Consider the following 144179-nt stretch of genomic DNA (forward strand, 5'->3'; position numbering starts at 1 on the left):
GTAAAAGATACAGAAGATGTACAAGAGTTATTTCAAAATGTTGAAATTGTGAATGAAAAATCACACACGAAGACTACGGTGCCAAAAGAAGCTTCCTCAACGCCAGAAGGTAGTTCAGTTAGCATCAAAAACGTTGAACAAAATTCTGCTCTATCAAAGTCTTTGGATGTGGAAACAATTAATGGGAAAGCCGTGGAAGTATATGATCAGGTGTTGCCTATGAGAGTGAATGATGGCCTTGCAACGACAATAAGTGGCCATGGCTCTGAAGAGGAGGTGTCTAATGTGGGGGATGGTTTGGGAGCACATTTAACATGGAGAGGTCGAGCAATATCATGTTCCAGTGATGGTAGCCAGTCCTTCAGGTCAGGTCCGTGGAGTGTCGATTGGTTGCAAAATGTTCAAAGGGGTGATATCGGCCTCATTTCTTCCAATAAGAAGCGGTTGAGGAAAGTTGCGAAGTGCGGTGATGGCAATGATGGTAGAAACAAAGGTCGAGCTAACAAAAAAAGAGTCGGGGGTGTGCTCCGACACCCGGTGCTCACTCTGAAAAAGGTTGCAAGGTTACCCAGTAAAGATAGAGAAGAGGTCATGAAAGTGCTGAAAGATTCTAAGGTGATGAAAATGTTGAAGCATAAAATCCACAATCGGCGTCGTCATAGGGCGAATGTAACGAAGTCTTTGGAGGAGGTTCACCAACACTCTTCTAATTACTCATCAACAGCGGCGTCTGTGACTAATGATTGGCAAAATTGGGTTGTTTTAAGAGGTAGTTCAGAGGCGAAGGCAAATGATATTAAGGACTTCGGTAAGTCTATTGGGGTTTCTTTTCAAGTGCAAGATCAAAACAGGTTTGAAGTGTTATCACGTCCTAAGAAGGTGGGTGTGGGGCCGGTGTTGATGTCGGTGGTGATTGAAGATAGTGAGGTGGATGGGGCTTCTTAGGAGAGTTGGAATTGTTGTGGAGGTGCACGGGGAGGGTGTGATCAATGAGGATGGTGTCTTGGAATGTACGGGGCTTAGGGGGGCTGGAGAAAAGAAGGGAAGTGAGGAAGATGGTGGGGGAGAAAAGTCCTTTTATTTTGTGTTTACAAGAAACAGAATTAGCGGTGTGTGATGATTCTTTGTGTCATTCCTTGTGGGGAGATTCGAGCCATGCCTTTTCTTATCGACCGTCAGTAGGTGCCTCAGGAGGTTTGTTAATTATGTGGGACTCTTTGGAAGTGGAGGTATGGTCGTCGGTTAGTCAAAATCATATGCTTCAAGTTCATGGTCGGTTTATTAGGACAAATGAGGAATTTTATTTATTTAATATTTACGCCCCATGTGAGCCGAGAGCTAAACAAGAGTTGTGGGCAGCCTTGTCTGTGCATTTGCAGTTATTACGGGGCGCGAAGGTTTGTGTCTGTGGTGACTTTAACTCGGTTAGAAGTCCGGAAGAACGTAGGTCCCTAAGGGGGGCGGAAATGTTATTGACAATCAGCATTTTAGCCAATTTATTGATGACAATGAACTCTTTGATTTACCGTTATGTGGTCGGCGTTTTACTTGGTTCAAAGGTGATGGTACGTCGATGAGCTGGATTGATCGCTTTTTGTTGTCTGAGGACTGGTGTCTGCAGTGGCCAAATTGTTTTCAGGTAGCCCTTCTTCGGGGACTCTCTGATCATTGTCCAGTCCAACTCTCTGTTGATGAGGAAAATTGGGGACCTCGGCCGTTGAAAATGTTAAAATGTTGGGAAGACATGCCGGGCTATCAGCAGTTTGTAAAAGAAAAGTGGCACTCTTTTCATATAGAGGGGTGGGGTGGATTTGTGCTCCGTGAGAAATTGAAATTGATAAAAGGGGCGCTAAAGGAGTGGCATGTATTGCACGCAAAAAATATTTCTGGAAAAATTGATAATTTAAAAACTCGACAAGCGGAGCTTGATGTTAAAGGGGAAGAAGATGATTTATCAGTTGAAGAGTTTCACGAACTGAGGGAGGTCTCTCATGATTTACATTCATTGGCACGCGTGAATACAAGCATAATTTGGCAACAATCTCGGTTACATTGGTTGAAGGATGGAGATGCCAACTCTAGGTATTTCCATTCGGTCCTTTCTAGCCGGCGGAGACGTAATTCCATTGTGGCGCTGTTGGTGAATGGTATCTTAGTGGAAGGGGTGCAGCCTATTCGGAATGCAGTGTTCTCTCATTTTAAGGATCATTATGCGGCGCCTTATTCTATGCGACCAGGTGTTGAGAATTTTCCTTTCAAACACTTATCTTACGCGGAAGTTAGCAGTCTCATTAAGCCTTTTTCTGTAGCTGAAGTTAAAGAAGCAGTGTGGGGCTGTGATAGTTACAAGAGCCCAGGACCTGATGGGGTTAATTTTGGTTTCATAAAGAAATTTTGGGAGGAGTTGAAAAAGGATGTTATGCGTTTCATCACAGAGTTTCATCGGAATGGAAAATTATCTCGAGGTATCAATAATACTTTCATAGCTCTGATTCCTAAAATTGTTATTCCGCAACGTCTCAATGATTTTAGGCCTATCTCTCTGGTTGGTTCTCTTTATAAAATTTTGGCTAAGGTGTTAGCAAATAGGCTCAAAAAGGTTATGGGTACGGTTGTTTCAGAAACTCAGTCAGCGTTTGTAAAAAATAGACAGATTCTTGATGGCATCTTGATTGCTAATGAGGTGGTGGATGAGGCAAAAAAGGCTAAGAAGGAATTGATGCTTTTTAAAGTCGATTTTGAAAAAGCATATGACTCTGTTGATTGGGGATACTTGGATGCAGTAATGAGTAAAATGGAGTTTCCGGTGCTTTGGAGAAAATGGATAAAGGAATGTGTGACAACAGCGACTGCTTCAATTTTAGTAAATGGCAGCCCTACAGATGAGTTTCCTATGTAAAGGGGTTTACGTCAAGGAGACCCTCTTTCTCCGTTTCTGTTTTTGCTAGCAGCAGAGGGGATGAATGTTTTGATGTCTTCGGCGGTGGGGAATAACTTGTTTACAGGATACACGGTTGGTACTTCTAATCCGGCCGTTGTGTCTCATTTACAATTTGAGGATGACACATTGTTACTTGGCACAAAAAGCTGGGCCAACGTGCGTGCCTTGCGAGCGGTGTTGACTTTGTTTGCAGAAATGTCTGGATTGAAGGTAAATTTTAATAAAAGTATGCTGGTTGGAGTTAATATTGCGGAGTCTTGGCTGAATGAGGCGGCCTCAATATTAAATTGTAAAGTGGGCAAGATTCCGTTTTTGTATCTGGGTCTTTCTATTGGGGGTAATCCGACTCGGTTAGCATTCTGGGATCCAGTGTTGCATACTATTAAGTCTAGATTGTCGGGGTGGCAGAGTCGCTTTCTCTCTTTTGGTGGCCGGTTGGTTCTCTTAAAATCTGTCTTGACCTCGCTTCCTGTCTATGCTCTTTCTTTCTTCAAAGCTCCGTCAGGTATAATCTCTATCATTGAATGTCTTTTTAATAAATTTTTTTGGGGAGGGAGTGAGGATAACAGGAAAATTTCCTGGATTGCTTGGAGCTCGGTCTGTTTACGAAAGGAGTATGGAGGGTTGGGGGTGAGGCAGTTAATGGAATTTAATAATGCTTTATTAGGAAAGTGGTGCTGGAGGATGTTGGTGGATAGAGAGGGATTATGGTATAGGGTGTTGGTGGCGAGGTATGGTGAGGAGGCAGGGAGGTTGGAGGTTGGGGGCCAGAGTGGTTCTATTTGGTGGAGGGAGATAGTGAAGATTAGGGACGGGATAGGTGACATTGATGGGGGTTGGTTTGTAGAGAGGGTGTCGAAGAGGGTGGGTGATGGCACTAGTACCTTCTTTTGGTATGATAGGTGGATAGGAGATGTGCCGTTACGTACTCGGTTTAGTCGCCTTTTTGATTTATCGAATAATAAACTTTGTACGGTGGCTGACATGTTTTCTCTAGGATGGGAGGTAGGGGAGAGGCGTGGAGATGGAGGAGGAGGTTGTGGGCTTGGGAGGAGGTGTTGGTCGAGGAGTGTAGGAATCTTCTTAATAATATTGTTTTACAGACTGATATTTCTGACAGGTGGCAGTGGAACCCAGACATACAAAGGGGTTACACAGTGAGCGGTGTTTATCATATTCTGACTTCTCCAAATGACACTCCAGAGGGTGGCATGAATGATTTGGTTTGGCATAAGCAGGTTCCATTGAAGGTTTCCATCTTGGCGTGGCGGTTGATTCGGGACAGGTTGCCAACAAAGATTAATCTTGTCAGAAGAGGTATGCTCCATGCTGAGTTCGCGGAGTGTGGTGCTGGTTGTGGTCTTGATGAATCAGCGTTACATTTGTTCCTTCAGTGTGATAGTTTCGGTCCTCTATGGGGGCACGTCAGATCGTGGATTGGTGTTTCAAGTGTTGATCCTAATTATATCTGTCAGCATTTCTTTCAATTTATTCATTGTACAGGTTATTCAAGGATGCGCAAATCTTTCCTTCAGCTAGTGTGGTTACTTTGTGTTTGGGTGGTTTGGAATGAACGTAACAACAGAATATTTAATAATACCCAAACCACCATAGAACAATTATTAGAAAAAATTAAATATCATTCATTATGGTGGTTGAAGGCTAATAATGCCTCGTTTGTGCATGACACTTAGATGTGGTGGTCGGACCCTATGTTATGTCTGGGTATCGACTGACCGTACTTTTGTAAATATTTTGTGACTGTTCTTTGTTGGGGTAGCCCTTTAGTACATCTTGTGCTAAGGTGGTTTTTTACCCAGTGTTAATATATTCCATTTTGATGTCTTCAAAAAAAAAAAAATTTAATTTGTTACAAATTAAAGTCAATCCGTTACATATTAAAGCCAATTTACAAGATTGAAGGAAAGGCACGTTATAGAGAGGCATTGACCAAGTAAACCATCATTAAAATGTATTCACATAAGTATGGAGTAAAACATGATAATTATAACTTTTTATTAAAAATATTTTTCTATATTTCTCTCAATTAAAATTATGAGACACAAAATATTTGAAACTTTTGAAATATACGCAAAATTTACAACAATCCCCCACATATTTCAAAAGTTTAAAAGAAAATAGAAAAAAAAAAAGAGTTCCTGGGTTAACATCCTAGATGTGATGCATCAAACTGGTGTAGCAAGCTATATGAACCAACCCTAGAATGATAATACTTAACACACAGTGAAGTTGGTGTAGCAAGCTATATGAACCAAAATCACTTGGCGTATGTTAGCGGTATACCATTCGCATCACACCCCCACAATTCTTGCCGTTGGCGCTGTGGTGCGCGAATAGGCCGTGCGTGTGCCTGGATTATTTCATGAGTGCTCCAGAGATTTCGCCAAGATCTCATACAAACGGCCCCACTTGACACTCACATAGGTGATTTCATCAAGTGTATGCTGCAAGTCATACACCACCCATAAGGGATATGAAATTCATTAAAAGCTTTATAGGCTTATCCTCTCAATAATGCAGTGTCTAGCACTTCTCGCACACACCATAGGAAAGAGACGAGAACAAAAATTAATTAACTAAATTTTGGTGCTAGCAGAACTAATAAGTGACTTGTTCTTACCCATATGAACCTTATTCATGGAATCTCCAATCACAAAGGTTGGGTTCCCATCACTTATTAATTTCGAATGGCTTAAGTCTCAATCCCCTCGATGTACACAAATTTATTTCATCCCAAGGGGCTTTGTTTAGTAGCTACTTTATACACAAATGATGAAGACAATTTTCTTTCATCATATAAGATTGACTAAGACATCTCTAAGTCAATCAGTCTCATATATTTATCAAAGTCTATAACAATAAACTTGATCTCTATAATTATTTTTATACATGTCTGCTTACACTATTATTAAGCGACATCACTATCAATGTGGATAAATATAAATCTATTTGTAGATTTATTATACAGGTCTGCTTGAATGACTTCAAGTGACAACATCCCCACAATAAGTAAAGTAATTTTACATTTTAGTTTATTCTCATTCGATTTCAGTTTCAATTAACATCATTGCATTATTTTGATGCAATGGTTCATCTACTCTAAACAATATTTCATATATTGTCAAACTTATTTCTTTGATATACTTCATCAGGTCTACTTAGATAAAGTCTAAGCGACAAACCCCCCACATTGAGAAAATATAACTCTATGTATAGATTTATTTAACAGGTCTACTTGAATAATTTTCAAGTGACAACAGTTCCACAATGGAAAATAAGCCCCATAAATGTATATATTTTCTCACAAACAAATTTCATTAAACATCATTTTACATTATTTGTCTCAAAAGCTAAACGAAATGCAAATCATATTAATATGTGAAGAATTTCTCAATAATGACTCATGTCAGCACACTCCCTAACAATGAGTACGGTATTTCATAATGAAAATTATGAGGATACTCGTACATAGACACATAAAAAAGAATTCTCAATCATCATTGTTTTTTTAAGGAACTTCACTAAAAATTAAGGGAACAAAGCCAAATCGAAAGAATATATAATTATAAACATACTTCACATAATATGATTCTCTGCACTATCAAGTTACTTACATAACTAAAAAATAAGATCAATCATGTTAAACACACCACATGTAGGCTTGATTATACATACTTTAAAACTAAGCAACATATATGTTCAAATGAATTAAAGAATACAGATATTGTGTGCAAGAAAAACTGTCAAATGAATGGATCCTCGAAGCACATACAACTAATTATAATGAGTTTTATATCTCCTTCATAAACAAGGAACTAATCACCTTAAATAGTTCTAAATTTCACAAAAAAAAATTACACCATTCAACTAATTACAAAAATCATACATTCACAATTATCACAAAGTAAGTACATTTAAAAGAATACATACTTGTGACTTCCTACCATTTAAATTCTCATATATCGTATAAACATTTCAATGACTATATTTACAAACGATAAACACATATAACAAACATCAACAAAAATGATCAGTTAATCTAAAGTGAGGATAAAGACCATAGTAGTTAATTACATGCTTCATACCCAAAAAAGTTCACATGTGCTTCTAGAAAGAAACAAAAAAAAAAAATATTCAAAGATCTCATGTCAATTCACTTGTATAAGTAAGGTAAATTTTACAAAACACTAAACTCATACATACACATGTCAAGGAGTGGTCTCAATATAAACATATATCACATATAGTCAATTTTCTAGAGAATTAACATAGACTATATTATATTAAAAGACACAACATTGCCTCTCAATAATTTTATAAATAGATCATTAAAGCAGTTTCCTTTAAAAACACAAATTCAACGATGATGGAATACACAAGTTGCATGAAATTAGTTCACAAATTGATCAGTACAGGAAAAGTGCATACCTTGTAGAGTGACCCAACAATAGTTTTTAATTTATCCAAATTCTCGGTCAAATTTTCGCCGATAATATTCTTTCTAAAGTTTGTATACAGGTTCAGCTTTATCTTATTTTTGGCTATTTCGTCTCCTTATTTGAAACCAGTTGATGTGCTTAATTTCATCCAATTTATCACAAGTTTCTCCACTCACAGGTGTCACATAGCAGCTTGCAATGAAAACCCTACCATCGGCAGCCATTAACACAATTAAGAAAATCCTTAAGATTGTTGTAAATTTAGGCATAAAATTATATCTCTAAATAATAATTAATATATTAATATAAAAATTAATTAAATATAAACAAAAGAGAGATCAATAAACTTATCTTTTTGGAGATTGTGTTGAATTGACCACCGACATAACTCATCAATCACCATCTCTACTCATCAATTCAATAAGAGAACTGCAAAATGAACAAATAGTGAAAGTAGTCTGAGACGTGCTGATCGCACTGTCCTTAAGGATTTTCCGCGTAATTATACGCTAATCCCTCAGGATTTAACAGACCATTCAATAAGAGAACTGCAAAATGAACAAATAGTGAAAGTAGTCTGAGACGTGCTGATCGCACTGTCCTTAAGGATTTTCCGCGTAATTATACGCTAATCCCTCAGGATTTAACAGACCCTTCCCAGTAAAAACCGAGGATATAGAACTGACAAGAAGAAATTTTCAGGAAGATGAAGACCCGGAATTAATTTGTGAGGGATGGAGATAATTGTTTTTGTTTCAAATATTGATGAAAAGCAAATGACAAATTGTAGCATTACTTTTCTTCTTCTGTACGTGTATATATATGAAACGTGAAAGAAACATTGTATCTCTTTCATTCTTCTCAAAGTGGAAAAATGCTATATTCTATATGCCAATTATTCTGTTACAAATTAAAGTCAATCCGTTACATATTAAAGCCAATTTACAAGATTGAAGAAAAGGCACGTTATAGAGAGGCATTGACCAAGTAAACCATCATTAAAATGTATTCACATAAGTATGGAGTAAAACATGATAATTATAAATTTTTATTAAAAATATTTTTCTATATTTGTCTCAATTAAAATTATGAGACACAAAATATTTGAAACTTTTGAAATATACTCAAAATTTACAACAACTACATCGGTTGGGGTAAGGGACAAAATTCTTTGGGACAACAGAAGGTTCTCTGGATTTGTTGTGAAAAGAGGAGATCGGGGTAAGTGAGAGGTAAACCACCTATATAGCCGAGATGTACAACAAAGGATGGTACCACGACCCACTTGGGTTCGATCGTGGATGAAATTCGATCGTGGATGAATTAAAATGTAAAAGAAATATAAATTGAAGTATGAGAAAAATCACAAATATAACGTTATTATGACAAATATATAAAACCATAGGCTTGTAAGTTACAAAACTTTTAAAGATATTATAATAAGAGGTATGGTGGGAAAGAAAATATGATATGCATGAATTGAAGTTCAAGGGGATATATCCAAATAAACAAAGAAGATCATCTAAATAATATTTGTTGATGTCTTATTTCTTTTCGTTATCATTATTTTAGAGTGCAAATATAAAACTAAAAAGTTCTTGAAATTATAAAAATAAAAATAAAAATTATTTATTGGGAGGTGAGAAAATAACTAAATGACAGCTCGTGGAATATTGTAGCAAAGCATTTGTGTACTATCTTGGGTCTGGCAATATATGAAAAATCATGTGAGCACACGATTTGTTTGCTGCCCTATCGGCAAACAAAAAATCACTCCATACGCACATTTCGGTTCCATACCAGGGAGGCACATATTTAGTAGATCATCACGATCAGGACAAGGAACGCCTTTACACCCTATAATAAAAAAAGAAGAATAAAAAGTGTAAATAAAATAGGATAATATATTGTGTATGAAATAGAAAAGAAAATTTTAGATGGTTAGAAATGGCTTACGTTCAGCATTCGTTGCAACTAGAATCAGGGAAAGAAAGATAATCATACTATAAACAAAATTGACAATTTTTGCCATATATCCCTCTTTGTTTGTAATATATGTATTTATCTCTTTATTATTTATAGAGCTCACTTTCTTCTTAACATTACAAATACTAAAAAAATACCCATTAAGTACATCAATGTGTTGTTTTTGTCTCTTCATCACACTATAAAGAGAGGTCACACAAAAAGATTCTTCTTAATATTATATTTAATACAAAATTATTCTATCTATTTATAATATATTAACATATTAATATATTATTTATCACTTTAATATGAAAAAATATCCATTAAATAAATCAATGTGTTGTGTTTGTCTCTTCCATTAAATATCCATTATCTTTATTTTCATCTGCATCTCTATGGTTCAGCCCACCATGAGCTAAACCCCTTCTTGTGGTTTAGACATGGTGAGTTTATGACGTTTATTTACTTGCAATATATAGAGCTATAGCGCCGAGATTTTTTTTCTAACAAAATGCTTTAACTCAAAATCTTTAGAAGTAGAATTAAGATCACTTTTATTTTTAATGCTATAGATCTCTTGTTGTTAACCGGTGTCAAAGTGAAACATGTTTGCTAGATATGAATTTGTCCTTATGCATCGAAAGGTGAAAGGATCAGGAGATAGTGTTTGAACGTTAGCTTGAACAGAAGAGCTTGAAAGCTATAAGAAGCTATAGCTAAGCTCTAAGTTCTTGATAGGACTCTTGTCATAGGCCAAGGAGCTCAGGTCCTGAATACTCTTCGTGAGGAAAGGGTGAGATCCTAACCTAGGTTATACGTAACCATACCTCGAAAGGGGTGTCCTTACGGTCTTAACACAATGGATGTGGTAACACTCCCTAAGATTAATTGTTTTTCAGGAAGTCGGGGCGATATATAGCTCTGTGAATCTCACTAACTTAAGAAAGTAATAAACGAAAAAGGAGGAGTTATTTTCTATACGGATCCACCATAGTAGATATAGTTCCATATTGCGCTCAAACTTTAGATTCAATTATTTATTGTCGACACCGACATGTGTTGTAAATTTGAATCTCTTCTATTTTCTCAAATTATTATTGGTGTCCATGTGTCGTGTTAGTATTGTGCCAGATATCCATGTCTAAGTTTGACACATCATCTTTTATACAATATCCTTGACTTGTCTGGACTATAAACTAGAAATCCTTGCTTTGCCTCGTTTCCAAATAGAAAAGGGTATGTTAAATCCTAGGAATTAGCGTATATAATGCAGAAAATCATTATGGGCAGCGTGATCAACGCATGCCATACATTCACTATTAGTTCTTTTTGCAGATCTTCATAATTGATTAAGATTTATGGTGGAAGTATCAACAAGATTAATTTAGATTTTACGTGTGCTCAAGAGCGTAAACATTAATGCGTAAACACTAGTGTCTTTTAAATATTAACCAGCACATAGAGAAAATAAATTTAAATATGAACCAGCACATAGAGCAAATAAAATTTGAACCACTAGAATCGTTGTGAGATTATAACCTCTATGAACCCCATTCCGTTTGTGAATCAGTAATCTCACCACTCACAATGATCTCTCATCCAAACTTTGTAAAGAGTTCAACGTGGCGTGGTGCATTTTGAAGGTGAGAAAAACACAAGAAGGGGGGTTGAATTGTGTTTTGAAAAAAAATTCTTCGTTTCTCCTAAAACTGAACACACTGATCAGAAGCTAAGTGAAACAGCTTCTGAAGTGATAATCAGAATCTGAATGCAGCGGAATAAAACAGAGAGAAAAGAAGAACGACACAAAGCAATTATACTGGTTCCTTCCACAATTCGGAAGTAATCCAGTCCCCCTTGCACTTCCAAGGAGATTTCACTAAGAGTAATATCTGATTACAATTGCTCAAGCACACCTGCAAGAGACTTCCTTTGCTCAAGCACACTTTGCAAGAGTCTTCCTTTGCTCAAGAACACAATCAAGAGACTTCCCTGCTCAAGCACAACTGCAAGAGACTTCTAACTAAACAAAATTACACAAAAAATTGTTTAAGGTTGAACACTTGATATACAATCAGAGGTGCTCACAATACAAATCAGATACAGACTCAATAACTTGAGAATTACTAAAATGAAACTTTGAGACGCAGAAATTCTAAGTGAATGCAGAACAATTTTAGTAGAGGTTTGGCACTTGTAAAAATGTTGTGAGTCTTTCGATCAGCATTGCCAATTCTCTAAGTCTTCACTCCTATATATAGAGGTGTGAAAGAGACGTTGTGAAATTGCCAGCACATCAAAGAGTCGTTGTTGAAGCTTGATTTTTTCACCAATGATCTTTTGCCTGATTTGGTTGTTGTCCTATGAAGAACAAATTTGAAATCCATTCCTAATCCAAAGGAACATCTTTGCATGCGAAGTCGTATTCTGGAGCTGTTTTCTTGTCTTGTAGCGTGGACACAAAACAGAGTAGTGGAGAAGGTGGTTATACAGTTCGTACAATAGTACAATGTCAACGCTTTCGTCCAAATTGCAAGCACATGCCTTCAAACACCTTTGAAATGACTGTTGCAACGTTCCACTAATCTTCTGCTGCCCTTTGATGAATTTTGATCCATGAAAAAACTCTTGAATCCTTGAATTTTGCAAATCCAGTTGATCTTCAGCTTCTGGTTAAATGGCTTCTGATGTTGTAGCTTCTGATGATGCAGCTTCTGATGATGCAGCTTATGGACCTCTTGTCTTCAGGATTCAGGAGCACTTTACTAACTTCAGGAGCGACTTTACTTCAGGAGCGCTTATTCTCTTCAGGAGCAAGTTGCCTTCAGGAGCGTCTAAACTTCAATTTTGTTGATTCCTTTTGGTCTTTATTTGCTCATTCAGAACCAATAAATGATGTAACTTTTTAATTATGGTCCTGTACACTTGAACAATGTTTTATCTTGATTTTTCGGGTGTCAAACATTGATTAAGTTTGAACCTTTTTAACCTTTGATATCTCATTTTTTCTTGGGAAGGGAAAAATAAGAAAAACCCTTGAGAATCGAGGTCCGGGAGTTGTTTTTGCTACGGGAAGGTGTTAGGAACCCATAACGACTATAGTATCCTATAGGAACCGTCTTTACTATCTACGCGCGTGCTTTATTTTTAAATGCTATTTGAAAAATGATATTTACACCTAAGAGTTTACTAAGTCAAGAATTGGAGGGAGAAGAAAGTGTTTGAATTTTTATTTTATTTGAATTGAAGGAATATTGGTTCCTTGCCTACGTACCCTTTTAAGGGATCAAATCCACCGTAGTTCTCTTCCACAAAAAATGTTTTTGTTTTTGTTGGTTGATTTTAAGTTTGAAAATGGAATTTTGAAGAATGAGAGAGAGAGGCCTCAAGGGCATAAGATTGTGAAATTGTGAGGTTGAATTAGTTATTTTGCAAAAGAAAGTCAAAGTATGATTAAAATTCATTAAGATTTTATTTAAGAAAAGAAAGGGAAAATCAATGGGAATTTGGATCCCAAGGTTTATTTAGAAAATCATTTGAGTGATGTTGTTTATATATTTTGAAAAAGAGAATTTTTCTAAGTATCGCGATTCCTAAGCATACATCTAAACATACATCCCCTAAACATTCATCTAAAATATCCATGTGATGTGTGTGCATGTGTCGGTGCTTGTGTCGGTGTACATCATTAGAGTCCATTTTCCTTTACATCATTGGCCTAGATACATGCTACGGTCTTGCAAGAATTTAAAAGCATTAGGAAAATTACAAAATACCTAAATTTTTTACATACTAAGTATTGCATGGATTTAAATGGCAATAAGTGGGATGGAGATGGGATGCTTATGTATGAAACCAATAGATGAAATGGTTAGTAATATAAGGCATAAAAGAATAGAGATATAGGCAAGTAAAGCTATCATAACAAAAGGGAAGAAAATGGATATAAAACAAGCAAGAACCCTATGTAATAGACCTAAAATTCATCACCAAGGCAAGGCTTAACTATGACTTATAACTCTCATGGTTCAACATATTTTCAAGACATGAAATCTAGGGTTTAAAATGAGGATCTAAAAGTTATTGTAAAGCCTTACATTTTAATGTGAATTTAGACCTATTTGCACTATTTATTCACAAACATAGCTTGCAAAGCAAGCAACTAACCAACACATGCACATATTCAATACAAACACACATTCAAACAGTAACAAAATTCCACAAAATCATATACCATGAATCATAAACATCCATCAAGAAAAGGAATCAAATCATGCAATTTTTATGATGCACAATATTTTTCATTAAAATTTTTAGTAAACCAGTAGCACAAAAACATCACAAAATTATCAAGAAAATATCTGTACATTTCATGGAATTTTCTAAAACAAATTAGTCATGACAGGGGTGCAATTATCAAAAAATAATGTGGAAATAGCAACAAAAACAAGTAAAAAAACGAAAGTCTGCAAAGGAACAGGTCCAGGCCCAAAGGAAAGTGGATCTTGGATCATCCAAACGCCCCAGGGACGTTGGATTGATCCAGTTCCTGAAACCCTAGATCAGACGGTGCAAACACATGGTCCAGGAGTGAACCAGATTGGTTCAGGTGAACCGGTCTGGTTCACACTCCTTTAAAAACTCAAGAGGCCGGTCCAAGGCCATTTCCCACTTCTCTTTCTCTCTCTTCTCTCAAACCTAGTGAGAGAAGCTCTCACTTCTCTCTAAGATTCCGTCGTCTTCCCCGACGAGCACAACGGTGCAGGTACGGTGGCTCGCCGGGGGCGCCGCCGTACCTGAAGCTTTTTCTGAAAATTTTAACACCGTTATGTTTGTCTTTGCCCCTTCTTTATGGTTCTGATACTAATTTTTTGAAACGAGGCTTTGATAAGAGCAGATCTGTACTTGAATCTTACGGTTTTTTAGGTTTTCAAAACATTCGAAACTTCTTGAACTGAAACCCTAATCTACACTATTTTCTTCGCTGATTATGATTATGAGCTTGAATTTACAAAATAAATGGTGAATCTTCACAGATTACGTTTCTAGGGTTTCGGTTTCAATCTTTTTCAAGTCTTTTTAGAGTTTCTGCTTCGATTCACCGTTTATATGAGTTTACAAACCTTCGATGATGATTTAAAATGAAAAACGAGAAGGTTTCATGCGTTTACCTGGAGATTCAAGTGAGAAGACGAAGAAAATCTTCGTGAATCTTCTCTGAGTTTCTGGTAAGTGAATCGTTGTTGCGAACTGAAAAACGAGCCGGTGAACATCCTCTTCTTCTTCTCTGATTCAAATCTTTTTGATCCTTCTTCTTCTCTTTCAAACTCTCTGTGATCGTACGAATTCACACCTCTGGTGGAGAATTTGTGCTTGAATTGCAGAGGAACACCGTTCAATGATGAAGATTCATCTTTGAATCACTGAGAATGGTGAAGAAATAGCTTCAATTTGGTTCGATTTTGATTCTGGAAAAGTTAGGGTTTCAATGTGTTCTCTGTGTTCTTGGAGTTTCCGTGTTTTGATCGTAACTGAATGGAGAGAGAAAGTATGAATCTGTTTGTGATGATTTGTCACTGAAAGAATGGTGTGATTCTGACACATGTGATGAGTTGGCCTGTATTTATAGGCCAGCTGTGATATCTGAACCAATGAACTCTTGACACCTATGCTGGACTGTAACTAACTCGTCCTTGGCTTGAAACTGACTAGAGGACCATTCTGCAATTTTTGAAAGTTTGGGACCAATCTGTAAATTTAAAAAAAAGGACTATTTTGTAATTTTTAAGACTTTGGGACTGAAATGCAATTGACCTAAAAAAAGACTAAAACAAAAGTTTGACCTAAAGGACTAAAATTAAAATAAAAAAAATCTTAAAAGAAATAAAATGAAACAAAAGGACTAAAGTGCAATTTTTAGAAATTTTTAGGACTAAGATGAAAAATAAAATTGAATAAAAATTGATAAATGGAAAATAACGTAAAGTGAAACGATTAAAAACAACAAAACGGACTAAAACGAACCAATTACTTTAATGAGGTACTTCAAAGTAACCTCTCTCTGTCAAAATTTCGTGTGAAATGACCAAAATGCCCCTGGGTACTAAAATGACTCGAAACGACTCAAATGCAATTTTAAAGAGTATTTTTAACAGGGAATTGAAGCAAGAGTTTATACAAGCAAATTAAAAGACTCAGAGACAATTTTTTAGGGATTAAAAGAAATTTTAACACAGGAAATGACTAAAGTGCCCCCTAGGGGCTAAACTAACTCAAAATGACTTTAAACGTAATTTTTGAAATGGATTTTGACATGAGATTGAAACAAGGACTTATTCAAACCAATTGAAAAGAATCAAACAATTTTTTCGGGACTAAAATGAGTTTGAATGCAGGAAATGACTAAAATACCCTTTTTCATGAATTTTGCAAAAAATAAAATACAGAGAAATATGCAATTGATCAGAGACAAATTCAAATGACTTGAAATGCAAGGAAAATATTTTTGGATGACTTGAAATGCAAAAAAAACATAGAAAAATACACAGTTGAAAAGATTTTTAAAGCTAAATTGAGAGATAAAGCAGAGTAAAATGTCAGTGTAAACAACAGCACATTGGCAATTCTTCAAGAGTAATAGACATATATTCAAGATGGAAAGATGTTTTGAATAAGTATTTTTAGGTCCAAAATTAGGGTATAACAGCTGTCCCTATTTAAGTTTCTTTGTCCGGAGAGTCAAGAGACGAAGTCTTTGATTTGACGGGACGAAGACACTTAAATATTAACATTTGCACTGTTTTTGGACATAAAAATACGCTCTCAGATCTTCAAAATGTGGGTGTCATGCAACGTTTTGATTATGAATGCAAGACAAACGAACTGGAGTCTACAGAGCATGCCACATCACTGGGGATTTAGGTAGGCATTGACAGGGTAGACAAACCAGGGGACAAAAGATAGGTACAAGCTGTTCTTTGGATTGAACTCGCCACTTGACCATGGAATACAAACAAGAGATGGGTACAAGCTGTCCTTTGGATCGAACTTGCTACTTGACCGGGGGATAGAATTACAAGACAGGTACAAGCTGTTCTTTGGATCGAACTTGGCACTTGACCGGAAATATAGACATGTAGGAAGATACAAGTTGTTCTTTGGATCGAACTTGTCGCTTGATTGAAAATTCAGACAGATAGACAGGTACAAACTGTTCTTTGGATCGAACTTGCCATTTGACCTGGAGACATAGACAAGAGGCTGATACAAGCTGTTCTTTGGATCGAACTTGCTGCTTGATCAATATCACAACATAGGTAGGTGCAAACTGTTATTTGGATCGAGCTAACCATTCGACCGATAACAAAACATAAGCAGGGTACAAACTGTTCTTTGGATCAAACTTGCCGTTTGACCGAAAGCATAGGCATATAAACAGGTACAAGCTGTTCTTTGGATCGAACTAGCCACTTGACCAATAACAAGACATATAGCAGGATACAAGTTGGAAGTTTGATTTGGAAAGATACGAATTGAGAGTAAGCTGATATTGACTTGACTTGAAGATAGGCACGACCATTATTGTTGGCCCAAGAGAAAGTTGAGAGTGAACTAACATTGATTGAGACACTGAATTTGAAAATTGACATTGAAAGAGACATTGAAAGTTGAACATAATCAGAGACATAGACATAGACATTGAATTGAGGGTTGAAATTGAGTTGAATTGAAGGTTGGGATTGAACTGAATTGAAAGTGGAAATTAAGTTGAATTGAAAATTGAGATGGGAAATGCAACATGTATGTATGGTATAACAAGATTATTAAATGTATGAGCACGTAAAATGAATGATTATGTATGTATGAATGCTTGAAATGCATGATTGGTTTGTAATTTGACATAGAAGTTTCACAGAGACAGGCAAAACATTGGAAGATTGGGCACGTAGTGGCTCGTTCTATAACATGTTCACATAGAAATCCTCTTTGGAAAGACCGTCGTTGAGAGACGTATCAAAATCATGGCTGAGGGCAATAAAAACTTGTCGAAGAGGGAACCTTGGAAATTTTTTCGATACAGGTCGCCGTTGCTAGGCGTGTCAGTGCTGGGTAAACATCGGATGTTCGCATCTGTGGTCAATGCTTTTCATGTCATTTCATTTTTTATTTTTCAATCCCATTTTTGCCTCAACCGCCCTTTCGGGTTTTCGATTCACCGGGAATAAATTCTTTTCATTGCCCCATTTTTGCCTGAATCGCCTTCATAGGTTGTCAATTAGCGGGGTGCTCATTTTTGCCTAAGCCGCCCTTTCGGGTTTTCAACTTAACGAGCTTTTCATTTTTATTTTTCGATTCTTTCCATTCTGTTTTTTCATTCTTGCCATTGACCACAGATCATCCTGGGGAACAAACTGCTCGTAACATGTATTGAAATAGACATTGATAGACATTTATTCATGCACGTTTCGTTGAAATGTACCCTATTGCTCAGGTTTGCTTTCAAAATAGATGAAAAAGATTTTTCAATTTTCAAAAATGCTTGTTTCAGATATTGACATTATCAAAATAGAAAGAAAGTATTTTGTATATAGCATTGAAAATAGAAAGAAAGTAGAGTTTCAAACAACAGCACAGGCTCAAATTGATGTAGAAGAGTGAAAGTCAGCTAGAGGCATAACCCCACAGATTTACAAAGCTTGGAAAATGGTAATTCTATTGGTTGGTGGTACATTGAACACGATGACCGCTACATTTCATAGAAATTTTGAATTCACAAGTACAGAAGCTTCTGATGAAGACGATCATTGACAGTTGTAGATGCCCCAAGGGATGATGGTGGTTTGCCAGATATAGTTACTTGTCTTTTATTGTCAATCTCATTTTTGCATGAACCGCCCTTTCGGGTTGTCGGCTCATCGAGATGCTCATTCTTGCCTGAGTTGCGTACAATCTCAGCGAGCTTTTTCATATTCATTTTTTTGTCCCTAACTTTTGCCTGGATCGCCCTTTCGGGTTTTCGATCCACCGAGAAGCGCATTTTTGCCTAGGCCACCCTTTCGGGTTTTCGACCTACCACGCTGTTCTTTTCTTTTTAGACAAAGTATTTCTTGACTATATCAGCATTGACAGGATTCAAAAGTTCAACACCATCCATGTGTGTAAGGATCAAGGCACCACCAGAGAAAGCCTTCTTAACAACATAAGGACCTTCATAGTTAGGTGACCACTTGCCCCTTGGGTCGGGTTGTTGGCTTATCCTTTTTTTCAATACAAGTTTGCCTTCCTTGAATTCTCGAGGTCGAACTTTCTTGTCAAAAGCATTCTTCATTCGTACTTGATACAACTGTCCGTGAGCCATAGCATCCATACGTTTTTCTTCAATCAAATTCAACTGATCATACCAACTTCGACACCATTCAGCCTCAGTTAACTTCGCTTCCATGATTACCCGAAGAGATGGAATCTCCACTTCCAGAAGGAGAACTGCTTCCATGCCATATACAAGAGAAAAAGGAGTTGCCCCGGTTGAACTGCGCACCGTAGTACGGTAACCATGCAAGGCAAACGGTAACATCTCATGCCAGTCTTTGTAAGTAGTGACCATCTTTTGAACAATCTTCTTGATGTTCTTGTTAGTGGCCTCAACTGCACCATTCATCTGAGGTCTGTAAGGAGAAGAGTTATGATGCTCAATCTTGAATTCTTCACATAAATCTTGCATCATGCTATTGTTCAAATTGGAACCATTGTCAGTGATGATCTTGTTAGGAACACCGTATCGACAGATGATGTTATTCCTGATAAACTTTACTACCACTTGCTTGGTCACATTTGCATAGGAAACAGCTTCAACCCACTTGGTGAAATAATCAATTGCCACTAGGATGAAACGATGTCCATTGGAAGCTTTTGGTTCAATTCTTCCGATCATGTCAATGCCCCACATAGAGAAAAGCCATGGGGAAGAGATAACATTGAGGGCATGTGGAGGCATATGAATCTTGTCAGAATAGATTTGACATTTGTGGCATCTCTTGGCATGTTTGTAGCAGTCGCGTTCCATAGTTATCCAGTAATAGCCGGCTCTCAACAGTTTTCTTGACATAGTGTGACCTGTAGCATGGGTCCCAAAAGTACCGTCATGTACATCGTGCATCAATTTCTCAGCTTCTTGTTCATCAACACATCTTAACAAGACCATGTCGTAATTCCTCTTGTATAGGATTTCTCCGTCCAGAAGGATTCTGCTAGCCCATCTTCTCAAGGTCCTTTTATCCCTGTTGGAAGCACCAGGTGGATATTCATGATTTTGCAAGAACTGTTTGATGTTGTAATACCAAGGTTTTCCATCATTCACATCTTCATCAGCCTGATCTGGAATATTTTCAACAACAAACACATGAGCGGGTGTATCGAGACGCTGTACTTTGATTATGGCCACATCGTTCCAGTGATTCACACGAAACATGGAAGATAAAGTAGCGAGAGCATCAGCCATCTGGTTTTCATCCCGAGGGATATGGTGCAGCTCAACCTTTGTAAAGTATGTCAACAGACGTCTTGCATAGTCACGGTAAGGGATCAGCTTCTCATGATGAGTCTCCCATTCACCCTTTATCTGATTAATAACAAGTGCAGAGTCTCCATAGATGTCAAGGTGCTTAATTCTCAGGTCAATGGCTTCTTCAATGCCCAAGATGCATGCTTCATATTCAGCTATGTTGTTTGTGCATTCAAAGGTTATTCGAGCGGTGAAAGGAATGTGGTGCCCCTGTGGGGTTACAATAATGGCCCCGATCCCTTTACCGTAAGCATTGACAGCACCATCAAATACCAATCCCCACTTGCTGTTGGGGTCCGGCCCTTCACTGATCAATGGTTCTTCACAGTCTTTTGCTTTCAGATACATGATCTCTTCATCAGGGAAATCAAACTTGATCGGCTGGTAATCATCAAGAGGTTGACAAGCAAGATGCTCAGCAAGGATACTTCCTTTAATTGCTTTCTGAGCTTTGTACACAATATCATATTCAGACAACAACATTTGCCAACGTGCAATCTTTCCAGTAACAGCAGGCTTCTCAAAGATATACTTGATTGGATCCATTCGGGATATCAGCCAAGTTGTATGATTCACCATATAATGACGCAGGCGTTTGGCAGCCCAAGCTAAAGCACAGCAAGTCTTTTCAAGCATTGTATAACGGGTTTCACAGTCGGTGAATTTCTTGCTCAGATAGTAGATGGCATGTTCTTTCTTTCCAGTCTCGTCTTGTTGACCGAGAACATAACCCACAGAATCATCTAACACTGACAGATACATAATCAAGGGCCTTCCTTCCACTTGCGGGACAAGGATAGGTGGTTCCAACAAGTATTCTTTAATGCTATCAAAAGCTTCTTGGCATTCATCATTCCATACAACAGGCTGATTCTTTCTGAGCAATTTGAAAATTGGTCCACAGGTAGTAGTCATGTGGGATATAAATCTTGAAATGTAATTCAGGCGTCCGAGGAAACCTCTGACTTGCTTTTCAGTTTGAGGGGCCGGCATCTCTCTGATGGCTCGGACTTTGTCAGGATCAACTTCAATGCCTCTTTGGCTGACAATGAAGCCTAGTAACTTTCCAGATCTTACACCAAATGTACACTTGTTAGGATTCAATCGCAGCTTGTACTTTCTCAATCTTTCAAACATCTTTTTCAAATACACAACATGTTGCTCTTCATCACTTGATTTCACAATCATATCATCAACATATACTTCAATTTCTTTATGAATCATATCATGAAACAGAGTAGTCATACCCCTTTGATAGGTAGCATCGGCATTTATCAATCCGAACGGCATCACTTTATAACAGAACGTCCCCCACGGAGTGATAAAGGACGTCTTTTCCCTATCTACAAGTGACATCCGTATCTGGTTATAGCCGGAGAAACCATCCATGAAGGAGAACACTTTAGACTGAGCGGTACTGTCAACAAGCACATCAATATGAGGTAATGGAAAGTTGTCTTTCAGACTGGCTTTATTCAAATCTCTATAATCAACACACATTCGAACTTTCCCATCTTTCTTTGGCACTGGTACAATGTTGGCAATCCACTCAGGATATTCAGCTGTCATGAGGAAACCCGCATCAATTTGCTTCTGTACCTCAGCCTTGATCTTAAGAGCCATGTCTGGACGCGACCTTCTTAATTTCTGTTTCACGTGAGGACATTCAGGTCTTATCGGTATCCGATGTTCCACAATTTTGGGATCTAGACCTGGCATATCTTCATAGGACCATGCGAAGATATCTGGGTAATCATGGAGAAGCTGAGTAATCTTCTTTTTCACTTCTGGCTCAAGTGCAGCACCAATTTTGATCTCTCGCTTCTTTTCTTCAGTACCCAGGTTGATAAGCTCAATTTCTTCCTGGTGAGGCTGAATGGCTCTTCTTTCTTACTCAAGCAGTCGAGTGATCTCATACGGTATCTCTTCGTCATCCTCCTCATCTTCAGCTTCGTATACAGGGAATTCAAAATTTGGAGGAACCATAGGGTCACTGTGTTCAACGGGTTTATTATGGTTCAATCTGCATAATATGATTGGGATGTTTTTAGAAAAAATGTTTTTCATGCAGATTTTTGAAATTAATAAGAAAATACAGATGTTTTGGTTCTTTCTGGCATTACCATTATTTCCAAGAAAAAGGCACTAAAAAGTAAAAAAACAAAGAGTCGCGGAAAAGACGACAACTTTTATTAATAACGGCAATGCCGAAACAAACACGCCCTTACAAAGACATCACTTTCGCCTTGGGCAGAGCGAAAGGATTGTTATTTTGAAAACAAAGAAAAGCATGAGCAACAAGACACATTACATGGAAGCATGCATGACTAAAGGAACATCAATGGCTTCCCAATTTCTCACGGTGCCTCCTGGTATAACAAACGTAGGCACATAACTACTCTCAGCAGCATCTTCAGCAATAACATTGATAAATCCAGCACTGTGGAAAGTTCCTGTTGAAACGCCTGAGGTCGGGGAGAATCCAAGGCCCTCTTTACGTTTATTCTCCAGAATCTGTATCACTTTGCCCCAGCCGGCATCTTGCCCTTGTTGGACAGCTTTCTGGGCGTCTTTCAATGAAGCCATACTAGCACTAGCCCTCCGGGGCTCTGCACCTTCAACAGTCAAGCCTTGAAATGATGTCCCTTCAGCATGCTAACCAGATACGCTTCTTCACCATGTACCGTGACAAGCTTACCATTCCTCAAAAACTTGAGTTTCTGATGTAGAGTGGAAGTTACTGCCCCAACGTCGTGAATCCACGGTCTTCTGAGGAGACAACTGTAAGAAGTATTGATGTCCATGACCTGGAAAGTGACCTGGAACGTCTCGGGACCAATGGTGATTGGCAGATCTACCTCTCCTGGAACATCTTTACGAGATCCGTCAAAAGCCTTAACCAAATAATTGTTTCCCCTTAGGGAAATCCCATGATGACTTAGCTGTCTCAGTGTAGACTCAGGCATTACATTTAAGGATGATCCAGTATCCACCAGCACATTGGATATCATGTCAGATTTGCAGTGCACTGAGATATGCAAAGCCAAGTTGTGGTGTTTCCCCGCTTCGGAGAGTTCATCGTCACCAAACCCCAAGTTATTGCAAGCAGTAATGTTACCCACTATTCCATCGAACTGATCCACGGAGACTTCATGGTCAACATAGGCTTGTTCTAGTACTTTCATCAACACTTTCCTGTGGGCTTCTGAGCTCAGGAGTAGAGACAAGATGGATATCTTTGACGGGGTTTGCAGCAACTGGTCAACAATCTTATAATCGCTCTTTTTAATAAGCCTCAGAATCTCATCCAGATTAGACACTTCAATAGACTGACCTGATGGGCCGGTGTTCTTGTCAATAGGAGGAGCAACTGGTGGAGTTATTGTAGCGATAGGTGTAACCACCTTCTTTTGGAACAAGGGTGGACGGACTTTTCCACTTCTCAGAGTTGTAACTTCTTCAGCAATGTTACCAACCGCAGCTGGGGATACCAAAGGCACTTACACTCCATTCTCAATCATAGTTGCATCGTACTTGTAAGGGATTGCCTTTGTAGAGGTATAAGATACCGGGTCAGGTAGCCTGATCACCAAAGGTTCAACATTCTTCGTCTGAGGCGCATTCTCGACAGGAGAGTCATGAAACACTGGAACAATCACGCAAACATCACTGACAATCAAGTGTTTGCTATCCATTAAGCTTTGTATATCACCTTGCACCGTACAACAGCCCATAGGGTTCTGAAGACATTCTGAACAGGAATCATGATCGTGATTGAACAAAGAAGCTTGGCAGACCTTGACATGTAGTGGTACCAAAGGAGTAGTAACATTACGGACATCTAAAGTGGGGCCCTCTTGGGGGAACTGAGCTCCCTCGAAAGCCTCAATCATATTAACAGCACCATGATTTGGAAGCGGATTGTCGAGCACATGCGGAACACTATTTTCAAAAGTCAATCGTCCTTTGTCTATCAGATCCTTCACAACATATTTCAGAGCATAGCAACCTTCAACATCATGGACTTGAGCGCCCTGATGGAATTCACATGTGAGATCCTATCATAACCTGGGAGGCAGTGGTAAAGGCGGAGGCTTGCCTGGTCTGGTGACACAATGTCCCTTAGCAAGTAGAGTCGGGAGCAAATCAGTGTACCGCATTGGTATTGGTGGAAAATAAGTTTTGGGTCGAGGACCCTGTTGTTGCGGAGGTTGCTGCTGAGCAGGAGGTTGCTGTTGTACCTGCTGAGCAATGGCATTAACGGGTACTGGCGGTTGACCCGGTGGCAGAGGATATTACTGGTAGAATGGTGGGAAGAAAGGATGTTGAGAGTACTGCATGTATTGATATGGTAGAGGTAACTGAGCAGCATTAATAGGAGCGACAGTAGCTGTAGATTGGTTACCGGACACCATCCCTACTTCGGATTCCTTCCTTTTGTGGTGGCCATTACCATACTTTTTTGGTGCACTAGCTGAGGACTCACCTTTTTCAAGAACAATGATTCCCTCTCTGACAGCCTCCTCTAAACGAGTTCACATAGTAACCATATCGGAGAAGTTATTTGGTGCAGAGGCTATCATCCTTTCCATGTATTCTTTCTTTAAAGTCTTCAGGAATGTCTGTCTCAATTCCTCCTCATCAAGTCGAGGAGATACACGGGCAGCTGCCCCTCTCCACCTCTGAGCATATTCACGGAAGGTTTCATCTAACTTCTGAGACAAAGACTTAAGAGAATCCCTATTCAGCTTCAAGCGGGTGTTAAACTCATAGTGATTTTCAAAAGCAGCAACAAGTTCCTCAAAAGTATGGATATTGTCTTTGCTCAAACTAGTATACCAATCTGCCGTATCTTTTGCCAAGCTATCCTGGAAGCAGTGAATCATCAGGGCATCATTATCTGCGTAGTTGGCCATCTTCCGAATGTACCGAATGCATGGCTATGTGGACAAGACGTTCCATTGTATTTGTCAAAATCTGGCACTTTGAACTTCTTAGGAACCTTAAATCGGGATACCAGGCATAGATCACGAGCCTTAGCAGAAACGCCATTCCCACGGCTAGCTTTGACCTCTCGGAGTTCTCCAGCTAACTCTCTTAACTGTTTTCTCATAGCCTCCATTATAGGGTCTTGTCCACGCGGAGTATCAACATCAATTATCTGTTGCACAGTATGCATAATAGGATCGGTAACAACAGTAGTCACTTGAGGCATAGAGATAGATGTAGGAGTAAAAGTTGTCACAGGAATCTGTCCTTGATTGCCGACACCAGAAACACCGGCTGCAGTATTAGGAGAATAGAAAGCTAAGAGTCCATAAGGACGGCCATTGGGCATAACAAAACGAGCATCAACAGCCAGAGTGGACAGTGGGATAGATGGAATCACTTCTGTAGTAACCGGAACGGATGTAGTCAGTTGTTCTTGTGCAGCCAGTAGATTAGACATAGTGTCATGAGCCTTAGCCAAGTCTTCTTTCATAGCAGCCAATTCGGCACGGAGCTGAGCATTCTCTTCTTCAACGTTAGCCATATTCCTTCTCTTGTATAACCTTGTTTGATGAATTCTATCTGGTTGGTAAATCTTACGAGCACGAGCCACCTTTCAGACTGTGGCAGAAGAACCAGGAGGTAATGAGCACAAGGGAAGTTTTGTGACTTTTGGGGACCAATGTATGATGCATATGATGCATGATGTGCACAGATGCATATGCAAAAGACTCTTTTTATGTTATCGAAGGGTTTTAGACAAATTAGAAATTCGTAAACATTACAAAAACAATTGAAACAACATGCAAACATCATAAGGTTTTACAAAATAATTCCCTTTGAAATGCTAAGCCAAGGGATAGACTTCGAAATGTAAAGCAACAATAACCGGAAACAACAACAAGACATAGCAATCCTCAAGCATAGGAAGTGGAAGGATCATCCTCAGACTCAAGCTCAGAGTCATAGCTGCAGTATCGGGCATAGAAATCATGGGCTCCCTTAGCCCTCTTGGAATCCCTCATAAGCAACTTATCCTTTTCTTCAATCTCCTTCCTAGCTTTAGCTAACTCTTTCTTCAGCGTCAAGACCTCATGAGTCTTCTGCTCATCCTTTCCATCCAAAGTCATAATCAAATTCTCAGCCTCATAGTATCTAGTCCTCCACTGATGCTTCTCTCGGCTCTCCATGGCTAGATGCTCCTGATACATCTCCTGAGTAGGTGAAAGTAGAGGTAAAGGCATGGTTGGGATAGATGCAGACACATATCTCATGGCGGGGTAAGGCATGCCAATCTTCTCGGCTTGGCTTATTACCCATTGGGTATAAGCCTCATGAGCAACACCGGATCTCACACCCATATGCTTCACATCTTTCTTCCGAAGCTTATACCAAGCCCCTATGAAATCTTCTCTTATTCCTGTAGGAGCATTGGAGTAATGGAAGAAATAAGGAGATGTAGCAAGATAGATGGGCTTTTCTTTCATTGGGAAACCAAATTGTCTCAAGGCGAGTTCCGGATTATAGTTGATTCCACCCCGGGTACCAAGAAGAGGTACATTAAGAAATTTTCCACCACCAAGAATAATCTCTTTGACTCTAGCAGCGGGAGTGAGCCAAACCACTTCATTAGGAGTGAGAGCCATGATCCTATGTGAAATAGACCAATTCTCTGGATTATCATGGAAAGACTTCGGAAGGTGCGAAATAAACCACCTATAGAGGAGAGGTACACATCAAAGAATGTATCCACGACCCTTTACGGATCGATCATGAATAGCATGGTATGCGTCAGCTAGCAAAGTAGGAACCGGATTCTTGGAGCGGAAGATCATAATAGCATTCATATCCACGAAGTCATCAAGATTTGGAAAGAGAATAAGCCCATAGATGAGTAGTGCAAGAATAGCCTCGAGAGTGTCCTGACAAGTGGTTTTGAGTTTGGCTTTCTCAAGTAGATACTCTGAAGTGAACCCTCGAATGCGAGCCGTGGTGACAAGATTCTTGGAAACATCGGTGGTCTTGAGATAGAGATCTTTAGCAATAACCAAAGGAGTAGGAGGATTCTCAAGTCCAGAGAAAGGTGTTCCCTTGGCTATAGGTAAGCCAGTCAAGGAAACATAAGCCTCTAGAGTAGGCATCAACTGAAAGTCAGGAAAAGTGAAGCACCGACAATCCCGATCATAGAATTGCACTAGAGTGTGCACAAGCTTCTCATCCACATTAGTCCGGAGAATAGTAAGTAACTCCCCATAACGATGTCGGAAACCAACCGGATCTTTGATCTTGAGTGCCAAATCTCTCAAACTAGCCAAATCCACTTCCTTGAACTTGTAGGACTTAGTCTTCCCCATTCCAACAATGTTTACAAATTCAATTTGTCTAAGCCCTTCGATAAATGCATGGGAAAAAGTTTATGCATGGATGCATGTATGCATGTATGCATGATCACATTCAAGTACGGAGAAAACATGGAGGGTTAAGGTTCAAAGTCAAGGAGTCAAGGGTGGACACGGTGTCCGGTGAAACTAGGGTTTTGGATAATAGTAATCGGGTTCTAAAAGGTTCCCAAGTTGCAACCTCTTCGATGTATATCATGGTGTCACGAGACAACACTCGCTCCATGATTATCCGTAAGAAGGTCTAACTTGAGTGTAGTATCTCGTGACGACTAAAACTCGAGACAAACACTCGGTTTAGCCTCCGCACTACATCCTAGAAAATGGCCATGGATGGGTTCGGTTATCTACGGTTCATAGTGTCATAGAACAATTGGTAGTAAAGTGCCTAAACGCGACAACACGTGCCGACAACATCACCCCCAAAATGCCTCAGCTATGTGGGATTGATCACATAATCCAATACACGAGGCAACCCTCGGAATGAATTGTCGATTATATCCCCCGTAAATCCTAAGTTCACTCAGCCCGGGTGTAGGACTTTTGATATTCTCACCCCACACGTTAGCAAAAATTTAAACATTTATTCACGTAAGAAAACAAGTAAAAGAAGCAAGTAAAAACGAAAGCGCAAGCGTGGAAATAAAGACTTGGCGTAACTCTCGAATCTCCCCAGTGAAGTCGCTAGCTGTTTTATCTTGGTTTTTCGGGTGTCAAACATTGATTAAGTTTGAACTTTTTTAACCTTTGATATCTCATTTTTTCTTGGGAAGGGAAAAATAAGCAAAACCCTTGAGAATCGAGGTCCGAGAGTTGTTTTCGCTACGGGAAGGTGTTAGGCACCCATAACGACTATAGTATCCTATAGGAACCGTCTTTACTTTCTACGCACGCGCTTTATTTTTAAATGCTATTTGAAAAATGATATTTACACCTAAGAGTTTACTAAGTCAAGAATTGGAGGGAGAAGAAAGTGTTTGAATTTTTATTTTATTTGAATTGAAGGAATATTGGTTCCTTGCCTACGTACCCTTTTAAGGGATCAAATCCACCGTAGTTCTCTTCCACAAAAAATGTTTTTGTTTTTGTTGGTTGGTTTTAAGTTTGAAAATGGAATTTTGAAGAATGAGAGAGAGAGGCCTCAAGGCCATAAGATTGTGAAATTGTGAGGTTGAATTAGTTATTTTGCAAAAGAAAGTCAAAGTATGATTAAAATTCATTAAGATTTTATTTAAGAAAAGAAAGGGAAAATCAATGGGAATTTGGATCCCAAGGTTTATTTAGAAAATCATTTGAGTGATGTTGTTTATATATTTTGAAAAAGAGAATTTTTCTAAGTATCGCGATTCCTAAGCATACATCTAAACATACATCCCCTAAACATTCATCTAAAATATCCATGTGATGTGTGTGCATGTGTCGGTGCTTGTGTCGGTGTACATCATTAGAGTCCATTGTCCTTTACATCATTGGCCTAGATACATGCTACGGTCTTGCAAGAATTTAAAAGCATTAGGAAAATTACAAAATACCTAAATTTTTTACATACTAAGTATTGCATGGATTTAAATGGCAATAAGTGGGATGGAGATGGGATGCTTATGTATGAAACCAATAGATGAAATGGTTAGTAATATAAGGCATAAAAGAATAGAGATATAGGCAAGTAAAGCTATCATAACAAAAGGGAAGAAAATGGATATAAAACAAGCAAGAACCCTATGTAATAGACCTAAAATTCATCACCAAGGCAAGGCTTAACTATGACTTATAACTCTCATGGTTCAACATATTTTCAAGACATGAAATCTAGGGTTTAAAATGAGGATCTAAAAGTTATTGTAAAGCCTTACATTTTAATGTGAATTTAGACCTATTTGCACTATTTATTCACAAACATAGCTTGCAAAGCAAGCAACTAACCAACACATGCACATATTCAATACAAACACACATTCAAACAGTAACAAAATTCCACAAAATCATATACCATGAATCATAAACATCCATCAAGAAAAGGAATCAAATCATGCAATTTTCATAGACTTTTTAATATGAAATTCAAGTAACAAAGCAAGAACATGTCACAATATTTTTCATTAAAATTTTTAGTAAACCAGTAGCACAAAAACATCACAAAATTATCAAGAAAATATCTGTACATTTCATGGAATTTTCTAAAACAAATTAGTCATGACAGGGGTGCAATTATCAAAAAATAATGTGGAAATAGCAACAAAAACAAGTAAAAAACGAAAGTCTGCAAAGGAACAGGTCCAGGCCCAAAGGAAAGTGGATCCTGGATCATCCAAACGCCCCAGGGACGTTGGATTGATCCAGTTCCTGAAACCCTAGATCAGACGGTGCAAATGCATGGTCCAGGAGTGAACCAGATTGGTTCAGGTGAACCGGTCTGGTTCACACTCCTTTAAAAACTCAAGAGGCCGGTCCAAGGCCATTTCCCACTTCTCTTTCTCTCTCTTCTCTCAAACCAAGTGAGAGAAGCTCTCACTTCTCTCTAAGATTCCGTCGTCTTCCCCGACGAGCACAACGGTGCAGGTACGGTGGCTCGCCGGTGGCGCCGCCGTACCTGAAGCTTTTTCTGAAAATTTTAACACCGTTATGTTCGTCTTTGCCCCTTCTTTATGGTTCTGATACTAATTTTTTGAAACGAGGCTTTGATAAGAGCAGATCTGTACTTGAATCTTACGGTTTTTTAGGTTTTCAAAACTTTCGAAACTTCTTGAACTGAAACCCTAATCTACACTATTTTCTTCGTTGATTATGATTATGAGCTTGAATTTACAAAATAAACGGTGAATCTTCACAGATTACGTTTCTAGGGTTTCGGTTTCAATCTTTTTCAAATCTTTTTAGAGTTTCTGCTTCGATTCACCGTTTATTTGAGTTTACAAACCTTCGATGATGATTTAAAACGAAAAACGAGAAGGTTTCATGCGTTTACCTGGAGATTCAAGTGAGAAGACGAAGAAAATCTTCGTGAATCTTCTCTGAGTTTCTGGTAAGTGAATCGTTGTTGCGAACTGAAAAACGAGCCGATGAACTTCCTCTTCTTCTTCTCTGATTCAAATCTTTTTTATCCTTCTTCTTCTCTTTCAAACTCTCTGTGATCGTACGAATTCACACCTCTGGTGGAGAATTTGTGCTTGAATTGCAGAGGAACACCGTTCAACGATGAAGATTCATCTTTGAATCACTGAGAATGGTGAAGAAATAGCTTCAATTTGGTTCTATTTTGATTCTGGAAAAGTTAGGGTTTCAATGTGTTCTCTGTGTTCTTGGAGTTTCCGTGTTTTGACCGTAACTGAATGGAGAGAGAAAGTATGAATCTGTTTGTGATGATTTGGCACTGAAAGAATGGTGTGATTCTGACACATGTGATGAGTTGGCCTGTATTTATAGGCCAGCTGTGATATCTGAACCAATGAGCTCTTGACACCTGTGCTGGACTGTAACTAACTCGTCCTTGGCTTGAAACTGACTTGAGGACCATTCTGCAATTTTTGAAAGTTTGGGACCAATCTGTAAATTTAAAAAAAAAGGACTATTTTGTAATTTTTAAGACTTTGGGACTGAAATGCAATTGACCTAAAAAAGGACTAAAACAAAAGTTTGACCTAAAGGACTAAAATTAAAATAAAAAAATCTTAAAAGAAATAAAATGGAACAAAAGGACTAAAGTGCAATTTTTAGAAATTTTTAGGACTAAGATGAAAAATAAAATTGAATAAAAATTGATAAATGGAAAATAACGTAAAGTGAAACGATTAAAAACAATAAAACGGACTAAAACGAACCAATTACTTAAATGAGGTACTTCAAAGTAACCTCTCTCTGTCAAAATTTCGTGTGAAATGACCAAAATGCCCCTGGGTACTAAAATGACTCGAAACGACTCAAATGCAATTTTAAAGAGTATTTTTAACAGGGAATTGAAGCAAGAGTTTATACAAGCAAATTAAAAGACTCAGAGACAATTTTTTAGGGATTAAAAGAAATTTTAACACAGGAAATGACTAAAGTGCCCCCTAGGGGCTAAACTGACTCAAAATGACTTTAAACGTAATTTTTGAAATGGATTTTGACATGAGATTGAAACAAGGACTTATTCAAACCAATTGAAAAGACTCAAACAATTTTTTTAGGGACTGAAATGAGTTTGAATGCAGGAAATGACTAAAATACCCTTTTTCATGAATTTTGCAAAAAATAAAATACAGAGAAATATGCAATTGTTCAGAGACAAATTCAAATGACTTGAAATGCAAGGAAAATATTTTTGGATGACTTGAAATGCAAAAAAAACATAGACAAATACACAGTTGAAAAGATTTTTAAAGCTAAATTGAGAGATAAAGCAGAGTAAAATGTCAGTGTAAACAACAGCACATATTGGCAATTCTTCAAGAGTAATAGACATATATTCAAGATGGAAAGATGTTTTGAATAAGTATTTTTAGGTCCAAAATTAGGGTATAACAAACAAATATTAGCTAGTCCAATTTACAATTTTTAATACCTTGTTATCATCAAAACTCTTTAAGGTTTATTGTTAAACACATTTTGTTCCAACAATCTCCCCCTTTTTGACGATGACAAACAATAGTATTTAAAATTGATCAATTATTGTTAATCTAATTAACGAGTTGACTTTTGGGGTTCTGAGGTTTGTAAGCTCAGAGTCTGAGGTTTGTAAGCTCTAACTCCCCCTGAGTCTGATAGCCTTTAAGGTGAGGTTTGTAAGCTCCCCCTAAGTTCTATCCAGGTTAATTAAATTCATTTTACGCATAATAATATCAGAGCTTAAAAATTGAAAGAATTAACTTATAGATACGAAGAATGGTTCAATTAATTTTATTTGAAATTTGATACTCCCCCTTTTTTGATACACCTTTTTAAGGTAAAACAAAAGGATAGAAATTTTTCAAAATTTCAAATATTATTAATGGGGCTCAGAGCCTTTAAATACTATCACATATACTCCCCCTTTTGTCATTAGCAAAAAGAAATAAACAAAAAGAAGAGATGAGAAAAACATAAGATTAAAGGTTCAGAGCATAATAAATATCTATATAACTTAAAGCATATTAACCATCTTCAAAAATAAACTAAACAGAGCATAGCAAACAATATTATCAGAGCAAATACTAATACACATGATATAAACAGTCATATTATTCAGAAGCGAGAAAAGTTCAGAAGCATAAAATATCAGAAGCGAAGACTAAATCAGAAGCAAAAATAAATCAGAATATATCAGAAGCCTAGTAAGCTAAAAATAAGCTAAAGGTGTGAAACTAAGGGTTTGGCTTATTTTGGCTTTCTAAGATCTTCTTCAGAGTCTCTTGAATATCAGCATATTTCTGGTTCATCTCTGACTTGTTCTTTTCTTCCCTGATTATGGCTTGTTCCATTTCAGCTTCAATTCTCAGTAGCCTCTGATATTGCTCTTGTAGCTTCTGCTCTAACTCTCTGTTCCTTTCCTTCAACACCGTGTTCTCCTGAACTAGAGCCAAGTTAGGTGCAACATTATTCAGGTTGATCTTGGAGAGGAAAGTTAAATCCAGATCCTTGGGATGAATATAGTTGGGAAGGAAATCTTCAGGTTCCCTTCCTCTTATGCTCAGTGGATTCTTCACCCAAGTACCAAGGACTTCTATGTCATCCACATCCTCATCAATCTCATTGATCTAATTTTCCAACTTCTGCTTGGCCTCCTCTTGAGCTTGTAGACAAGAATCATGCGGAGTTGAGATCAGATTGATGACTCTCTCCTTAATCCTCCTCCATTGCTTCTGATAGCTGATCTTGTGACCCAAGTCACTTCTTCCTTCAATCATCCTGTGCACTTCAGAAGTCATATCTTCCCACACACCTTGCAGTACATGAGAATCTAGAAAAATGGTGGGTGGTGAAGGTTGTTTTGAGGGTTTTGGAGGGGCTATGGGGACAATGGCTTGACTTGATGTTCGTTGGTCGTTTGTGGTTAATGGTTGGCTAGTTGAGGGTTGGTTAACACAGTTGTCAATAATCATATCAGAGGAATGATCATCTTGATCATCCTCAGAATCAGTGTCCATATCACACACACCAGTGTAGTGGGTGATTTTGACAACTTGTACTGGTAAAGAATTTGTGGAAGAAGGGGCTGGCTCATGAACATGATATTCAGAAGCAGCAGTTTCAGGTTCAGGTTCAAGTGTTGGTTCAGTAACTGGTTGTTCAGGAACAATGTGTTCAGGAACGGTCTGTTTTGGAATTGTTTGTTCAGGAACAGAATGTTCAGGAACAGTTGGTTGTTGTTGTGGGGGTGACGAAGTTTTAGGTTCAGGTTGAGGGGGTGAAGAGGCTTTTTCTGGTTTTGGTTGTTGTTGTTGTTGGCTTTCTGAAACGTCCTTATCAGAAGCAGTTGTTTCAGAAACCATTTCAGAGGCCTTTTCTGGGTTAGAATTGAAGCTAGATTGGGGTAGTTCACCTAGGTAATGGCTTTCTAGATGATCTAAAAGTGAAGTGTCCTCAGGTGGGATAGATGAAGTAGTACAAGGTGTGTGTGAGACTTGAGATACCTGTGATAACATTGCTGAGTTATCTACAGCTTCTGAAGTACGCTTTGGTCTTGAAGATTCAGAAGTGCCAACTTTCTTCTTGGCTAATTCAGCAGTCTCATCAGCAATCTCCTTTACCTCCTCCATTTTCTTAGCAAAATAGTCTTCATTCAAACTTTGAGTAGACTCCTTAAGCTTTGCATCCCTCTTCTTTTGGGCTTCTTTTCTCTTTCTTTCAGCTAAGAATTGATCAGCTTGCTTTTTAGCCTTTTTCTCCATGTCAGGAGTAACTTCAAACATGGGAAGAAATTTAGGTTCAGCAGCCTTCTTGTTCTTAGGCTCTATTTCTTCTTGTTCTAGCCTCTCAAGAGCTTCTTGCACCGTCTCTTTTTCAGCTTTACCCCTTTTTCTCTTAGCATCCTTCTGTTGCTTGGCTTCTTCTGAAGGTGGGAAAAACATAAGAAGGGGGGTTGAATTGTGTTTTTGGAAAATTCTTCGTTTCTCTTAAAACTGAACACACTTGATCTGAAGCGAATTGAGACAGCTTCTGAAGTGATTATCAGAATCTAAATGCAGCGGAATAAAACAGAGAGAGAAGAAGAACGACACAAAGCAATTATACTGGTTCCTTCCACAATCCGGAAGTAGTCCAGTCCCCCTTGCACTTCCAAGGAGATTTCACTAAGAGTAATATCTGATTACAATTGCTCAAGCACACAAGCAAGAGACTTCCTTTGCTCAAGCACACAAGCAAGAGACTTCCTTTGCTCAAGAACACAATCAAGAGACTTCCTGCTCAAGCACAACTGCAAGAGACTTCTAACTAAACAAAATTACACAGAAAAATGTTTAAGATTGAACACTTGATATACAATCAGAGGTGCTCACAATACAAATCAGACACAGACTCAATGACTTAAGAATTTCTAAGATAAGACTTTGAGACACAGAAATTCTAAGTGAATGCAGAACAATTTCAGCAGAGGTTTGACACTTGTATGAGAGTCTTTCGTTTAGCGTTCTTGCATTACCAATTCTCTAAGTCTTCACTCCTTTATATAGAGGTGTGAAAGAGACGTTGTGAAATTGCCAGCACATCAAAGAGTCGTTGTTGAAGCTTGATCTTTCACCAATGATCTTTTGCCTGATTTGGTTGTTGTCCTATGAAGAACCAATTTGAAATTCATTCCTTATCCAAAGGAACATCTATGCAGGCGAAGCCGTATTCTGGAGCTATTTTCTTGTCTTGTAGTGTGGACACAAAACAGAGTAGTGGAGAACGTGGTTGTACAATTCGTACAAAGTACAATGTCAACGCTTTCGTCCAAAATTGCAACTACATGCCTTCAAACATCTTTGAAATGACCGTTGCAAAATTCCACTAATCTTTTGTTGTGTTTTCGAATCCAATAGACATCTTTTTGCAGTGATGATTCTTCAATCCTTGAAACTTTTGCAAATCCAGTTGATCTTCAGCTTCTGGTGAAATGACTTCTGATGAGGCAGCTTCTGATAACATAGCTTCTGATGATGCAGCTTCTGATAACGCAGCTTCTGATGATGTGGCTTCTGGACCTCTTGTCTTCAGGAGCACTATTCTTTAGGAGCGCTTTACTAACTTCTGGAGCGGCTTTTCTTCAGGAGCGCTTTTCTCTTCAGGAGCAAGTTGCCTTCAGAAGTGTCCAAGCTTCAATTTTGTTGTTTCCTTTGCTCTTTATTTGCTCATTCAGAACCATCAAATGATGTAACTTTTTAATTGTGGTCCTGTACACTTGAACAAATATTAGCTAGTCCAATTTACAATTTTAATACCTTGTTATCATCAAAACTCTTTAAGGTTCATTGTTAAACACATTTTGTTCCAACAATCTCCCCCTTTTTGATGATGACAAACAATAGTATTTAAAATTGATCAATTGTTGTTAATCTAATTAACAAGTTGACCTTGGGGTTCTGAGGTTTGTAAGCTCAAACTCCCCCTGAGTCTGATAGTCTTTAAGGTGAGGTTTGTAAGCTCCCCCTAAGTTCTATCCAAGTTAATTAAATTCATTTTTCGCGTAATAAAAATATCAGAGCTTTAAAAATTGAAAGAATTAACTCATAGAAGAGAAGAATGGTTCAATTAATTTTATTTGAAATTTGATACTCCTTCTTTCGTTCATAGATTATACCTTTAAGGTAAAAATGATAGAAGTTTTTCAAAATAATTTTCAAATATCATTAATGGGGCTCAGAGCCTTTAAATACTATCACATATACTCCCCCTTTTGTCATTATAAAAAAAAAAAAACAAGACAAAAAGATTTGAGAAAAACTCAACAATAAGAGAGTATAACAAAGAATCAGAACCTATAATCTTATCAATCAATATAATCAGAGCATAATTAACTTATTAACGCAGAGCAATGAATATATAAAAAAAATTCAGGCAATCATGAATCAGAAACAACTAAGCATTCAGAAGCAGTAAGAAACTTAAGGACAAAAAGTATTCAGAAGCAAGAAATAGAAAAGGATTAAAACAAACAACAAACAAAAATTAAACACTAAGGTGTATAACTCAGGTTTGGTTTGCAGTTGTTTCATCATCTTCTCCATTTCTTCTGCTTGTTTCTTCAACTGTTCTTCAAGAAGTTGTTGCTTCTGGAGAAGAGCCAATTCCCTTGCCTTAGCTTCTTGTTGTTGCTGTGCCATCTGCTGCCTCAGAAGCTTGAACATCCTTGCTTCTCTGGTCAGATAGTCCATTTTTGAGAAGAAAGGCTTGTTTGCCAGAAGCATTCTAGGACTTCTGACTCTGAGTCTTTGCTTCAGGTTTTCCATTAACCTTTTGACAGAAGCTTCTTTGATTCTGATGCACTTGGCCTTTATAGCTTCTATTACTTCTGCAGCTCTGTTCTGAAGTGATATCCACGCTTCTTCATATGCATTGGTGAGATCAATTGTCCTTCTTTGATCCACCAGGTCATGCATTTCAGAAAGGATCTTGAGTAGCTCTACATCAATGTGTTCAGATTCCAGGATGTCCAGGGGTGGTTGTTCAAGAGTTTCAAGGTCAGAATCACTAAGAGTGTTATCTTGAACAAGGATGGATTCTGGAATTGTGATGTGTTGAGGTTGGGTTGAGGATGATGGTTGTTCAGGAGCAGTTTGTGAGGTGGAGGTTGAGGCTTGGAGATTGACTTGATGATTGTCAATGTCCATGGGAATGTGTTGGGGAGAGGATTCAGGTTGTGGTTCAGGTTGTGGGTTAGATTGAGGTTCAGTTTCAGGTTCAGTTGGTGATTGTTGTAATGAAGTTGGTGTTTGAATGTGAAGTTGGGGGTCAATGTCAGCTACTGATGATTGTTGTTGTGGGGGTGATGTGAGTTTGTGTGGTTCAGGTGGTTGTTGATGGTGGCTTTCTAAAACAACATTTTTAGAAGCAGCTGCTTCTTGAGTTGTTTCAGAGGCTTTCTCTGAGTTTGGTTCAACGTTGGGTAAGTCACCTGAGTAGTGTAGAACAAGATTGTCTAAGACAAAAGTGTCTTCTGTTGGTTCAGGTACTGGTGGTGAAGAGGGTGAAATGGGGATAGAGGTGACTGGAATCTGGATTACCTGAACTGCAGGGCCAGCTTCAGAAGTGATCTTCTTTGGACCAGTAGCTTGAGGAACTGCTTCGGAAGTTCCATCTTCTGGAGCATCCTCCATAATGATCATCATTTCTTCTTCCTCGTTGTCTTCAGCAGTCTTACCAGCAATTGCTCTTACTTCGGCCAATTTCTCTTTGAAGAACCTATCACAGTCTTCCATACCCAAAGCCTTGAGCTTGTCATCTCTATGTTGAATGTATTGTGCTTTTAGCTCCTTTTTGCCTGATATAATATTAGAAGCACGTTCATCTGCCATCCTTTTCAATCTTGGAGTCATCTCAACCATAGGACTCACAAGTTGAAGGGGGCCTTTTTCTCTATTGCTTCAAAAGCTTCCTCCAGCTGCTCTTTGGTGATTACCAGATCTGCCTTACCTTTTCTTCTTTTCTGTGGAATAGAAGTAGCACCAACTTTCTGCCTCTTTCCTTTATCCTTGGCAGTATCAGATTCATGACTGGTTCTGGCCCTCTTCACTTTAGATGCATCAGGAGCAGCAGCAACACCTTTAGTGTTGACTCCTGATTCTCTAGCATGAGAAGCTACCAATTCGGCCAGAACCTCAGCATTGTTTTCTTGAAGAATAGGAGGAAAATTCTTCAATGGTTCTGACTCATCTGAGGTTAATTCTATCCATTTCTCATCAACAGGATGTTCGCTGATGACCTTCATAGCATACAGGGATTTGCTGTTCCAGATGCGATCTGCAGTGGTAGCTGAAAACCAGCTATCAAAAGCTTGTTTGAAACTCCTCAAGGTTTCCAACAGCTTACTCTGATGAAAGATTTCAGAGAGAAGTCTTCCACAGGGTATTTGTTTCCTTTCCTTGCTGATACCTTCCTTAATTGCCCAGCACATATGGTGCAAGAGGTAGTTGGGAAGATCAATCCTTTCAAATGCAGCTATTGAGTACAATGCTAGTTGATGATCTTTGTTTGGTTGATCAGCTCCTCCTCCTCTTTGAAAGAAGCAGTGTGCACTGATCTTCAGCAACAATCTGTGACACACTTCCATTTCTGCAGTTTTCAACATAGGATTTCCTTTGCAGAACAGCTTTACGTAGCTCTGTAATAGAATGTCATCCTTAACATCCCATAAAAAAATCCTTTTGAAGAAACCCTGCATGCTTTCGAAATAGCTCTTTTGGTGATGGTTACTGGGATACCCATCACTGCAGACCCAATTTCCAATCCTTCAAAAGGTTTCAGACCCATATCTTCTCTGGTCTTTCCTTTTAAACTCGAATCTTTCTCTACAGCCATTTTCTCTTCAAGTTTTGCAGCTTCCTTGTCGTAGACCTCTGCCCTTAACCAAAAGTCCTTTACCAGATTCTCATATGATGGTCCATTCAACATACAAAAATAACCATGTAGCTTCTGTTTCTCAACGTAAGCTTCCAAGATCACATCGTATTTCTTCAGAGAGGTGAAGTCAAAAGGTGTCTCCTTTTGGACAATCAGTTTATCTTCAGGAATAGACATGGTCTTAGGTTTAATGACCAGCCCAGATACTGGAACACTTCGAGGTTGCATGCTTGAAGTAGATTCTGAAACTCTTGAACTTGATGATGCCATTTGATGATGATTGAAGAAGATTTGAAGAAGATGATGAGTTTAGGGTTCTAGGTTTGAGAGAATGCGCTTACTTCGCAAAAGGTTTGAGAGCAAGTGTGTTTGTTGTGAGTGAGTAGTGTGTGAATTGACAAAGTGTTATAAGTAAAAATGTTTGCAATTCAAAAGAGACAAACAAACATAACATTAATGACAAAATTGGGGGCGCGTGAAAAGTACTTTCAAAGATATTAAATCATCATTGCCCTTTTTAGTTATACACCAATACATACAGGCCACGTCAGAAGTTCACAGAGTAACTACCAAGTTAGTGGGCCAGAAGTTACCATAAAAAGTAACTCCCAACGTTTCCACTAACTCTACTATTCAGAAGCATAAAATCCAGCTTCTGAACTTTAGATGCTGACGTCATCATCAGAGGCGAGTTTTCCTCAGAACCTCAATAAAGAGCTTCTGATGGACTACTGCTTCTGAACTAACCTCAGAACCTAAAATCCTATTCAGGAGCAAGCAATCATTTAATCAGACACAAAGTGCATGTTCAAATTTTTCTTTATAAAATCAAATCTTTCAACAGTTAAAGGCTTAGTAAATATATCAGCCCATTGATTTTCAGTATCAATGAATTGTATATCTAAAATTCCTTTTTGAACATAATCTCTGATAAAATGGTGTTTGATTTCAATGTGCTTAGCTCTTGAATGCAAAATTGGATTTTTAGACAAACAAATAGCAGCAGTATTATCACAATAACTGGGAATACTGTTAGCAGTTATCTGATAGTCTTCCAACTGATGTTTCATCCAAAGTAGTTGTGTACAGCAACTTGCAGCTGAAATGTATTCTGCTTCTGCTGTAGACATAGCAATAGTTGATTGTCTTTTGCTAGCCTAGGATATAAGATTATCACCCAGAAATTGACAATTGCCATTGGTTGACTTTCTTTCAATCCTATCACCAGCATAATCAGCATCACAGAATCCAATTAGCTTATAATCTAAGGATTTCTTATAAAGGAGTCCAAGATTAGTTGTTCCTTTCAAATACCTGAAGATTCTCTTGACAGCAGTCATATGAGATTCTCTAGGATCTGATTGGAATCTTGCACACAAGCATACACTGAATAATATATCTGGCCTAGATGCAGTAAGGTATAACAAAGACCCAATCATACCTCTATACAGCTTCTGACCAACTTTAGCTCCTTCATCTTCTTTACTCAAGGTGCATGTAGGGTGCATTGGAGTGTTCATCACTTTACAATCTTCAAGCTTGAACTTCTTCAGAAGCTCCTTTGTATTCTTAGATTGATGAACATAGACTCCATCTTTGCATTGAATAATTTGAATGTCCAGAAAGAACTTCAGCTCTCCTATCATGCTCATTTCAAATTCATCCTGCATTAACTTAGAAAATTCCTTGCAAAGAGATGCATTAGTAGAACCAAATATTATATCATCAACATATATTTGCACAACAAGAATATCTTTCCCAAGGGTCCTTCTGAAGAGTGTTGTATCAACCTGTTCTCTTTTAAAATCATTTTTGATTAAGAAATTACTTAGTCTATCATACCAAACTCTAGGAGCTTGTTTCAAGCCATATAGTGATTTCTTCAGTTTAAAAACATGGTCAGGATATTTAATATCCTCAAATCCAGGAGGTTGATTGACATACACTTCTTCTTCTATGACGCCATTAAGAAATGCACTCTTGACATCCATTTGATATAATATTATGCCATGATTAACTGCATAGGAAAGAAGTAACCTGATTGCTTCCAATCTTGCAACTGGAGCAAATGTTTCAGTGTAATCAATGCCTTCTTGTTGACTATACCCTTGTGCAACAAGTCTGGCTTTGTTTCTTGTTACTTCTCCTTGCTCATTCAACTTGTTTCTGAATACCCATTTTGTTCCAATAATGTTCTTGTGCTGAGGTTTGGGTACCATATCCCACACATCATTTCTTTGAAATTGATTCAACTCTTCTTGCATAGCTAAGATCCATCCATCATCTTAAAGTGCTTCTTCAACTTTTGTAGGTTCAATCATTGAGATCAGTCCAATCATTGATTCTTCTTGTCTGAAGTATGATCTTGTTCTCCTTGGACTATCTTTGTTTCCAATGATTAGTTCCTCAGGATGTGAAGATTTGTGTTTGAAGGTGTTTCTGGGAGGATCTTCTTGATGTGAGCCATCTTGTGCTTCATCAGAAGCAGTTTTATCTTGTGCTTCTGATGTGGGTTCAGCTTCTGGACTTTCTTCAGATTCAGCTATCTGATCAGGTTCTGGAGTAGCTTCAGGAACCTGTATCTCTGCAACACTATCACCTTGCTTTGAAGTTTTATCTTCAAGCTCTTTGTCATCAAATTTAACGTGCATAGATTCTTCAACACAGAGTGTCTCTGAATTATACACTTTGTATGCCTTTGACCTTTCAGAGTAACCTAAGAAGATTCCTCTTTGGGCCTTGGCATCAAATTTCTTTAGGTAGAGCTTGTTGTTCAGAATGTAACATGTACATCCAAATTGATGAAAGTAAGAGATATTGGGTTTTCTTCCTTTAAAGAGTTCATATGCTGTTTTCTCCAAAATAGGTCTAATATAGATCTTGTTTTGAACATAACATGTTGTATTCACTGCTTCTGCCCAAAAATGTTTAGCCAAATTGTTTTCATGGATCATGGTTCTGGCCATTTCTTATAAAGTTCTATTCTTTCTCTCTACAACCCCATTTTATTGTGGAGTTCTAGGAGAAGTGAATTCATGGATGATTCCATGTTTTTCACAAAAAGCTTCAAATGGCTCATTTTCAAATTCTCCACCATGATCACTTCTGATTTTCAAAATCTTTGACTCTTTTTCAGTTTGAATTTGTGTGCAGAAGTTACTGAATACCTCATATGCATGATCCTTACTTTTCAGGAATTTCACCCAAGTCCATCTGCTGTAATCATCAACAATGACTAATCCATATTTACTTCCATATAAGGATGCAGTACTCACTGGTCCAAATAAATCAATATGGAGTAATTCTAAGGGTCTGGAGGTTGAAACAATGTCTTTGGTTTTAAAAGATGATTTCACAATTTTCCCTCTCTGACATGCACCACAGAGTGCATCTGAATGATAGTCAATGTCTGGTAGCCCTTTCACAAGTTGTAACTTACTAAGCTTAGAGATTAACCTCCAGTTAGCATGTCCCAACCTTCTGTGCCACATCCATTTCTTATCATTCACTGATAGAAGGCAAATCACCTTCTGATCAGCCAGTTCAGAAAAATTGATTTTATAAACATTGTCAACTCTCTTCCTTTGAACACAATGGATTTGTCTTCCTTGTTGATTACTGTACAGTTGGTTTTCTCAAAAAGTACATCATAACCATTATCACAAAATTGACTAATGCTCAAAAGGTTATGTTCAAGACCATCTACCAACCATACATTATTAATTGAGGTAGAGGAATTACCAATAGTTCCTGTACCTATGATCTTGCCAGATTGGTTGCCTCCAAATTTCAGACTTCCTCCTTCTTTCATTGTTAAGCTGAGGAAGCTGGACTTCTCTCCTGTCATGTGTCTTGAGCAACCGCTGTCTAGGTACCATCATCTTTGCTTTGGTGTTGCAATTAGACATACCAGCATCATTGACATTTTCAGATTTAGGTACCCATTGTCCTATGAGTCCTGAAAGGTTAGTACTTAAGGCTTTACTCTTCACTCTTTGTACCTTGTGCTGTGAGTTGGGTTGCTTCTGATTAACCATCACCTTAGGTTTTTGTACTTCAAAAGCAGTAACTGTCTTCTTCTGAAACTTAGACTTCAGAACCTCAGATTTAGGTTTCACCAGACACTGAGGTACAGGTTCTGATCTTTTTAGGATCCTGATCTTTGAAGTCTTGGAGTCAGATTTAATCATAGCCTTTAGCTTAGAGTTCTTTGGCTTTGAAGTAATCTTAGCCTTAGAGCTAGAAGCTTCAAGTTCTGATTGAACAACAGTTTCCAACTCAGCACCTTCAGGTACAAAAACTGTTTTCAGACCTTCCTTGATGCATTCACAACATGCTTTGAGACTAATTTCATTTGGTTTCCCTCCTGAAAAACCAATCCCTTTGCCATGGTTTCTGTAAATGCTATAAATCATAGAAGTCACTCTGCTTCTGTCAATGCCAGATATGATAAAATCTTCAAGAGCAATTTCATGGTTGCTTAAAGGTTTCTCATTACATTTTTCTTGTAGCTTCTGACATAAGAACCTGATCTTATCCTCATATCTTTTACAAATGAAGTCAAAGCCCCTAAGTCCTTCTTCAGAAGCTTTCAGATCCAATAGAGTTGATTTTTGTTGTTTCATTAAATCAACATATTTTTACTTTAAATCCATCAACTCATTGGTTCTTACTTCAAAATGTGTAAGAAATTCTTTAAGTGACTCTACAAGTTCATTTCTGGGAATTTTGGAATATACCTCGTTTTCATCTTCTGAGTCTGAATCTGATTCAGCTTCTGAAGTTGCTGTTGCTACCAACCCAACAGCTATCTTTGCATCTTCATCAGCTTCCTCTTTATCAGATCCAGATTCACTTCCCAAATCATCCCAGGTTGCCATTAAACTCTGCTTGATCTGCTTCTTGAATTTGCTTGGTTTGAATGTAGACTTCTTTGACTTGTCCTTTGACTTTTCTCTTTGAAGATCAGGGCATTCAGCAATGAAATGTCCAGGCTTCTTACAGTTGAAGCATCCCTTCTGATCTTCTTTCCTTGAGCTTCTGGAGTTACTCCTCTTTGATAGAAACTTTATGTTCTTCTTGGCCAGATATTGAAGTCTGTTTGAGAGCATGGCCATTTCAGCAGCATCTGTAACACCCTATTTCTATTAAGCGGTAAAACGCGCGAATACATCAGAAATATTCTAGAAATAGATGCTACGTCTCAAAACAAACCAAAAGATATCATGCATATATATATAATATTTCAACGGTCACAGCGGAATTCAAATCATAAACTTCAACAAATACATGCCATGGTCAAATAAATCCTCATATGAAAATACTCCAAGTCCGACAAGTGGACAATAACAACAACATAGCAACAGAATCCAAAACAACAAACAGACGCTAACCCTAATCAGAGCCTATATACTATGACACTGACACGACAACGGAGAAAGCTCCCGTCGTCCAAACATCCAACAAGCAAACTCACCAAGCGTCTAGTCCTGCACAACGTCTACCCATCCATACAGACAGGTAGGTGGTCGAAACCACTGGGGGTAAGCATTACATTAATCATAATCCACGAAAAACATTTATCATGAACATTGGAAATGAAAGAATATATTCAAGAATAAAAATCCATACATATATTCATAGGTAATCACAACATATGCATATTATCATTCCAAGTTCATCTCCACAAGTGTATCATACACGTATCACATATACATAACCCTCCCTCCTAGAACACCAGCTATCACATGATCATTATTATCCCCCATCATTTACATTCCAAGCTATCACATTATCATCATAGCATAGCATGCATATTCAGCCTCTAATCAAGTCATCAACAAAAGCTCATCATTTATCAACATCAATCAATGATCACATCACTTACCTCATTACTCATTTAGCATGCTTAATTCAACAAGTACCATTCATCATTTCAAGTTACAATCAATCAATCATCATCATCAAAGAAATCACCACATCTTATGTATATACATATACAATTCACACCTCATCATTATCATCCAATCAATTATCATCAAATAGATTCACCAAATTTCACCAATACACAAATTCGTCAAGTCACATATTCAATCACGTCACAACTCATCAACCATTAATTTCCAAATGTCACAAGTATGTATTCATCAAACACACTTATCATCAACAATCACCATTCACATGCAACAACGAGATAACATTTCAATATGCAATGTGCCTAGACTTGACACATATATGCATGTGGTACCAAATCAACAACAGTCATTAGATGCCAACTGAACATCTATGTAAGAGTACACCTCCTCTTACATGTAAGAGTACACCTCCTCTTACAACAACTATGTAAAAGTACACCTCCTTTTACATTTCAACAACAACAACAACATGGTATGATGCATGGACATATAACAATGACTCGATAATGCACAACTCCAACATAACAACTATCAAAAACAATGTAAAAGTACACCTCCTTTTACATTTCAACAACTCAACAACATTGCATTATCAAGAATCATGCCCATACATTCAACAATCACATCTCACATAAGATTCCTCAACATTCGTCAACATCGATTTACAATCCATTTCCATTTACATCACATAAATCAAGTAAAATGGAATAACACAACAATTTATGATAACATCATTCTCAACCTTCCACAATCATTCAAACACAGTTATTTAATCATATGTGACCATTCACAAAAGATTCATAAGACTTTAGTTCAACAAGATTCATTTCTACTAAGTTCGTCTCCAAAAGTCACCATTTAAAAATAATAGAAGTTATGAACCAAAACCAATTCCACAAGCTCAATTGTCTATGCCATGTATTCTCACAAGTCACTTATAGGTGCAGTAGAGGATACATAAGCATTTCATCGGCCAAAAACGACGAATTCAAGAAAAACTCAAAGTTCGTCTCACTTTTCCACTCTTTACAAAATTTTCCATTTTCTAAGCAAAACAAGTTAGACCCAACACATCATAGTTTGAAAACCATAATTGAACTTATATAATCCAAGTTTGAAAGTAGGAAGCAATCCATAAGGTTTGGGTCGACTTAAAAGTAGTTATGCGGAGTTTTCGTAAAATTTCTCTAAGACATCCTTAGAGTGTTTTCCTCATAACTTAAAATCCATGAATCATTTTCAAGTAAAACCAAAGCCATTGGAAAGCTAACAAAATTATCTAAAACTTTCATGTTGACACCAAAGGCCAATTCAAAGCAGAAATGGGTGAAAGAGCACAAAAACGTAGAAACCGAAGTTCTGTCAGCACGCACGGCCCGTGCCATGCACGGGCACGGCCGTGCCAAAAGGTACAGAAAGTTAGCACGGCCCGTGCCATGCACGGCACGGCCGTGCTCGATTGACAGCACAACTTTTCTTCGTTTTTCCGTTTTCACCATTTCGCGCATAAAATTCAAACCGTTAATCGGATTTCAATGCCGTTTTCGCCTACACGCTCCTGACACTTAGCTCTATCATAATCTACAGAAAAATTCAAGTTTCAACCATCCCAAAATCATTTCTCCCAAACCTCGCATAATCACTTATTTGCAAAAACACTTAAACACCGGCATCTCACACGAAAAACCCGTTTTCTCCCAAACGACTCTACTAACACAACCACAACATGAAAACAGAAATTATACCAAGTCAAATTCATCCAACAACATCAAAAACTCAGTCAACAACTTCATATTTCAAAGTTCATTTTGGTCCTTCACATGAACATCTTAGCACAACTTCACCAATTCAACCAACAACTTCACAAAATGGAATACCCATGGTATAAATCAACAACAACAACATATCTAATTCATCAACAACCTCATTCAAACATGAATCCATCACTATTCCACCACAACAACACTAATTTATACCATTTGAGCAAAATCAACAAAGTATACATATAAACATATATTGAGCATGTAATTTCATCAACAACAACAAACTCATCAATAATTCCCCAATTCAATGATGCCCATTGCATCAATTCAACAACAATATATGTCAAGATAACAACAACAACATTTAAACATGAATTCATTCACAATTCTACAACTACAACTTCATTCATCATCAATATCATGCAAAAACATATTATATTCATATCTACCCATTTTGACATACAAATTCAACAACAACATCACAATTATCATTCAATTCATGTACATAATCATGTCAACAACATTAAGCACGAAATTCTACAACCAAAATCAAATTAAGCACTTAACCACAATTATGTAAAGAATTAAGGTAGAAATTAAACTAAGGATTATGATTAAAGCCTAACCCCCTTACCTCTAACACCAAGAATCCTTAATTCAAGCTACAATTTAGCTCCTAGATGGTGAATCTCCCTCTTGCCTCTAACCCTTGTTCTTGCTCTTCCCTCTAGTTTCTATCTCTTCTCTTCTCCAATGAAATGAAATGAAAATGTTGTAACCCTATCTCTTCTCACTAACATTAGTTTATAAAGGCTCACTTAATGGGCTTATCTCACAAACCTTAATGGGCCTAACCCATTTCTAATTCAACCTCAAAAATGTTACTACTCACTTACCGGTAAAATACAACACTAACGGTCACTTAACGGTAATTAAAATAATTACTACACCCTCGCTAGTAACTTGGTAGAGTAATAACTTCCACTAAACACTAAAAAAATAACTTTCTGCAAAATCACAAAATTGCCACTGCCCTCAAAATGACCAAAATGCCCCTAAGTCCAAAATGACTAAAATACCCTTCTACACCGAATTCTACGAATCCCAACCAAAAATACACACAGAGGCAAATAATCACATAAGAGCACATATAACACACATAAATAAATAATAAAATAAAACTAGCGAAAATCAGGCTGTTACAGCATCTGGTTCAGAATCTGAACTTGATTGATCTTCCACTTCAGATTCAACCACTTTGAGAGCTTTTGATGACTTGCCTTTGGATGGAAGAGCTATTGATTTACTCTTCTTAGTAGACTCATGTTCATTAAGACTTAACTCATGAACTTTGAGAGAACTAACAAGATCTTCGACACTTAAAGTGTTTAAATCTTTAGCTTCCTCAATGGCAGTCACCTTTGGTCTCCATCTTGCAGGCAAGCTTCTGAATATCTTGCTCACATGGTCAGAAGCAACATAGCTCTTCTTTAGAATTTGTAGCCGAGAGACTAAGGTTTGAAACCTTGAGTACATCTCCTCAATAGTTTCATCACCCTTCATCTTGAATAACTCGTACTGATGTACAAGCATGAGAGCTTTAGCTTCTTTGACCTTCTTGCTGCCTTCGTAGTTTGAACAGAGGGAAGCAAACATAGCTTTAGCAGTGGATTTGTCACTCATCTTCATGTACTCTGCTTTGGGTATGGCAGTGACAAGGGCTCCTCTGATAATATGATGCTTCTTGTAGAGTTTCCTCAGCTCAGGAGTATGTTTCTTTCTGTTCACAGCAGCTCCTTCTTCATCAAGGACTAGGTCACCAACACCATCTTCTAGAATATCCCATAGTTCTTCATCTAGGCTCATGATATAACTATAGAAGTTGGTTTTCCACCAAGAAAATTCTTCAGCATCTCCGTTGAACTTTGGAATCTTTCCAACACTGGATTTCTTACTATCACTATAATCATGTGAGACATTTTTATAGCTAGTATCACCAGAACCAGTAGGAGTTGGAATAAGACCAGACATGTTTTTCTCAGATCTTTGACTGTTACACGGTTATGTGATACACAACAAACCAGGCTCTGATACCAATTAAAGGTGAGAAAAACACAAGAAGGGGGGTTGAATTGTGTTTTTGGAAAATTCTTCGTTTCTCTTAAAATTGATCACACTTGATCAGAAGCGAATTGAGACAGCTTCTGAAGTGATTATCAGAATCTAAATGCAGCGGAATAAAACAGAGAGAGAAGAAGAACGACACAAAGCAATTATACTGGTTCATTCCACAATCCGGAAGTAGTCCAGTCCCCCTTGCACTTCCAAGGAGATTTAACTAAGAGTAATATCTGATTACAATTGCTCAAGCACACAAGCAAGAGACTTCCTTTGCTCAAGCACACAAGCAAGAGACTTCCTTTGCTCAAGAACACAATCAAGAGACTTCCTGCTCAAGCACAACTGCAAGAGACTTCTAACTAAACAAAATTACACAGAAAAATGTTTAAGATTGAACACTTGATATACAATCAGAGGTGCTCACAATAAAAATCAGATACAGACTCAATGACTTAAGAATTACTAAGATAAGACTTTGAGACACAGAAATTCTAAGTGAATGCAGAACAATTTCAGCAGAGGTTTGGCACTTGTATGAGAGTCTTTCGTTTAGCGTTCTTGCATTTCCAATTCTCTAAGTCTTCACTCCTTTATATAGAGGTGTGAAAGAGACGTTGTAAAATTGCCAGCACATCAAAGAGTCGTTGTTGAAGCTTGATCTTTCACCAATGATCTTTTGCCTGATTTGGTTGTTGTCCTATGAAGAACCAATTTGAAATTCATTCCTTATCCAAAGGAACATCTACGCAGGCGAAGCCGTATTCTGGAGTTGTTTTCTTGTCTTGTAGTGTGGACACAAAACAGAGTAGTGGAGAACATGGTTGTACAATTCGTACAAAGTACAATGTCAACGCTTTCGTCCAAAATTGCAACTACATGCCTTCAAACATCTTTGAAATGACCGTTGCAAAATTCCACTAATCTTTTGTTGTGTTTTCGAATCCAATAGACAGCTTTTTGCAGTGATGATTCTTCAATCCTTGAAACTTTTGCAAATCCAGTTGATCTTCAGCTTCTGGTGAAATGACTTATGATGAGGCAGCTTCTGATAACATAGCTTCTGATGATGCAGCTTCTGATGATGTGGCTTCTGGACCCCTCTTGTCTTCAGGAGCACTATTTGAAGGTGAGAAAAACACAAGAAGGGGGGTTGAATTGTGTTTTGAAAAATTCTTCGTTTCTCCTAAAAACTGAACACACTGATCAGAATCTAAGTGAGACAGCTTCTGAAGTGATAATCAGAATCTAAATGCAGCGGAATAAAATAGAGAGAGAAGAAGAACGACACAAAGCAATTATACTAGTTCCTTCCACAATCCGGAAGTAGTCCAGTCCCCCTTGCACTTCCAAGGAGATTTCACTATGAGTAATATCTGATTACAAATGCTCAAGCACACAAACAAGAGACTTCCTTTACTCAAGCACACAAGCTAGAGACTTCCTTTGCTCAAGAACACAATCAAGAGACTTCCTGCTCAAGCACAATTGCAAGAGACTTCCTAACTAAACAAAATTACACAGAAAATTGTTTAAGGTTGAACACTTGATATACAATCAGAGGTGCTCACAATACAAATCAGATACAGACTCAATGGACTTAAGAATTTCTAAGATATGACTTTAAGACACAGAAATTCTAAGTGAATGCAGAACAATTTCAGCAGAGATTTGGCACTTGTAAAAATGTTATGTGTCTTTCGTTCAGCGTTCTTGCATTACCAAATCTTTAGGTCTTCACTCCTTTATATAGAGGTGTGAAAGAGACGTTGTGAAATTGCCAGCACACCAAAGAGTCGTTGTTGAAGCTTGATCTTTCACCAATGATCTTTTGCCTGATTTGGTTGTTGTCCTATGAAGAACCAATTTGAAATCCATCCCTTATCCAAAGGAACATATATGCAGGCGAGACCGTATTCTGGAGCTGTTTTCTTGTCTTGTAGCGTGGACAAAAAACAGAGTAGTGGAGAACGTGGTTGTACAATTCGTACAAAGTACAATGTCAACGCTTTCATCCAAATTGCAAGCACATGCCTTTTGAAATGACTGTTGCAATGTTCCACTAATTTTCTGCTGTGTTTTCGAAACCAATAGACAGCTTTTGCAATGCAGATTCTTCAATCTTTGAATGTTTTGCAAATTCAGTTGATCTTCAGCTTCTGGTGAAATGACTTCTGATGAGGCAGCTTCTGATGATGCAGCTTCTGATGAAGTAGCTTCTGCAGCTTCTGATGGTGCAGCTTCTTCAGCTTCTGATGATGTGGCTTCTAGACCTCTTGTCTTCAGAAGCACTATTCTTCAGGAGCAGCTTTACTTCAGGAGCGCTATTTCTTTAGGAGCAGCTTGACTTCAGGAGCGCTTTGCCTTCAGAATCATCTACGCTTCATTTTCTTTTGCTCTTTATTTGCTCATTCAGAACCAAACAATGGTGTAACTTTTTAACTGTGGTCCTGTACACTTGAACAAATATTAGCTAGTCCAATTTACAATTTTTAATACCTTGTTATCATCAAAACTCTTTAAGGTTCATTGTTAAACACATTTTGTTCCAATAATCTCCCCCTTTTTGATGATGACAAACAATAGTATTTTAAAAATTGATCAATTGTTGTTAATCTAATTAACAAGTTGACTTTGGGGTTCTGAGGTTTGTAAGCTCAGAATCTGAGGTTTGTAAGCTCAAACTCCCCCTGAGTCTGATAGTCTTTAAGGTGAGGTTTGTAAGCTCCCCCTAAGTTCTATCCAGGTTAATTAAATTCATTTTTTGCACAATAAAATTATCAGAGCTTTAAAGAATGAATCAATGAAAGAATTAATTAGGAGATAAGAAGAATGGTTCAATTAATTTTACTTGAATTTTGATACTCCTTCTTTCGTTCATAGCTTATACCAGTAAGGTAAAAAATGATAGAGTTTTTTCAAAAATTTCAAATGCCATTAATGGGGCTCAGAGCCTTTAAATACTTGTCACATATACTCCCCCTTTTGTCATTATCAAAAAGATTAAAAAAAATAAGCACAAAAGACAAAAAGATTTGAGAAAAATTCAAACATGAAGAGAGTATAATAGAAAAATAACTAAGTCAATTAGTGCAATGTAAATGAACAAGAATATCCAGGCATTGTACAGAAATCAGAAGTAGCTAAGCAGTCAGAACCATTAAGCATACAGAAACAGAGAAAAACAAGATGGTTTCAGAAGCAAGGACTAAGAATTTAAAACAAACAACAAACAAAAGATAACACTAAGGTGTGCAACTAAGGGTTGGTTTGTTGTTGTTTCTTCATCTTCTCCATTTCTTCAATTTTCTTCTGCAACTGGTCTTCAAGAAATTGTTGCCTTTGGAGAAGAGCCTTGTACTTGCAAAAGTACGGTAAGGATTCTAGGGCTAAGAATCGTGTACTAGGGTTTTAGACTGATGATTAGATGCCTTGAGAATGCTCTCAAGAGTGGTATTTATAGCCTGCTATGGGCTTGGGCTTTGGTTGCTTGGTTCCCAAGCAACAGGGGTATTTGTGTATTTTGGGGCCTTTGGGCGGTTTCTAGAGGCTTCTAGAAGCTTAATGAGGCGGCGCCCTTTAGGGGGCCGCCAGGGCTCAGGAATCCTTCTGGAGGGCGCCCAGGCCCTTCCAGAGGGCGCCCAGGCCTTTCTGGAGGGCTTAAAGCCTTCTTTGGAGGGTTCCCATGCCCTTAGGAATGTGATGACGGTCCACAGCCCCCCAAGCGCGAGTCTTGGGACAAGGCGAAGTGATTGATGACGTGCGAAGAGTCTTTCTGGGATCATTTGATTCCTTTTAGGAAGATGTCGGTCCACAGCCCCCCAAGCACGAGTCTTGGGACAAGGCGAAGTGGTGATGGTTTCATGAAGTCTTGTTATGCCGTCGGACTATTTCAAAGGATTTCTCCAGGGTGTTTTACGGATGTCACGGATACCCCAAGGGTAGATATATGTCCTGAACTTGGAGCGTCGTACTGAGTCTGTCATGGAATGCTTTGACGGAACCTGAGGGTGTATGTTCTGTACGCCCGTATTCTATATGCCCCCCAAGCATGAGTCTTGGGTCAAGGCGAGATGATTTGATGATCCGGGTTTGCTTCGTGTATGTTTTGCTTGGAGGCGGTCGCCATTAGGCGATCTCGGTCGTTCCTTTGTATGGCGAGTTCCCCAAGGCGATCTTGGGGGTTTACGGACCTTTGATATGCCTGTAACCACGGATGTCCGCCACGTGTCTTGATCTTAACTGTGCCCGACACGTTCCCCGAGGCGGCTTTTGCTCTTCCTTAAAAACGGATTTCTAGGTTTTCATTTCTCCATTTTTCACTTGTCCAAACGTTCACTGCTGCTCTCCTCTTCGGTTCTCTTCTCGTTTGGCTTGTCGGTTTAGAGCATCTGCAGATCCGTCTTCCACTCCTTCGCAGGTATTTTATCGACTTCTCACCCCTTCTTTTTCCCTCGTTTTGTATTTTTATGTTTAGAGCGAAAAACGTTTAGTTTAGGAGATGGTTCTGATTAGGAAGTGCGATGGTGAGGGGAAACCGGTCCAACCCGTTGATCCGATTGAAAAAGAGAACTTGAGGAAAGCGTGCCTGAGGCACGCTACCGGTGCTGGTGGGATCATCAATTGGGATGCCTATTACGATGGGCTATTCGGGGAAGAATTGTTTAGTGACCTTTCGAGCGAGTCAAGTGCTAATTCGGGCCATGATAGTGATTGTGTGTTTCTGTCTGCCACTTCAGGGGCAGCTAAGGAGGACGAGTGCTGGGAAATTCGTCCGCTTCAGGGGACTTCGCGCGCAGTGGAGGGGAAGAGGTTACCTTCTAGGTTACTGGGAATGTCTCCGTTTGCGGAAGAAGTGTTGTTAGAAGAGTCCCTTTATGTCGACGTCTCTGCTGTGGACTTATTTCGAAGCAAGTTCGATATTTCGGCTACCGGGCGGGAAGAGGACGTGGTGCTGCTGTCTTGTGATCCAGACGAGCGCGTGTGTGATCAAGAGATGGCGGGCGAGGGGGACGAATCTTATTTTGTCTATACCGCCGTCTTAGAGGAATTCGGCGTGAAAATCCCTTTCACGCCCTTTGAGATGGACGTATTGAAGTTTCTGAACGTGGCGCCCACACAGATTTTTCCAAATAGCTGGGCGTTCATTCGGGGTTTTGAAATTTTGTGTAAGTCACTGGGTCTTGAGCCTTCTGTCGCCGTCTTTTTTCAATTTTATGGTACTAAAGATGTCAACAAAGGGACCTGGATAGCTATCTCTGCTCACTCTGGAAAGAGACTCTTTCCCACTTACGCTTGTAATTTTAAGAAGGAGTGGCGGGATACTTTTGTTAGAGTGCAGGGGTCGCCTGGATGCTCGACGTCCTCAGTTTTGGTGAATGGCGAGCCAAGGTTTCCTCTTCGGTGGTCCAGTGCCCCTGCGGCGGTGAAAAGGTATGACTTGGATGCAATGTCGCCCTATGAGCGTGAGCTAACTCAGTTCTTGGAGAAGGTTCCTTTGACGAACATTCATGACCTTTTAAATAGGGAGGGCGACGCTGTCCGCATGGCAGCCTATTTGCGTGAGTGCCTTTCAAAAGTCTCGCTTTTGTTTTGGTTTTGTCATTTTACTTGATTTATTTACCTGAGTTTGTTCTACTTCGTGCAGGCGAGATGTTGCCCCTTACTGGCGCGGAGATGAGGAAATATTTGGCTGAGTTGGAGAGAAGCAAGAACCCTGATGGCTATGTGTCCAGTAGTCCAGGGGGCGTTTCCTTGAGGAGGCTGAAGAGGAAGGAGTCCGTTAAAGGTGATGCTGGTGTGATTGAGGTGGACGATGTAGAGAATGCTGGTGGAGGAAATGCCCCCACTCCGGCGGCCTCTCCTTCGTCTAAGAAGGCGAGGACGGGGCGGGGATCAAAAGCTAGCAGCAGCCGCCCTCCTTCGGGAAAAGAAGTTGGAGGGACTTCGCTGAATGACGACGTGATGGACTCTTTCTGGCATTCCGGATTCGACATTCGCCGGTACAATACTATCCTTGTTTTTCTTAGGCTTTGATTCCTCTTGGCCGTCAGGTCTCTGAATTTTAGTGACTTGACTGGTTGACGATCTTGCAGGTACGTGAAGGAACAGGTACCCTTTACTAAGGTGGACTTGGAAGCTGGAGTGAAAGCTAAGTGTAGCGACCTGGTGGCGGACATCCATACTGCAGCTTTGAGGACTATGCTGTTGAGCCATTGCTTGGAGACGAAGTATGACCTGGTGGAGAAGAAACACAATGATGCTGCGGAAGACGTGGGGAAGTGGAAGCATAAGTCTGTTGGACTTGAAAGCCGCCTTAAGGAGGCATTGCAGGACAAAGCAGCGGCCGAATCTGCCCTGGAGGAGATGAAGCAGGCTAAGGAGGAAGCGGAGGCGGAGAGGGACGCGGCGAAAGCTGCGCTAGAGAAGTCACAGCTGGCGGTAGACGAAGGGCGACGGGCTCTAGCGATGTACTTTGAGGACGGCTTTATGCGTGCTAAGGATCAGGTGCTTTTGTTTAACCCAGAGGCCAAAGTTGACGAGCTTGATCCCTTCAAGATTATTGCGAACGGCGAGTTGGTGGACGATGAATAGTTCTTGCTCTTTTTTATTTGTTCTTTATTTAAACTATGTTTCTTGGTCTGTAACTTGATATTGGCGGCTTCTTAGAACGCCTTTTTAAACACTTTTGGTTGCTCGACGATTTGTGACTTTGAACGCTTTCTATATGTTTATGTCAGATGTGGTACTTCTTTCTTGCTATGGCTTGATATTCCGCAAATGTTTAAATATTTTTATGATTCTCTACATTGCGTTCGGTTTTATATGTTGAATGTGTCTTCATGCGTTGTTTCTTCAGAAAAGCGAGAGCTTTCGGCGATTTGTGTCACTTTTTAAATTTCGTCGCCCTAAAATGTCGTTATAAGCATTTTGGCGGGCCCGTCGGGATGCCCGGCGTTTACTCTTTCATCTCTTATTCTGAAGGGATATTTTGCTTCCCACTCTGAGGGAAGATGTTTACACTTCCAACTCTGATGGAAGGCGCCTCCTATTCTGAAGGAGGACTTTTGCTTCCCACTCTGAGGGAAGACTTTTCACTTCCAACTCTGATGGAAGGCGCCTCCTACTCTGAAGGAGGACTTTTTGGCTTCCCGCTCTGGGGGAAGACTTTTCACTTCCAACTCTGATGGAAGGCGCCTCCTACTCTGAAGGAGGACTTTTGGCTTCCCGCTCTGGGGGAAGACTTTTCACTTCCAACTCTGATGGAAGGCGCCTCCTACTCTGAAGGAGGACTTTTGGCTTCCCGCTCTGGGGGAAGACTTTTCTCTTCCAACTCTGATGGAAGGTGCCCCCTACTCTGAAGGAGGACTTTGGGCTTCCCGCTCTGGGGGAAGACTTTGTATTTTACACTTCCAACTCTGATGGAAGGCGCCTCCTACTCTGAAGGAGGACTTTGGGCTTCCCGCTCTGGGGGAAGACTTTGTATTTTACACTTCCAACTCTGATGGAAGGTTAGGCGAGTAATTGCGTCGACGCCGCCAGAGCCCTTATCGTGGTTGGCGTTGTGGATCTTTGTACTTTCAGTGTGCGTATTCTGTTTGCATGATAGAAAAAATGCGGATAGAATCATAGATATGAAAAAGGAAAGGGCGCCTCGTTAAAAACCCCTGCCCTTGCAGGGGAAAAGAGTGCCACCCTAACCCTGTATTATTGATAAAGTCAAAAGATAAGAGTTGCAGTGGTGATTTTTACATCATCCTTATTTAATACATAATAAAATTAAAATGCAAAAGGAAAGGAATCTAGCTATAATAGTGACGCAGATTGGCCACATTCCAAGTGCGAGGTACGGCGTCTCCATTAAATTCTTCCAACTTATACGCCCTGTGAGCGTACTTTTCCCTGATTCTGTAAGGTCCTTCCCAGTTTGGAAATAGTTTGCCTATTCTGGTTGGGGCGACGACCTGCTTGAGGACTAGGTCGCCCTCTTTCATCTCCCTGGGCGTCACTCTGGAGTTATATCGTCTAGCTGCTCTCTGCTTGGCTGCGAATTCCCTGATGTGTGCCTGCTCCCGAACCTCATCAATGACGTCCATGCTTACCGCCATACCTACTTCATTAGCTTTTTTAAAGGAAAATAACACGTAAATTTACAATAGCAATATTTCCCTGCACCGAAAAATGTTAGTCGCCTGGCGTAATGAAATAGGTACCTTCTTCGGAAAACGTATCTCGCCTCCACGTGGGGGTGTCGATTTCGACAGGTATCATGGCGTCTGTGCCATAAACCATAGTGAACGGTGTCTCCTTGGTTGTAGAATGAGGAGTAGTGTGGTAAGACCATAGTACCTCATGGAGTTGTTCTGCCCACAAACTTTTGGCGGCTTCTAATTTCTTTTTGATTCCGCTAAGAATAACTTTGTTGGCCGACTCGGCTTGTCCATTGGCTTGCGGGTGAATTACCGAGACGAATTTTGTCTGTATCCCCAGGTTCTTGCAGAAGTCCAAAACTGTTGAGCTTGCGAACTGAGTTCCATTATCTGACACTATGCATTTAGGTAGGCCGAAACGGCAGATGATCTTCTTCCAATAGAATTTCTTCACTCTTTCTGCAGTTATCTTGGCGACTGCTTCCGCCTCGATCCATTTGGTGAAGTAATCCACTCCCACTATGAGAAACTTCAGCTGCCCTGGGGCGAGAGGAAAGGGCCCAACGATGTCGACTGCCCATTTGTGGAAGGGCCATGGCGAGTATACAGAGGTCAACTCCTGAGCTGGGACGTGCTTTCTGTCAGAGAACCTTTGGCATTTGTCACATTTCTTTACGAAAGTCGAGCTATCCTGAAGCATGGTGGGCCAATAATAGCCGGCGCGGAGGAGTTTGGCGGCTAAGGCTCGCCCGCCTATATGGCTACCGCAAACGCCCTCGTGTACTTCCAGAAGGACCAATTGCGTTTCGTCTTCTCCCAGGCATCGTAGTAGGGGAGTCGTGCGGCCTCTTTTGTAGAGTTTCCCCGAGACCAAAGTGAATTTGGACGCTCGCCTCCTGATTGTCTGTTCTTCCTCGCCGTCGTTTGGTGTGAATGATCCTGTCAAATATCTAAGCAGTGGTTCCATCCATCCTCCTGTGTTTTCTACGACCTGAAGTACTTCGTCCACCTTCGTACTGGGAGTTGCAACTACTTCCTGGATAACTGTTCTGTTGTTGCCTGGTCGTTTGGTGCTGGCGAGCTTTGCCAACAAATCCGCCCTGGAATTCTGCTCCCGTGGTACATAAGTGGCTTCGAAGAAGCTAAATTTCTTGGCGAGGCTCTGCACTTTAGTTAGGTATTTAGCTAGCTGTGTGTCTTTCGTCTGATAGTCGCCCGTGATCTGACTTGTGACGAGCTGGGAATCACTCTTGGCTCGTAAATTTTCAGCGCCCATCTCTAGGGCTAAGGTCATGCCCGCTATTAGAGCTTCATACTCGGCCTGGTTGTTGCTCGCCTTGAATTCGAATCTGAGGGATTGTTCGATGAGAACGTCGTCCGGCCCTTCCAAGATAATGCCTGCACCACTGCCTTTCAGGTTGGATGAGCCATCTACAGATAGGAGCCATACGAAAGGAGGTTGTTCCTGCACTGGGGAGGCGAGCTCTACTACGAAATCTGCTAATACTTGGGATTTGATGCTCCCCCTTGGTACGAACTGGACGTCATACTCTGACAGCTCTACGGACCAGGCTACCATTCTTCCGGCCAAATCAGGTTTCCCCAGTACTTGCCTGATCGGGTAATCTGATTTTACGACGATCTTGTGACTTTGGAAGTAGGGGCGAAGCTTCCTTGCTGTTACGACAACAGCAAGGGCGAGACGTTCTATCTTCTGATATCGCAGCTCTGCCCCCTTGAGTACCCTGCTGACGAAATAAATCGGCTTCTCTCCTGTTGCTGAATCTTCTACCAATACTGTGCTCGTGGCGTTGTCAGATATCGCCAGATATAGGAAAAGAATGGCGTTCGGATTTGGCCGCTGAAGGACGGGCGGATTTGCCAAGAACTTCTTAATCTGCTGGAAAGCATCCTCGCATTCTGGAGTCCACTCGAATCTCTCCTTTTTCTTAATGGAGGCGAAGAAAGAGAAGGCTTTGTCGCCGGCGCAGGACAAGAAACGAGAAAGAGCGGCGAGCCTGCCTGTGAGTTGTTGCACTTCCTTGATGTTGGTGGGGCTCCTCATATTGATGATCGCCTGGCATTTGTCAGGGTTTGCCTCAATGCCTCGTCTTGTTAAGAGGAAACCTAAGAATTTTCCCGCCTGCACCCCGAAAGAACATTTTGATGGATTCAGACGAATCCTATATCTTCGAACCTGACTTAATATCTCCTCCAGATCTTCAGAATGACTGTATCCCTCTTTCGTCTTTGCGACTAGGTCATCAATATATACCTCCAGATTTCGTCCTATCTGCGCGGAGAACGCGGTGTCCATAGATCGCTGGAAGGTGGCGCCTGCGTTCTTTAGACCAAAAGACATGACTTCATAGTGATAATTCTTTGTGCTGGTCATAAAGGCCGTTTTTGGAGCGTCCAGAGGGTCCATCCGTATTTGATTGTAACCTGAATAGGCATCCATAAAGCTTAGAGTTTTGTAACCAGAGGCGTTGTCGATCAGGTGGTCAATGTTAGGGAGAGGATAAGGATCTTTGGGGCACGCCATGTTCAAATCAGTGTAGTCCACGCACATTCGCCACTTCCCATTTGCTTTCTTAACAAGTACGGTGTTGGCTAACCACGTGGGATACTTTATTTCGCTGATAAAGTGGGCTTCAACTAACTTCTTTACGGTCGCCTCTCCGGCCTTCTGTAGGGGGCGCGATCTCTGCCAGCTGCTGGTTGATAAGGTCGCCGTTCTGGATTGTTTGCGCGCTCCTTGGCGTCTCTGGCTTTCTTTTCTGCGTTGCTCTCCTCGCCCTTGATGTAGCATTCTGCTCTGGCTATAACCTCTTCCATGGAATCCGCAGGTTTCTGGGCTAGAGACTCGTTGAACTGCCCTGCCCTTAGTCCGTTTTGGAAAGCTCCTACGAACACTTCCTGGTTGGGGTTGATTACCTTGATGGTTGTGTCGTTGAACCTAGCTAGATAGTCTCTGAGGGATTCATTATGCCCTTGACGCACATTAAAAAGGCTAGTTGCTGGGACCTTGCGATGTCGACTGGCGGAGAACTGTTGTATGAGTTTTCTGGTCATGTCCTGGTAGCTGAGGATGGAGAACCGTGGGAGGTTCATGTACCAGCGTAAGGCGGCCTCAGTGAAAGTACCTGCTAGCAATTTGCACTTCAGAGAATCGGGAGCCCCAACAACCGCCATGCGTGTATTGAAGGCCGTAACATGCTCCATGGGGTCGTTCTTTCCGTCGAAGGTGGATAGGTGGGGCGGTTTGAAGCCGTCTGGAACTGGTGCGTCCCAAATTTCAGAGGATAATGGTTGTGGTTCAGGGTCATCTAGCTCGCCATGGTGTGATTCTTCTTTTTCCTCCAGTTGCTTTTGTTGCATGGTCTCCATTGAGGCCTGAAGGGCATCGTTGTGATCCTTCAGCTGAGCGAGTTGGGTTTGCATGGATTCTAATTCTTCGGCTGTTGCCATGATGAAAGGCTTTTCTCTAAACCGTACGTGAGGTGCGATTTAGGTTGGTTGAAAGGGGTTGGGGTTTCTAAATCGCAAAGGAGTCTTACGATTTAGAGGTCTAGTTTAAGGGTTTCTGAATCACGATTTGCGATCCCGGAACGTGGTCAAGGTTAGTTTTACCTTTTCCCACAGACGGCGCCAACTATACTTGCAAAAGTACGGTAAGGATTCTAGGGCTAAGAATCGTGTACTAGGGTTTTAGACTGATGATTAGATGCCTTGAGAATGCTCTCAAGAGTGGTATTTATAGCCTGCTATGGGCTTGGGCTTTGGTTGCTTGGTTCCCAAGCAACAGGGGTATTTGTGTATTTTGGGGCCTTTGGGCGGTTTCTAGAGGCTTCTAGAAGCTTAATGAGGCGGCGTCCTTTAGGGGGCCGCCAGGGCTCAGGAATCCTTCTGGAGGGCGCCCAGGCCCTTCCAGAGGGCGCCCAGGCCTTTCTGGAGGGCTTAAAGCCTTCTTTGGAGGGTTCCCATGCCCTTAGGAATGTGATGACGGTCCAAGCCTGTTCCCTTTCTCTAGCCTCTTGCTGCTGCTGTGCCATCTGTTTCTTCAGAAGTTTACACAACCTTGCTTCTCTGGTCAAGTAGTCCATTTCTAAGAAGAAAGGCTGGTTTGCCAGGAGCAGTGTAGGATTTCTAACTCTGAGACTCTGATTCAGATTTTCCATAAGCCTTCTGACTGAAGCTTGCTTGACTCTGATGCACTTAGCCTTTACGTTTTCAATTAGCTCAGTTGCCCAGTTCTGAAGTGATGCCCAGGAGTCTTCATATGCGTTGGTGAGATCAATTGTCATCCGTTGATCCACCAGATTATGCATTTGAGAGAGAATAGAGAGTAGCTCAGCATTAATATATCCAGATTCCAGAATGTTTGTGGGTGGTTGTTCAAGAATTTCAGGATCAGAATCACTAAGTTCAGGGTCTTGAACAGGGCTAGAAATTGGAATGGTGATGTGTTGAGTTGGGGTTGAGGTTGATGGCTGGTCAGAAGCAATGTGTGCAGTAGAGGTTAGGTCTTGGACATTGACTTGAGAGTTGTCAATATCCATGGGAGTTGGTTGGGGTACAATTTGCTCTGGTTGGGTTTCGGTTTCAGTTTCAGTTGGTGGTTGTTGTGGTGAAGTTGATGTTTGAGTGTTGAGTTGGGGGTCAATGGTAGCTGTTGGTGATTGTGGGGGTGTTGTGGGTTTATGTGGTTCAGGTGTTTGTTGATGGGGGTTTTCTGAAACAACATTTTCAGAAGCAGCTGCTTCTGGAGTTGTTTCAGAGGCTTTTTCTGAGGTAAACTCAACATTTTCTGGAGGAATCATGTTGAGAGGTTGAATGTTAAGGGGTTGAGGATTAAGGCGAAAGATAGTATCAATGACTCTTTCTCTCTGCTCAGCCATTTCAGCCAACTTCTCATTAATTATGTGACCAACTGGTTCATAAGTAGTTGACTGAGAGGGCTTTTTGTTGGTTTTGGTTGATGTTGACTGGCTTTTTACTGGTTTTTGAAAAAGTTGAGCTAAGGGTATATCATCATCAGAATCATCAGATTCTGATAATGATGAGGATGCGGAATCTGATGATATATTAATTACCTTCTCTGGTTCAGGATCAGAATCCTCTTTAGCAGACTCACTGGTCATCAGCATCAGTTGCTTGGCTTCTGAAACTACAGACTCTTGTAGCTCAGCAGCAATTTCCAAGACTTTTTCAGCTGCTGCCTTCTTCCCTTGTAAGTCCTTTAACTCCAAATCAGAAGCAGCTTGAGCTGTCATGGTGATATGAGGAAAATCCTTGGTTCTCCTCAAAGCTGGCTTCCTCTTTCTCTTTGGTATAGCTGGTTGTACAGGGGCAATACCAGAACTTAGGACTACACAAGAGTTGTTGTCTTCAGCTACTTCTTCAATTGATGGCATTGCAGAACCACCAATCTTAAGCTTGACAGAAGCAGGTCTTGCCTTCTTAGCAGATTCTTCAACCTTCAGATACTCTTCTTTGGTCATTTTCCTCTTAACACTCCTGCTTTTTGCCAGAGGCACAGTACCACCATACATTTCCTCAGGTACCTCATCCAACCTGATGACCTCTTTGGTTGCCACACAGTGTTCCTTGATGTACCTAATCTGTACTTCAATAGGATCCTGTTTGCAGATGGGTGGAAAATCCCTCATAAGATCAGACACGACATGAGATTCACTTAGATCAGTTCTAAGTTTGGTGACCTTGCTGATCAGCTTCATGTTCTTGAGAGTTTGAGCATTTATGAATGCTCCAGTTTTTGTATCCAGCATCTGATCTGTGTAGCCTTGAGCTCTGCTTAAACTATCCAAGACACCTCCTTGATAGAATATCTCTGATAAGAGTCTTCCATAAGGAACCCAGGGCCTTGGTTTATCCTGCAGCTGACTCTGTTTCAGACACTCTACCAAGTACTTGAACATGTATTTGGGCACATTCACCTTTTCCTTCTTGATGAGGTGCTGGAGAAAGACCTTCTGAGCCAAATTTGGTTTCTCATTATCACCACATGGAAACAAATCCTCATTCTGAATCTTCAGAAGCATCTTGGTTTCCATGTTTAATTCAGCATATTTCTTCTCCTTTTCAGAATTGTATATAACCAAGTTAGCTCTTTCCTTCCAAATGCGTTGTTCAGCAGCACTTGAAAGATCAATTCCAGAGTAATATCCAGACGCTTCAACCTTAAGAACAGCTTCTATTTGCCATTGAGTAATTCTTACTGGAATACCGCAGATACTTGATCTGATTTCATCCTCAATAAACGGCGCAAGACCCATTTCTTCTCTTGTTTTCCCTTCTAATTCAGGATACATGAACACCATCTGACTTTCCTCAGCTAGGGATGCCGCTCTGTTGTAAAATTTTGCTCTTACCCAGAAGTGTCTAACCAGAGCTTCGTATGTTGGTCCATTCAACATTTTGAAGTAATGCATGAGTCCTTGCTCTTCAAAGTAGCTTCTGATCCAACACTTATGAAAACCCAGAGAATCAAAATCCACTGGATTCTCTATCTGAACTTGTAAATCCCATTCTTCCAATTTCATGCTTCTTCCTCTGTAGTCATATTCCGGGACCATTCGTGAAGTAGATACTGAATCTTCTTGTTGCGAACTTGATGATGCCATTTGATGATAGACGAAGATTTGAAGAAGATGAAGATTTTAGGGTTCTAAGGTTGAGAGAATGCGCTTACTTCGCAAGAAGTTTGAGAGCAAATGTGTTTGTTGTGAGTGAGTAGTGTGTGAATTGACAAAGTGTTAAAAGTAAAACGATTGCAATTCAAAAGAGACAAACAAACATAACCTTAATGACAAAATTGGGGGCGCGTGAAAAGTACTTTCAAAGCTAAAATCATCATTGCCCTTTTAGTTATACACCAACACATACAGGCCACGTAAGAAGTTCACAGAGTAACTACCAAGTTAGTGGGCCAGAAGTTACTTTTAAAAGGTAACTCCCAACGTTTCCACTAATTCAACTATTCAGAAGCAATAAATCCAACTTCTGGACTTCAGATGCTGACGTCATCATCAGAAGCGAGTTTTCCTCAGAATCTCAATAAAGAGCTTCTGATGGACTACTGCTTCTGTACTAACTTCAGAACCTAAAATCCTATTCAGGAGCAAGCAAACATCTAATCAGACACGTAGTGCATGTTCAAATTTTTCTTTATAAAATCAAATCTTTCAATAGTTAAAGGCTTAGTAAATATATCAGCCCATTGATTTTCAGTATCAATGAATTGTATATCTAAAATTCCTTTTTGAACATAATCTCTGATAAAATGGTGTTTGATTTCAATGTGCTTAGCTCTTGAATGCAAAATTGGATTTTTAGACAAACAAATAGCAGCAGTATTATCACAATAAATGGGAATACTGTTAGCAGTTATCTGATAATCTTCCAACTGATGTTTCATCCAAAGTAGTTGTGTACAACAACTTGCAGCTGAAATGTATTCTGCTTCTGCTGTAGACATAGCAATAGTTGTTTGTCTTTTGCTAGCCCAAGATATAAGATTATCACCCAGAAATTGACAATTGCCACTGGTTGACTTTCTTTCAATCCTATCACCAGCATAATCAACATCACAGAATCCAATTAGCTTATAATCTAAGGATTTCCTATAAAGGAGTCCAAGATTAGTTGTTCCTTTCAAATACCTGAAGATTCTCTTGACAGCAGTCATATGAGATTCTCTAGGATCTGATTGGAATCTTGCACACAAGCATACACTGAATAAAATATATGGCCTAGATGCAGTGAGGTATAACAAAGAACCAATCATACCTCTATACAGCTTCTGATCTACTTTAGCTCCTTCATCTTCTTTGCTTAAGGTGCACGTAGGGTGCATTGGAGTGTTCATCACTTTACAATCTTCAAGGTTGAACTTCTTCAGAAGCTCCTTTGTGTACTTTGATTGATGAACATAGACTCCATCTTTGCATTGATTGATTTGAATGCCAAGGAAGAACTTCAGCTCTCCCATCATGCTCATTTCAAATTCATCCTGCATTAACTCAGAAAATTCCTTGCAAAGAGATGCATTAGTAGAACCAAATATTATATCATCAACATATATTTGCACAACAAGAATATCCTTCCCAAGGGTCCTTCTGAAGAGTGTAGTATCAACCTGTCCTCTTTTAAAATCATTCTTGATTAAGAAATTACTTAGTCTATCATACCAAGCTCTGGGAGCTTGTTTCAAGCCATATAGTGATTTCTTCAGTTTAAAAACATGGTCAGGATATTTAATATCCTCAAATCCAGGAGGTTGCTTGACATACACTTCTTCTTCTATGACACCATTTAGAAATGCACTCTTGACATCCATTTGATATAATATTATGCCATGATTAACTGCATAGGAAAGAAGTAACCTGATTGCTTCCAATCTTGCGACTGGAGCAAACGTTTCAGTGTAATCAATGCCTTCTTGTTGACTATACTCTTGTGCAACAAGCCTGGCTTTGTTCCTTGTTACTTCACCTTGCTCATTCAGCTTGTTTCTGAATACCCATTTTGTTCCAATAATGTTCTTGTGCTGAGGTTTGGGTACCAGATCCCACACATCATTTCTTTGAAATTGATTCAACTCTTCTTGCATAGCTAGGATCCATCCATCATCTGAGAGTGCTTCATCAACTGTTGTAGGTTCAATCATTGAGATTAGTCCAATCATTGACTCTACTTGTCTGAAATGTGATCTAGTTCTTCTTGGACTATCTTTGTTTCCAATGATTAGCTCCTCAGGATGTGAAGACTTGTGTTTGAATGTGTTTCTGGGAGGATCTTCTTGATGTGAGCCATCTTGTGCTTCATCAGAAGCAGCTTCATCTTGCGCATCTGATGTGGGTTCAGCTTCTGGACTATCTTCAGACTCAGCTATCTGATCAGGTTCTGGAGTAGCTTTAGGAACCTGTATCTCTGCAAAACTTTCACCTTGCTTTGAAGTTTTATCTTCAAGCTCCTTGTCATCAAATTTAACGTGCATAGATTCTTCAACACAGAGTGTTTCTGAATTATACACTCTGTATGCCTTTGACCTTTCAGAGTAACCTAAAAAGATTCCTCTTTGGGCCTTGGCATCAAATTTCTTTAGGTAGAGCTTGTTGTTCAGAATGTAACATGTACATCCAAATTGATGAAAGTAAGAGATATTGGGTTTTCTTCCTTTAAAGAGTTCATATGCTGTTTTCTCCAAAATAGGTCTGATATAGATCCTGTTTTGAACATAGCATGCTGTATTCACTGCTTCTGCCCAAAAATGTTTTGGTAAATTGTTTTCATGAATCATGGTTCTGGCCATTTCTTGTAACGTTCTATTCTTTTTTTCTACAACTCCATTTTGTTGTGGTGTTCTAGGAGAAGAGAATTCATGGAAAATTCCATGTTTTTCACAAAAAGCTTCAAATGGCTCATTTTCAAATTCTCCACCATGATCACTTCTGACTTTCAAAATTTTTGATTCTTTTTCAGATTGAATTTGAGTGCAGAAGCTACTGAATACATCACACGCAACATCTTTACTCTTTATGAATTTCACCCAAGTCCATCTGCTGTAATCATCAACGATGACTAATCCATATTTACTACCATATAAGGATGCAGTACTCACTGGTCCAAATAAATCAATATGGAGTAATTCTAAAGGTCTTGAGGTTGAAACGATGTCTTTGGTTTTAAAAGATGATTTCACAATTTTCCCTCTCTGACATGCACCACAGAGTGCATCTGAATGATAGTCAATGTCTGGTAGCCCTTTCACAAGTTGTAACTTACTAAGCTTAGAGATTAACCTCCAGTTAGCATGTCCCAACCTTCTGTGCCACATCCATTTCTTATCATTCACTGATAGTAGGCAAAACACCTTCTGATCAGCCAGTTCAGAAAAATTGATTTTATAGACATTGTCAACTCTCTTTCCTTTGAACACAATGGATTTATCTTCCTTGTTGATTACTGTACAGTTGGGTTTTTCAAAAATCACATCATAACCATTATCACAAAATTGACTAATGCTCAAAAGGTTATGTTCAAGACCATCTACCAACCATACATTATTAATTGAGGTAGAGGAATTACCAATAGTTCCTGTACCTATGATCTTGCCTGACTGGTTGCCCCCAAATTTCACATTTCCTCCCTCTTTCATTGTTAGGCTGAGGAACATGGACTTGTCTCCTGTCATGTGTCTTGAGCAACCGCTGTCTAGGTACCATGATCTTTGCTTTGGCACTGCTCTTAGACATACCTGCATCATTGACATTTTTAGATTTAGGTACCCATTGTTCTATGGGTCCTGGAAGGTTAGTACTTAAGGCTTTACTCTTCACTTCTTGTACCTTGTGCTGTGAGTTGGGTTGCTTCTGATTAACCATCACCTTAGGTTTTGGTACTTCAGAAGCAGTAACTGTCTTCTTCTGAAACTTAGACTTCGGAACCCCAGATTTTGGTTTCACCAGACTCTGAGGAATAGGTTCTGATCTTTTCAGGATCCTAACCTTTGAAGTCTTGGAATCAGATTTGATCATAGCCTTTGACTTAGAATTCTTTGGCTTTGAAGTAATCTTAGCCTTAGAACTAGAAGCTTCAGGTTCTGATTGAACAACAGTTTCCAACTCAGCCCCTTCTGGTACAAAGAAGGTTTTCAGTCCTTCCTTGATGCATTCACAACAAGATTTTAGATTGGTTTTCTCAAGTTTCACTTCTGGAAAACCAATTCCTCTGCCATTGTTCTTGTAAATGCTATAAATCATAGAAGCTACTCTGCTTCTGTCAATGCCAGATATAATAAAATCTTCAAGAGCAATTTCATGGTTACTTAAAGGTTTTTCATTACACTTTTCTTGTAGCTTCTGACATAAGAACCTGAGCTGATCTTCATATATTTTACACATGAAGTCAAAGCCCCTAAGTCCTTGTTCAGAAGCTTTCAGATCCAATAGAGTTGATTTTTGCTGTTGTACCAAATCAGCATATTTTTCTTTTAAATCCTTCAACTCAATGGTTCTTACTTCAAAATGTGTAAGAATTTCTTTAAGTGACTCAACAAGTTCATCTCTGGGAATTTTGGAATATACCTCGTTTTCATCTTCTGAGTCTGAATCTGATCCAGCTTCTGAAGTTGCTGTTGCTACCAACCCAACAGCTACCTTTGCATCTTCATCAGCTTCCTCTTTATCTGATCCAGATTCACTACCCAAATCATCCCAGGTTGCCATTAAACTCTGCTTAATCTGCTTCTTGAATTTGCTTGGTTTGAATGTAGACCTCTTTGACTTGTCCTTTGACTTTTCTCTTTGAAGATCAGGGCATTCAGCAATGAAGTGTCCAGGCTTCTTACAGTTGAAGCATCCCTTCTGATCTTCTTTCTTTGAGCTTCTGGAGTTACCTCTTCTGGAGAGAAACTTTCTGTTCTTCTTGGCCAGATATTGAAGTCTGTTTGAGAGCATGGCCATTTCAGCAGCATCTGGTTCAGAATCTGAACTTGACTGTTCTTCCTCTTCAGATTCAACCACTTTGAGAGCTTTTGATGACTTGCCTTTGGATGGAAGAGCTATTGATTTACTCTTCTTAGTAGACTCATGTTCATTAAGACTTAACTCATGAACTTTGAGAGAACTAACAAGATCTTCGACACTTAAAGTGTTTAAATCTTTAGCTTCCTCAATGGCAGTCACTTTTGGTCTCCATCTTGCAGGTAAGCTTCTGAGTATCTTGCTTACATGATCAGAAGCAACATAGCTCTTCTTTAGAATCTGTAGCCCAGAAACTAAGGTTTGAAGCCTTGAGTACATCTCCTCAATAGTTTCATCATCCTTCATCTTGAATAACTCATACTGATGTACGAGCAGGAGAGCCTTTGCCTCTTTGACCTTCTTGCTCCCTTCATAATTTGAACAGAGAGAAGCAAACATAGCTTTAGCAGTGGATTTGTTACTCATCTTAATGTATTCTGCTTTGGGTATGGCAGTGACAAGGGCTCCTCTGATGATATGATGCTTCTTGTAAAGTTTCCTCAGTTCTAGAGTATGTTTCTTTCTATCCACAGCAGCTCCTTCTTCATCAAGGACTAAATCACCAACACCATCTTCCAGAATATCCCATAATTCTTCATCCAGGCTCATGATGTAACTGTAAAAGTTGGTCTTCCACCAAGAGAACTCTTCAGCATCTCCATTGAATTTTGGAATCTTTCCAACACTGGATTTCTTACTATCACTATAATCATGTGAGACATGTTTATAGCTAGTATCATCAGAACCAGTAGGAGGAGGAGTAGACATGTTTTTCTCAGATCTTTGATTGTTGCACGGTTAGGTGTTACACAACAGACCAAGGCTCTGATACCAATTGAAGGTGAGAAAAACACAAGAAGGGGGGTTGAATTGTGTTTTGAAAAATTCTTCGTTTCTCCTAAAAACTGAACACACTGATCAGAAGCTAAGTGAGACAGCTTCTGAAGTGATAATCAGAATCTAAATGCAGCAGAATAAAACAGAGAGAGAGAAGAAGAACGACACAAAGCAATTATACTGGTTCCTTCCACAATCCGGAAGTAGTCCAGTCCCCCTTGCACTTCCAAGGAGATTTCACTATGAGTAATATCTGATTACAAATGCTCAAGCACACAAGCAAGAGACTTCCTTTGCTCAAGCACACAAGCTAGAGACTTCCTTTGCTCAAGAACACAATCAAGAGACTTCCTGCTCAAGCACAATTGCAAGAGACTTCCTAACTAAACAAAATTACACAGAAAATTGTTTAAGGTTGAACACTTGATATACAATCAGAGGTGCTCACAATACAAATCAGATACAGACTCAATGGACTTAAGAATTTCTAAGATATGACTTTAAGACACAGAAATTCTAAGTGAATGCAGAACAATTTCAGCAGAGATTTGGCACTTGTAAAAATGTTATGTGTCTTTCGTTCAGCGTTCTTGCATTACCAAATCTTTAGGTCTTCACTCGTTTATATAGAGGTGTGAAAGAGACGTTGTGAAATTGCCAGCACACCAAAGAGTCGTTGTTGAAGCTTGTTCTTTCACCAATGATCTTTTGCCTGATTTGGTTGTTGTCATATGAAGAACCAATTTGAAATCCATTCCTTATCCAAAGGAACATATATGCAGGCGAGACCGTATTCTGGAGCTGTTTTCTTGTCTTGTAGCGTGGACAAAAAACAGAGTAGTGGAGAACGTGGTTGTACAATTCGTACAAAGTACAATGTCAACGCTTTCATCCAAATTGCAAGCACTTGCCTTTTGAAATGACTGTTGCAATGTTCCACTAATTTTCTGCTGTGTTTTCGAAACCAATAGACAGCTTTTGCAATGCAGATTCTTCAATCTTTGAATGTTTTGCAAATTCAGTTGATCTTCAGCTTCTGGTGAAATGACTTCTGATGAGGCAGCTTCTGATGATGCAGCTTCTGATGAAGTAGCTTCTGCAGCTTCTGATGGTGCAGCTTCTTCAGCTTCTGATGATGTGGCTTCTGGACCTCTTGTCTTCAGAACCACTATTCTTCAGGAGCAGCTTTACTTCAGGAGCGCTATTTCTTCAGGAGCAGCTTGACTTCAGGAGCGCTTTGCCTTCAGAATCATATAAGCTTCATTTTCTTTTGCTCTTTATTTGCTCATTCAGAACCAAACAATGGTGTAACTTTTTAACTGTGGTCCTGTACACTTGAACAAATATTAGCTAGTCCAATTTACAATTTTTAATACCTTGTTCTCATCAAAACTCTTTAAGGTTCATTGTTAAACACATTTTGTTCCAACACTATTCTTCAGGAGCGCTTTACTAACTTCAGGAGCTGCTTTTCTTCAGGAGTGCTTTTCTCTTCAGGGGCAAGTTGCCTTCAGAAGCGTCCAAGCTTCAATTTTGTTGTTTCCTTTGCTCTTTATTTGCTCATTCAGAACCATCAAATGATGTAACTTTTTAATTGTGGTCCTGTACACTTGAACAAATATTAGCTAGTCCAATTTACAATTTTAATACCTTGTTATCATCAAAACTCTTTAAGGTTCATTGTTAAACACATTTTGTTCCAACATTTTCAACAGTGGCTTCTGATACAGTGACTGCCTTGGCCTTCTTTCCTTTGACCTTAGCAGGAATAGCTTACTCCTGAGGATTTACATCTGTCTCTAAGACATAAGCAGCCACTTTCTCAGTTAAGATTTCAGGATTACTTCCTTTAAAGATGGAAGGGAAGTCCCTGATAATCTCGGAGCCTTCTGTAGTCATCTCCAACCACTTTTCATTTTGAGGGGCTTTCTTGAACAGATGCATGGAATGCAAGGTCTTGCTACTGATGGTTTTCTTAGCAATAGAGGCCTTGAAACATTCATCAGAAGCATCCCTTGTTTTCTTCAGAAATTCCAGCACTCTTCCCTGATGAAAGATCTCAGACAGCAATCTTCCATAGGGCACTTGTTTCCTTCCTTTGACAGTACCTTCATTAATAGCCCAGCAGAGATGATCCATGACATATCTTGGGAGGTTTATCTTTTCAAGCATAGCCATGAAATAGTCTGCTAGCTTTTGTTGGTTGTTGGGTTGATCAGACCCTCCTGCTCTTTGAAAGAAGCAATCAGTGCAAAATTTCACCAACATCCTGTTGTGAATTTCCATTTCTGAAGGCTTGCCCTCTGAGTTTCCACCCAGAAGCAAGTTGTAGTAGCTTTGCAGCAGGATGTCATCTTTCTTTAAAATTTCTTGGAACCTGCCTTCAGCATCCACTCTGCAAGCTTTAGCTATAACATCCTCAGTGATGGTTATAGGAATGCCCATCACTTCAGACCTTATTTCTAAGCTACTGAAGGAGGTGGGATTCTTTTCCACCGTCATCTTCCCTTTCTTCGACCCAACTTGTTTAACTACGACCTTCGCAGGCTTTCCATTGAAGACCTCAGCCCTTAACCAGAAGTCTTTGACCAAGCTCACATAAGTTGGCCCATTCAGCATCTTGAAGTACTCAGATAGCTTCTGAGTATCTACCAAACCTTTCATGTCAACATCGTACTTCTTAAGTGAAGCAAAGTCCACTGGTGATTCTATTTGGACAATCAGAGAGTTGATTGGAATAGTTATAGTCTTTTCTTTGTAAACTGACCCAGATTCTGATGCGCCTTGCATGCTTGAAGTAGATTCTGAAACTTTTGAGCTTGATGATGCCATGACGAAGATTGAAGAAGATTTTAGGGTTCTAGGGTTTTTGCACTTACTTCGCAAGAGGTTTGAAAGCAAATGTGTTTGTTGTGAGTGAGTAGTGTGTGAATTGACAAAGTGTTAAGAGTAAAAACAATTGCAATTCAAAAGAGACAAACAAACATAACATTAATGACAAATTGGGGGCACGTGAAAGTACTTTTCAAAACTATTAAATCATCATTGCCTTTTTAGTTATACACCAATACAGACAGGCCACGTCAGAAACTTTAAGAGTAACTACCAAGTTAGTGGGCCAGAAGTTACCATAAAAAGTAACTCCCAACGTTTCCACTAACCCTATTATTCAGAAGCATAAAATCCAGCTTCTGGACTTCAAATGTTGACGTCATCATCAGAAGCGAGTTTTCCTCAGAACCTCAATAAAGAGCTTCTGATGGACTACTGCTTCTGAACTAACTTCAGAACCTAAAATCCTATTCAGGAGCAAGCAAACTTTAATCAGACACAAAGTGCATGTTCAAATTTTTCTTTATAAAATCAAACCTTTCAACAGTTAAAGGCTTAGTAAATATATCAGCCCATTGATTTTCAGTATCAATGAATTGTATATCTAAAATTCCTTTTTGAACATAGTCTCTGATAAAATGGTGTTTGATTTCAATGTGCTTAGCTGTTGAATGCAAAATTGGATTTTTAGACAAACAAATAGCAGCAGTATTATCACAATAAATGGGAATACTGTTAGCAATTATCTGATAGTCTTCCAACTGATGTTTCATCCAAAGTAGTTGTGTACAACAACTTGCAGCTGAAATGTATTCTGCTTCTGCTGTAGACATAGCAATAGTTGTTTGTCTTTTGCTAGCCCATGATATAAGATTATCACCTAGAAATTGACAATTGCCACTGGTTGAATTTCTTTCAATCCTATCACCAGCATATATAATCAGCATCACAGAATCCAATTAGCTTATAATTTAAGGATTTCCTATAGAGGAGTCCAAGATTAGTTGTTCCTTTCAGATACCTGAAGATTCTCTTGACAGCAGTCATATGAGATTCTCTAGGATCTGATTGAAATCTTGCACACAAGCATACACTGAATAAAATATCTGGCCTAGATGCAGTGAGGTATAACAATGAACCAATCATACCTCTATACAGCTTCTGATCTACTTTAGCTCCTTCATCTTCTTTGCTTAAGTTGCACGTAGGGTGCATTGGAGTGTTCATCACTTTACAATCTTCAAGCTTGAACTTCTTCAGAAGCTCCTTTGTATACTTTGATTGATGAACATAGACTCCATCTTTGCATTGATTAATTTGAATGCCCAGGAAGAACTTCAGCTCTCCCATCATGCTCATTTCAAATTCATCCTGCATTAACTTAGAAAATTCCTTGCAAAGAGATGCATTAGTAGAACCAAATATTATATCATCAACATATATCTGCACAACAAGAATATCTTTCCCAAGGGTCCTTCTGAAGAGTGTTGTATCAACCTGGCCTCTTTTAAAATCATTATTGATTAAGAAATTACTTAGTCTATCATACCAAGCTCTGGGAGCTTGTTTCAAGCCATATAGTGATTTCTTCAGTTTAAAAACATGGTCAGGATATTTAATATCCTCAAATCCAGGAGGTTGCTTGACATACACTTCTTCTTCTATGACTCCATTAAGAAATGCACTCTTGACATCCATTTGATATAATAATATGCCATGATTAACTGCATAGGAAAGAAGTAACCTAATTGCTTCCAATCTTGCAACTGGAGCAAATGTTTCAGTGTAATCAATGCCTTCTTGTTGACTATACCCTTGTGTAACAAGTCTGGCTTTGTTTCTTGTTACTTCTCCTTGCTCATTCAAATTGTTTCTGAATACCCATTTTGTTCCAATAATGTTCTTGTGCTGAGGTTTGGGTACCAGATCCCACACATCATTTCTTTGAAATTGATTCAACTCTTCTTGCATAGCTAAGATCCATCCATCATCTGAAAGTGCTTCATCAACTGTTGTAGGTTCGATCATTGAGATTAGTCCAATCATTGATTCTTCTTGTCTAAAGTATGATCTTGTTCTTCTTGGACTATCTTTGTTTCCAATAATTAGCTCCTCAGGATGTGAAGACTTGTGCTTGAATGTGTTTCTGGGAGGATCTGTTTGATGTGAGCCATCTTGTGCTTCATCAGAAGCAGCTTCATCTTGTGCTTCTGATGTGGGTTCAGCTTCTGGACTTTCTTCAGATTCAGCTATCTGATCAGGTTCTGGAGTAGCTTCAGGAACCTGTATCTCTGCAACACTTTCACCTTGCTTTGAAATTTTATCTTCAAGCTCTTTGTCATCAAATTTAACGTGCATAGATTCTTCAAGACAGAGTGTTTTTGAATTATACACTCTGTATGCCTTTGACCTTTCAGAGTAACCTAAGAAGATTCCTCTTTGGGCCTTGGCATCAAATTTCTTTAGGTAGAGCTTGTTATTTAGAATGTAACATGTACATCCAAATTGATGAAAGTAAGAGATATTGGGTTTCCTTCCTTTAAAGAGTTCATATGTTGTTTTCTCCAAAATAGGTCTGATATAGATCCTGTTCTGGACATAACATGCTGTATTCACTGCTTCTGCCCAAAAATGTTTTCGTAAATTGTTTTCATGGATCATGGTTCTGGCCATTTCTTGTAAAGTTCTATTCTTTCTCTCTACAACCCCATTTTGTTGTGGAGTTCTAAGAGAAGAGAATTCATGGACAATTCCATGTTTTTCACAAAAAGCTTCAAATGGCTCATTTTCAAACTCTCCACCATGATCACTTCTGACTTTCAAAATCTTTGATTCTTTTTCAGATTGAATTTGAGTGCAGAACCTACTGAATACATTACAAGCAACATCTTTACTCTTTATGAATTTCACCCAAGTCCATCTGCTATAATCATCAATAATGACTAATCCATATTTACTTCCATATAAGGATGCAGTACTTACTGGTCCAAATAAATCAATATGGAGTAGTTCTAAGGGTCTGGAGGTTGAAACAATGTCTTTGGTTTTAAAAGATGATTTCACAATTTTCCCTCTCTGACATGCATCACAGAGTGCATCTGAATGATAGTCAATGTCTGGTAGCCCCTTGACAAGTTGTAACTTACTAAGCTTAGAGATTAATCTCCAGTTAGCATGTCCCAACCTTCTGTGCCACATCCATTTCTTATCATTCATCGATAGAAAGCAAATCACCTTCTGATCAGCCAGTTCAGAAAAATTGATTTTGTAGACATTATCAACTCTCTTTCCCTTGAACACAATGGATTTGTCTTCCTTGTTGATTACAATACAGTTGGTTTTCTCAAAAAGCACATCATAACCATTATCACAAAATTGACTAATGCTCAAAAGGTTATGTTCAAGACCATCTACCAACCATACATTATTAATTGAGGTAGAGGAATTACCAATAGTTCCTGTACCTATGATCTTGCCAGATTGGTTGCCTCCAAATTTCACACTTCCTCCTTCCTTCATTGTTAGACTGAGGAAGCTTGACTTTTCTCCTGTCATGTGTCTTGAGCAACCGCTGTCTAGGTACCATGATTTTTACTTTGGTGCTGCTCTTAGACATACCTGCATCATTGACATTTTCAGATTTTGGTACCCATTGTCCTATGGGTCCTGAAGGGTTAGTACTTGAGGCTTTACTCTTCACTTCCTGTACCTTGTGTTGTGAGTTGGATTGCTTTTGATTAACCATCACCTTAGGTTTTGGTACTTCAGAAGCAGTAACTGTCTTCTTCTGAAACTTAGACTTCAGAATCTCAGATTTTGGTTTCACCAGAATCTGAGGAACAGGTTCTGATCTTTTCAGGATCCTGATCTTTGAAGTCTTGGATTCAGATTTGATCATAGCCTTTGGCTTAGAGTTCTTTGGCTTTGAAGTAATCTTAGCCTTAGAGCCAGAAGCTTCAGGTTCTGATTGAACAACAGTTTCCAACTCAGCACCTTCAGGTACAAAGAAGGTTTTCAGACCTTCCTTGATGCATTCACAACAAGATTTAAGATTGGTTTTCTCAAGTTTCACTTCTGGAAAACCAATTCCTCTGCCATTGTTCTTGTAAATGCTATAAATCATAGAAGCCACTCTGCTTCTGTCAATGCCAGATATGATAAAATGTTCAAGAGCAATTTCATGGTTGCTTAAAGGTTTTTCATTACACTTTTCATGTAGCTTCTGACATAAGAACCTGAGTTGATCTTCATAAGTTTTACACATGAAGTCGAAGCCCCTAAGTCCTTGTTCAGAAGCTTTCAGATCCAATAGAGTTGATTTTTGCTGTTTTACCAAATCAGCATATTTTTCTTTTAAGAAGTTCTTTAAGTGACTCAACAAGTTCATCTCTGGGAATCTTAGAATGTACCTCATTTTCATCTTCAAAATTTGATTCTGATCAAGCTTTTGAAGTTGCTGTGGCAACTAACCCAACCGCTACCTTTGCATCTTCATCAGCTTCCTCTTTATCAGATCCAGATTCACTTCCCAAATCATCCCAGGTTGCCATTAAACTCTGCTTGATCTGCTTCTTGAATTTGCTTGGTTTGAACGTTGACTTCTTTGACTTGTCCTTTGACTTCTCCTTCTGAAGATCAGGACATTCAGCAATAAAGTGTCCAGGCCTCTTACAGTTGAAGCATCCCTTCTGATCTTTTTTCCTTGAGCTTCTGGAGTTACTCCTTCTAGCTAGAAACTTTCTGTTCTTCTTGGCCAGATACTGAAGTCTGTTGGAGAGCATGGCCATTTCAGCAGCATCTCTGGTTCAGAATCTGAACTTGATTGTTCTTCCTCTTCAGAATCAACCACTTTGAGAGCTCTTGATGACTTGCCTTTGGATGGAAGAGCTATTGATTTACTCTTCTTAGTAGACTCATGTTCATTAAGAATTAACTCATGAACTTTGAGAGAACTAACAACATCTTCGACACTTAAAGTGTTTAAATCTTTAGCTTCCTCAATGGCAGTCACCTTTGGTCTCCATCTAGCAGGCAAGCTTTTGAGTATCTTGCTCACATGGTCAGAAGCAACATAGCTCTTCTTTAGAATTTGTAGCCCAGAGACTAAGGTTTGAAACCTTGAGTACATCTCCTCAATAGTTTCATCATCCTTCATCTTGAATAACTCGTGCTGATGTACAAGCATGAGAGCTTTAGCTTCTTTGACCTTCTTGCTTCCTTCGTAGTTTGAATAGAGAGAAGCAACCATAGCTTTAGCAGTGGATTTGTCACTCATCTTCATGTACTCTGCTTTGGGTAAGGCAGTGACAAGGGCTCTTCTGATAATATGATGCTTCTTGTAGAGTTTCTTCAACTCAGGAGTATGTTTCTTTCTATCCACATCAGCTCCTTCTTCATCAAGAACTAAGTCACCAACACCATCTTCTAGTATATCCCATTGTTCTTCATCTAGGCTCATGATATAACTATAGAAGTTGGTTTTCCACCAAGAAAATTCTTCAGCATGTCCGTTGAACTTTGGAATTTTTCCAACACTGGATTTCTTGTCAACATTGTAATCATATGCAACACTTTTGTTGTTGTGGCTAGATCCATTTCCAGAAATAGATTCGTCAGACATGTTTTTCTCTGATCTTGGACTGTTACACTGTTAGGTGTTATCAACGGAACCAAGGCTCTGATACCAATTGAAGGTGAGAAAAACACAACAAAGGGGGTTGAATTGTGTTTTGAAAAAAAATTCTTCGTTTCTCCTAATACTGAACACACTGATCAGAAGCTAAGTGAAACAGCTTCTGAAGTGATAATCAGAATCTGAACGCAGCGGAATAAAACAGAGAGAGAAGAAGAACGACACAAAGCAATTATACTGGTTCCTTCCACAATCCGGAAGTAGTCCAGTCCCCCTTGCACTTCCAAGGAGATTTCACTAAGAGTAATATCTGATTACAATTGCTCAAGCACACCTGCAAGAGACTTCCTTTGCTCAAGCACACTTTGCAAGAGTCTTCCTTTGCTCAAGAACACAATCAAGAGACTTCCCTGCTCAAGCACAACTGCAAGAGACTTCTAACTAAACAAAATTACACAGAAAATTGTTTAAGGTTGAACACTTGATATACAATCAGAGGTGCTCACAATACAAATCAGATACAGACTCAATAACTTAAGAATTTCTAAAATGAAACTTTGAGACACAGAAATTCTAAGTGAATGCAGAACAATTTTAGCAGAGGTTTGGCACTTGTAAAAATTTTGTGAGTCTTTCGTTCAGCATTGCCAATTCTCTAAGTCTTCACTCCTATATATAGAGGTGTGAAAGAGACGTTGTGAAATTGCCAGCACATCAAAGAGTCGTTGTTGAAGCTTGATTTTTTCACCAATGATCTTTTGCCTGATTTGGTTGTTGTCCTATGAAGAACAAATTTGAAATCCATTCCTAATCCAAAGGAACATCTTTGCAGGCGAAGTCGTATTCTGGAGCTGTTTTCTTGTCTTGTAGCGTGTACACAAAATAGAGTAGTGGAGAAGGTGGTTGTACAGTTCGTACAATAGTACAATGTCAACGCTTTCGTCCAAATTGCAAGCACATGCCTTCAAACACCTTTGAAATGACCGTTGCAACGTTCCACTAATCTTATGCTGTCCTCTGATGAATTTCGATCCATGAAACAACTCTTGAATCCTTGAATTTTGCAAATCCAGTTGATCTTCAGCTTCTGGTAAATTGGCTTCTGATGTTATAGCTTCTGATGATGCAGCTTCAGGACCTCTTGTCTTCAGGAGCACTGCTCTTCAGGAGCACTTTACTAACTTCAGGAGCGGCTTTACTTCAGGAGCGCTTATTCTCTTCAGGAGCAAGTTGCCTTCACGAGCGTCTAAGCTTCAATTTTGTTGATTCCTTTTGCTCTTTATTTGCTCATTCAGAACCAATAAATGATATAACTTTTTAATTATGGTCCTGTACACTTGAACAAATATTAGCTAGTCCAATTTACAATTTTTAATACCTTGTTATCATCAAAACTCTTTAAGGTTCATTGTTAAACACATTTTGTTCCAACACATTTTGGCCTTGCACCTATGTCTGATTTTATGAGTGGCTCTAGAAAGTCTACCCAAACTTTCATATAGATGGTCTCACCTCCAACACTTATATAGGTTTGCTTAGATTAATTTTAAGCGACAACATCTTTATTACCTTTATTTATGTATATCTATTAATTTCTTAATTTTATATGCATGTCCATGATTTTCTCAATCTTGCTACCTATATTTATGTTTTTCACTAGCCTTAAGTACAATAAACATATATTTGATAAGTGGGATGGCCATAATTGTCTAATAAATCACGGATAAGTCGCCGAGAATGTCGTCTTTATGCTCAATACCCTCGTGGAAGGTGCTTGAGAACACATGAATGGGAGAAGGTCCGAAGTATGGTGACTATGGAACTTCTCCCATTCATGTGTTTGCAAGCACCTTCTATGAGAGTATTGAGCATAAGGTTGACATTCTCGACGTCTTTTCTATGATTATTACACCATTCTGGCCATTTCGCTTGTTATCACATGGTTATTGTACTTAGGACTAGTGACAATGGAAACGATAAGATAAATCTTATAACATCCCGTACAAATTTTGTATAATTTTATATAGAACGTTGCAACTGATACTAGATAATTTATCTAATTGATTCGAAACAGCGTCGTTTCTATGAAATAGGAGGCTCAGTTCTATTTCTAAAATAGGCCCCAGTAAAATCAAAATACAATTCTTTTTGTGGAGCTAAGCTTCATTAAAAAATCAGAATCAGAAGAACTTTTAAACACGAAACAAAACAAAATAAAATTAAGTGAAAGAGAGGTGAAATTTACCTAACGGTGTCGTTTGGAATGTCACTCCTACGTCGTAGGAAAGTGGAAAACGAATGGTTTATGCGAAAAAGAAATAATTGTTGTGATTCTTTCAATGGGGGTGGGTATTATAATTTTTTTTGAGTCCCATAGTTTTTAGAGGCTCGGTTCGGTAGCGCTTCTTGCACTCCCCAAGGTCCGGCCCTGATTCAAAAGGCTTCCCAACCACTGATTGTACATAATGGCATTTGTAATATTTTGCAGAATTCTCAACAAGGATTTGGTTGGGGCAATTTCATTAGGGAAACTGTCATTTTTTGATCAGGAGGAACTTTATTGCTTGTAAGTGTAATGCAGGTTTTTGGTAGCATCTCTTTTGTAGCTTATTTAAGTAATACTTTGCCATATCTATGATTTTCTTATGTGTATGAGGGAATTCTTGTGAGTTCATATAGTGTGAGGAAGGCTTTTGAGAATACGTCAGTTCCCATAGCTGATATACCTAAAGATAAATTTTCCACAAGACAAGGGGGCTTATGCAAGTTCAAAAGTTAGTAATTTACTAATTCTTGACATTCACGGAAACTTAGTAAATGATCATTTTGTTATATCCATATTGACTTAAATCATATACTCTATGACAGGGCTTTTGAATATATACAGGAGTATCAAAACGTTCCATGTGCGCAGTATGAGATAAAGATCCAGCAAACTGGAAAAACATGTGAATTTATATAAATAAATGTTTTAACAAAGGAAGGATATATATAAATGTTTTAACAAATTTAACTCTCATTCTTCCTATAAAAACAAGTTAGATTGTAAGCATTCAATTCCAAAAGTCTCTTTGATCATGAGAGGTTTATTACATTACATATATAACAATCCATGTCCTTCACATTTCATAGAGAGTTGGTTCATGCATAAGTAATCTCAAATTCGACATGCAAAACTAAAGTTTAACAACAAAATATGAAAGTTTACATGCTTATCTTTAGTTGATATTTTTAGAACTCGCCACTGCCAGGCCATAAAAAAATTCATGTGGCACATGGCACTTAGCTAATTGTTGAAGCTACTTTTGTTATGATTTTCAGGGCTTCAAGATTCAACCAACGAACTCAACCCCAAAATGTTCTGTTGTTTCTCTCGATTCGGCCCTATGTTTTACTTTGCATGTCTTTTTTATTTTGTTATACTTTGGCGTGCTTTGTTTCAATTTCGATGACATACAAACTATCAAATAATTCAAACAGATTTCAAATTACTATTGTGTTTTTTACTTCAAAGGAGTAGGCAAATTTTGAAAGGGAGAAAATCAATTTTCAAATCATTTTTTTTTTTTTTTACAACAAGCAATTTTCAATTCTTATTACCCTCTTTATGGGCTTGCCTAGCTAGAATATGTGCTACTCTATTATTATCACATTTTGTAAATCTAACGTTGGAATTTTGAAAATATGAAAGGACATTTTTAATCTAGAACACCATACGCCCCCAATTCCTATCGTTGCAGCAACGATCTTTGGGCAGAACTATATTTGCTATGGAGTATGTTTTTTTGTTGTGATTTTAATTTTTTTTAATAGAACTTTTCTTAATAAAAAAAAACGAAGGAATAAGGAATTATAGTTACTTGACTTCTACAAAAAAAAAAAAAAAAAAAAAAAGTTTGTAGTTACTTGACTTCTACCAAAAACTTCTCTAAAATTTGCAATCACTTGTCCTATAATGTTTGTTACGAAATTATTCCGCCACTGGAATTATCAAAGAACAAGCAAGTATAACAAATTGCGCGAAGAATAAGGAAGAATAAAAAGATTATCGTTGTTGTTGTTGTTTTTTGTCAATTTCAAAGGCATATAATAATAATAATAATAATAATAATAATAATAATAATAATAATAATAATAATAATAATAATAATAATAATAATAATAAGTTTGTTTTTTTTTGACAAAATAATAATAATAAGTTGATAACAATCATATTCAAACGTAAAAGAAAAGGGAACTTCTACGGTACACCTCACAAGTTGAGGTGTACCGGTACTCTTGTTTCATAAATTTATAAATAAAGATTATTTTATGAAATAAATAGTTATTTGTTAATATTTATATTTTAGAAAACACCATCTCATAAAAAAAAAACATCATTTCATTGTTTATAAGAATTATATTAAATTTTTAACATTTTCTCATAAAAAATAATCAATATTCTTAACTATGAGCAATAAAAATTCAAAAAATGTAAATTTTATTTCATCAATGCTTTTGTTAAATAAAGTTTAATTATTATAATTGTCAATGATAAAATATAATTCTTTTTTCTTCAACAAAACAACTAGTTTAATTGTTAATTTAATGTTTTGGTGTATCGGTACACTCAAAATGTTGGGTGTACCATAAAATTTGCCAAAAAGAAAAAACATTTTGAGTGTACCATAAAATTTGCCAAAAAGAAAAAACTCTTTCTTCCCGAGAATAAAAAACCAAAAACTGTTTTCTATGTCAAGTATAACATGGCTTCACCAACACACATTTTTTTTGTTTTTGTACTATATTTTGCTCATATACCAATTGTCATGTTCTCTCCTGCTTGTTCAAACCTTCGGAAAAAAGCCTACGCAACAGGGGAGATTGTTTGACGTGATTTGGATCTTGTCCTTCCGGTTCCAAAGGCAAATAATGTAAGTGCTTGCTTTTTTTATGTTTTTGATACTGTTAACTTACTCCTGACAACATTAAGTTTGTAAACATGTGGATACGAACATGACATATACACTGACACATCGATACTGTTAATAATTAGAAAAAATCATATAATATATTGTAGTTATATGTGTTACTATCGTGATAGTATCGAACACAACACGTTTCCGACATTAGAACGCACCTAATCCAAAAAGTGTTCATGACTTTTGATTTTTGACAAAAAAGTCAAGTCAGCTGCTACGATATTCATTGGTGTATTGAGTTTATTTGTTGGTGTATTGGTGTATTGAGTTTCGTCTGATTTGATTTTTGACTTTTGAAAAATCAGACGCATGGACAAAGCAATGATTGGTGTATTGTGTTTATTTGGCATGCTAAAAGATTCAAATCAGACGAAACTCAATACACCAATTGTTAAAATAGTTGGAAGTGGTATGAAGTTAGTTAGGGTAGTTAGACTATAGTTAGTAATCAACTATAGTTAGTTGATAACTAAACTAGAGTTAGTAGCTTGATTAGATGTTAGTTAGAGTTAGTTACTCAAACTAATCTCTATATATAGGAACACTATTGTACTCATTCATCATCTTTTATCAATCTATTCATTCTCTAATGAGTTTCTTTGAGTATCTCCCTCATGAGTACTCTTATGCTTGCTATCTTGCTTACATCTATGACTTCTCTCCCTATGATTCCATGATTCTTAACATGGTATCAGAGCGATACCCTAGGGTGGAAGAAGATGATGATGCTTCCGCTTGTGATTCAGCATCCGATGAAGATGAAGATTCCGGTGCCGATGCAGTTCTCACAGCTTCTGCGCATGTTCTGGAAAACTCAACTTCTCACGATCGAGTTGTATTCGGCAGTTTCGATTCCCCAATTATTCCGATTTCAAACCCCTCAATCGAACCAGAATTTGATGGATTCTCCATCAAGATTGGGGAGATTTCTTGTGTACTCACTGATTCTTGCAAGAACATCATCGATCATGATGATTCTGTTTTTGCTGCTCCACAAGATGATGAGGAACAGAAGGTTCTTGAAACTGAATTGAAGACTCGCAACACTGATTTCGTCAACTCTGAAGCGCCGGAAGTTCTCGTCACAATTTTTCCGGTGAGATTGTGTAGCGCTGTTTACGGCATTGCCGCCGTGAAGCTTTTCGCTTCGTGGTCGTTCGTCGGAAAGCAGTCTAAACAACCTGTCTCCACCATCAACAATCAGCTTTGATGTCTTAAGTTACACGACGAATCAATCGTCAAATTCGATCCCGGTAGAAATCTTTGTGGTTTGTTGTCCTCTTCCCTGTCAAAATTCATTTCAATTCCGCTTTTTCTTTCACTTTCGTCCTTCTCTGTTAGTGGTTTTGTTTTCGATCCCGGCGGAGTTGTTGTTTTGTCTTCACTGGTAGATGTCTGCAAAGTGACTCAAAATGATCAATTGTTGTGGATACATTGGGATCGAGGGAGGCATAAGTGTGTTTCCAATCAGAATGAGATAAAGAAAAGTGCTTTCTTCAGAATTGTGTTTGGGAAAAGCTGTTTTGGTCCAAAATCACTTTTTCAGTTAAGTGATTCAATCTGCTGTTTTCAGAAAGGCGCATTTGGCATAAGCTGTATACTGTTCAGAATCGCGTTTGCTGCATTTGTGAAGGAACCGTGCAAATTCAGAATCAGTTTTCTGTCATGTTTGCTTAATCATTAAAAGGCACGTTTTCGATAAAGTTTCTTTTGAGTCAGAAGCGCGTTTGGAGAAAGCTCTTTCGGTTGCAATAGCGCTTATGGAATAAGCTGGTTGAGGTTAAGCAAAGGAAGAAGCAGAAGCGGTTTGCATAAACCAGTTTTATTTCAGAAGTGTGTTTGCAGATTTTGAAGAGGGATCACGTTTGCATAGATTTAGAAGACTAGCACTTGCCTACTGAATTGTCACATGGATCTGATTTCCTCTATTAGGCTTGGGCTTCTTTTCATTTCATATTAGTTTTTCCGATTTTACTAGTTTAAACCCCATTTTACTTAGTTTCTTCAGATTGAATAATCATTGTAATTTCAAACTCAAATTGGTGAATTTTCCCATTTTGAGTTTGAGGGAGGCTGTTAAAATAGTTGGAAGTGGTATGAAGTTAGTTAGGGTAGTTAGACTATAGTTAGTAATCAACTATAGTTAGTTGATAACTAAACTAGAGTTAATAGCTTGATTAGATGTTAGTTAGAGTTAGTTACTCAAACTAATCTCTATATATAGGAACACTATTGTACTCATTCATCATCTTTTATCAATCTATTCATTCTCTAATGAGTTTCTTTGAGTATCTCCCTCATGAGTACTCTTATGCTTGCTATCTTGCTTACATCTATGACTTCTCTCCCTATGAAACCTTCGGAAAAAAGCCTACGCAACAGGGGAGATTGTTTGACGTGATTTGGATCTTGTCCTTCCGGTTCCAAAGGCAAATAATGTAAGTGCTTGCTTTTTTTATGTTTTTGATACTGTTAACTTACTCCTGACAACATTAAGTTTGTAAACATGTGGATACGAACATGACATATACACTGACACATCGATACTGTTAATAATTAGAAAAAATCATATAATATATTGTAGTTATATGTGTTACTATCGTGATAGTATCGAACACAACACGTTTCCGACATTAGAACGCACCTAATCCAAAAAGTGTTCATGACTTTTGATTTTTGACAAAAAAGTCAAGTCAGCTGCTACGATATTCATTGTTGTATTGAGTTTATTTGTTGGTGTATTGAGTTTATTTGTTGGTGTATTGGTGTATTGAGTTTCGTCTGATTTGATTTTTGACTTTTGAAAAATCAGACGCATGGACAAAGCAATGATTGGTGTATTGTGTTTATTTGGCATGCTAAAAGATTCAAATCAGACGAAACTCAATACACCAATCATGACATTTGTTATTATCCAAGTAATCCAAAATATATTTTCAACAAGATTCAAATTTAAATTTTGATAAATGCTAGTTGCAGTGCCATTTGTTTAATTTGATGAATTGTTTCTTATTTATTGTATTTTAAGGTTGGTGATTTTTACCTAAAACAAAACAGGAACACAAATATAGTGATAGATCTTTCTCAAAGAGATATCACATTACTTCATGATATTTTATTTATATTTTATAACATTTTCAGGGGCTTTTGTAATATATCCAGAAGCATGGAAGGTATATGCTTAGTACATTAGAGCACCCACATCCATGCCACCTAAATGGGTGGTATAAATGGGACCCACATAATATATTATATTTCTTTACACTTCCCAATTATTTAAACCACTCAACTACATTTTCTAAATATCCATACCACTTCTCTAAAATTCTAAAATGGGTCCCACTTATCTTACAACTACAATATACTTTAAATTATATTTTACTTTAATATATAAAATGTGTAATGAAAAAGAAAAAGAAAAAGAAAAGTACTCAAAAGTACTGACAAAATCTGGAACACCACCGTGGTAATACATTGCCACTTTGGTTGGTTTATACCACCCTGCTTTTGCCAAATATCAATGCCTCTCTGACAGATTTTCATTTTAGTCAGTTATACCACCTTGTTTTTTCACTGATAATCATGCTCTTAGTGTACTGTCTGTACCTTGGCATGGGTTTTGGAAGTAGTAACGGTGTGACCAAAATATCTTATTTTAAATATAAGGTTTACTTTAAGGGAAATGTTAACTTGTGCCCTTCGGGCATAAGTGAAGAAGGAAAATGTAGAAAGTTTTTCTTGAAACTTGTGCATTCAATGTCTTAAAAGTTGCAAAAGTTGTACTTTCAATATAAAATTTATTTTTAATTTCCATTTTAAGCTCATTAACTTGTGCCCTAAGGGCACAAGTTAACCTGACCCTTACTTTAAATCATTTTGTCATTTTAGCCTTGAAGTTGTGCTTAAACTTGGCATTTGCAATCAATCAAATAATTCAGTATTTATGTTCTTCTAATATTGAATTATTTGATAATCTAGGCAAGTTTAAATACAACTTCAAGGCTAAAAAGGTAAAATGACTAAAAGTAAAACTAATACTTAAACTAAGGAGCTATTTCGCTAATACTTCTAATATTGAAAATAATTAAAATATTTGACTACTTTGAAACCCAACCATGTACTCCTTCCGTCCCAAAATATAAGCAAAAATTTGTCAACAAAAGTTAATGTATTTGGTACAAATTTTTAACCAAATACATTAACTTTTGTTGACCAAATTTTGCTTATACTTTGGGACGGAGGGAGTACATACAATACATTGATCATTGCATAGTAAGCATATACCCGTATTGCTTATGGATGTATTTTAAAGCTCTTGAAAATGTTATAAATTCCAAATATACCGATGAAGTATCTAAAAGTAATGTGATATCTCTTCGTGAAAGATTTATCTCTATATTTGTGTTCTCTGATTCGCTTTAGGTAAAATACAGCAATCTGAACAAATACAATTAGTACGGAACAATTCATACAAATGTTACTATACCTTGTTGGAAAAAATTTCAAAATTTCCCTTAGCATTTATCAAAATTTTAAAGTGAACCTTGTTGGAAAAATCTTTGGGATTACCTATGTAATAACAAGACACATGAAGTACGTGTCTTTGTATTATTGTGGTCTGTAAGTTCTAATGTTTAGAGTATATGGTATGGTTAATGTGTGTATGGATATTTTGTTTATGCTTCATCATGTCAATGGTGGCTCTATAGACTGAAGATCCTAATGGTTATAGGTTTGATGCTTCATCATGTCATAGCCTTCCTTCAAATATGTTAGAACTTCCTTTATTTCATAGAGGCCATAGTAGCATCTAATTTAATTTATTAGAGAGAGAATACTGTAATCAATAAATGAATTTGGGTCTCCAACCAAATGATATTGAATTTTGTAGCATGACAGGATGAAATACTATTTATAGTATCATCTCAGGTCCAAGTTATATTATACTCCCTCCGGTCCTAAATATAAGCAAATTTTACTGTTTACATTCATTCAATTAATGATGTATGTGGTCCATAATATGAACCACATACATCATTAATTGAATGAACCTAAAAAGTGAAATTTGCTTATATTTAGGACCGGAGGGAGTATTTTGTTGTATAGGATCATTGTTTCCAATCGATATAAGGACATGCATGGTTTCTTCTTAAAAAAAAAAAAAAAAAAAAAAGAACTCACCGACTAGTTTTAGGAACGTGATCATGATCACGCAAAACACCTCTGGTGATTGTGTAGACTTTTTTGATGTATTTTGCAGGATTGGACGACATTTTTTCAATAAAGCATACAATATTATTTAATCATTTTTTTTAGCAATGACATGAATTCGGCATATCATTAATAATCAAAGGGTACAAAGTACGAGATACATCATGAAATATATGGGGGTTAAGATGAGATAAGACAGCTCTATTTGTTTGTCAAATGACAAACGAAACTACATAGTCAAGATTACTACATAAGAGACTCTTACATTCAAATACAAGAACACCAAATTCATTACGAGGAATAATGTGAGTTTTAACGGCATCCATGAAGTTTTTCTATTTGTTTCTGTTGGAACATTGGTGTGATGTTGGAAGAAAAATTGGAAGATTAAACACCAAGTAATTATCATTTTATCTAATGTTGTGTGAATTGAAAAAATACAGTGTGGGGGTCCCACATAAAATAGAATGCACACATTAGTAGTGTTTAAATTACGGTATTTAATTTTAAATACTTGATAATGATAAAAATAATAGTAATTATTATTTTTATTCTTGAATATCATTTCACATAAATTTAGCTTATGCTGGTTGTGATAGGAAAAAGAATAGAATTCAATTGAATTTCTTATATTTCCTTCATTCAAATCCAATGAGTTTGTTTCCTGCACTTTTGTGGATTTATTTCTTTTTGATCTTATTCACAAGTGTTGTTGAATTGATTAATGAATAAGTTCCTTTTTGATATTATCCATTAGAGTTACTGCTGCCGCAATTTTTACTAAACCAGTTAAATATCTATATAAATAGAGGACCTCACTCAGTTCAAAAATCACACCAAAGAATTTATATTGATTTGTCGAGAACTCTTTCCCTCTTCTCCCTACAGCTTTTGTTGACGAGCTATTCTTCTCCTCGTCTCCTTTTTCTGTCCCTTCGGAAATAAGAGTGTTCTTAAGACCTTAGTCGCTATTCGGTATAATGTCCCTTTGGAATTAAGAAAGGTCTGAAAAACATAGTCCTGTAAGGGCCAGGATACAGAAGGGAAAACTGAGCAGAATTGCCAACATATGAGATAAGACATTTGATATGTTTACCATATATGTTAAAATTAGAGTTCAAGGAAGAAGAAATTCAATACCCTTGTATGGGCCAGGATACAGAAGGGAAAACTAAGAAGATTTGAGTAAGGGGGCAAATAAAGTTCTCGGGATAGAAAGCCACAACTAAAGTCCTCCCCAAAGAACATGGCTTTGGCGGAAAATGTTGAAGTCCTGGAGGACGATAAAGGATCACCGGAGTCATCTCCCAAACCTTTCTTGGTTGCAATTTCAATTTCTGGAGGAATGTTTACCGTGTTCAGGTCAAGCATTGTTCTAACGAAACAATCCATAGCTTAAAAAAATAATGTATATGGAATAAAACAGTTATTCTCTTGTTTCAATTCCTTATAAAGTTAAAAAAAATTAGGGATTTAAGTCAAAACAAAACGGTTCCAACTTACCGAGCAAATGAAACAACACAATTAAATTTCCCCATGAGCTTAGCTCAGTTGATAAGGACAATGCAGAATATGTGCAAGGTACGGGGTTTGAACCCCGAACACCACAAAAAAAACGATTAAACTAGAACAAGACTCATAATCCATAATATTGATAGTTTATACAGTTACATCAAAATATGTTTTGAGAACTGTTAAGAGTCCCACATCGGGTAAGAGATGGCCCGACAATGTGTTTATAAGTGGGGGAAATCCTCACCTCACAAGCTGATTTTGTAAGGATGAGTTAAGCCCCAAATTTCAACATGGTATCTGAGATCGGCGAATTCAAGGGCCGCTTAAACCTATTCACGCACCAAATCCCATATCGGATAGATAAGATTAAAACTTCAAGGGCCGCTTAAACCTATTCACGCACCAAATCCCATATCGGATAGATAAGATTAAAACTAAATTAAGTGAGAGGGTGTGATATTCGGCATTTAGAATTTAGAAGAGTGTGTATATATATATATATATATATATATATATATATATATATATATATATATATATATAGAATTTAGAAGAGTGTGTATATATATATATATATATATATATATATATGTTATACCCTAATTTTGGACCTAAAAATACTAGCCAATTTTTCTTTTCTTGCATTATAAGTCATTTGAACTATCTTTGATCAATTGCATCTTTCTCTGCATGTTATTTCAATGATATTTGCAAAATTCACATGCAGGGGCATTTTAGTCATTTCCTATGTCAAGTGTCTCTCAGTCTTTCAAAATTTTGTTTGAAGTCCCTTCAAGCAGTGTGAATAAGTCTTCATTTCAATTCTATGTCAAAATCCATTCTACAATTGCATTTGAAGTCATTTTTGAGTCAATTTTGCCCCTAGGGGCATTTTAGTCTTTTCATGTGTTAAAGCCCTGTTTAAATTCTAAAATTTGTCTCTGAGTCTTTTAATTTTGCTTGTATGAGTCTTTGATTCAATCTCTGTTAAAAATCCATTTTCCGATTGCATCTGAGTCATTTTTAGTCGTTTTCAGCCCCAGGGGCATTTTGGTCATTTCACACGAAATTTCGGCAGAGAGGTACTTTTAAAGTACCTCATTTAGGCCATTGGTTCATTTTAGTCCGTTTTGTCATTTTTAATCGTTTCACTTTACGTTTATTTCAAATTACTTTTTTTTAATTAATTCAATTTTATTAAATTTTGCATTTTTTAGTCCTTTGTGTCATTTTTCATTTTCTTTCATTTTGGTCCTTATTTTTCATCATTTTGCAGTTTAGTCCTTAGCTGTCCAAGTCGTTAGTCCAAGTGCCACGTGTCAGCTTTTCATTTGTCCATAGGGAGTTTGTTAAGTCCAGTGCCATGTGTCAACAGTCCATTGGTCCAGTCCATACATGTGTCAGCCTATAAAAGGCCAACTCATCACAGAGCCATTCATTCACTGCCACATCACAGAAAAATCACGCAAACACAACCCTTTCTTTCTCTCTCTCAAAAAGTGGATCAAAGTCACATTTTCATCAAGAACATGATGAAGTTCATGAAGAACTTCATCATCTAACAACCCTAACCGAACCACAACTACCACAAAATCCTCCAAATCCTCTCAATTTCATACCAATTCTCATCAATTCAACCATAACAGATTCATTTCAGCAATCATTTCATCAAACCAGATTCAAAATTCGACAAATTCTAACCAAATTCGATTGAAATTACGAAGGTTCTCAGTGATTCTCTGCGAGGATCATCATCATCGAACCTTCCTCTTGCAATTCGAGCACGTATGCGATCACAAGAGGAGAATGGAAGAGAAGAAGAAAAGGATCAAGAAAACCAGTATCTAGATCGAATCAAGTTCAACGGAAGCAGATTCATCAAGATCGAACCAGTTCCATCAAGATCGAAACAAAGTGCTCGACAAAACAGAATCAAACTCCAATTCGAGCCAATCCAAAACCCTAGGGTTTCGTACCAAGCCTCAAACTGAAGATTAGCAAGGAAACAACCTTGAATCTGCGAAGAACTGAAGCAGTTAGGGTTAAAGCAATTTCCAGAGAATCAAGAGACAAAGGAGACAATACGAAGCCAAACGAAGTAGTCACGTAACAACGTTCTCAAAGACGTAAACGTTTTGGTACTCCTCTCACTTTTTCCCCTCTTTGAATTTTCGCCACACTTAGATTGTAGATCTAGCTCATATGCGTGACTGTCTCTAAAAATTGCTTGCGAATTCGAACTGAGGAAGAGAAGAGGTTTAGTTTGGTATAAAAATTTTTAAAAGAGGAGCAAGTTTTGTTTTCCGGTGCGGCGGCGCCACCGGCAGCCACCACACCGGAGAACCACTCCGATCATCTTCCTCGTCCAGACCTAGAGAGAGAGAGGGAGAGTCTGCAGAATGTAAGAGAGAGAAAGGGAGGGTTAAAATGATAAGTTTGGACCGGTTCAGGCTATATATATGCCTTCGAACCGGTTCAACCCATGGGTTGAACCTTAACCCGTCCTTAGGCCCATTTCCACTGGTTTGCTATGCGCCCCCCCCCCCCCTTTCTGCACGTTCTTGCTGTTTTTTTTGCTATTTTCACCCCTGCTTGTCTAAAATTTTCCATGAAAAATTCCTAAAAAGGCCTATGTGATTTTAATATGTTTCTTGATGCTTTGTGAACATTTTACATGTTAAAATTGGTAAAAAAAATGTACATGAGGTAGCTTGTGTTTTAGATATCTTTCTTGTTAAATTCTTGCAAATTTTTGCCACATTTTGATATGACTTTTTGTCCAATTGATACATATGCTTATTGGGTGATTTTGTGATGTGCTTGTCACTAACTTGCATCTTTGTGTTTGCTGTTTGTGAATGGGATTTGTCAATTCCTTGTTTTGCAAGTAATGATAGTATTCTTGTGAAAATAAAGTGTACAATATGCCTAAAATGTGCTACAAGGCTTGGCTTGACTTTTCCTCATAATTCTTGTATTGGGAACTGAACTAAAATGCTTTGTAAAGTAGTCATGATATGAGGATTATGAGTCCTATGTTTGCCTTGTCATTGTGGTGAACTTTTAGGCATATTGTGCTACTTATTTTGTTAAGTTTTGTCACTTTATTAGTGCTATCTTGCTTACCTATACCTCCATCTCTTTATTCCCCATACTACTAACAATTTCCTCTATTTTGTTGCATACATCATGAGCATTTCACCTTCCATCTCATATTTTCATCCCTTATCTTTTCTTGCACTTCAAGTTTCAATTTCATGCAAAATTAGAATGTAAAGATTTAGGAATTCTTGTAATATTTTACTTTCATGCTCTTAATTTTCTTGGCAAAGAGGCCATAGAATGTATCTAGGGTATGATGTAAAGGACAATGGACTCTAATGATGTACACCGACACAAGCACCGACACATGCACACACATCACTATGTAGTTAGAATATGCATGTTTAGATGTATGCTTAGGATTGTATGTTTAGATGAATGCCTAGGACTTATACTTAGAAAAAACCAATTTTCCAAACAAATGTGAACAACTTCACTCAAACATTTTTCATAATAAACCTTGGGGTCCAAAACCCCATTGAATTTTCCTTTCTTTTTCTTAATCAAATTTCAATGAAAAATAATCAAACTTTGACTTCTTTTGCAAATAACTAATCAAACCCCACTCTTTCCCAAATCTCATGCCCTTGAGGCCTCTTTCTATTCTTCAAAATCCATTTTCAAACTTAAAATCAACCAACAAAAACAAAAACATTTTTGAGAGAGAACTACGGTGGATTTGATCCCTTAATCGGGTACGTAGGCAAGGAATCAAAATTCCTTCAATTCAACTAAAATAAAAATTCAAAGACCTTCCTCTCCCTCCAATTCTTCATCTAGCAAACTTTAGGTGTAAATAGCATTTCAAAATAGCATTTAAAAATAAAGCGCGCGCGTAGAAATTAAAGACGGTTCCTATAGGTTACTATAGTCGTTATGGGTGCCTAACACCTTCCCGTAGCGAAAACAACTCCCGGACCTCGATTCTCAAGGGTTTTGCTTACTTTTTCCCTTCCCAAGAAAAAATAAGATACCACCGGTTTAAAAGGTTCAAACGTAATCAATGTTTGACACCCGAAAACCAAGATAAAACAGCTGGCGACTTCACTGGGGACATCCGAGAGTTACGCCTAGTCTTTATTTCCACGCTTGCGCTTGTATTTTTACTTGCTTCCTTTACTTGCTTTCCTATGTGAATAAATGTTTAAATTCTTGCAAACGTGTGGGGTGAGAATATCAAAAGTCCTGCACCCGGGCTGAGTGAACTTAGGATTTAGGAGGGATATAATCGACAATTCATTCCGGGGGTTGCCTCGTGTTTTGGATTATGCGATCAATCCCACATAGCTGAGGCATTTTGGGGGTGATGTTGTCGGCGCGTGTCGTCGCGTTTAGGCACTTTGCTTCTAATTGTTCTATGACGCTATGAACCGTAGATAACCAAACCCATTCATGGCCATTTTCTAGGACGTAGTGCGGAGGCTAAACCGAGTGTCGTCTCGAGTTTTAGTCGTCACGCGATACTACACTCAAGTTAGACCTTCCACGTATAATCATGGAGCGAGAGTTGTCTCGTGACACCATGAGATACGTCGGAGAGGTTGCAACTTGGGAACCTTTTTAGAACCCGGTTACTATTATCCTAAAACCCTAGTTTCACCGGACACCGTGTCCACCCATGACTCCTCGACTTTGAACTTCAAACCCACCATGTTTTCTCCGAACTTGAACATAATCATGCATTCATGCATACATGCATACATGCATAAACTTTTTTTTCATGCATTGTTATCGAAGGGCTTAGACAAGTTGAAATTGTAAACATTGTAGGGATGAAGATGACTAAATCCTACAAGTTCAAGGAAGTGGATTTGGCTAGTTTGAGGGATTTGGCACTCAAGATCGAGGATCCGACAGGTTTCCGACATCGTTACGGGGCTTTACTTTCTATTCTTCATACTAATGTGGATGAGAAGCTGGTGCACACTCTAGTGCAATTCTATGATCCGGGGTATCGGTGCTTCACTTTTCCAGACTTTCAGTTGGTGCCTACTCTAGAGGCTTATTCTTCCTTGACAGGTCTATCTATTGCTAAGGGGATACCTTTCTCAGGACCTGAAGATCCTCCTCCTCCATTGGTTATTGCTAAAGATCTCTATCTCAAGACCACCGATGTCTCCAAGAATCTTGTCACTAAGGCACGCATCCGAGGGTTCACTTCAGAGTATCTTCTTGGGAAAGCCAACCTCAATACCACTTGTCAAGACACTCTTGAGGCTATTCTTGCACTTCTCATCTATGGGCTCATTCTCTTTCCGAATCTTGATGGCTTCGTGGACATGAATGCTATTATGATCTTCCACTCCAAGAATCCAGTTCCTACTTTACTAGCTGACACATACCATGCTATTCACGATCGTTCCAGCAAAGGTCGTGGATACATTCTTTGTTGTGTGCCTCTCCTCTATAGGTGGTTTATTTCGCACCTTCCGCAGTCTTTCCACGACAATCCGAGGAATTGGTCTATTTCACAGAGGATTATGGCTCTCACTCCTAATGAAGTGGTTTGGCTCACTCCCGCTTCTAGGGTCAAGGAAATCATCTTTGGTGGTGGAAAGTTTCTTAATGTACCTCTTCTTGGTACCCGGGGTGGAATCAACTATAACCCGGAGCTTGCTTTGCGACAATTTGGTTTCCCGATGAGAGATAAACCCATCAATCTTGCTACAGCTCCTTACTTCTTTCACTACTCCAATGCTCCCACCGGCATTAGAGAAGATTTCATGCAAGCTTGGACCAAGCTTCGGAAGAAAGAGGTAAAGCATATGGGTGTGAGGTCCGGTATCGCACATGAGGCCTATACACAGTGGGTGATAAGCCGAGCTGAGGAGGCTGGTACGCCTTACCCCTCTATGAGATATGTGTCTGCAACTGTCCCTACCATGCCTTTGCCTCTACTCCCACCTACCCAGGAGATGTATCAGGAGCATCTAGCTATGGAGAGTCGGGAGAAGCATCAGTGGAGAGCTAGATACTATGAGGCTGAGAACTTGATCATGACTTTGGATGGAAAGGGTGAGCAGCAGACTCATGAGGTCCTGACACTGAAGAAAGAGCTAGCTAAGGCTAAGAGAGAGATTGAGGAGAAAGATAGACTGCTTATGAGGGACTCCAAGAGAGCTAGGGGGGCCCGTGACTTCTATGCACGATACTGCGACTATGAGTCCGACTCTGAGGACGATGCTTCCACTTCCTATGCTTGAGGATTTCCATTTCCTGTTGTTATTTCCATTTGTTTATGTTGAAATTGTTTTGTAAAACTATATGTTGGTTGTTTGTTTCCCGCTTTTGTTAATTGTTGTTTAGTAATGTTTACAAGTTTATAATTTGTCTAAAACCCCTTCGATAACATAAAAAGCGTCTTTTTTGCATATGCATTAACACATTTCATGCATCATATGCATTCATCGGTCACAAAAAAAACTTCTCTCGTGCTCATTGCCTCCTGGTTTTGTCCGCCGCAGTCTGAAAAGTGGCTCGTGTTCGCAAAGTCTACCAACCAGATAGAATTCATCAGACAAGATTTCACAAGAGAAGGATGATGGCTAATTTTGAAGAAGAAAATGCTCAGCTCCGTGCCGAACTGGCTGCTATGAAAGAAGACTTGGCTAAGGCTCATGACGCTATGTCCGCTATGATGGCTTCACAGGAACAGCCAGCGACTTCTATTCCAGTCACTGCCGAGGTGATTCCCTCTATCCCACTATCTACTGTGGCTACTGATGCTCGTTTTGTTATGCCCAACGGCCGTCCTTATGGCCTCTCAGCTTACTACTCTCCTAATACTGCTGCTGGTGTCTCTGGTTTTGCTGGTCAAGGACAGATTCCTGTGTCTACTGCTATGCCTCAAGTAACCACTGTTGTTACCGACCCTATTGTACACACTGTGCAACAGGTGATTAATGTTGATACTCCGCGTGGACAAGATCCCGCAATGGAAGCTATGAAGAGACAGTTAAGGGAGTTGGCTGGAGAACTCCGTGAGGTCAAGGCTAGCCGAGGAAACAATGGTGCTCCTGCTAAAGCTCGTGATCTGTGCTTGGTATCCCGATTTGAGGTTCCTAAGAAATTCAAAGAGCCAGAATTTGACAAGTATAACGGGACTTCTTGCCCACACAACCATGTTATCCGGTATGTCCGCAAGATGGCTAACTATGCCGACAATGATGCACTGATGATCCATTGCTTTCAGAGTAGTTTGACAGATGATGCAGCAGATTGGTACACTAGTCTGAGCAAAGATAACATCCATACCTTTGAGGAACTCGCTGCTGCTTTCGAAGGTCAATATGAGTTCAATACCCGTCTGAGGCCAAACAGGGACTCTCTCAAAGCCCTATCTCAGAAATCAGATGAAACCTTTTGAGAATATGCTCAAAGGTGGAGAGGGGCAGCTGCCCGTGTTTCTCCCCGACTCGATGAGGAAGAGTTAACACAGACATTCCTGAAGACTCTGAAGAAAGAATACAAAGAGAGAATGATAGTCTCTGCCCCAAACAACTTCTCTGATATGGTTACAATGGGCACCCGTCTAGAAGAGGCTGTCCGAGATGGTATTATTGTCCTCGAGAAAGGTGAATCATCAACCAGTGCACCAAAGAAGTACGGTAACGGTCATCACAAGAGGAAAGAATCTGACGTAGGGATGGTATCTGGTAACCCATCTGCAGCCATGCAACTACCTTTGCCCTATCAATACATGCAATACTCTCAGCATCCTTTCTTCCCACCATTCTACCAACAATATCCTCTGCCACCGGGTCAACCACCAATGCCCGTCAATGCTATCCCTCAGCAAGCACAACAACAGCCTCCTGCTCAACAGCAACGACAGCAACAACAGGGTCCCCGACCTAAGCCTTCTTTCCCGCCAATACCAATGCGGTATGGTGAATTGCTCCCAACTCTGCTGGCCAAGGGGCACTGTGTCACCAGACCAGGCAAGCCTCCGCCTAATCCGTTGCCTCCCAGGTTCCGTCAGGACTTAACATGTGAATTCCATCAGGGTGCTCAAGGCCATGATATTGAAGGTTGCTTTGCTCTGAAATATATTGTGAAAGATCTGATAGAAAAGGGACGTTTGACTTTTGAGAATAGTGTTCCTCATGTCCTTGACAATCCGCTTCCAAACCATGCTGCTGTCAATATGATTGAGGCCTTTGAAAGGGTTCCCGTTCCTCAAGAGGATCCCATGTTGGATGTCCGCAACGTTGTTACTACCTTGGTGCCATTACATGTCAAGCTTTGCCAGGCTTCTCTGTTCAAACATGATCATGATTCTTGTTCAGAATGTCTGCAAAATCCTATGGGCTGTTGTGTTGTGCAAAATGATATCCAGAGCCTGATGGATGACAAGTACTTGATTGCCAGTGATGTATGTGTGATCGTGCCAGTGTTCCATGATTCTCCTGTTGAAAGTGCAAAGAATGTTGAGCCTTTGGTGATCAGACTACCTGGTCCGGTATCTTATACCTCTACCAAAGCAATTCCCTACAAATACAATGCAACCATGGTTGAAAATGGGGTGGAAGTACCTCTGGTATCCCCAGCTACAGTTGACAATGTTGCTAGTGAAGTCACAGCTCTCAGAAGCGGGAAAGTCCGTCCACCCTTGTTTCAAAGGCCGGTGGTCACACCTATTGCCACGGTAACTCCACCAGTTGCTCCTCCTGTTGACAAGAACACTGGCCCAGCAGGCCAATCTATTGAAGAGTCCAACCTGGACGAAATCCTGAGGCTTATCAAGAAAAGTGACTATAAGATTGTTGACCAGCTGCTACAAACCCCATCAAAGATATCCATTTTGTCTCTGCTCATGAGCTCAGAAGCTCACAGGAAGGTGTTAATGAAGATACTGGAGCAAGCTTATGTTGACCACGAAGTCTCTGTAGATCAATTTGATGGGATAGTGAGCAATATTACTGCCTGCAACAACTTGGGGTTTGGTGATGATGAGCTCCCCGAAGCAGGGAAACGCCACAACTTGGCTCTACATATCTCGGTGCACTGTGGATCTGACCTGATATCCAATGTATTGGTAGACACTGGATCGTCTCTGAATGTAATGCCTGAATCCACACTAAGGCAATTGAGCCATCATGGAATTTCCCTGAGGGGTAGCAGCTATCTGGTTAAAGCTTTTGATGGATCCCGCAAGGATGTTCTCGGGGAAGTAGACTTGTCAATCACCGTTGGTCCCGAGACATTTCAAATAACCTTCCAAGTCATGGATGTCAATGCCTCTTACAGCTGTCTCCTCGGAAGGCCATGGATCCACGACGCTGGAGCAGTCACATCCACTTTGCATCAGAAGCTCAAGTTCATGAGAAACGGTAAGGTTGTCACCATATATGGTGAGGAAGCATATCTAGTCAGCCAGGTATCATCATTCTCTTGTGTTGAAGCAGGGTCCGCTGAAGGGACGTCGTTTCAAGGATTGACTGTAGAGGGTGCAGAGCCACGGAGGACTGGTGCTAGTATGGCTTCACTGAAAGATGCCCAGAAGGCTGTCCAAGCAGGGCAAGCTGCTGGCTGGGGCAAGGTGATTCAGATCTTGGAAAACAAGCGTAAAGAGGGCCTTGGATTCTCCCCGACATCTGCTGTTTCAAAGGGAACTTTCTACAGTGCTGGGTACATCAATGCTATCACTAAAAATGCTGCTGGAGGTGGTCACGTGCCTGCATTTGTTATACCAGGAGGCACTGTGAGAAATTGGGAAGCCATTGATGTTCCTTTAGTCATGCATGCTTCCATGTAATGTGTCTTGTTGCTCATGTTTTTCTTTGTTTTCAAAATAACAATCCTTTCGCTCTGCCCAAGGCGAAAGTGACATCTTTGTAAGGGCGTGTTTGTTTCGGCATTGCCGTTAATCAATAAAAAGTTGTCGTCTTTCTCACGACTCTTTGTTTTTTACTTTTTAGTGCCTTTTTCTTGGAAATAATGGTAATGCCAGAAAAAACCAAAACATCTGTATTTTTCTTATTAATTTCAAAAATCTGCATAGAAAAACATTTTTCTAAAAATCATCCCAATCATATTATGCAGATTGAACCATAATAAACCCGTTGAACACAGTGACCCTATGGTTCCTCCAAATTTTGAATTCCCTGTATATGAAGCTGAAGATGAGGATGATAATGAAGAGATACCGTATGAGATCACTCGACTGCTTGAGCAAGAAAGAAGAGCCATTCAGCCTCACCAGGAAGAGATTGAGCTTATCAACCTGGGTACTGAAGAGAACAAGCGAGAGATCAAGATTGGTGCTGCACTTGAGCCAGAAGTGAAAAAGAAGATCACTCAACTTCTCCATGATTATCCAGATGTCTTTGCATGGTCCTATGAGGATATGCCGGGTCTGGATCCCAAGATTGTGGAACATCGGATACCGACAAGACCTGAATGTCCTCCCGTCAAGCAGAAATTGAGAAGGTCTCGTCCAGACATGGCTCTTAAGATCAAGGCTGAGGTGCAGAAGCAAATTGATGCGGGTTTCCTCATGACAGCTGAATACCCTGAGTGGATTGCCAACATCGTACCGGTACCAAAGAAAGATGGGAAAGTTCGAATGTGTGTTGATTACAGAGATCTGAATAAAGCTAGTCCAAAAGATAACTTCCCATTGCCTCATATTGATGTGCTTGTTGACAGTACTGCTCAATCCAAAGTGTTCTCCTTCATGGATGGTTTCTCTGGTTATAATCAGATACGAATGTCTCCTGAAGATAGAGAAAAGACGTCCTTCATCACTCCGTGGGGAACGTTCTGTTATAAAGTGATGCCGTTTGGCTTGATAAATGCTGGTGCTACCTATCAAAGAGGTATGACGACTCTGTTTCATGATATGATTCACAAAGAGATTGAAGTATATGTTGATGATATGATTGTGAAGTCAAGTGATGAAGAGCAGCATGTCGTGTATTTGAAAAAGATGTTTGAAAGATTGAGAAAGTACAAGCTACGGTTGAATCCCAACAAATGCACATTCGGTGTAAGATCTGGAAAGTTGCTAGGCTTCATTGTCAGCCAAAGAGGCATTGAAGTTGATCCTGATAAAGTCCGAGCCATCAGAGAAATGCCGGCCCCTCAAACTGAAAAGCAAGTCAGAGGTTTCCTCGGACGTCTGAATTATATTTCAAGATTCATATCTCACATGACTACTACTTGCGGTCCAATTTTCAAATTACTCAGAAAGAATCAGCCGGTTGTATGGAATGATGAATGTCAGGAAGCTTTTGATAGCATTAAAGAATACCTGTTAGAGCCACCTATCCTTGTCCCGCCAGTGGAAGGAAGGCCTTTGATTATGTATCTGTCAGTGTTAGATGATTCAGTGGGCTGTGTTCTCGGTCAACAAGACGAGACTGGTAAGAAAGAGCATGCTATCTACTATCTGAGCAAGAAGTTCACCGACTGTGAGACTCGGTATACGATGCTTGAAAAGACTTGTTGTGCTTTAGCTTGGGCTGCCAAACGCCTGCGTCATTATATGGTGAATCATACAACTTGGTTGATATCCCGAATGGATCCAATCAAGTACATCTTTGAAAAGCCTGCTGTTACTGGAAAGATCGCACGTTGGCAAATGTTATTGTCTGAATATGATATTGTGTACAAAGCTCAGAAAGCAATCAAAAGAAGTGTCCTTGCTGAGCATCTTGCTTGTCAGCCTCTTGATGATTATCAGCCGGTTAAGTTTGATTTCCCTGATGAAGAGATTATGTATCTGAAAGCAAAAGACTGTGAAGAGCCACTGATCAATGAAGGGCCAGATCCCAATAGCAAGTGGGGATTGGTGTTCGATGGTGCTGTTAATGCTTATGGTAAAGGAATTGGAGCCATCATTGTAACTCCGCAGGGGCACCACATTCCTTTCACCGCTCGAATAACTTTTGAATGCACAAACAACATAGCTGAATATGAAGCATGCATCTTGGGCATTGAAGAAGCCCTTGACCTGAGAATCAAACACCTCGACATCTATGGAGATTCTGCACTTGTTATTAACCAGATAAAGGGTGAATGGGAGACTCATCATGAGAAGCTGATCCCTTACCGTGACTATGCAAGACGTCTATTGACATACTTTACCAAGGTTGAGCTGCACCACATCCCTCGGGATGAAAATCAAATGGCTGACGCTCTTGCTACTCTGTCTTCCATGTTTCGTGTCAATCACTGGAATGACGTGCCCATAATCAAAGTGCAACGTCTTGATAGACCCGCTCATGTGTTTACTATTGAAAATATGCCAGATCAAGCCGATCAAGGTGTGAATGATAAGAATCCTTGGTACTACAACATTAAACAATTCTTGCAGAATCGTGAATATCCATCCGGTGCTTCCAACAGGGATAAAAAGACTTTGAGACGATGGGCTAGCAGGTTCCTTCTGGACGGAGAAATCCTATACAAGAGGAACTATGACATGGTCTTGTTAAGATGTGTTGATAAGCAAGAAGCTGAGAAACTGATGCATGATGTACATGACGGTACCTTTGGGACCCATGCTTCGGGCCACACTATGTCAAGAAAACTGTTAAGAGCCGGCTATTACTGGATAACCATGGAACGTGACTGCAACAAACATGCTAAAAGATGCCACAAATGTCAAATTTATGCTGACAAGATTCATGTGCCTCCACACGCCCTCAATGTTATATCTTCCCCATGGCCTTTCTCTATGTGGGGCATTGACATGATCGGAAGAATTGAACCAAAAGCGTCCAATGGGCATCGTTTCATCCTAGTGGCAATTGACTACTTCACCAAGTGGGTTGAAGCTGCTTCCTACGCCAATGTGACCAAGCAAGTGGTTGTCAAGTTTATCAAGAATAACATCATCTGTCGATACGGTGTTCCCAACAAGATCATCACTGATAATGGTTCCAATCTGAACAATAGCATGATGCAGGCTTTATGTGAAGAATTCAAAATTGAACATCACAACTCTTCTCCTTATAGACCTCAGATGAATGGTGCAGTTGAGGCCGCTAACAAGAACATCAAGAAGATTGTTCAGAAGATGGTCACTACTTACAAAGACTGGCATGAAATGCTACCTTTTGCCTTGCATGGTTACCGTACTACGGTGCGCAGTTCAACTGGGGCAACTCCTTTCTCTTTGGTGTATGGCATGGAAGCAGTTCTCCCTCTGGAAGTGGAGATTCCATCTCTTCGAGTGATTATGGAAGCAAAGTTAACTGAGGCTGAATGGTGTCAAAGTCGATATGATCAATTGAATCTGATTGAAGAGAAACGTATGGATGCCATGACTCATGGACAGTTGTATCAAGTGCGAATGAAGAATGCTTTTGACAAGAAAGTCCGACCTCGAGAATTCAAGGAAGGCGAACTTGTATTGAAAAGAAGGATAAGTCAGCAACCCGACCAAAGGGGCAAGTGGACACCTAACTATGAAGGTCCTTATGTTATCAAGAAGGCTTTCTCTGGTGGTGCTTTGATTCTTACACACATGGATGGTGTTGAGCTTCCAAATCCTGTTAATGCCGATATAGTCAAGAAATACTTTGTCTAGAAAGAAAAGAACAGCGTGGTAGGTCGAAAACCCGAAAGGGCGGCCTAGGCAAAAATGCGCTTCCCGGTGGATCGAAAACCCGCAAGGGCGATCCAGGCAAAAGTTAGGGACAAAAAATGAATATGAAAGAGCTCGCTGAGATTGTACGCAACTCAGGCAAGAATGAGCGCCTCGATGAGCCGAAAACCCGAAAGGGCGGTTCATGCAAAAATGAGGTTGACAATAAAAGACAAGTAACTATATCTGGCAAATCACCATCACCCTTGGGACATCTGCAACTGTCAATGATCATCTTCATCAGAGGCTTCTGTACTTGTGAATTCAAGATTTCTATGAAATATAGCGGTCATCGTGTTCAATGTATCACCAACCAATAAAATTACCATTTTCCAAGCTTTGTAAATCCGTGGAGTCATGCCTTTGGCTGACTTTCACTCTTCCACATCAATTTGAGCCTTTCTACTGTTTGAAATTCTATTTTCTTTCTACTTTCAATGCTTTATACAAAACAATTTCTTTCTATTTGATAATGTCAATGTCTGAAACAAACATCTTTGAAAATTGAAAAATCTTTTTCTGTCTATTTTGAAAGCAAACCTGAGCAACAGGGTACATTTCAATGAAACATGCATGAATGAATGAATGTCAATGTCTATTTCAATACATGTTACAAGCAGGTTACTCCCCAGGATGATCTGTGGTCAATGGCAAGAATGAAAAAACAGAATGAAAATGAAAAAATGAAAATAAAAAGCTCGCTAAGTTGAAAACCCGAAAGGGCGGCTTAGGCAAAAATGAGCACCCCGCTGATTGACAACCTATGAAGGCAATTCAGACAAAAATGGGGGCAATTAAAAGAAGTTATTCCCCGGTGAATCGAAGACCCGAAAGGGCGATTCAGGCAAAAGTGGGGTTTGAAAATGAATAATGAAAGAATGAAATATTGAAAAAGCATTGACCACAGATGCGAACATCCAATGTTTACCCAGCACTGACACGCCTAGCAACGGCGACCTGTATCCAAGGACTTTCCAAGGGTCCCTCCTTTACAAGCTTTGTTGCCCTCAGCCATGGTTTTGATACGTCTCCCAACGACGGTCTCTCCAATAGAGGTTTTTCCCCTGTGAATATGTCGCAGCACGAGCCACTACGTGCCCAATTTTCCAATGTCTCATCTGCCTTTGTGAAACTCCTCTGTCAAACTGCCAATCAATCATGCATTTCAAGCATTCATACATGCATAATCATGCATCTTATGTGCTCATACATCCAATAATCTTGCTATACCATGCATACATGTTGCATATCCAACTTTCAACTGTCAAATTCAAATCCCAATTCCAACTGTCAAATTCAATTTCAATTTCAATTTCAATTCCAATTCCAAATTCAATTCAAATGTCAAACTGTCAAATTCGAAGCAATTTCCAATTTCAAATGTCAAACTGTCAAATTCGAAGCAATTTCCAATCTCCAATGTCAATTCCAATCTCAATTTCAATGTCAAACTGTCAAATTCAACTCAATTTCAATTGTCAAATTCGATGCAATCTCAACTTCCCAATCTCAATTCCAAACCATGTCAAATGTCAAATTCGAAGCAATCTCAACTCCAATAACAATGTCAATGTTGACATCCAATGACAATGTCAATGTCAATCACCAATTCCAATGTTGACATCCAATGACAATGTCAATGTCAATCTCCAATTCCAATGTCAATGTCAATCTCCAATTCCAATTCCAATGCCAATCTCCAATTCCAATTCCAATGCCAATTTCCAATTCCAATGTCAATTTCAATGTCAAATTCCAATTTCAATCCAATTCCAATGTCAAAATTCCAATTTCAATCCAATTCCAATTTCAAAATTCCAATTTCGATCCAATTCCAATGTCAATTTCCAATTTCAATTCCAATTTCAATGTCAATTTTCAATTCAATCCCAATGTCAATTGCAACTCTCCAATCCAATGTCTATGTCTATGTCTATATCTCTGTTCAACTCCAACTTTCAATTTTCAACTCAAATCAATGTCAAATTACTCTCAAATTACTCTTGGGCCAACCAAAATGGTCATGTCTATTTCCAAATCAGGTCAATGACAATTTACCCTCAATTGGTATCTTGTTAAACCAGACTCTCAATTTGTATCTTGTTACTGGTCAAGTGCCAGGTTCGAGCCAAAAAGAACCACTTGTACCTACTTGTATACCTATGCTTCCGGACAAACGGCAAGTTCGATTTGAAGAACAGTTTGTACCCAGCTTATGCTTTGTTACCAGTCAGACGGCAAGTTCAATCTGAAGAACAGTTTGTACCCAGCTTATGCTTTGTTACCAGTCAGACGGCAAGTTCAATCTGAAGAACAGTTTGTACCCAGCTTATGCTTTGTTATCGGTCAAACGACGAGTTCGATCTAAGAGAACAGTCTGTACTCTCCCACATGATGTGGTGATAACCCAACAAGCAAGTTCGATCCAAAGAAACAGCTTGTATCAATCCTTTTGTCTATGTCTCCAGCCAAACAGCCAGTTCAATCCGAAAGAACAGTTTGTGTCTGCCTATCTGTTTGTATCTTCAACCAAGTGTCAAGTTCGATCCAAAGAACAACTTGTATCTGTCTATATGTCTATGTTTCCGGTCAAGTGCCAAGTTCAATCCCAAGAACAGCTTGCACCTATCTCTTGTTTCGTATTCCTCGGTCAAGTGACTAGTTCGACCCAAAGAACAACTTGCACCTTATTATTCTATCCCTGGTTTGTCTACCCTGTCAATGTCCACCTGAATCCCCAGTGACATGATAGGTTCCATAGACTCCAGTTGTTTGTCTTGCATTCATAATCAAATATTGCATAACATTCATGTCTTTGAACATCTGAAAACGTATTTTTATGTCCAAAAACAGTGCAAATGTTAATATTTAAGTATCTTCGTCCCGTCAACTCTAAGACTTCGTCTCTTGACTCTCCGGACAAAGAAACTTAAATAGGGGCAGCTGTTATACCCTAATTTTGGACCTAAAAATACTAGCCAATTTTTCTTTTCTTGCATTATAAGTCATTTGAACTATCTTTGATCAATTGCATCTTTCTCTGCATGTTATTTCAATGATATTTGCAAAATTCACATGCAGGGGCATTTTAGTCATTTCCTATGTCAAGTGTCTCTCAGTCTTTCAAAATTTTGTTTGAAGTCCCTTCAAGCAGTGTGAATAAGTCTTCATTTCAATTCTATGTCAAAATCCATTCTACAATTGCATTTGAAGTCATTTTTGAGTCAATTTTGCCCCTAGGGGCATTTTAGTCTTTTCATGTGTTAAAGCCCTGTTTAAATTCTAAAATTTGTCTCTGAGTCTTTTAATTTTGCTTGTATGAGTCTTTGATTCAATCTCTGTTAAAAATCCATTTTCCAATTGCATCTGAGTCATTTTTAGTCGTTTTCAGCCCCAGGGGCATTTTGGTCATTTCACACGAAATTTCGGCAGAGAGGTACTTTTAAAGTACCTCATTTAGGCCATTGGTTCATTTTAGTCCGTTTTGTCATTTTTAATCGTTTCACTTTACGTTTATTTCAAATTACTTTTTTTTAATTAATTCAATTTTATTAAATTTTGCATTTTTTAGTCCTTTGTGTCATTTTTCATTTTCTTTCATTTTGGTCCTTATTTTTCATCATTTTGCAGTTTAGTCCTTAGCTGTCCAAGTCGTTAGTCCAAGTGCCACGTGTCAGCTTTTCATTTGTCCATAGGGAGTTTGTTAAGTCCAGTGCCATGTGTCAACAGTCCATTGGTCCAGTCCATACATGTGTCAGCCTATAAAAGGCCAACTCATCACAGAGCCATTCATTCACTGCCACATCACAGAAAAATCACGCAAACACAACCCTTTCTTTCTCTCTCTCAAAAAGTGGATCAAAGTCACATTTTGATCAAGAACATGATGAAGTTCATGAAGAACTTCATCATCTAACAACCCTAACCGAACCACAACTACCACAAAATCCTCCAAATCCTCTCAATTTCATACCAATTCTCATCAATTCAACCATAACAGATTCATTTCAGCAATCATTTCATCAAACCAGATTCAAAATTCGACAAATTCTAACCAAATTCGATTGAAATTACGAAGGTTCTCAGTGATTCTCTGCGAGGATCATCATCATCGAACCTTCCTCTTGCAATTCGAGCACGTATGCGATCACAAGAGGAGAATGGAAGAGAAGAAGAAAAGGATCAAGAAAACCAGTATCTAGATCGAATCAAGTTCAACGGAAGCAGATTCATCAAGATCGAACCAGTTCCATCAAGATCGAAACAAAGTGCTCGACAAAACAGAATCAAACTCCAATTCGAGCCAATCCAAAACCCTAGGGTTTCGTACCAAGCCTCAAACTGAAGATTAGCAAGGAAACAACCTTGAATCTGCGAAGAACTGAAGCAGTTAGGGTTAAAGCAATTTCCAGAGAATCAAGAGACAAAGGAGACAATACGAAGCCAAACGAAGTAGTCACGTAACAACGTTCTCAAAGACGTAAACGTTTTGGTACTCCTCTCACTTTTTCCCCTCTTTGAATTTTCGCCACACTTAGATTGTAGATCTAGCTCATATGCGTGACTGTCTCTAAAAATTGCTTGCGAATTCGAACTGAGGAAGAGAAGAGGTTTAGTTTGGTATAAAAATTTTTAAAAGAGGAGCAAGTTTTGTTTTCCGGTGCGGCGGCGCCACCGGCAGCCACCACACCGGAGAACCACTCTGATCATCTTCCTCGTCCAGACCTAGAGAGAGAGAGGGAGAGTCTGCAGAATGTAAGAGAGAGAAAGGGAGGGTTAAAATGATAAGTTTGGACCGGTTCAGGCTATATATATGCCTTCGAACCGGTTCAACCCATGGGTTGAACCTTAACCCGTCCTTAGGCCCATTTCCACTGGTTTGCTATGCGCCCCCCCCCCCCCCCCTTTCTGCACGTTCTTGCTGTTTTTTTTGCTATTTTCACCCCTACTTGTCTAAAATTTTCCATGAAAAATTCCTAAAAAGGCCTATGTGATTTTAATATGTTTCTTGATGCTTTGTGAACATTTTACATGTTAAAATTGGTAAAAAAAATGTACATGAGGTAGCTTGTGTTTTAGATATCTTTCTTGTTAAATTCTTGCAAATTTTTGCCACATTTTGATATGACTTTTTGTCCAATTGATACATATGCTTATTGGGTGATTTTGTGATGTGCTTGTCACTAACTTGCATCTTTGTGTTTGCTGTTTGTGAATGGGATTTGTCAATTCCTTGTTTTGCAAGTAATGATAGTATTCTTGTGAAAATAAAGTGTACAATATGCCTAAAATGTGCTACAAGGCTTGGCTTGACTTTTCCTCATAATTCTTGTATTGGGAACTGAACTAAAATGCTTTGTAAAGTAGTCATGATATGAGGATTATGAGTCCTATGTTTGCCTTGTCATTGTGGTGAACTTTTAGGCATATTGTGCTACTTATTTTGTTAAGTTTTGTCACTTTATTAGTGCTATCTTGCTTACCTATACCTCCATCTCTTTATTCCCCATACTACTAACAATTTCCTCTATTTTGTTGCATACATCATGAGCATTTCACCTTCCATCTCATATTTTCATCCCTTATCTTTTCTTGCACTTCAAGTTTCAATTTCATGCAAAATTAGAATGTAAAGATTTAGGAATTCTTGTAATATTTTACTTTCATGCTCTTAATTTTCTTGGCAAAGAGGCCATAGAATGTATCTAGGGTATGATGTAAAGGACAATGGACTCTAATGATGTACACCGACACAAGCACCGACACATGCACACACATCACTATGTAGTTAGAATATGCATGTTTAGATGTATGCTTAGGATTGTATGTTTAGATGAATGCCTAGGACTTATACTTAGAAAAAACCAATTTTCCAAACAAATGTGAACAACTTCACTCAAACATTTTTCATAATAAACCTTGGGGTCCAAAACCCCATTGAATTTTCCTTTCTTTTTCTTAATCAAATTTCAATGAAAAATAATCAAACTTTGACTTCTTTTGCAAATAACTAATCAAACCCCACTCTTTCCCAAATCTCATGCCCTTGAGGCCTCTTTCTATTCTTCAAAATCCATTTTCAAACTTAAAATCAACCAACAAAAACAAAAACATTTTTGAGAGAGAACTACGGTGGATTTGATCCCTTAATCGGGTACGTAGGCAAGGAATCAAAATTCCTTCAATTCAACTAAAATAAAAATTCAAAGACCTTCCTCTCCCTCCAATTCTTCATCTAGCAAACTTTAGGTGTAAATAGCATTTCAAAATAGCATTTAAAAATAAAGCGCGCGCGTAGAAATTAAAGACGGTTCCTATAGGTTACTATAGTCGTTATGGGTGCCTAACACCTTCCCGTAGCGAAAACAACTCCCGGACCTCGATTCTCAAGGGTTTTGCTTACTTTTTCCCTTCCCAAGAAAAAATAAGATACCACCGGTTTAAAAGGTTCAAACGTAATCAATGTTTGACACCCGAAAACCAAGATAAAACAATATATATATATATATATATATATATATATATATATATATATATAGTTAAAACTCTATAAATTAAGTGAGAGGGTGTGATATTCGGCAACTAAGGCCCTTGGGATTAATTTATTCTCAATACTAAATTTGAAAGGGTTAATTATGTTTCTAGTCCCTATAAAGAAGAGTGTGTGTATATATATATATATATATATATATATATATATATATATAGTTAAAACTCTATAAATTAAGTGAGAGGGTGTGATATTCGGCAACTAAGGCCCTTGGGATTAATTTATTCTCAATACTAAATTTGAAAGGGTTAATTATGTTTCTAGTCCCTATAAAATAGCGACCTTGTAAGTTTAGTCCCTACTTAATTTTAATAGCATTTTTAGTCCCTATAAAAAAAAAATTACTTATAATTTTAGTCCCTGCTAAAACAAAGTTTGATTAATTATCCTTAAACTCTTAAATTTTTGAACGATTTTTTTGAGACAAGATTAGAACACTATGAAAGGTTCGTTTACTAAAATTTAGAATTTTCTGACATGAAATGAATTAAATATGAATTTTTTAAAACGACAAAAGTTAAAGATAAAAAGTAATAAAATCTGGATGTAGAAATCAAATTTTGCGATAATTTTTTGCGGACGAACTTTTAGTAATGTTCTAAACATGTCTGCAAAAAATTGTTCAAAAATTTAAGAGTTTACGCATAAATTAAACAAATTTGAATTGAGTAGAGATTAATACTCAGTGCAGAAAAACAAAATTAGGGACTAAAAATGCTATTAAAATTAAGTAGGGACTAAACTTACAAGGTCGCTATTTTATAGGGACTAGAAACATAATTAACCCAATTTGAAAAGGTCGGGTGTTGCCAGAAGCAAATGAACACAAACAAGTTTGCTCCATCCAAAAACTCAGCATCGCATTCAGTTTGTCCAGAGATTGTAGAATATAGTTTGAGTGTCTTTTAAATGCATGCAAAACTTCATCTTTAGGATAACCAAAACTTTTCTAGGCATCAACTTTGGCATCCCATTGAGATTTGGTGACAGTCCTTTTGACCACTAATTCCACACAAAAAAGTTATACTGTATTTGGAAGGATATCAAGCTCTAACTCCTTAATCTCTTCCACAACGTTTTTCAAATTAGTAGGACATATTATAGAAGGTCTAGTATAACTATAAAGTAAACGGTAAATGCTCAAAAGGTTTAGTACATATCAAGCAATCAATCAATCAATCATTATTATTAGGGGTGTTTGCGGTTCAGTTTGGATCGTTTTTGAGATAAAAGGTCAACCGATCCAAAATAAATATCATGTGCAGCTTGGTTCGGTTTGGATAATTATTATAAAAAAAAATCCAATCCGATATGATCCAAATATATGCAGTTTAATTTGGATCGGTTTTTGGATATCCAAAGTGCAACATGTAATTTTTTTTATTAATATTAAATAAGTTAACATTACACAATGAAATGATTGATTATATTTGAAATAGATGAATTAGTAATAATATAGATTAAATTAATGCAGTATATAAGATGAAATATCAACAAGCAATATTTTAATGCAGCATATAATACCAATAAAATAATAAATAAGCATTAAAATTTACTTTTGCAGTTTAGTTCTGTTTGGTTTGGTTTAGTTTTGAAAAGCTGATCCAAAATCCGATACAATCATATCGGTTTTTCCAAAACAAGATCCAAACACATCCAAAAATATCGGTTTTTCGGGTCGGTTTGCGGTTTTATTTTGGATCGGTTTGGATTTAAATGCCCCTAAATAATATGTGAGCATCATAATAATACTATCAGGATAAGCTGAGTTTGAGATAAATAGCTATTTCTCTTGCAATATTTCTCTTGAATGATTGAACTATTTCTTTGAGAGCAACCGGGAACAAGTTTTTTTTTTTTTTTTTTTTTTGGAAGCAATTGGGAACAAGTTAATTTCTTCAAAATTTGCGCTTAGATAAATACATTCAATAAATCCAAATTGAAACATATTAAATGTTAGGCTTAATTGCATGTTTGGTCCCTTATGTTTATTTTAGTTTTCAAGTTGGTCCCTTACGTTTTGAAAGTTTCAATTTGGTCCCTTACGTTTTAAAAATTTTCAAGTTGGTCCCTTACGTTTTGAAAGTTTTAAGTTAGTCCCTTATGTTTATTTTAGTTTTCAAGTTGGTCTCTTATGTTTATTTTAGTTTTCAAGTCGGTCCAAAACATAAGGGACCAACTTGAAAACTAAAATAAACATAAGGGGGTCCCTTGAAAACTAAAATAAACATAAGGGACCAACTTGAAAACTAAAATAAACATAAGAGACCAACTTGAAACTTTCAAAACGTAAGGGACCAACTTGAAAACTAAAATAAACATAAGGGACCAAACATGCAATTAAGCCTAAATGTTAATATTTGTGAAACTCCTGAAGTTATTATTGCTTTAGGGGTTCTATGTTTGAGCAATCAATTAATCAATCATTCTTTTGTGGGCATTTGTTTTGTCTTTCTCGTTAATAGAGGCAACCAATTCAAAAACACAATCGATTTTGGGTAAAAGCATACAACTAATATTTTTTCTCTTAAAAAATAACAATTTTTTTCCAATCATTAAATCATATTGAAATAAGAAGAGTTTAAAAACAATGAGATTCATCATAACCCTTTAGTATGGTATTTAGCGATGTAAGTGATTAAAAAATAAGAGATTACATTTAATTCTTAGTCAACGACTACCCATGCTCGTACCAAATAAAATTTCATCTTGCCTATGACCCTCTAATCCCTAACTCATGGATCCAAAATTATAATAAAGTACAACAAGATTAATCACCCCCTAAAAAAGAGATGGTAAGAAATTTGATTTTAAAAAATTCAGCTCCACACAGAAAACAGGACTCTAGCTATCTCCTATTGCATCTTCAAACAATGTTGGTCTTTGTCTTACAAGGGAAATCTACTTCTGCCTCTTGTAAATTTTAGCCAAAAATGACTTCAATATACTTCTTGAACTGCTTTGCTGGGATGAGTTTCAATGGAGGTTACAAGCTTTCTCATAACTTGCACTCTCATACTCCACAAATACACCCTATACAATCACAATTCGGATAAATCAGTCAAAGAAAATCAACAATGTAACATCCCGCTCTTTACCTAATGGAGTTTTTATCTGACAAACGTATCAGAGGACTAAGATTCATGGAAAACAAGTATGACGAAAATGTTAAGTACGAAAGAAGCTAATATTATGTGATATCAGTCAAACATGGACTTGTGTATCAGTGTCAGGTAAACGCGACTGAGACGAAGGGCATTTAAGTAATAGCGCGCAAGGGAGTATATAAGTGGTTTTGGACCAAAAATCTTCATTGTTTTCATGACTTTCTCTCTCTAGGTTTTTGAGAAGAGAATTCTCTCCTCCTTCTCTCTAAGATATGCGCCCTCCTTCTCTCTCCAATCCATCCAAGACTTTCCAAATCATGCAAGAGGTGATCAAACAAGAATCATAGAAGCTTCAAGGGCAAGAAACAACAAAGAGAAAGGATTGAACTTGGATTTTGGGCTAGGGTTTGAACTTGGGAAAGCTTGGAGCTTGAGGAATCACAAGGATTATGTTAGGTGAGTTCTTAGATAGAACCCTCCCTTGGGATTATGTGTTTATTTTTGCAAGAAACCATGAATTATGTTAATATTAGAAAATATGAGAATTTTATACCCTTGCCTTGATCTTGCTTTGTACATGTTAATATTGCTATGAAAGATGTGTTATTATGTATATATATGTTGCTGGATGTTTTGGTGCATTGCAGGAACGATTAGGATGAGTTTTGGGTCAAAAATAGCAAAATTTGTACCACAGACCCGAAGAACCACGCTATTAGCGAAATATACGCTAATAGCGAAATTCTTCAGCAAGGGCTACGCCCCAGCTGCGCTAATAGCGTGGCCTTCTGGATGGGCCAGCATGCTTTGGCCTGTTGGCCCATTCTAGGGTCCGTGGTGCGTTCCGATGTTTTTCTTTCAACGTTCTATGACTTTGTAACCCCAAAACAACATCTAATCAATGCACATAACATCAAGCAATCTTCGAATCAAGAATCATGGTAAGCTTAACATGTACATCAAGATAGGCACAAGAGAGTTTAAGCCGATTCATTCGGGTAGTAAGCACTAAGAAAGGGAAAAACTAGAGCCTCGACATAGTAGTCGAGAACTAGCAAGTTAGCAAGAATTTATAGGATGTTAAGACGCGAAGTTTATTATCTTCGCACATGAGCAAGAATAAGTTAGCAAGTATGTTAAGCCATGGATTGATTAGATAATCTCTCCACTATGAATAAGTATGTACAAGCATGAACAAGTATGAACATTTACCGCTAATCGGATCGATCAAGGTTCCGAGGTAAACATGTATGCATGATTAGGTTTAACCTATACGAACGACAAGATTATGATTAATAAGTGTAGGTGGCATGTCTCTTGCTATCCACATCAGGGGGATACAAGGGGTTCTCATGATGAGAACGATTCAAGCCGTAAGGGACCCGCATGTCACCGAGTAAACAAGAAGTAGGTGCTCGTGTCTCTTGTTATCCACGCCAGGGGGATACGGGAGGTTCTCGACCTAAGGGGAACGGTTCAAGCCGCAAGGGACCCGCACGACACCGAGGGAGTCCGATGTACGTACATCGGTCATGTATGGGATTGATCTCGGGGTTACTCCACCCGGAACTATCCGTAAAATGAATCAAGATAATAATTGTTTGTTCAACGCTAACCAATGAATGAACTTAGACACGATTATGTTTCTCATGATTATGATTATGTTATGTTTATGCTCATGATCGAGCCCATGTATGATTATGTTTAAGAACAAGAGCATGACATGCTATTAGACGAGAGCAAGATATGTATAGAACAAGTAAAGAAAGCTATGCCTGTGACGACCTTAGGTTCCCTAATCGTCTGGTTTAGAATCATGTCATGAATATGCTATGTTATTTATGTTTAGGCCTTGTTACGTAAAGCGTACACTTGGCAATGCGGTTTAGGTTCCCTCAACCGCCATGACATGTATAGATGAGAAGCCTATAACAAGTAAGATATGATTATGACGGCTCTAGTATGCACTACCGTCTAAGCATGCAAGTCCCCACACACGTATAATCAACCGTCAGGTTGTAATGTAGACACGTGGTGACCGTAGGTTTCCCCTTGAGGTTACCTATAGCCTAGGATTTATGGGAACTCACTGAGACATTATGTCTCATCCCAATCCTTATTTGTTTCAGATAAGCAGGATGTATGCATGCTCGTAGCCGGATGGATATTACTTCAAGGGTTCGTTCGTGAAGCTGCAGGACGATATGGACATCAAGGGTGTATTTTCATGTATGGATGAGTTGTATTGTATTATGATTTATACGAACGTGACTTGATGTAAATATTATTCATTCGTAAAAGTTTTGTGTTGTGTATTTTAATGTATCCAGTACTAATATTAACGCACGTGCCAGACTTTCTAGATACGTCTGGTATGGGTGTTACAAACAACATCATGATATAACTTGTAAGAGCCAATAAACTAAGAGCCAAAAGAGATTCAGATGCACACTCACAAATGCCACATGACTTCTTGACATAACCAGCATCCTTTTGAGATTTTAATCAGAGAAATTACACTTGTTGAAACAATAAAAAAGATAAAACACATGGTAGATGATGATGACGAAGAAATAAAAAGCATTTTCAACGTGAGAGAGGTCAAGGTGTTATTGAGAATAGTTTTCAAGCCTAGTGCAGGGAAGGTGGGGTAGTTGGAGAGGTTGAGGGATGTGAGATGGGAAACAGAAGGGGGAAAACAAGAGAGAAGTGCATTAAGATCACCACGGAAGCTAGAGAGATCGATCGAGGTGAGATAATTTGGGAATCTTTGGAAGAGGCGATGGATTGGTGATGGATTGTAGATTAATGCGACGGAATAAATAGAACGGTTTGTCATGGAGAGGAAATGTTTGGAAACAAGGGATAGATTATTTAATCTAAAAAATAAATGAAAATAACAATTGAATGTTTTAATGTGGGTCAACATTGGTGGTCAATGATCATTTAATAATATATTAAAATTGAAATTTTTTCTAATGAATTGGATTCAATTAATCATCCATTTTAAAATATGGATGTATTCAATCCATCTATTCATATTTTTTAATCCAATATATGAATCAAGTAAAATCAAAATACAAATCCATTGAATATGATATAAATATTTTATTTGTAAATTAACCATTATTTGTAAATTAACCTTTTGACAATATTAATTTATTCTATAAATAAAAAATCTGTAAAAAAACTGCATATTTAAATTAATTCAAAAATGTTTTTAAGACGGATTAATTTAAATATGTTAATAATATGTTTAAAACTAAAAAATAAATCAAAATTACAAATTGCATGTTTAAATGTGGGTCAACATTGGTGGTCAATAATAATTTAATTATGTATTAAAAATTTAATTACTTTCTCTACTAAAAATAAATGGAATTACTTTTTAAGAAAAAAACAGAATATTCTTTTTTACAATTATTTATTTTAAATTGGAAAAGAAAAATATATAAGATGGTGGTCAACGGCATGCTACCGACAGTCAACATCGGTTCAATTAATTTTATTTTATTTTAGTCTTTTTTTAGGGTATCGCCAAACAAAAGATCATCATCAATGGTATTACTATGTTTTTCATGACTTTTTGTTGTCATTCACCATATTTATGTTACACTCTTGACAATGTTCTATTGTCAAGTTCTTAGTTATTTTACCATTCTCAAAGGTATTACTTTGTTTATGTTTTGTTCTCTCTTTTAGTGCATAGGTTTTTCCTCTCCAACGTATTGAAACAATTTTGTGTAAGCTTAAACCCGTTTTTACGTACTTACTATATTTCGCGTTACATACCTATTTCGAACAAGTTGTCTAAAAGATTTGTGTCTAAACTTCTTTAGATTTGATTTTTATTTTTACTTACATTCACTGAAGTTATATGAAGATGTTATGTATCGTTTTATCTTGGTTTTTCGGGTGTCAAAGTCTAAACTTCTTTAGATTTGATTTTTATTTTTACTTACATTCACTGAAGTTATATGAAGATGTTATGTATCATTTTATCTTGGTTTTTCGGGTGTCAAACATTGATTAAGTTTGAACCTTTTTAACCTTTGATATCTCATTTTTTCTTGGGAAGGGAAAAAATAAGCAAAACCCTTGAGAATCGAGGTCCGGGAGTTGTTTTCGCTACGGGAAGGTGTTAGGCACCCATAACGACTATAGTATCCTATAGGAACCGTCTTTATTTTCTACGCGCGCGCTTTATTTTTAAATGCTATTTGAAATGTGATATTTAAACCTAAGAGTTTTCTAAGTGAAGAATTGGAGGGAGAAGAAAGTGTTTGGAATTTTATTTTATTTGAATTGAAGGAATTTTGGTTCCTTGCCTACGTACCCTTTTAAGGGATCAAATCCACCGTAGTTCTCTTCCAAAAAGTATTTTTGTTTTTGTTGGTTGATTTTAAGTTTGAAAATTGGAATTTTGAAGAATGGGGATTGAGAGGCCTTAAAGGCATGAGATTTTAAGAAAAAGTGAGGTTTGATTAGTTATTTGCAAAAGAGAGTCTAAGTATGATTAAAATTCATTAAGGTTTTTATTTAAGAAAATGAAAAGGAAAATTCAATGGGATTTTGATCCCAAGGTTTATTTAGAAAAATATTTGAGTGATATTGTTCATATTTTTTGGAAAAAAGGATTTTCCTAAGTATCACGATTCCTAAACATACATCTAAAGCATACATTCCCTAGGCATACATCTAAAGGTAACCATGTGGTGTGTGTGCATGTGTCGGTGCTCGTGTCGGTGTACATCATTAGAGTCCATTGTCCTTTACATCATGCCCTAGTTTACATTCTATGGTCTTGCGAGAAATTAAAAGCATAAGGTAAAGTACAAGAATTCCTAGGTATTACATTCTAATTTTTGCATGAACTTTAAAGTGTAGGAAAGATAAGGACCAAGAGCATAAGATGGAGGATGAGATGCCTTATGGAATGCATGAAACATGAAGTAAAGTGGTTAGTAGCATAGGGTATCATAGAATGAAAATTATAAGCAAAAGAAATACTAAAAGGAGCTTGACAAAAAAAAGTAATGGAATTCTTAACCTAAAAGTAGCAAAATCCACCTAAAATTTACCATAACATCAAGACAAGTACATGACCTATAACCCTCATATCATGACAATTTTCTAAAGATTTTATTGCAATCAATGGCATGAAAATGATAAGAACACATTCAAGTCAAGAATCATGATGTATTTTAGGCATATTCGGTATCTCATTTTTACAAACATTTACATGACTTGTAACACAAGAAACTAACACCACACATCACAAGCAGTACCAAATACACTAAACTAGGGACAAACATACCACAAAATTGATTCACTAAGTATCAATCATCATGAGATCAAGTATTGGGATCCAATTATACAAAAAAACTTCACAAATATTTGACAAAAGGCACCAAAATTTACAAACACATTCACCTATATTTCTATCCACTTTTTACCATGTCAAAACACTGTGAGGAACCAGTTTTAAGCATCCAAGTCAAACACAAGAGTTATTCACCAATTTTTAGAAGTTTTTTAGCAAGGTTTTTAACACAAATAACAAAAGTATTGAATCACCCAAAGAACACAATATTTTCATGTATTTGTTATCAAGATTGACATTTAAAACACATCGAAATTTAACAAGAATAACAAGAAGATGTTGAAAAATTTTTTTAGGCATTTTTGTCAAAGTTTTTAGGTAAGCAGTGGTACAAACAGCAAAAAAACAGCATGCATATAGCAAAAAAATAGAGAAAACGAGATCCAGTAAAGAAATGAATCCAGGCCCAAACACAGGTTGGATCTGGATCATCCAAAAGCCCTGGAGGCGTTGGATTGATCCGGATCCCCTAAATCCCTAGATCTAACGGCTGTAAGGCAGTGGAGCATGGGTATACAGTACACGCGCGCGCGTGTGATTGGCAAGGCATATATAAGCAAAATCTGAAGGATCACACACATAAGCCATGCGTGTTTCTCTCTGTAAAGGAAAAAATAGAGAGAGAGAGTCTGCAGAAGACTCATCTTCTTCGATCGAACAAAAGTTTCCGATCGTCTTCAACCTTTTTCCGACGCGGTGGCCGGTGATGGCACTACCGCGTCGGAGCTCGATCTTGCTCCGATTCAACATACAAAAGCAGTTTTAAACGTATTTTCTTCTTCTTTCTTCGAATTTAAGCTTAGTTTTAAGAAAAAACCTTTGGATCGGAGTAGATCTGAGAGTTTAGACTAGGAAAACTTTTGCATCTAAACGTTCAAGGAAAGGAAAAAATGAAGGGAAGACAAACGGTTACCACTGTTATTGATTCACGAACTTGGACTTGGCTTTGAGATTGCAATCGTCCCGTCCTTTCTTTGCCACCGTTCTTGATTCTAATCAGGTTTCAATACGGTCCAATTCCGTTCAGGTGAGGTATGAACTCGTACTTGAAACGTTGTGTTCCATCTACTTGTTCTGGATTCGCTTTCTGCGAGTTTTTTGGAACCTTTTGGAGTTTGTTACGATCTATGAATAACTCGGATTTGCATTTGTTGTTTCTGGAATTGGTGAGATTTCGTGTTGAATTTGAATGAATTCGGCTGGTTGTTGAGAAATCAGTGATTGATTCGTACAAATTTGGCTTTGGTTGTGATGATTCTACAGAAATGGACGAACTAGGGTTCAAGGATGAAGATGAATCTTCATCTTTGTTCTTGGAGAAATTCAGCTTTTGATTCAGTTTTGAGGGAAGAGAAATTGTGGAAGTTGTTTGTGGTGATGTGTAACAGAATGAATGGGCCTTTTGACTTTGACTGATGAGGTGGCCTTTATAGCTAATGACTGTAATGCCTGGACCAATGAGAAAATGACATGTGGACTGGACTTGTAACTAACTCTCTTTGGACTATTCTGCAAAAAACTGAAATAAAAGGACTAAAATGCAAAAATAGCAAAAGGACTAAAATGTAATTAAAATAAAATTGGTAAAAAATGTAATTTGAAAATAACGTAAAGTGAAACGACTAAAAATAACAAAACGGACTAAAATGAACCAATTACTTAAATGATGTACTTTAAAGTAACCTCTCTCTGTCAAAATTTCGTGTGAAATGACCAAAATGCCCCTAAGGACTAAAATGACTGAACTGCAATTTTAAAAATGGTTTTTTAACAGGGAATTAAAGCAAGAGTTTATACAGGCAAATGAAAAGACTCAGAGACAATTTTTTAGGGATTAAAAGGGACTTTAACACAGGAAATGACTAAAATGCCCCTAGGAGCTAAACTGACTCAAAATGACTCAGATGCAATTTTTGAAATGGACTTTGACATGGATTTAAACAAAAACTCAATCAAACCAATTGAAAGGACTCAGGGACAATTTTTCAAAGATTGAAAGAAATTTTAACATAGGAAATGACTAAAATGCCCCTAGGGGCTAAACTGACTCAAAATGACTTCAAATGTGATTTTTTGAAATGGATTTCAACATGAGAGTGAAACAAGGACTTATACAAATCAAATGAAAAGACACAAACAATTTTCAAGGACTAAAATGAATTTGAATGCAGGAAATGACTAAAATACCCTTTTTCATGAATTTTGCAAATAACATTGAAATAAGATGCAGAGGAAGGTGCAATTGGTCAAGGACAAATTCAAATGACTTGAAATGCAAGAAAAGAAGAATTGAGCTAGTATTTTTAGGTCCAAAATTAGGGTATAACAGCTGCCCCTATTTAAGTTTCTTTGTCCGGAGAGTCAAGAGACGAAATCTTTGATTTGACAGGACGAAGATACTTAAATATTAACATTTGCACTGTTTTTGGACATAAAAATACGCTTCTCACATTTTCGAAAACATGAATGCCATGCAACACTTCGATTATGGATGCAAGACGAGCAACTAGAGTCTACAGAGCATGTCATATCACTGGGGATCTAGGTTGACATTGACAAGGTAGACAAACCAGGAGACAAAAGATAGGTACAAGCTGTTCTGTGGATCGAACTTGCCACTTGACCGAGAGAGACAAACAAGAGATGGGTACAAGCTGTTCTTTGGATCGAACTTGCTACTTGACCGGGAATAGAAATGTGAGACAGGTACAAGCTGTTCTTTGGATCGAACTTGCTACTTGACCGGAGACATAGACATATAGGCAGATACAAGCTGTTCTTTGGATCGAACTTGCCGCTGGATTGATGATACAAACAGATAGACAGGTACAAACTGTTCTTTGGATCGAACTTGCTATTTGACCCGGAGACATAGACAAAAGGCTGACACAAGCTGTTCTTTGGATTGAACTTGCGGCTTTATCAATATTACAACACGTAAGTTAGTGCAAACTGTTATTTGGATCGAACTTGTCGTTTGACCGATGACAAAGCGGAAGCTGGGTACAAACTGTTCTTTGGATCAAACTTGCCGTTTGACCGGAAACACAGGCATATAAGCAGGTACAAGCTGTTCTTTGGATCGAACTAGCCACTTGACCAATAACAAGACATATAGCAAGATACAAATTGGAATTTTGATTTGAAAAGATACAAATTGAGAGTAAGTTGACATTGACTTGATTTAAACATAGACATGACCATTATTGTTGGCCCAAGAGCAAATTGAGAGTGAATTAGCATTGACTTGAATTGAATTGAAAGTTGACATTTGAAAGAGACATTGGAGGTTGAAAATAGTTAGAGACACAAACATAGACACTGAATTGAGAGTTGAAATTGAATTGAATTGGAAATTGAGATTGAATTGAATTGGAAATTGAAATTGGGTTGAATTTGAAATTGAGATTGAGTTGAGTTGGAAGTTGAAATTGAGTTGAATTGAAAGTGGAGATTGAACTGAATTGAAAGTGGAAACTGAGTTGAATTGAAAATTGAGATTGGAAATGCAACATGTATGTATGGTATAACAAGATCATTGAATGTATGAGCACATAGAATGCATGATTATGCATGTATGAATGCTTGAAAATGCATGATTGGTTTGTAGTTTGACAGAGAAGCTTCACAGAGACAGACGAAACATTGGAAGATTGGGCACGTAGTGGCTCGTGCTATAACATATTCACAGAAATCCTTTTTGGAGAGATCGTCGTCGAGAGACGTATCAATACCATGGCTGAGGGCGATAAAAACTTGTAGAGGAGGGATCTCGGAAAATTCTTTGATACAAGTCGCCGTTGCTAGGCTTGTCAGTGCTGGGTAAACATTGGATATTCACATCTGTGGTCAATGCTTTTATATCATTTCATTTTTCAATCCCATTTTTGCATGAACCACCCTTGCGGGTTTTCGATTCACCGGGAATAGATTCTTTTAATTGCCCCATTTTTGCCTGAATTGCCTTCATAGGTTGTCAATCAGCGGGGTGCTCATTTTTGCCTAAGCCGCCCTTTCGGGTTTTCAACTTAGCGAGCTTTTCATTTTTATTTTTCAATTCCATTTTTTTTATTCTTTTTTCATTTTTGCCATCGACCACAGATCATCCTGGGGAATAACCTGCTTGTAACATGTATTGAAATAGACATTGATAGACATTTATTCACGCATGTTTCATTGAAATGTACCCTATTGCTCAGGTTTGTTTTCAAAAATAGACAGAAAAAGATTTTTCAATTTTCAAAAATGTTTGTTTCAGACATTGACATTATCAAATGGAAAGAAGATATTTTGTATATAGCATTGAAAGTAGAAAGAAAAATAGAGTTTCAAACAACAGCACAGGCTCAAATTGATGTAGAAGAGTGAAAGTCAGCCAAAGGCATGACTCCACGGATTTACAAAGCTTGGAAAATGGTAATTTTATTGGTTGGTGGTACATTGAACACGATGACCGCTACATTTCATAGAAATTTTGAATTCACAAGTACAGAAGCTTCTGATGAAGATGATCATTGACAGTTGCAGATGCCCAAATGAGTGATGGTGATTTGCCAGATATAGTTACTTGTCTTTTATTGTCAACCTCATTTTTGCATGAACCGCCCTTTCGGGTTTTCGGCTCATCGAGGCGCTCTTTCTTGCCTGAGTTGCGTACAATCTCAGTGAGCTTTTTCATATTCATTTTTTGTCCCTAACTTTTGCCTAGATCGCCCTTTCGGGTTTTCGATCCACCGGGAAGCGCATTTTTGCCTAGGCCGCCCTTTCGAGTTTTCGACCTACCACGCTGTTCTTTTCTTTTTAGACAAAGCATTTCTTGACTATATCAGCATTGACAGGATTCGGAAGTTCAACACCATCCATGTGTGTAAGGATCAAAGCACCACCGGAGAAAGCCTTCTTGACAACATAAGGACCTTCATAGTTAGGTGTCCACTTGCCCCTTGGGTCGGGTTGCTGACTTATCCTTCTTTTCAATACAAGTTCACCTTCCTTGAATTCTCGAGGTCGGACTTTCTTGTCAAAAGAATTCTTCATTCGTACTTGATACAACTATCCATGAGCCATAGCATCCATACGTTTTTCTTCAATCAAATTCAACTGATCATACCGACTTTGACACCATTCAGCCTCAGTTAATTTCGCTTTCATGATCACTCGAAGAGATGGAATCTCCACTTCCAGAGGGAGAACTGCTTCCATGCCATATACAAGAGAAAAAGGAGTTGCCCCGGTTGAACTACGCACTATAGTACGGTAACCATGCAAGGCAAAGGGTAACATTTCATGCCAGTCTTTGTAAGTAGTGACCATCTTTTGAACAATCTTCTTGATGTTCTTGTTAGCGGCCTCAACTGCACCATTCATCTGAGGTCTGTAAGGAGAAGAGTTATGATGCTCAATCTTGAATTCTTCACATAAAGCTTGCATCATGCTATTGTTCAGATTGGAACCATTGTCAGTGATGATCTTGTTGGGAACACCATATCGGCAGATGATGTTATTCTTGATAAATTTCACTACGACTTGCTTGGTCACATTAGCATAGGAAGCAGCTTCAACCCACTTGGTCAAATAATCAATTGCCACCAGAATGAAACGATGTCCGTTAGAAGCCTTCGGTTCAATTCTTCCGATCATGTCATTGCCCCACATAGAGAAAGGCCATGGGGAAGAGATAACATTGAGGGCATGTGGAGGCACATGAATCTTGTCAGCATAGATTTGACATTTGTGGCATCTCTTGGCATGTTTGTAGCAGTCACGCTCCATAGTTATCCAGTAATAGCCGACTCTCAACAGTTTTCTTGACATAGTGTGACCCGTAGCATGGGTCCCAAAGGTACCGTCATGTACATCATGCATCAATTTCTCAGCTTCTTTCTCATCAACACATCTCAACAAGACCATGTCATAGTTCCTCTTGTATAGGATTTCTCCGTCCAGAAGGAATCTGCTAGCCCATCTTCTCAAGGTCTTTTTATCCCTGTTGGAAGCACGAGGCGGATATTCGTGATTTTGCAAGAACTGTTTGATATTGTAATACCAAGGTTTTCCATCATTCACATCTTCATCAGCTTGATCTGGAATATTTTCGACAACAAACACATGAGCAGGTCTACCAAGACGCTGTACTTTGATTATGGGCACATCATTCCAGTGGTTCACACGAAACATGGAAGATAAAGTGGCAAGAGCATCAGCCATCTGGTTCTCATCCCGAGGGATATGGTGCAGCTCAACCTTTGTAAAGTATGTCAACAGACGTCTTGCATAGTCACGGTAGGGGATCAACTTCTCGTGATGAGTCTCCCATTCATCCTTTATCTGATTAATAACAAATGCGGAGTCTCCATAGATGTCAAGGTGCTTAATTCTCAGGTCAAGGGCCTCTTCAATGCCCAAGATGCATGCTTCGTATTCAGCTATGTTGTTCGTGCATTCAAAAGTTATTCGAGCGGTGAAAGGAATGTGGTGCCCCTGCGGGGTTACAATAATGGCTCCAATCCCTTTACCATAAGCATTGACAGCACCATCAAATACCAATCCCCATTTGCTGTTGGGATCCGGCCCTTCATTGATCAGTGGTTCTTCACAGTCTTTTGCTTTCAGATACATGATCTCTTCATCTGGGAAATCAAACTTAATTGGCTGGTAATCATCAAGAGGTTGAAAAGCAAGATGCTCAGCGAGGATGCTTCCTTTGATTGCTTTCTGAGCTTTGTACACAATATCATATTCAGACAACAACATTTGCCAACGTGCAATCTTTCCAGTAACAGCAGGTTTCTCAAAGATGTACTTGATTGGATCCATTCGGGATATCAACCAAGTTGTATGATTCACCATATAATGACGCAGGCGTTTGGCAGCCCAAGCTAAAGTACAACAAGTCTTTTCAAGCATTGTATACCGAGTCTCACAGTCAGTGAATTTCTTACTCAGATAGTAGATAGCATGTTCTTTCTTTCCAGTCTCGTCTTGTTGACCGAGAACACAACCCACGGAATCATCTAACACTGACAGGTACATAATCAAGGGCCTTCCTTCCACTGGCAGGACAAGGATAGGTGGTTCGAACAGGTATTCTTTAATGCTATCAAAAGGTTCCTGACATTCATCATTCCATACAACAGGCTGATTCTTTCTGAGCAATTTGGAGATTGGTCCACAGGTAGTAGTCATGTGGGATATAAATCTTGAAATGTAATTCAGACGTCCGAGGAAACCTCTGACTTGCTTTTCAGTTTGAGGGGCCGACATCTCTCTGATGGCTCGGACTTTGTCAAGATCAACTTCAATGCCTCTTTGGCTGACAATGAAGCCTAGCAACTTTCCAGATCTTACACCAAATGTACATTTGCTAGGATTCAACCGCAGCTTGTACTTTCTCAATCTTTCAAACATCTTTTTCAAATACACAACATGCTGCTCTTCACCGCTTGATTTCACAATCATATCATCAACATATACTTCAATTTCTTTGTGAATCATGTCATGGAACAGAGTTGTCATACCCCTTTGATAGGTAGCACCAGCATTTATCAATCCGAACGGCATTACTTTATAACAGAACATTCCCCACGGAGTAATGAAGGACGTCTTTTCTCTATCTTCAGGTGACATCCGTATCTGGTTATAACCAGAGAAACCATCCATAAAAGAGAACACTTTAGACTGAGCAGCACTGTCAACGAGCACATCAATATGAGGCAATGGGAAGTTATCTTTTGGACTAGCTTTATTCAGGTCTCTGTAATCAACGCACATTCGAACTTTCCCATCTTTCTTTGGTACTGGTACAATGTTGGCAATCCACTCAGGATATTCAGCTGTCATGAGGAAACCCGCATCAATTTGCTTCTGCACCTCAGCTTTGATTTTAAGAGCCATGTCTGGACGCGACCTTCTCAATTTCTGTTTGATGGGAGGACATTCAGGTCTTGTCGGTATCCGATGTTCCACAATCTTGGGATCTAGACCCGGCATATCTTCATAGGACCATGCAAAGATATCTGGATAATCATGGAGAAGCTGAGTAATCTTCTATTTCACTTCTGGCTCGAGTGCAGCACCAATCTTGATCTCTCGCTTGTTTTCCTCAGTACCCAGGTTGATAAGCTCAATCTCTTCTTGGTGAGGCTGAATGGCTCTTCTTTCTTGCTCAAGCAGTCGAGTGATCTCATACGGTATCTCTTCGTCATCCTCCTCATCTTCAGCTTCATATACAGGGAATTCAAAATTTGGAGGAACCATAGGGTCACTGTGTTCAACAGGTTTATTATGGTTCAATCTGCATAATATGATTGGGATGATTTTAGAAAAATGTTTTTCATGCAGATTTTTGAAATTAATAAGAAAATACAAATGTTTTGGTTCTTTCTGGCATTACCATTATTTCCAAGAAAAAGGCACTAAAAAGTAAAAAACAAAGAGTCGCGGAAAAGACGACAACTTTTATTGATAACGGAAATGCCGAAACAAACATGCCCTTACAAAGATATCACTTTCGCCTTGGGCAGAGCGAAAGGATTGTTATTTTGAAAACAAAGAAAAACATGAGCAACAAGACACATTACATTGAAGCATGCATGACTAAAGGAACATCAATGGCCTCCCAATTTCTCACAGTGCCTCCAGGTACAACAAACGTAGGCACATAGCTACTCTCAGCAGCATCTTCAGCAATAGAATTGATAAATCCAGCACTGTAGAAAGTTCCTGTCGAAACGCCTGAAGTCGGGGAGAATCCAAGGCCCTCTTTACGCTTGTTTTCCAAAATCTGTATCACTTTTCCCCAGCCAGCAGCTTGCCCTTCTTGAACAGCTTTCTGGGCGTCTTTCAATGAAGCCATACTAGCACTGGCTCTCCGGGGTTCTGCACCTTCGACAGTTAAGCCTTGAAATGACGTCCCTTCAGCGGTCCCTGCTTCAACACAAGAGAAAGATGACACTTGGCTAACCAGATATGCTTCTTCACCATGTACAGTGACAAGCTTACCATTCCTCATAAACTTGAGTTTCTGATGTAGAGTAGAAGTTACTGCCCCAGCGTCGTGAATCCACGGTCTTCCGAGGAGACAACTGTAAGACGTATTGATGTCCATGACCTGGAAAGTAATCTGAAATGTCTCAGGACCAATGGTGATTGGGAGATCTACCTCTCCAAGAACATCTTTACGAGATCCGTCAAAAACCTTAACCAAATAATTGCTTCCCCTTAAGGAAATTCCATGATGGCTCAACTGTCTCAACATAGACTCAGGCATTACATTCAAAGATGATCCAGTGTCCGCCAGCACATTGGATATCATATCACACTTGCAGTGCACTGAGATATGCAAAGCTAGGTTGTGGTGTTTCCCTGCTTCGGGGAGTTCATCGTCACCAAACCCCAAGTTATTGCAAGCAGTAATGTTACCCACTATTCCATCGAACTGGTCCACGGAGACCTCATGATCAACGTAGGCTTATTCCAGTACTTTCATCAACACTTTCCTGTGAGCTTCTGTGCTCATGAGCAGAGACAGGATGGATATTTTCGATGGAGTTTGCAGCAGCTGGTCAACGATCTTATAATCGCTCTTTTTAATAAGCCTCAGAATTTCATCCAGATTCGACTCTTCAATAGATTGGCCTGCTGGGCCGCTGTTCTTGTCAATAGGAGGAGCAACTGGTGGAGTTATTGTGGCGATAGGCGTAACCATCTTCTTTTGAAACAAGGGTGGATGGACTTTTCCACTTCTCAGAGCTGTAATTTTTTCGGCAATGTTACCGACCGCAGCTGGGGATACCAAAGGCACTTTTACTCCGTTCTCAATCATGGCTGCATCATACTTGTAAGGGACTGCTTTTGTAGAGGTATAAGACACCGGGCCAGGTAGCCTGATCACCAAAGGTTCTACTTTCTTCGTCTGAGGCACATTCTCGACAGGAGAGTCATGAAACACTGGAACAATCACACAAACATCACTGGCAATCAAGTGTTTGCTATCCATTAGGCTTTGTATATCACCTTGCACCACACAACAACCCATAGGGTTCTGAAGACATTCCGAGCAGGAAGCATGATCATGGTTGAATAAGGAAGCTTGGCAGAGTTTAACATGTAACGGTATCAAAGGAGTGGCAACATTACGGACATCCAAGGCGGGGCCTTCTTGGGGAAACTGAGCTCCCTCGAAAGCCTCAATCATATTAACAGCACCATGATTTGGAAGTGGATTGTCGAGCACATGCGGAACGCTATTTTCAAAAGTCAAACGTCCTTTGTCTATCAGGTCCTTCACAACATACTTCAGAGCATAACAACCCTAAACATCATGGCCTTGAGCACCCTGATGGAATTCACATGTGAGATCCTGCCCGAACTTGGGAGGTAATGGTACAGGCGGAGGCTTGCCTGGTCTGGTGACACAATGTCCCTTAGCAAGTAGAGTTGGGAGCAGATCAGCATACCGCATTGGTATTGGTGGAAAATAGGTCCTGGGTCGAGGACCCTGTTGTTGCTGCTGTGGCGCAGGAGGCTGTTGTTGTACTTGTTGAGCAATGGCATTAAAAGGCACTGGCGGTTGACCCGGTGGCAGAGGATATTGCTGGTAGAATGGTGGGAAGAAAGGATGTTGAGAGTACTGCATGTATTGGTAGGGTAGGGGTAACTGACCAGCATTAATAGGAGCGACAGTAGCTGTAGATTGGTTACCGGACACCATCCCTACTTCGGGTTCCTTCCTCTTGTGGTGGCCATTACCATACTTCTTCGGTGCACTAGCTGAGGACTCACCCTTTTCAAGAACAATGATGCCTTCTCTAACAGCCTCCTCTAGTCGAGTTCCCATGGTAACCATGTCGGAGAAATTATTTGGAGCAGAGACTATCATTATTTCAACATATTCCTTCTTCAAAGTTTTCAGGAATGTCTGTGTCAGTTCTTCCTCATCAAGTCGAGGAGAAACACGGGCAGCTGCCCCTCTCCATCTCTGAGCATATTCACGGAAAGTTTCATCTGATTTCTGAGACAAAGACTTAAGAGAGTCCCTATTCGGCTTCAAGCGGGTATTGAACTCGTAATGACTTTCAAAAGCAGCAGCAAGTTCTTCAAAATTGTGGATATTGTCTTTGCTCAAACCAGTATACCAATCTGCCGCATCTTCTGCCAAGCTATCCTGGAAGTAGTGAATCATCAGAGCATCATTATCTGCGTAGTTGGCCATCTTTCGGACGTACCGAATGACATGACTATGTGGGCAAGAGGTTCCGTTGTATTTGTCAAAATCTGGCACTTTGAATTTCTTAGGAACCTCAAATCGGGATACCAGGCATAGATCACGAGCCTTAGCAGAAACACCATTCCCACGGCTAGCTTTGACCTCACGGAGTTCTCCAGCTAACTCTCTTAACTGTTTTCTCATAGCCTCCATCATAGGGTCTTGTCCACGTGGAGTATCAACATCAATTACCTGTTGCACAGTATGTACAATAGGATCGGTAACAACAGTAGTCACTTGAGGCATAGAAGTACTCGTAGGGGTAAAAGTTGTTGTAGGAATCCGTCCTTTATTGCCAATACCAGAAACACCGGCCGCGGTAAGAGGAGCATAGTAAGCTGAGAGTCCATAAGGACGGCCGTTGGGCATGGCAAATTGAGCATCAGAAGTTACAGTAGACAGTGGGATAGATGGAATCACTTTTGTCGTAATTGGAACAGATGTAGTCGGTTGTTCTTGTGCAGCCAGTAGAGTGGACATAGTGTCATGAGCCTTAGCCAGCAGCCAATTCGGCACGGAGCTGAGCATTCTCTTCTTCAACGTTAGCCATATTCCTTCTCTTGTACAATCTTGTGTGATGAACTCTATCTGGTTATTAAACCTTGCGAGCACGAGCCACCTTTCAGACTGCGGCAGAAGAACCAGAAGGTAATGAGCACAAGGGAAGTCTTTTGTGACCAATGAATGATGCATATGATGCATGATGTGCACAGATGCGTATGCAAAAGACTCTTTTTATGTTATTGAAGGGTTTTAGACAAATTAGAAATTTGTAAACGCTACTAAACAACTAAAACATCATAACCAAATAACATGCGAACATCATAAAAGTTTTACAAGATGATTCCCTTTGAAATACTAAGCCAAGGGATAGACTTAATAATTGGAAATATCAACAAGACATAGCAATCCTCAAGCATAGGAAGTGGAAGGGTCATCCTCAGACTCAGAGTCATAGCTGCAGTATCGGGCATAGAAATCATGGGCACCCTTAGCCCTCTTGGAATCCCTCATAAGCAACTTATCTTTTTCTTCAATCTCTTTCCGAGCTTTAGCCAGCTCTTTCTTCAATGTCAAGACCTCATGAGTCTTCTGCTCATGCTTTCCATCAAAAGTCATGATCAAATTCTCAGCCTGATAGTATCTAGTCCTCCACTGATGCTTCTCTCGACTCTCCATAGCTAGATGCTCCTGATACATCTCCTGAGTAGGCGGAAGTAGAGGCAAAGGCATGGTTGGGATAGATGCAGACATATATCTCACGGTGAGGTAAGGCATACCAATCTTCTCAGCTTGGCTTATTACCCATTGGGTATAAGCCTCATGAGCAACACCGGATCTCACACCCATATGCTTCACATCTTTCTTCCGAAGCTTAGACCAAGCCCCTATGAAATCTTCTCTTATCCTCGTGGGAGCATTAGAGTAATGGAAGAAGTAAGGAGATGTAGCAAGATAGATGGGCTTCTCTTTCATCGGGAAACCAAATTGTTGCAAGGCGAGCTCCGGTTTATAGTTGATTCCACCCCGGGTACCAAGAAGAGGCACATTAAGAAATTTTCCACCACCAAGAATAATCTCTTTGACTCTAGCAGCGGGAGTGAGCCAAACTACTTCATTAGGGGTGAGAGCCATAATCCTCTGTGAGACAGACCAATTCTCTGGATTATCATGGAAAGACTTCGGAAGGTGCGAAATAAACCACCTATATAAGAGAGGCACATAGCAAAGAATGTATCCACGACCCTTACCAGATCGATCGTGAAGAGCATGGTATGTGTCAGCTAGTAAAGTAGGAACCGGATTCTTGGAGCGGAAGATCATAATAGCATTCATATCCACGAAGTCATCAAGATTTAGAAAGAGAATAAGCCCATAGATGAGTAGTGCAAGAATAGCCTCGAGTATGTCCTGACAAGTGGTTTTGAGGTTGGCTTTCTCAAGTAGATACTCTGAAGTGAACCCTCGGATGCGAGCCTTGGTGACAAGATTCTTGGAAACATCGATGGTCTTGAGATAGAGATCTTTAGCAATAACCAAAGGAGTAGGAGGATTCTCAAGTCCCGAGAAAGGTGTTCCCTTGGCTATAGGTAAGCCTGTCAAGGAAACATAAGCTTCTAGAGTAGGCATCAACTGAAAGTCAGGAAAGGTGAAACACCGACAATCCCGATCATAGAATTGCACTAGAGTGTGCACAAGCTTCTCATCCACATTAGTCCGGAGAATAGTAAGTAAGTCCCCGTAATGATGTCGGAAACCAATTGGATCCTTGATCTTGAGTGCCAAATCTCTCAAACTAGCCAAATCAACCTCCTTGAACTTGTAGGATTTAGTCTTTCCCATTCCTACAATGTTTACAAATTCAATTTGTCTAAGCCCTTCGATAAATGCATGGAAAAAGTTTATGCATGTATGCATGTATGCATGATTATGTTCAAGTACGGAGAAAACATGGTGGGTTGGAATTCAAAGTCAAGGAGTCATGGGTGGACACGGTGTCCGGTAAAACTAAGGCTTTAGGTAATAGTAACCGGGTTCTAAAAAGTTCCCAAGTCGCAACCTCTCCGACGTATATCATGGTGCCACGAGACAACACTCGCTCCATGATTATCCGTAAGAAGGTTTAACTTGAGTGTAGTATCGCGTGACGACTAAAACTCGAGACAACACTCAGTTTATCCTCCGCACTACATCCTAGAAAATAGGCCATGGATGGGTTTGGTTATCTACGGTTCATAGCGTCATAGAACAATTAGAAGCAAAGTGCCTAAACGCGACAACACACACCGACAAAATTACCCCCAAAATGCCTCAGCTATGTGGGATTGATCGCATAATCCAATACACGAGGCAACCCTCGGAATGAATTGTCGATTATATCCCCCCTAAATCCTAAGTTCACTCAGCCCGGGTGTAGGACTTTTGATATTCTCACCCCACACGTTAGCAAGAAATTAAACATTTATTCACATAAGAAAGCAAGTAAAAGAAGCAAGTAAAAACGAAGCGCAAGCGTGGAAATAAAGACTAGGCGTAACTCTCGAATCTCCCCAGTGAAGTCGCCAGCTCTTTTATCTTGGTTTTTCGGGTGTCAAACATTGATTAAGTTTGAACCTTTTTAACCTTTGATATCTCATTTTTTCTTGGGACGGGAAAAAATAAGCAAAACCCTTGAGAATCGAGGTCCGGGAGTTGTTTTCGCTACGGGAAGGTGTTAGGCACCCATAACGACTATAGTATCCTATAAGAACCGTCTTTATTTTCTACGCGCGCGCTTTATTTTTAAATGCTATTTGAAAAATGATATTTAAACCTAAGAGTTTTCTAAGTGAAGAATTGGAGGGAGAAGAAAGTGTTTGGAATTTTATTTTATTTGAATTGAAGGAATTTTGGTTCCTTGCCTACGTACCCTTTTAAGGGATCAAATCCACCGTAGTTTTCTTCCAAAAAGTATTTTTGTTTTTGTTGGTTGATTTTAAGTTTGAAAATTGGAATTTTGAAGAATGGGGATTGAGAGGCCTTAAAGGCATGAGATTTTAAGAAAAAGTGAGGTTTGATTAGTTATTTGCAAAAGAGAGTCTAAGTATGATTAAAATTCATTAAGGTTTTTATTTAAGAAAATGAAAAGGAAAATTCAATGGGATTTTGATCACAAGGTTTATTTAGAAAAATATTTGAGTGATGTTGTTCATATTTTTTGGAAAAAAGGATTTTCCTAAGTATCACGATTCCTAAACATACATCTAAAGCATACATTCCCTAGGCATACATCTAAAGGTAACCATGTGGTGTGTGTGCATGTGTCGGTGCTCGTGTCGGTGTACATCATTTGAGTCCATTGTCCTTTACATCATGCCCTAGTTTACATTCTATGGTCTTGCGAGAAATTAAAAGCATAAGGTAAAGTACAAGAATTCCTAGGTATTACATTCTAATTTTTGCATGAACTTTAAAGTGTAGGAAAGATAAGGACCAAGAACATAAGATGGAGGATGAGATGCCTTATGGAATGCATGAAACATGAAGTAAAGTGGTTAGTAGCATAGTGTATCATAGAATGAAAATTATAAGCAAAAGAAATACTAAAAGGAGCTTGACAAAAAAAAGTAATGGAATTCTTAACCTAAAAGTAGCAAAATCCACCTAAAATTTACCATAACATCAAAACAAGTACATGACCTATAACCCTCATATCATGACAATTTTCTAAAGATTTTATTGCAATCAATGGCATGAAAATGATAAGAACACATTCAAGTCAATAATCATGATGTATTTTAGGCATATTCGGTATCTCATTTTTACAAACAAACATTTACATGACTTGTAACACAAGAAACTAACACCACACATCACAAGCAGTACCAAATACACTAAACTAGGGACAAACATACCACAAAATTGATTCACTAAGTATCAATCATCATGAGATCAAGTATTGGGATCCAATTATACAAAAAAAACTTCACAAATATTTGACAAAAGGCACCAAACTTTACAAACACATTCACCTATATTTCTATCCACTTTTTACCATGTCAAAACACTGTGAGGAACCAGTTTTAAGCATCCAAGTCAAACACAAGAGTTATTCACCAATTTTTAGAAGTTTTTTAGCAAGGTTTTTAACACAAATAACAAAAGTATTGAATCACCCAAAGAACACAATATTTTCATGTATTTGTTATCAAGATTGACATTTAAAACACATCAAAATTTAACAAGAATAACAAGAAGATGTTGAAAAAAATTTTTAGGCATTTTTGTCAAAGTTTTTAGGTAAGCAGTGGTACAAACAGCAAAAAAACAGCATGCATATAGCAAAAAAATAGAGAAAACGAGATCCAGTAAAGAAATGAATCCAGGCCCAAACACAGGTTGGATCTGGATCATCCAAAAGCCCTGGAGGCGTTGGATTGATCCGGATCCCCTAAATCCCTAGATCTAACGGCTGTAAGGCAGTGGAGCATGGGTATACAGTACACGCGCGCGCGTGTGATTGGCAAGGCATATATAAGCAAAATCTGAAGGATCACACACATAAGCCATGCGTGTTTCTCTCTGTAAAGGAAAAAATAGAGAGAGAGAGTCTGCAGAAGACTCATCTTCTTCGATCGAACAAAAGTTTCCGATCGTCTTCAACCTTTTTCCGACGCGGTGGCCGGTGATGGCACCACCGCGTCGGAGCTCGATCTTGCTCCGATTCAACAAACAAAAGCAGTTTTAAACGTATTTTCTTCTTCTTTCTTCGAACTTAAGCTTAGTTTTCATAAAAAACCTTTGGATCGGAGTAGATCTGAGAGTTTAGACTAGGAAAACTTTTGCATCTAAACGTTCAAGGAAAGGAAAAAATGAAGGGAAGACAAACGGTTACCTCTGTTATTGATTCACGAACTTGGACTTGGCTTTGAGATTGCAATCGTCCCGTCCTTTCTTTGCCACCGTTCTTGATTCTAATCAGGTTTCAATACGGTCCAATTCCGTTCAGGTGAGGTACGAACTCGTACTTGAAATGTTGTGTTCCATCTACTTGTTCTGGATTCGCTTTCTGCGAGTTTTTTGGAACCTTTTGGAGTTTGTTACGATCTATGAATAACTCGGATTTGCATTTGTTGTTTCTGGAATTGGTGAGATTTCGTGTTGAATTTGAATGAATTCGGCTGGTTGCTGAGAAATCAGTGATTGATTCGTACAAATTTGGCTTTGGTTGTGATGATTCTGGGGAAATGGACGAACTAGGGTTCAAGGATGAAGATGAATCTTCATCTTTGTTCTTGGAGAAATTCAGCTTTTGATTCAGTTTTGAGGGAAGAGAAATTATGGAAGTTGTTTGTGGTGATGTGTAACAGAATGAATGGGCCTTTTGACTTTGACTGATGAGGTGGCCTTTATAGCTAATGACTGTAATGCCTGGACCAATGAGAAAATGACATGTGGACTGGACTTGTAACTAACTCTCTTTGGACTATTCTGCAAAAAACTGAAATAAAAGGACTAAAATGCAAAAATAGCAAAAGGACTAAAATGTAATTAAAATAAAATTGGTAAAAAATGTAATTTGAAAATAACGTAAAGTGAAACGACTAAAAATAACAAAACGGACTAAAATGAACCAATTACTTAAATGAGGTACTTTAAAGTAACCTCTCTCTGTCAAAATTTCGTGTGAAATGACCAAAATGTCCCTAAGGACTAAAACGACTCAAAATGACTCAACTGCAATTTTAAAAATGGTTTTTTAACAGGGAATTAAAGCAAGAGTTTATACAGGCAAATGAAAAGACTCAGAGACAATTTTTTAGGGATTAAAAGGGACTTTAACACAGGAAATGACTAAAATGCCCCTAGGAGCTAAACTGACTCAAAATGACTCAGATGCAATTTTTGAAATGGACTTTGACATGGATTTAAACAAAAACTCAATCAAACCAATTGAAAGGACTCAGGGACAATTTTTCAAAGATTGAAAGAAATTTTAACATAGGAAATGACTAAAATGCCCGTAGGGGCTAAATTGACTCAAAATGACTTCAAATGTGATTTTTTGAAATGGATTTCAACATGAGAGTGAAACAAGGACTTATACAAATCAAATGAAAAGACACAAACAATTTTCAAGGACTAAAATGAATTTGAATGCAGGAAATGACTAAAATACCCTTTTTCATGAATTTTGCAAATAACATTGAAATAAGATGCAGAGGAAGGTGCAATTGATCAAGGACAAATTCAAATGACTTGAAATGCAAGAAAAGAAGAATTGAGCTAGTATTTTTAGGTCCAAAATTAGGGTATAACATGTATTTACTCCATTTTGGCTTAAATACATATTTTGTGCATCTTCTCTTAGAATATGTTGCGTCAGAAATGTATTTAATTTTTACCCTTGCTCTAGCTTACATATTTTGGGCTTTGTTGTATTAATTAGGAGTGGTTTTTGAATCATGTTTGTTTCCCTAATTTAGGGTGATTTTAGTTTGGTGGGTAGAGTACCCCTTATATTCTTTACACCCAGCCTTTGACTTTATTACTATTTGTTTTTCTCTCATTTTGATCCAATAAAATTCATTTTGCTCTTAAAACAAAACTTTTATTCTTAAAAACTTGTCGGCAATTTTATAGTATGTTATCTAACGTACTTAAATTTGTGATGGGATACATAACTTGGTAGATGAATGGCCTTTTATAGTAGCACAGAGAAATCATAGAAATTGAATTAGAGATTAGAAAACAAGAAGGTGCAATGAGGTAAAGAACAAATCTATCTCAAAGTAAAATTATATAAGATAGAAGATATGAACTTTTATGCAAGAAGACGTCTTAGTTAAAGTGATGGAAAAAGCATGAATAAAATTATTTTAATATAATGGTATATAATTCTGAACTCTTAAGTGGTGGCAAAGGAAATTATTCGTCATGGACACACATTTGTGCATCATCACAATTACCATTGACTGCCACGAACTTGTAAATCAAGCTTTGCTAACAAACTATAGACATTTTACAGTATACTTGAAGTGAGTTCATACATGACTCAAAATAAAAGTTGACAAGATAATTGTAGCATCCACCTACTCAAATTAATGATACTGGAAAAATGCTCTATAATGCACAAATTAGTATGAGTCACAAACTAGACAAATATTAAATTTAATCATTTTATTAGTAAGAATGTAACAGTAGCTTAGTTTTGTAGGCAGTAGGTACGAACAAGTGCCATGTAACAAATCCACCCATGCTTTGAGAACTTATCCAAGCATCAAATGGACTAACTTTGCAACCCTAAGCCCCAAACAAGTTTCTACAGCTGTTTTGCGGAAATGTGATTATGGAGCTGACAGGAGTTTATTTGGGACATAATTGGTGTAGAGAATTCAGGAAAATGCTAAAGTGAGTTCCTTAGTTAGTAAACCCTTCATTTTTGGGTGGTGAATTTATGTCATATGATTGATAACCTTTTAGTTAGAATGATTTTGATATAGTTAGTATGGTCATGGTTTTAGCTAGCACTAATGATTTAACAAGACACCCTTATTAATTTGTTCTAAATTCCTTTATCTTAATGTGTATGTACTTGCTAGAACTAATGATGGATGATAGAATCAAGACACAATATTCGATACATACATATACATATACATACATATATATATATGTATGTATGTATATGTATGTATATATATATATATATATATATATATATATATATATATATATATATATATATATATTATATGGGGTTTGGTAGAACACACCCACTAGTTTTTATGTGGGAGTGTTTTAGCAAGTTACAACTAAAAAGTTAATAAATACACCTTAAGGTGTATGTTGCTATAACACACCTTCTAACAAAAACAAGTGGGTGTGTTCTAGCAAATCCTATAGGCATTTGCTAGGATACACCCACTTATTTTTTAGAAGGAGTATTTTAGCAAGTAAATAACTAAAAAGTGGTTAAATACACCTTAAGGTGTAGCTTTGCTAAAACACTCCCACATAAAAACTAGTGGGTGTGTTCTAGCAAACCCTTATATATATATATATATATATATATATATATATATATATATATAATTTTGGAAAATTGAATTTGAAATATGTTTTGGTCACTAGTTTATTTCAATTCTTTTATTATTTGGAATCGAATATTTAGCAAGTGCGAATTGGCCATTGTTCGGCTAAAATTTGTTAAACTTGTTTTTTAAACATATAACAAGGAATGATATGTAATCCTCCAACTTATGCACTAGCATAAGAATCGTTGCATATTGACATGATGAGTATATTTAGAATGAACTTGGTTATGAATAACAACTAATGGGTAGATTTCCAATCATTGGAAATATGGAATTTTAGTTATGGAACTTCGTATTAGTTAGCCGAAACTAGTTGTTATCAGAAAAGAATTAGAGACATACTCAGATCAGTATGTCAAAGTATAAGTTATGCCTAAGATATGACATATTGGATATATGATATGAAAATTATAACTTTAAGGAAATCAGTTAAGTCCTGACTCTCTAATTCCCTGTTAGTAGTGGAGTTGAGGGTTTCCATGTTATAAGAAATCAATTGAGTTAAGTTATGACTCTCTAACTCCCCGTTAGTAGTGGAGTTGAGGTCATTTCATGAATATAAGAAACCAGCTAAGTCGTGACCTTCTAACTCCCCGTTAGTAGTGGAGTTGGCTCCCCATTATTAGTGGAGTTGAGGTTCTTGTTAGTAGTGGACAAGCATTCAGTCCTGCACGACGACAAGAGGAGTCCGATGTTAGCCTTTTTAGGAGTTTCATCGGTTATGTTATGGGAATAAATTCCGGGATTACTCCACTCGGGATTATTTCATAAAATGAACTCAGATAATATTGTTTGTTCAACGCTAACTTTCTAACCTCAATATGAAAAAGATTATGATTATGATTATGCTTATGAATAAGAATATGATTCTAACAAGAATTATGATAGAACTCAGTTAGCGATCCTAGTTTCCCCCTGATCGCTCAGTTATGCAAATTAGAATAGTATAAACCCAAAATGGGTTGAGTATATAAACAAATGGCAATCATAGGTTCCCTGAGATTGCCTACAACATAGGATAGGTGGAACTCATTGAGACATTCTGTCTCACCGCAATCTCTTTTATTTATTCCAGATCAACATGTTGTACGTGGCAAGGGAGACAATTTTACGTGCTAAGGGAGACAATACAGGAAACTAAATTATGTATTTTCGCATGCTCATGTCCTATTAGTTCAGATTATTTATTATGGTTCATAACATGTATTTGGCACATGTATCCAGATGGAAAAAGTTCTCTAGATCATGAGATTTTATCATGCACATGAATCAAAGTGAAGGTGGCAAAGATCACCAAGTAAAACTACAAAGAGTGTAATAAGGATTGAATAGGTAATTCATCAAATTAGGAATAATAAAAAAACGTGGAGGACTTAGTCAAAACATGACGAATACAACATAAAATTACTTTGATATAAAAATTAACTTTAGTAATAAAAAAACAACTTTGGTACAAAAGAAATAGTTTAAAGATGGTAAACAGACATTGTATAGAAACTATACACCTTCAACCAATCAAATCTCACAATTTTGACACATCATATTACAATTTTAAAATGAATATATATTTTAAAAATAATACAAAAGACTGACCACGATGAATTGATATCGTAACTGCTTTTTGTCAGCGTAGTTCAATGATGAAATTCAGTCCTGTGATGTTTGCTTCCTTTCTTTTTTGGTATATGTCCGGCTTCTAACATGCTCTTTCATACAAAACCTCATATAAATTTGTTGAGGCAAAATCCCAAATTAATTTTAAAGATAATAAACTTTAAATGATTAAAGGATTAAATGGACTTTGATTAATTCCTTGGTATTTAACTTGTGCTCTTGAGTGTTTTACTAAGACAGGAACATGTTTAAATCATACCAAATCAAAGGACATTTAAACTCATGAACTAAATCTGAGTTCAGAAAGTTAGTTCAGAAGGTTGTTCAGAATGTTGATCAGAAAGCTGAACGTTCTGATGGAAACCCAGAAGGGTGTTCATAAGCAAACCCAGGTTCATCAAGAACGTGAAGAACATGCTAGTACATTTGACATAAATGAAAGGTCCAGAAAAGTACATTTGCATGGGCCTATCAACAAATAAAGGCATGAACAAGGAATCATGTGAAAAGGATCTTTAATGTTCATCCAAGACTATGAACATTAAAGTACTAGGAATATTCCAATGTGAATTTAATCCTAGATGTTGCATTCACTGCACTTCAGTTATGTCCTTACCATTAAGATTGATTACATTAAAAGCTAGTCTTACAAATCATCCTAAAGTAAGCACAAATGGAACATTCTGATGGTCAGAATGTTCATGTTTGCGCATGCTTCAGCCAATGAACAGTGTAGTTGGTGAAAAGTTAGCAAGCAAAGCAAAAGAGATCTTGCATCAGAGATAACCTGACCTCTGAGCTGTAAACAAGCAGATTTCTTTGAAGCATGGGCCTGAAGTTGCAGATCCACTGCGCTCTCTCTCCTACACAAAGTCCAAGACAGATTTGGTGTACTTTATCCCACCTTTTTCAGCAAAACTGGATGCATATGGAAAGGCTACTTTTTGGAGGATAAAACTCATACAAATCTCATACCACGTGCTGGGCAAGCCCAGATATTCATCCAACATTCATCCATGACGAACCCAGATGAAGAACATCATGAATATCCAACATTCTGATGAAGAACACAACAACATTTTGATGTTCATCCTGGGAACTCAACAACATTCTGATGGTCAGAATGTTCACCCAGACTTTCAAGTAAAAGCTTGTGGGGCCCAGGACACGTGGCATAACACCATTGGTCACCTTACAACGGCTATATGAGCCCAAAAACTCTATAAATAGAGATCAAAGGCTCAGCATTACTTGCACCATTGCAAAGCATACAAGAAAACAACTTAATTTGTTTGAAGCTCTTGCAATTCAATTGATCATCACTGAAGGCTTTCTTCTTACCTTCTTTATAGTGTACATCAATTTTCTTTCTCCCTCTTTGTTATCTTATTCACAGATAACTTCTTCCTTCCTCTCTTCTTCTGTTTGTCTGATTCACATTCAAACTTTCACACAAATTGTAACAAAGTCTCATCTAGCTTTAGGGGTTCTAAAGTGTTAGCTTGAGCAAGAATTGTAAAAGTCTAAGTGGGTAACTTAGCAACAAGGTGCAAGCCTGCTGAGGCTTAGAGAATACAGGTTGTAAGTGTTCAGGTGAACACAGTTTGTAAGGTGCAGGAGTTGAGAAGTTATCTCAAGCATCATAGTGGAAAACTCTCACAAGATTGTGAGGAGAGGACTAGCCCACATTGGGTGAACCTCTATAAATCTCTGTGTGTTCTTTCTTTCTTCCTTATACTCTTTAATTTCAGTATACACAACACACACCAACACATTTACTTCATTAATCAGTTTCTGTGTATGAACTTCAGAACGTTCTGAGTTCAGAAAGTTAACTTAACCATTCCAAGAATTTTCTTGAGAATTATTTTTAAGTTACAGGTTATTTTTAAAGGGTCACAATTCAAACCCCTCCTTTCTTGTGACTATTTTATCTCCAAATATTTTTTCCAATGTTCCTTTCCTTAGAGAGACATCGAAGCATAAGCTTAAGCAGAAAGTAGGAAAGCATAAGTTGTTGTAAGAATTCAAGAAAATTTAGGCGAATTCCTTTAGTTATAGAACCCACCACTTGGGTAGATTATGATTATGATTGAGTGAGAGGATTATTATGTTATATTAATCTAAGTATGTTAATACCCCTATAATGCATTTGTTGTGTTATGTTCTATTTGATTTGCCAAAACCATGGAAATTGTATCTTTGTGTTCTTGGAATCAAAGACATGTATGTGAGTGTTGTAAATGAAAAAGTCATTTTTGCACTGAAAAGTTGATTATGGGCTTAAGTCAATCAACCCTATTTGGTAATCGATTATCTGCTGGAAACAGGCAGGAAACTGAGATTTACACTTGGAAATTGGTTACAAATCACCTTTTCTTGTTTCCTTTCCTTATAAATCAAGTACTAACTTGTCTTTCAATCCCGGACGATTATGGGTAGGATGCTAACCTGTATGTTATGAGAAAATACCTTATAATTATCGTATGACTAAGTATGATCTAGACAATATTTTAGATAATAATCAAATAAGATGTGTCCTTTAAGGCTCCATGTTACGCTGGATGGGATTCTCCCTAGATGGAAATCCTAACGCAAGTAAGAATGAGTAAAATATCATTAAGTCGTAATCTTAGATATTTATTTCTTTATAAATATAACACTTATAATAGGAATAAAAGATTAATGTTTAAACAACAAAATAAAGAAAAACTAATAAAATATACCAATTGGATTTATCTTACCATTTCCATTGTTGTCACTAGTTAAGTACAATAAACATGTATTTAACAAGTGGGATGACGATAATGGTGTAATAAAACATAGATGAGACTCTGAGAATATCGTCGTTATGCTCAATACCCTCTTTGAAGGTGCTTACAAACACATGAATGAGAGAAGTTGTGAAGTCACTGTAGACAACTCATATGCTTTGAAAGGCCAATAAGATTATAGTCATCCAACCCAACTAATAGCAATCAACAAGAAACAAGTTACAAACTTAATTATCTCGTGGACAATAAGTCACATGTTGCCCAACCAACGCAATTTACAACAGACCACCTCTTTTTGATGGCTCAAACTACTACTTCTGGAAAGGCAAAATGGAGCTCTTTCTCAGATCTCAAGACAATGATATGTGGCAAGTCATCACAGATGGAGACTTTGTTCCAACAACCAAAGAAGGAGCTGTCAAAGAAAAGAGTTCATGGTCAACAGATGAAAAGGCTCAGGTATTGTTAAACTCTAAAGCTAGACTCTTTTTATCATGTGCACTAACCATGGAAGAAAGTGAAAGAGTTGATGAATGTAAGAATGCTAAAGAGGTATGGGATACTCTGAGAATACATCATGAAGGTACATCTCATGTCAAAGAAACTAGAATTGACATTGGTGTCAGAAAGTTTGAAGTCTTTGAAATGAGTGAAAATGAAACCATTGATGAGATGTATGCTAGATTTACTACAATAGTAAATGAAATGAGATCTCTTGGAAAGGCATATTCCACTCATGATAGGATCAGAAACATCCTAAGATATCTTCCTAGTGTGTGGAGACCTATGGTCACTGCAATCACTCAGGCCAAGGATTTAAAAACCATGAACCTAGAAGATCTCATTGGTTCACTGAGGGCTCATGAAGTTGTACTTCAAGGAGACAAACCAGTAAAGAAGGCAAAGACACTTGCCTTGAAAGCATCTCAGCAAACTCCATCAGTAGCTGATGATGATGTGCAAGAACCACAAGAATTAGAAGAAGTTCATGAAGAAGAAGCTGAAGATGAACTTCCTCTAATCTCCAAAAGAATTCAAAGAATGATGTTAAGAAGAAATTAGATCAGAAAGAAGTTTCCAAACACCAACAACAGCACAAGAACTGAAGCTGACAAAAGCCAAGTCACTTGTTATGGCTGCAACAAAACTGGACACTACAAGAGTGAATGTCCTGACATCAAGAAAGTGCAAAGGAAACCTCCCTTCAAGAAGAAGGCAATGATCACTTGGGATGACTTGGAAGAATCAGAACCTCAAGAAGATGAAGAAGCCAACATGGGATTGATGGCTCAGTCAGCTGATGAAGAAGAGGTAATTATCTATAAAACTGATTCTTTTTACAAAGATCTTGAAAGTAAAATAGATAGTCTTTTATATGACTCAAACTTCTTAACTAATAGATGACATTCTTTAATCAAAGAACTTTCTGAGATAAAGGCAGAAAAAGAAACACTTCAAAACAAGTATGATGAATCTAGAAAAACCATACAAGTTTTGCAAGATTCCCATTTTGAAATGTCAGAAAAACAAAAAGAATTAAACAAGAAACAAAAAGACATTTTATCTATACCTTCTGAAATGCAAAAGGAAAATAAACTTTTGAAAAAGGAAGTTGAAAGATTAAAAAATGATCTTACATGTTTTATAAAATCTACAGAAACATTTCAAAACATTTTGGGATCTCAAAGTAACATTGCTGAAAAATCTGGTTTAGGTTTTAAAAATCCTAGCAAAATCATTGAAAGTTTTGTACCTAAGAAAACTGAGATTAAAATGAAATGTTCTTATTGTAATAAGCCAGGACATAATGAATTAGTATGTCATGCTAAGAAAAGATTTATCAGAAAAAATAGGATTAATCTTAGTTCAGAACGTTCTCATCTCAATAGATCAGAAAGTTGACAAAAGGCTGAGAA

At 38.3% G+C, this 144179-nt stretch overlaps 2 long non-coding RNA genes and 1 pseudogene across 2 annotated transcripts; 1 reads left to right on the forward strand and 2 right to left on the reverse strand.

Moving 5' to 3' along the window:
* The first annotated feature begins 9688 nt into the window (after positions 1-9688).
* Positions 9689-80132, forward strand: LOC146915210 (uncharacterized). Its single transcript, XR_015014508.1, has 2 exons — positions 9689-9812; positions 80099-80132. It is a non-coding gene; the product is annotated as an uncharacterized LOC146915210 (long non-coding RNA).
* Positions 80133-112299: 32167 nt separating this feature from the next.
* Positions 112300-115435, reverse strand: LOC146915211 (uncharacterized). Its single transcript, XR_015013258.1, has 2 exons — positions 115107-115435; positions 112300-112576 (listed from the first exon to the last, which is right to left on the reverse strand). It is a non-coding gene; the product is annotated as an uncharacterized LOC146915211 (long non-coding RNA).
* Positions 115436-119036: 3601 nt separating this feature from the next.
* Positions 119037-129849, reverse strand: LOC146915212 (uncharacterized; annotated as a pseudogene).
* Between the last annotated feature and the right edge of the window lie 14330 nt (positions 129850-144179).

This window comes from Medicago sativa, chromosome 6 (genome assembly GCF_051527215.1).
Source record: "Medicago sativa cultivar Bolivia chromosome 6, Bolivia_mono, whole genome shotgun sequence".
Lineage (NCBI taxonomy): Eukaryota > Viridiplantae > Streptophyta > Magnoliopsida > Fabales > Fabaceae > Medicago > Medicago sativa.